The following is a 144,179-nucleotide window of genomic DNA, read 5'->3' as shown; positions in this document are numbered from 1 at the left end:
TTAACACTAAAGCAGGCCTGAAGCCTTGCTCCTATGATCACTGAAGGATTTGCATGTTTTCACAGTTGGTTACTATGGTAATATATTTCCCATAAGTGAAGTCGCCTGGTCACTTCCATCCTCAGGATAATCTCAGGATCTTCAGTACAGGTTTTGATCTGATCTTGACTACCGGTAATAGATGCACTTGTTCATGAGGAAGTTTGGTGTACATAATTTATAAATAATTAGCAGAAGTTGTCGGAATTATGATGACTGAAAGTTCTCTGCCGCTGTGAAAACAGTGCCATTGCCACGTAGCAATAGAGTCACTACTGCTCGAGAAAGCAGCAGCGATTTCATAGAACAGAGAAGCTTCGCTAATTTCCATACTGGGTGTGGTGGTCTAGAGGTAAAGTTGTGTTCTCTGCCTTTTAACCTAATGTAATGGAATAAATGGGCACAAAACATTCTGATACTGTCGCACGTTAGGCGGGATTGGTAATTCTGCAGTGGCACACTTTCAAGTTTGAGAGTAGTTGATGCAGGCTCAAGGTGACACTGCTATAAAAGTGCATTAGAATCTTGTCCTTTTGCCAGTAGCTGTCCAATCAATACATGTCAAAGATGTACCATTGTGCGATAAGTAATCCACAACAGTTTTTTCAGACCCAGTGACGTGGTTGACATCAGTAGAGTACTGGGCAATAAATCCCACATAACAGAATTAATGCTGGGAATTCACTTCAGACACCTGCTGAAAAAGTGATGTTAAGTGTTCGTAGTCCATGTAAAATTTGAATTCCACACATTCCAGGTAATGTCGAAAATGTTTTATAGAAAGACATAAAGTAAGGAGTTCTCTGTCAAATGCACTTAATTTTTTTCTGTGTAGATAGACCTTTTAAAAAGAAAGCCAGTGGCTCCCACACTCCTGATACTAATTGTGGGAGTGCTGCCCCCATAGTCAATTGGTTAGCATCAAGAAAAAGAGCTGTGTGTGTACTGGAAATGGGCTAGATGAATAAGACAGCTTTTGCTGGAGACACTTTCACGGACTTGAAAGGTGCCTCTGCCAGACGCGACCAGGGGCTTTTCTGACACCAGAAATGTGTTTGATCTTTAGTAGGTCATTATTAAGTTCTGTAATTTCTGCAAACTTCAGCAGGTGTCGTCAGTAATGACTGGCCATACCTACAAACCTGCATAAATCTTTGTATGTGACTTATCCTTTTTGAGAACCATTTTTAAGAGGGCAGCCTAGCACCATTGAGCGAGACACTGTTCTGTCTGTTAGCATTGCTTCGAAAGCAGCTTTACCAGCCCTTAATTTATCCAGAAGTGATGATGGTGATTTATGGCGGAGGGCACTAAACAGCTAGGTCATCAGAGATCCAGAGGTAGTCCGCAAGGGTGGAAAGCAACGTACTGTCCCGACGCTGTGTGGATGTGGGGGACAGTGGAATGTTGCTGCTGGCTCAGAGCCAATACCAAATCCGTGATCACAGGGAATTTTTGAAGCAATTGCTGTGCCGCCATTGGTTATTTGGGCAGTGTCGATAGGCACCATCGTTAAGCCTCGTAATTCTGTCTGCGTCTCACACAGAGCCTTCTACATGTGAGCGATCCCCTGCTTTAGTATACATTGCTGTCAATTAGGCCTCTTACAGATTCTTTTTCTTTGAGGGAAAGTTCATTGATAAGAGTAATTTTCTGTCATAGTTGAGTGCATTGCTTTTGGGAGTCCGCTCTGTATAGCCATCTGGAAGTCGTGACACAGTCTTCTTGCATGGCACGCAGATGTGCACTATGCATCAAGGCATGCACAGAATGGGCAGAAGTTGTCGCAATGTGGGAGAACACGGGAATCTTCATGCCTTCCAATCTGGCAGTATGGCATCTGGTGTCCACCATGGAAGGGAGCGTGGCGACAGCCGGAGATTGGACAAGAAGATGATTATGGAAGTCCATAGATAACGAAAAAGATGTAAGAAAATTGGCAGCCAATAAAGGACAAGGCAAATCAGCTACTAAGAAATGCCACGGAGTTGAGAAACTATCCTGCAGATTCAGTATCATATGCGGCCAACCATATGTCTGAATTGAAGATTGATTTGCAGCCATTATTGCAGGCACACCAGGAAACTGAGGCTTGTCCCTCGTGTCCTGTCGACCAAACATTCCATACCAGATGTCTTATCCAAGACGAATAAATGTGAAAATTCACTTTTAGCAGAAACTACGAGAATGTGCGTTTCAGGTAGGTACTTACTGCTTGCAGAGCAGCATGCACACCTATACGCATCTGTCGTTGTCATTTGGGAACCCACATGGTTGGAACATTGTCTAGCATTGCACATGAAGCATCTATGGAATGAAACCCATTCGAATTTTCTTTGTGGCCACTTGTAAGGGAACCGTATGCTTCTTGGGGTGCCATCTGCTGGCTTAGCATTGAATCTTGCCAGTTTAGCAAGGATTTGCTCCATACGTGAGTCTGGCAGTTGCTTGCCCGAGTGACCAGCACATGAACATAACTTGGTGTGCCACATGTGCGTGGTTCAGGGCCGGGGTCCATAACCTCATCAGCTGATGTGCTTGAATTAACCACTTCATCACATGCAACTGCCACAACGTCTGCCTTTAATCCCAATTCATCCACAGCTAGGTCAGGAAATGCGGACAAAACACTGTGAACAGCCCTTGGGAGACAACATAACCAAAATAATTTCATTGACTGTTCTGGAAGGAGCTCCAGACCCATCAAAGTATGAAGTGAATGCAGTAGCTGGGAGGGGGTTCACCGGTACCAAAATTGCTATCCACAATCTTTTGCAAACGAGATTTTGAAGACACAAGAAAACGAAAACAGTTTCTCTGAACACCACAAGAGAACAATGAAGCAGAATATCCTCTACTTGCTCAATAATGTTAATGTCCATTGTGAAACAACAATGGCTAATTGATCTAAATCTGAAGTAATGATTTGCAGTTGAAAAATGGCGTCCACTTGCGCCAACCATACTTGTGGCCTCATACGCTAAAAAGATGGTAGCTTTACATTATCCTGTCTCAAGGTGTCACCAAAACAAGCAGTATGTAAGTCAGCAACAGCAGGAGACTGTAAGGAAGAGCCAGTTACTGGCAGTCGTTCTTCTTTCTTGATGATGGCGCGTGGCATCGTCATAATGTCAGAGTGTAATTATGTTTCAGATAAACACGAAATTTCACAACATATCATGTCTTGGTCACCACTATAGATGATAAATGTACACAGTATGGACTTTAATGAATCCTTTTTTATTTACCACAATTTGCTTCCCAAACAATAGAGCACAACACAGGCGTGTTTTCACAGCTAGGCAGTAATACAAAGAAGATACAAAAGATAATCAAACAAAAAATATAACACACAATATAATGTTTGGCTTCTTGGTCGTTGACCATTGCATTTACCACAGTGGCAATGAGTCTCAACAATGAAAGAGTGCGTACTAATTTTTACAACAGGAGTGCCATCACATGAAACAAGATTTTTTGCTTTTCAATTTTTTTTTCCTTTGTAGCCTTCAGATTATGATCCATTTAACCCGCATCTGTTACATACATGATATGCCACAAATTAAAATATGTACTGGTATCCAGTCACAACCACACTTACACACATGATCCATATAGAACATTTACCTTGGTACTAAACATAGGTTACATCATAATGTGCTCCTATAATTGTCACAAAATATTGCACCAAACATCTGAACTTCGTTGACATGCATTGCTTAAAACATTTAAGTTATATGAAAGCGGTGATATTCAGTTACCTGATGTTTCTCTCTGAATTTAATGCTGAACTCTATGTAGTGGTCCGTAAACAAAATTGCTAATAAGACAGCCAAGTCATTCAGCTCTAGATAGTCAGTGCTCCATGCATGAAGCCAGGGGTGTCTCACTAGTCCACAAATAAAATTCAAGCACGGAAGTATGAGTCTTCAGTGCTACAACTTAGAATCCATTGGCCAACTGTACACTGGCATCCCAATCTTTTGGCATGAGAGCTTGCACTCATTGTAAACAATATCATAAAGTAATTGACAGTACAGAATTGATCATGTATGTTCATAGATTATGCCTCTCACAGCTTCAGTTCCTCTAACACTTGTAGGACAATGTCCTACAAGTGGCAGCCCTCACTTCCCATATCTGGTGTGCAACCTCTATGATGTCTATCTTGATTCCCTTCGTTTATTGTGAATAATTCCCTGTCTTCTAGTCATTGTAACAACACGCTGAATATTTTTCAGATGGAATGTGGTGTTGATGATGTTGTTCAACCTCTGTGACACAAGCCTGTTCACTTAACCATAGCAGAGTACTTTGTCTGTCACTTTCCACGTGGAATACTAGGGCTTAATTTCCCTGTTTACATTGTTAACTCCTTATGGAATCACTGATCCTGTTCTGATGCCAGCACAATCTCAAAACAATATGTACAGAATGGCTGATGTAAGAAGCAATTGTAAATGCAATGTCTGATACAGAACTGCAGTCAGAGGGCTAAGTACAGAGACAAACAAAACAACAGAAATGAGCAATAAATGTCAGCCAGAGGACAGTCCACACCACTGAATGCAGACTCAGGTATTATGTCTCAGGTGTCAACAATTATTTGCTTCCAAACATATGTTTATTGGGCTTTTTTTCTACTTCTGATCTGTACTGTTTTTTTGTAAGAATACAAGATATTTTGCTTATTAAACATAATGTACACTGAGGTGCAAAAAGTCATTGAATAGCGATATACACATGTAGATGGCAGTAGTATCGTGTCACAAGGTAAAAAAGGACAGTGTATTGGCAAAGCTGTCATTTGTGCACAGGTGATTCATGTAAAAGGTTTCTGACATGATTATGACTGTACAACAGGAATTAACAGACTTTGAACATGGAATGGTAGTTGGAGATAGATGCATGGGATATTCCACTTCAGAAATTCTTTGGGAATTGAATATCCAGAGCCGGCCGCTTTGGCTGAGCAGTTTTAGGCGCTTCAGTCCGGAACCGCGCTGCTGCTACAGTCACAGGTTCAAATCCTGCCTCGGGCATGGATGCGTGTGATGTCTTTAAGTTAGTTAGATTTAAGTAGTTCTAAGTCTAGGGGACTGATGACCTCAGATGTTAAGTCCCATAGTGCTTAGAGTCATTTGAACCATTTTTGAACCATTTCAAAACCTGGAGATAAACAGTGTCAAAAGTGTGCCCAGAGAACTAAATTTCAGTTATTACCTCTCACCATGGAGAATGCAATGGATGGCAGCCTTCACTTAATGACTGAGGGCAGTGGCGTTTGTGTTGAGCTGTTAGTGCTAACAGACAAGCAACACTGCATAAAATAACAGCAGAAATCAATGTGGGAGATATGACAAACATATCTGTTAGGACCATGAGGCGAAATTTGGTGTTAATGGACTATGGCAGCAGACGACCAACACGTTTTTGCGAACACTGTGACATCGCCAGCAGTACCTCTTCTGGGCTTGTAACAATAGCAGTTGGATCCTATATGACTGGGAAACATTGGCCTGATCAGATGCGTCCAAATTTCAGTTGGTGGAACTGATGGTAGGGTTCAACTGTGGCACAGACCCCATGAAGCCATAAACTCAAGTCGTCAACAAGGCACTGTGCAAGATGGTGGTGGCCCCATAATGGTGTGGGTTGTGTTTGCATGGAATGGACTGGGTTCTCTGGTCCAAATGAACTGATAATTGACTGGAAATAGTTATGTTCAGCTACTTGGAGACCATTTGCAGTCATTCATTAATGACAATGTGCCATGTCATCATGACACATTTGTTTGCAATTAGTGTGAAGAACATTCTGGACAGTTTGAGTGAATGATTTGGCCACCAAAATTGTTGACATGAATCCCATTGACCATTTTTGGGACATAATCAAGTGCACAAAATCCTGTTCCAGCAACATTGTCATAATTATGGATGGCTATAGAGACAGCATGGCTCAATATTTCTGCAAGGGGCTTCCAACAACTTGTTGAGTCCATGACATGTTGAACTGCAGCAGTATGTGAGGAAAAAGATCTGATACAACATTATGAAGTATCCCATGACTTCTGTCACCTCAGTGTATATCATAGTGACAGGTTAAAAGGGCTATAGATAGAGAGCATAGGGCTATAAATACAGAGATACTGTGTGAGATGTGTTTTGCTGTCAAAAAACACAACATATGAAGCCATCAATGACTGCTGTAGCAGAATCTTATAAAAGTATCTCTCACAAAAATCCAGAGAAATTTTTGTCATATGTAAAGGCTGCCAGTACCACTGCAGTTAGTAGAAGAGGACCTAGATAATCCAGTATGATCAGGAATCTGTCAATGCTCAATTATCAAATTTGTTGAATTTCCAAGGTCATTTTTAAAAATATGACTTAAGAAAGGAATATAAGTGAAACCTATAGTTTTAATGTACAAAAACAGGTAGGTGTTTCTGTTAAATGCAACAGGAGAGAGTTCAGTATATAAAATTAAAAGTATATATTACTTTTTTTGTAGAAACAAAATTGAATTAAAATTCAAATACTGTACTGCTCTGTCAAATCTGTTTAAGGCTAAAAGTCTTGGAAGGATTCAGTAAATGCAAATAGCTTTTTGTACACCAGTTAGACAATAAAATAAGTGCCATTTATTTACAAAGTTCAAGAACAGGTTAATTAATAAAAATTATTACCAAGGATTTGGTGCAATTTAATTGGAATCAATGTCTCCAGGAGTAGCACAGATATCTGACATTGTCAAGGGTAGGTAATATGTTGGTCTGGTACCTACCATTGATAACTGAGCTGAGATCTCTGAAACATTGCATAAATCCTACCACATTTCTCTGATTGAGCTACCTTTTGATGAACATAATTTTGTATGATGTGCAGATCCGTAACTTCAGAAGTGTTGTATTGTTTGTTACTCTCAGTGCATTTCATAAAACTGTTTCGAAGCCTCAGCCCAAGAAATATGAGTTGTAGGAGTTCCTTCTTCATCAGTCTCAGTTTCTGGTGGTGAGCATATAATTGCTCATTGAGGGATATAATTGTGACTGAAGAGGTGCCACACTGAGCAGTTCCGATGTCTCTCAGAGGTGTCTAATTGACTGCTGACCATGCCAAGCTAAAAATACAGGAAAATTTCTGATGCTTGCTAGACTACCAGATCTGCCAGATTATCGAGTGCCAGCTTGGTCTTACTGTATACAAATACTCATGGATTATGCAGGAACTGAAACTGACAGTAACAAAGCTAAGGCAGAAATGTTGTACTTTGTTTTCAAATGTTCCTTTACTAAGGAAGACATGGAATTACTGCCTCAGTTTAATTCTCATGCTGTCATAAAGATGAGTGATATAATTGTTAGTGTGAGTGGTGTCGAGAAACAGATAAAATATCCTAAATTAAACAAGGCTTTTGGGCGCAATGGAATCACTGTCAGATTCTATACAGAATTTCCAGCTGAATTAGCTCCCCTTTTAACCATGACGTACTGGAGGTCCCTCGAACAAAACTGTTACCAGGTGATAGAAAGTGAGTACATGTCACACCTGTCTACAAGAAGAATAGCGGAAGTGATCCACAATACTATCATCAAATCTGAAAATTCCTGGCAGATTAAACCTGGTTGGGGCTCAAACTCAGAATCCTTGCCTTTCAAGGACAATTGCACTACTGACTGAGCTATCAAAGTGTAGCACATGACCTGCCCTCAAAGCTCTTCTCCACAATGTCTTTTGTTCCAAGAGTACATGGGATAAATTCTTTCAGGGTGTATAAGTGGACAAGGAAAAAAAATCCCAGACTTTCTCCAGATTTCCCGGTTAAAAATACACTTTCTCCCAGGTGAAAATACACCTTTTCTGTGTTAAGTGACAGTATAATTTTCCTCAGAACTGTAAAACTTATCAATCTTTTGAATGGTTATGGTTTTATATGCTGGAGTGAAATTTCCCAGCACTTTAGAAAGTGAAACTTGGAGGAGGGGGTGGGGAATGCATTTTGGAAAGACCTTTGATGCGCCGTAACATCTACACTGCATATTTTCATATTACGAAAGTATAAATTTGAATTCCACCAAACACCACACGTTATTTTCTGAAGTATTGAAATCAACATTGCAATGCGCTTTAGTAAGCCCGTCATAGCTCATGTCACGTGATCTTGCCAACTGTGACAGTGGATATTCAGAGCATAGGAAATGTGATGTAGTCAGCCAGTTGCAACATCACTGCTCAGTAGCATGAACACAAATAGGAAAAGTAATGGTTTAAATTAATACACAAAGTGTTGCTAAAAGAAAAGCAAAGATTTCACATATGTTGGTCTCAAAAATTCTGTAAGGGAAGCTAAGATTTCACATATAATGTTGGCTTTTTTTCACGTGTTGCACTTAAAGTTACATCACACAAATGTGCCAGTAAAATTTTTAATAATGACATAAATGTCTGATCTTCTGGGCTTGAAATTCTTCTAAATGGGCATCCTCAAAGAGTTGATTTTAGATGAGAGTCAAATGCTCTGTGATTTAAGAAATCCATCATACATTCTCAAACAGGGAAATGTATTTAAAAGATAAATGTATCTGACAGCAAGAAAGAGTAGTGACCCAGAAACTATCAAAAAGTATAAAAACTACTGTGTTATATTAAGAAAAGTTATTAAAAAATCCAGAAGTATGTGTGTCATGTCTGAAATCAGCAACTCTGATAATAAAATTAAAACAATTTGGAATATTATTAAAAGAGAAACAGGTCAACCAAGAGCAGAGGAAGACAGTATTACCATCAAATTGAATGAAAACTTTACGAACAAAAAGTCAGAAGTTGAAAATATTTTTAATAATCATTTTCTAAATGTTGTGGATATAGTAGGGTCCAGGTGTTCATTAGAAGATGCTAGGCTGTTAATGGAAGAGGCCATACCTATGCAATTTGATACAATTGAAATTTCACCCACTTCTCCCTTTGAAATTAGGAAAATAATAAACTTGCTTAAAAGCAAAAACTCACATGGAATTGATGGCATTTCCAGCAAAATACTAAAAGCTTGTTCTCAACAGATAAGTAAGATTCTCAGCCACCTGTATAATAGCTCTCTGGACCAGGGCATTTTCCCTGATAGACTGCTATTGTTATACCTTTGCATAAAAAGGGGGATAGATCTGATGTCAACAATTACCGTCCAATCTCCTTTCTAACAGCTTTATCCAAAATTTTTGAGAAAGTAATGTATTCAAGAGTAGCTTCACATATCTGTAAAAATGAAATACTAACAAAATGTCAGTTTAGTTTCCAGAAAGGTTTTTCAACAGAAAATGCCATATATGCTTTCACCAGTCAAATTTTGAATGATCTGAATAACCGAACACCACCCATTGGGATTTTTTGTGATCTCTCAAAGGCTTTTGATTGTGTAAATCATGAAATTCTGCTAGACAAGCTCAAGTATTGTGGCATGAGTGGGACTGTGCACAAATGGTTTAATTCATACCTAACTGGAAGAGTGCAGAAAGTTGAAATAAGTAGTTCTCGTAACATGCAAAGATCAGCACATTCCTCAAACTGGGGAACTATCAAGAATGGGGTTCCACAAGGGTCAGTCTTGGGTCCTTTGTTGTTCTTATTATATATTAATGACTTGCCATTCTATATTCATGAAGAGGCAAAGTTAGTTCTCTTTGCTGATGATACAAGTATAGTAATCACACCTGACAAACAAGAATTAACTGATGAAATTGTCAATACTGTCTTTCAGAAAATTACTAAGTGGTTCCTTGTAAATGGACTCTCACTTAATTTTGGTAAGACACAGTACATACAGTTCTGTACAGTGAATGGTATGATGCCATTAATAAATATAGACCTTAATCAGAAGCATATAGCTAGGGTAGAATATTCCAAATTTTTAGGTGTGTCCATTGATGAGAGATTAAATTGGAAGAAACACATTAATGATCTGCTGAAACGTTTGAGTTCAGCTACTTATGCAATAAAGGTCATTGCAAATTTTGGTGATAAACATCTTAGTAAATTAGCTTACTACACCTATTTTCACTCATTGCTTTCATATGGCATCATATTTTGGGGTAATTCATCACTGAGGAATAAAGTATTTATTGCACGAAAGCATGTAATCAGAATAATAGCTGGAGTCCACCCAAGATCATCCTGCAGACATTTATTTAAGGATCTAGGGATATTCACAGTAGCTTCTCAGTATATATACTCTCTTATGAAATTTGTTATTAACAACCAAACCCAATTCAAAAGTAATAGCAGTGTGCATAACTACAATACTAGGAGAAAGGATGATACTCACTATTCAAGATTAAATCTAACTTTGGCACAGAAAGGGGTGAATTATACTGGCACTAAAGTCTTTGGTCACTTACCAAATAGTATCAAAAGTCTGACAGATAACCAACAAGTATTTAAGAAGAAATTAAAAGAATTTCCGAATGACAACTCCTTCTACTCCATAGAGGAATTTTTAGATATAAATTAAGAAAAAAAAGAAAAAAATAATAAAAAATAAAAAAAATAAAGAAAAACGAAAAACACAAAAAAATAAAGTTGTTATATTAACATAAGTATGTTGTTAAATTAACCTAATTATGTCATGTATTGGAAAATTCAACTCATTCCACATCATTATGAAATATCGTATTCATGATCCATGGAACTAGTGTTAATCTAATCTAATCTAATCTAATCTACACAGTTCATCATGTGTAAAAGAAAATTTATTTTGAAAGTAACGCTTTTCAAACCACCATTCACAATGTTTTTCCGCAACCTGTTAGAAACAGGTTTGTCTCAGCAGTTGCCAGAGAGCGCCAGATAACAGGCATCACCGTGCTTGTGCAGCTACGATGACACAGTATAAAGGCACATTTGCATGCCGAGCGTGAGTTTCCGCGGAAACGCGAAATATTAATTAAATAAATAATCAGTGACAAATAAATAAAGCCTATGGCACACAACTGCAGCGCTGTGTCGCTGATAAAACAAAAGCACAATTACGTTACTCTTATGTTTGATTAAGAAAGGAGAGCTCTGGTTGAAGTGGTGCGAGAAGCACGTATTTTTTTTATTGTCTGGCACACCGCCATATTTCATGTTATAGAAGAATACTGCGAGTTGCAACCACACTAGGCACTCAATTCTGTAAAGAATTATATTTATAAAAGTAAGTAGGATTATGAACTGTAGGCTTATCATTGAATATATCTGATTTAACTAACTGTGTAACTTTTTTATGTTTAGTAGACAATCACCTCTGTACGACATATTGGCATGGCTGGCAAATTATTGTAATATTGAGATTTAGATTATGAGTCCGCACCTACCGCAGCAGTCTTTGGAAACGATTTAATTACGAAGTCCGATTATTCAGTTTTATTTCACGGTCAACTACGAGTAACATTGCCTTTACGAAAAAGCCATTGTCAAGCGTCTGATAACGAATAATCAAACGTCCACGTTCCAGATAAGCGAACACAATTGCAATCACAATCACCATCATACAGATAGAATAATCAATATCTAAATAACAATATATTTTTATTTATTTATTTTATATTGGCGACTGTGTGTCGGACTTGTTATTTTGTCATTTGTTATATTGTTCTCTTTGTTTCATGTAAAAAATCAACTTTCTGGACCTGGACGTCAATGTATGAGAGATAACAAAATCTGAAGATATTTTCCAATTCTGAAATTTTGCGGGAAGACGCAATGAAACTTCCAGCAAAATAAGGTAAGACGCAGCATCTTTGCATTGGTAGGCTTGACCAGACGTATAATTCAGTGTATTAGCTTTTCAGTAAATTCTGTAGTGTTTCTTTTCTGCATAACAGTTTCAGTGATAAATTTCATTCTCAGTACTTTTCCCTAAACAATAACGTATGCAACAATACCAATACACGAGTGTACAATATGGCCGACTTCTGTACGATATCATGTAACATGGCTAGCAGCCATTACCAATAATCTCAAATTCAGTTTATATTTTTAAATTAACAGACAGCCATTGTTGCTACGAGCGATTCATGCTCAACTACATTTTATTTTAAAATCAGTGTCAAAAATTTTCTTGAAACATATATCACGTGTGGCATGGTAATAACTAGAAAACAATACGCAAAAATGGAACAGCAAGGACGTACTATTCAGACGCAATCCGACTCGGACGTGAGACAAGTGTTAGAAAATGACTTTACGACAGCAACCGGTAGTGACGATTCATCAAACATTGACGCAAGTGTTGACGAAAATTTTGACAATAGGCCGTCCACTACAAAAATTTCAAAATCTCAATCAGAGCCCATGTTAATGCATGACGTCACGTCTAATGACGCGGCGGGGGCAGAGACCTTGCAAACGGTAAACATTGCCGACATGTTACAAATGCTAATGAAACAAAACGCCGAAAACATGGCAACCTTAAAGGCACAATTAGAGACACAAAATGAACAGTTAAAAACACAAAATGACGAAATCAAATCTGATCTCATAGCAATCAAGATAGGTAATGACACTTTATGTAAGCATGTGGAACTTATAGACGCCACACTGACCAAACAGATGACCGAACTCAGTACTAAATTTTCCCAGCTCAATACGAGACAAGAAAAGACTACAACTGACGTAGCACTTTTACAGACACAAGTAAAAAACCTTAATGTCACGTGTGAAGTTCTTACTGAACAAATTCAAACATATCCTTCAGTACATGACAATCTTGAAAAACGAATTACTGACGTACAGAATAAATTTGACAATGTTGAACAACACCTGACTGACATCTTACAATCAGATGCCACAGCTCATTTTCAAAATATTAATAAAGAATTTCATGATTGGGTTGAGAACAAAGACAAACATTTTGATAGATGCTTACGTGAAAATTTACCAACAATTGTGCACGACTCCGTAGCGCAATACATTACTAATAACAAACAGCTGATCAGTGACGCAGTACAATCCGTCACTGCACCCATGAGACAATTCACCGATCAACTACAGTCTGAATGTAACGAAAATATCAGTCAAAATGTACAGTTCAGAAACCAATATACATTCGAGTATGATACACACATTCCGCACACGACAAATACACAAGAACAAAACACACCACGACTACAACACATACCACGATGTGGAAACACAAACACAAGCTATTATCATGGTAAACCACAGCAACATTATCGTAATTACTCGCCAGCTGAACATACCAGTAATTACAGTGGAATAAATCCATATCACAATGCGAAGGAAGATGAAAGCTTAATGAAACACAGGCAATTTCAGATTTTTATCCCAGAAAAACGAACCATTCATCCGGTGATTTTTCTTAAATCTTTTAGTAACGCATTTCCACGCACTTGGAGTGACCGGAAAAAGATTTCATATATTGTCGGTTACATCCAAGGCGATGCAGCTGTCTGGGCATACAGTCAAGCTGACGTATGTACCACGTACAGTGAGTTTGAGCGTGCTTTTCTGAACAAATTCTGGTCGCAATCCGTCCAGGAGCGACTCAGAAGACAAATTTTAGAACCTGAAACTTTTAACAGTAAAAATGGTAACTTACGCAGATATTTTGAAAAATACTTGAACATGGGACACTTTTTAGACGAACCAGTCGCAACGCGTGATATACTCCGAGCGTTGAAGGCCAAATTGCCTTTCAACATTAAGGAAAAACTTCTACATATCCCGGATGACGATTCAGATTATTTTTTAACAGCTTTAGATTCGGTTGACATGTTACTTGAAGATCAGCGCTTCGCGCGGCAAAACAGCAGCCACAATGTTTACACTAGTGGTATGCAAAACATGCAGGCTTGCCAACACAATTCTGGCGCGCCCACAGTTGGATACGCGGTACAACAAAAACAGCAAACTCACATGCCGTCTCAGTACGGAAATCAAAATCAACACGCGTATTCCAATACAAACAATAGTTACAACAGTAATAACATTTCATGCGGCAATCCATACAAGAGGCACCGCGGTAATAACTACAACGGTAACAACGGATACAAAGGTGATAACAAAAACGCAAACAGAAATAGAAATAATAATAACTACGAGCCAAGACAGCATCAAGGTTGGACTCGTAACGATCAGTACTTTTATTCAAACTCTGCTTTACCACAGCAGCCACCAGGACAAAATTGGAGCATACCTTACGACCGACAGGTAAGTTATAATGCGCAACAGCAACAACAACCGCAAAAGTTTGGAGATCATAATAGGCAATATCCGAATGTGAATATAATAGAAATGACACCTGACGCACAACCTCAATCTGTGTCAGTACCTAGTACAAATGATAATCCAACAAACTAGAAACAGTCACTACTTTGCCCCAGGTCGTGGCTGAAGAATTCTTGGGGGGCGACTTCAATGTTAATCAATTATTTGACACCACACTTGAACAACAGAATAATGATATGCCGAGTAATTCTAAACAAAAACTACCTGTATTATTTATAAGATACAACCACAATAACAATATATCAGATGAACTTTTACAAGACAGTACACAATGTCGTTTAAACACAAATGAAATTGTTTTAGCATCTACTACTGGTGTAGTAGGTGGGATTCCAACTACTATTATCCTAGATACAGGTGCAGCTGTGAGCGTTTTGTCTTTTAATTTCTATAAAAAGATGTGTGAATTGGAACCTGTGCCTGAGTTTCCTGCCCAAAACTGTAAAATAACTACTGCACTAGGTAATAAGTCATGTAGGGTTACGAAGCAAGTTTTTGTAAACGTTAAAATAGGTAATGGAACCGTACAATGGCCATTCCTGGTTGTACAAAACCTTGTGACAAATTGCATATTAGGAATAGATATTATGAGCGAGAAGGACTGCATTATAGACTTCTCCAAAGGTAAATGTATTTTAAATGATAAAGGCAGTGTAATTATTATTCATTTGGACAGGAGAACTCTAAAGCATGACAAACACTGTACAGGGTACAAGGTTCAGTTAGTACTTGACAAAGACATTCAAGACATGCAAACACACTCATCTGACACAGAGCTAATGGACTTGAAAACATTGCTTGATCATAAGATAAGTGAAGCTACAGCTCTCAGTGTACATGAACGTATAAAACTACAGGAAGTGTTATCCAAATATTTACAAGTTTTTACCAAACGATTAGGTGTTATCAACACGTATGTGTACAAGATTGAAGTTAAGCCTCACAAGATCTTCTACCATAAGACATATAACGTACCGTTATCTCAACGACCTGCTGTGTGGCAAGAATTAAAACAAATGTTAGACTGGAAGGTCATTGAACCATCCACCTCACCTTATTGTAGTCCTCTACTTGTTGTCAAAAAATCAAATGGAAGCATTAGGTTAGTGTTAGACGCACGAGCTATTAATGAAATAATTTTACCAGTTCACACAAAACCTGAAAATTTAGAAGAGCAATTACAGAAATTTCTAGATGCAAAATATTTTTCCACAATAGATCTCGCTAATTCGTTTTGGCAGGTGGGTATCACTCCTGATTCTCGGAAATATACTGCATTTATGTTCGGGGGGCGAACCTATCAGTTTTGTGTTCTACCCTTCGGACTGAATGTCAGCTCTGGGGTATTCATTACAGCCCTGGATACCGTGCTTGGCGACGATTTAGTTGAGACAGTCACACACTATGTAGATGATATACTGATAGCTACACAATCTTGGAATGAACACGTTGACACTCTTCAAAGAATTTTAGAAAAATTTGCACAAGCTGGAGTCACAGCCAACCTAAGAAAATCAAAATTTGGTTGCAGTGAGATAAAGTATTTAGGACATATCATTAATTCACAGGGCATACGTCCGGATCCCAGTAAATTAGATGCTATCAGAAACTTTCCTAGCCCTCGAACTAAAAAGCAGTTAAAATCATTCCTTGGGCTATGTTCATTTTTCAGACGTTTTTTGCCACAACCACTTTTGAACAGTAAACATCTGCTAAATCTACTCAGAAAGAATCAAGTTTGGATCTGGTCGGAACAGTTCCAGAATGACTTTAATACAATTAAACATGCTTTAGTGAATGCTAACATATTGAGCCATCCAGATTTCAATTTAGATTTTTGTATGACTTGTCACGCTTCACGTACTGGCTTGGGCTGCTGCTTATTTCAAGTTGTAAAGAATAAAAAGGAGGAACAGATAAGAATTATTGGGTTTGCGAGTCGCACTCTAACTGAATGTGAGCGTACATACTCCACTACTGAGTTAGAAACACTTTCCATAGTATGGGCATTCAAGAAATTCAATTATTATTTATTTGGAAAACATACGGTAATTTACACCGATCACCAGGCCCTGACATTTTTGTTAACTTGTAAACTTGTACATCCTAGACTATCACGATGGGCAGTTACACTTCAGAACTACTCTTTTGAAATTAAGTACATAAGAGGTAAGGACAACACCATTGCAGACACTTTGTCTAGACTTCCACAAGGTATGAATGATACCAACAGTGACTTAGAAAATATAAATGACTACAGGATTCTCTTAATGCAAGACAAGCAGTATCACCAATATTATATTGATATGTGCAGAAACATGGCTGAATTACAAAAATCTGATCCTCACTGGTATAAGATAATAACATTACTGGTAGAAAAACACAATCATCCTTTGACTAAGTATTACAAGTTACACAATGATGTGTTATTTTACCGCCGACATCCAAATGCTACTAACTGGTGTGTATGCATTCCCAAAGAGTCTGAACGTAATCTAATTTGGCACACACACTTAGTTTGGGGTCATTATGGGACGAAAAAGTGTTTGGCAAAGCTCAGCACATACTGTTATTTTAGCAATATGAGAAGAAAAATTTACAGGGAACTAAAAACATGTGTCATATGTCAAAAATCAAAACCTCAGAATTTATCCACAAAAACAGATTTACATTCTATTTTACCCAGTAAACCCCTGGAAATTCTGTGTACTGACATCAGTGGACCGCATCCAGCAAGCTCTGGAGGCGTCAAATATATCTTAGCTTTTTACGATATATTTTCTAAACATGTAAAACTTTATGCTTTAAAATCCGCCACTGCAAATGCTATAATACGAAGATTCTCAAGTGATTACCTGACGCACGTGGGAAAACCTAAAGCAATTCTATCAGATAATGCAGCATACTACTCTGGGTACAAATGGAGAAATTTCTTGAAGGACAATAACATCAAAAGTATATTTATTTCGAGGTTTAGTCCACAATGTAACGCGACTGAGAGACTTTTCCGAGAATTAAATCGTTTCATGAGGACCTATATTTCATCAAAACATACTACTTGGGTGACCTACCTAAGTCTTTTCGAAGACGTACACAATAACTTAAATATTTACGATATGAATTACACACCTAACGAGATCATGTTCAATTGCAAACAGAACGATCAGTGGATAGAACGATTACCTAAGTTGTCAGACAAGGAAATCACACCTGAACAGAAAATAAAAGAAGTATTGACTACATTGACACATCACGCACAAATACGAAACAAACATCACAGAAACATAATAAAAAGAAAACAAAAATTCGAGGTAGGAATGCTTGTACTACTTCGTACTCATCATAAATCTGTAGCACTCAAGCGACGCAACGCTAAGTGGCGTCTGCTATATGAAGGACCTTATATAATTGTTAACATACCGCATCCTGGTGCGTATCTGTTACAACATCCTAGAACTAACAAAATTATTGGGCTATACGCACACCGAGATCTTAGAGCATTTCATGCTGAATAATGTCAAAGTCATACCCATCAAAATATTGCTAAGCAACTCGAAAAACTCTGTTGTTACAACACAGATAATAAGTAGTATAGAAATTTTCATTTCAGCGGTTCCAGTGACGCAGTTGAAGACAGAAGAACTCTTCTTTCAGCGCGCGCCTCCACCTGAAAGACGGAATATTAAAGTAAAATTTATGATTACGTAGCAGTGGATGACATATTAATTTTTCACGGAACTGAAGGTACCACTGACTTGGTGTGACACCTGACGAACTGACAGACGTCATCTGAGAAGCGATCTTTTACTTTGAGAAATAGATTAGACGCACATCTCTCAACACGAAAAGCATCTATCAGTAGTCAAGGCCACACAGACACTCTACACACACGCACAAAACGCGAGGAATCGAACATTATCTCTCTCTTACTATTTTGAATATTTATTGAGTAGTGAAAACGCCTGGTCTTGCCTACTGATGTAATGAATGTTGTGTCTAACCTATCTTAATTTCAGATGACATCACAAAAAACGTCGATAATATCCCAGCAAAACCGCTAAAGAGGATGTAAATATCTGCAATTCATGAAATCAAATGTGACACAATGTAATAACCTATAGCGATGTAATGATGATGTAAACATGTTTATGTGCAACTATATTATGTTTATGCTAAGCAAATATGTGACGTGTGTATGTATAATTACTTATTTTTTTAACTGATGTATAGTGCAACTGTTACTATGTAAAAATTTGAACAAAACGAGTGCCAAAAAGACATTGCATAGTGAACCACTGTTCACGGACATTAACGAACATTACTAACTCTGCAACTACGTGGAAACCTATGTGAAAGAAACTGTTAATGCCATTCATTATGCAGCGTATCTATGTAAACGCGATGAACGATTTCCTTGATTAATAACTACGAACATTTAGGTGAGCTATATTCAGCAAAAAACTGAAAATGTGAAGTGCATAATTCGTGCATCGTCTAGTGACATTACTACAGTACCTAAGTTCAAGATGTTAACTGGATTAAATGGACACAAAGTGCCTGTCCAGAAAACAACACGACGGGTGGAAGAATTTTGGTTGGAACTTCAGGGAATGAAATGTTCTCGAAATGTGACGGACACTCTTACCTGGACTGTCCAAGGATCGACGCCAGCTATGTGCCGTCCGAGGTTCTGCAACCAAGCTTCCACGGAATGTAAAAAACGAACTGCACGTGGACCAATTACTCGACGGGTCACGTCTGATCTGTAATAAGCAATGCTTTTAGTCACAACGAACTGCATCACTACGACTATAATGGAAATGAGAAATGGACACGCTTATGTATAAATCACGTTGTTATACAACGATGTTACTGTGATCAAAAAACTTTACCACGAAGATACTAACCTGTAAAAAATTATTGTGCAGCGGATGAATATGAACTGTAATAACGACACGATGTGTATAGGTCTACGCACCTGAAAAATACGGACATTTTTCTTTGAAGTATTTCAAAACAATACTATGTAACTAAGAACATTCAACAATCTAAGTTGTATTGTGTTATAACAAATATTGTAAATTTAAAACTAAGTTACCTGTCATAGAATGTAGTCTTCATATGTAATCTTGGTTGAATATTTTCTTTGTGCAACGACTGAAAAACGCGCGCACACGAACAATATGAACTGCAATACTGTGCCGCGTGATCTAACTGTACGATATAACGGCAGTGCCGCAGTTACACAGACGCTTCTGCGCATGCGCGCGCTCTGTCTGTCAACATAGGAACTTTTACGGCGCACCCGCGTCATTCAAATTTTGTATATAATGTGTATAATGTGTAATGTAAATCATGTAAATAGTTGTAGATAACTTAGATTTTCTTGTGCCTTTAGGTGAATTGCTCGCCTGCAGGTGTGTCCTTTCGCCTCGCAATTCAGGGGGCAATATAAAGGCACATTTGCATGCTGAGCGTGAGTTTCCACGGAAACGCGAAATATTAATTAAATAAATAATCAGTGACAAATAAATAAAGCCTATGGCACACAACTGCAGCGCTGTGTCGCTGATAAAACAAAAGCACAATTACGTTACTCTTATGTTTGATTAAGAAAGGAGAGCTCTGGTTGAAGTGGTGCGAGAAGCACGTATTTTTTTTATTGTCTGGCACACCACCATATTTCATGTTATAGAAGAATACTGCGAGTTGCAACCACACTAGGCACTCGATTATGTAAAGAATTATATTTATAAAAGTAAGTAGGATTATGAACTGTAGGCTTATCATTGAATATATCTGATTTAACTAACTGTGTAACTTTTTCATGTTTAGTAGACAATCACCTCTGTACGACGTATTGGCATGGCTGGCAAATTATTGTAATATTGAGATTTAGATTATGAGTCCGCACCTACCGCAGCAGTCTTTGGAAACGATTTAATTACGAAGTCCGATTATTCAGTTTTATTTCACGGTCAACTACGAGTAACATTGCCTTTACGAAAAAGCCATTGTCAAGCGTCTGATAACGAATAATCAAACGTCCACGTTCCAGATAAGCGAACACAATTGCAATCACAATCACCATCATACAGATAGAATAATTAACATATTTAAAATAACAACATATTTATTTATTTTATTTATTTATCTTATTTATTTTATAACAGAAAGCTTGCATGTACATTCATGTAAAACATTAAAAGCTTTTACATTATGTCATAAAAGAAACAAGTCATTAGAGGATAATCCAAGAGCATCATAATTTTGTGAACCACATTAAAATACATAATTTGGCTCAAAGTGCATGTTCACGCATTCAAATGCAGATGTAACTTGTCTTGGAGTACAGTACCAGTAGAGGAAGTGGTGGTAATATGGCCCCTGCAACAAATATGGCCCCCCTTAATATCTTAATAAAATTTAGCTGAACTCTAGTGGTGATAGCTGGAACTAGTCTACTAGTATCCGCACTGGCCTGTAGGAGCGCTGGAAGCAGGTCAGTTCAGTGGTTGGGTGACAGTGAGGTTATATTTTTCAAGCCCCTGTTCAAAACTTTGAGAGGTATGTGAATTTCACTTTATTAACGTACCATTATTGGTCAATACTTAGATGTAAGCACCATGCATACAACCTAGAAATTATTGGCAACACTTTCAAATAGATTAAAAGGTGTGCTATTATTTTGTTTTTAAGTTGTTTACATGAGTTTACAAGGTGTAGGTGACTGTAATATGGACCCCAGAGTCCACATTACAAGCAGTCCGTAAAATGTTTTATTTTTGTTTCCAGATGCCTAGGACTAATCTGGCACCTAAACCAACCCCCAAAAGGCAGTTATGGGATAAAAATAAAATGTGAGAGGCAGTGTCTGCTGTCATAGGCAAAACGATGGGAGTTAAGAAAGCACGGAAACATTTTACTGTCCCAAAAACAACTATGCGCTGGTATGTGTGTGAGACTAATACCTCACAGATGGCAGATGTTGAAACTAAAAAGCTTAGAAGAAAACCAGCTCTACCAGTAGCCCTAGAAAGTGAACTAGTGGGTTGCTTACAGCATATGGAGGCCAAATTCTATGGTTTTACTCATATGGATGTTCGAAAAATGGCCTGCCAACTTGCAGTTATGAATGGAATTGCAAGAAACTTCAAAAATGAAATTGCTGGAAGGGCTTGGCTTGATCATTTTCTTCGATATCATCAAGATGAGCTTTCAACTAGAAAGCCAACTGGAATTAAGTATGCTCAAGCTTTACCTGTGAGAGAGTTAACTCATTCTACAACTTACTTCAAGCTGAATACCAGAAATATAAATATCCAGAAGATCATGTATGGAACACTGACGAAACAGACCTTAGTGTAGTTCAGACTAAGATACTGCAAGTAATTGCAAGAAAAGGTAAATGCCAAATTTGTTCTCTGATTGCTACAGAGCGTGGGTCTCTAGCAACCTTCATCTTGTTCGATGAGTGCAGGAGGTTCTTATGTTTCCCCGATGCTCATATTCCTGAGAACGAATATGGCAGACATTTTTATGAAAGGTGCTCCTCTTGGGTCAATTGGGAGAGCCCACCCATCTGGTTTGGCTCAAGCAAACCTATTCATGGGCTGGTTGAAACATTTTGCTGAAAAAAACAAAGCCAACAGAGACTTTGCCTATTCTACTCATCCTTGATGGTCACTTCTCCCATGTAAGAAATATTGATGTAATTGATGTGGCAAGAAAAAACTTCATCATCATTTTGTCACTGCCTTCACACACAACACACAAACTCCAACCCCTGGATTGTACTTTTATGGGTGCACTTAAGACTCACTAAAGCGCGAATATTCATCAGTGGATGCTCCATGAAAGCAAACCTATTGGACCCTAGGATATAGCGTCTCTTTGGCAAGGCCTACCTCTGGTGTACAACCAGCATTAATGCAGTAAATGGGTTTAGAGTAACAGGAATTTATCCCTTAGAAAGAAATATATTTCAAGATGATGAATTCACACTGGGGAAGAAGACCCGATTCCTGAGCCTGCCGACCAACCGAAACAACAGGAACCCAAAAAGAGAGTTCAGACTGAAGAGGACCTTGATGCTATTAAAATTGATGCCAATGAGCCTATTAAAATTGCATTTAGTGTGCCTCCAAGCGATATCCATTCCATACCTGAGAAGATGAAAACATCGTCTCGTGGGTGAAAACCGGGTGTTGCTAGTCTTGTGACAGGATCTCCATATAAAAATGAATAAGAAGCTTATATAGAAGAGAAAAAAGCTGCAGCTAATCTTTGTGGCCATGGACACAGATGAGGGAAATTAACAGTTATCAAAAGGAACTTGACTTATGATATATCACAGCCACCTTGTTCTGGAACCCAAACCCAAACTCGTGGTAGAGGGTGTGGTGCATCTGGTAGTGGAAGAGGCGTTAGTAAGAATAGTTGACAGTTAAAGAAAACTTTGATTAAGCAAGAAGAAATGGACAGTGATGACTCAGATTCTGTTGATGATGATGTCATGGGACTCTCAACTGGTTCTGGTGATTCCTCATGTGGCCTTCCGGTTGGTGAACTACAGCCAGATAAAGACGGTGCTCTTTGCCTATTCTGTGACGGGAAGTTTCCAAATGATGTTTGTGGTGAATTATGGGTGCAATGCCTAATGTGCTCTTTATTCGCAACGAATGTGCATGGTAGAGAAAGAGGACTATGTTTGTGACTTCTGTCGCTAGTACTGTGCTACTTTGTACTTTTATGGTTTTGTATTTCATAATAAACATGTATTTTAATTAAAAAGCAATTCTTTGTTTTTCTTGGAGCAAAAAATCATTAAATATACTGGGGGTCCATATTACAAATACCATGGGGCCTTAACTGCACATCTTGTTTGCAGTCGAATTTATCATCTTTGGGAAACAAAATAATAATAAACCAAACGAAAGCACTGGCAAGTTGATAGACACACAAACAAACACAAACACACACACAAAATTCAAGCTTTCGCAACCAACGGTTGCTTCATCAGGAAAGAGGGAAGGAGAGGGAAAGACGAAAGGATGTGGGTTTTAAGGGAGATGGTAAGGAGTCATTCCAATCCCAGGAGCGGAAAGACTTACCTTACGGGGAAAAAAGGACAGGTATACACTCGCACACGCACACACACACACACACACACACACACCACACACACACACACACACACACACATATCCATCCGCACATATACAGACACAAGCAGACATTTGTAAAGGCAAATGTGAGTACTGTGTTTTGTTGTTGTAGATTTCACATTTCCTTTGCAACTTAAGTCTTATTTTCGTTTTTTTCTCTCATTCATGTTTTATTGCTGCAGTATTATTCTGCAGTAGAGGGCATACAGTAATATCCCTTGTTAGAGTATTGGTTCTTACTAGTCAAAATTACAAAAATTTAACTGAAATCTAAAACAATGAAAAATTCCTGGAATTCTAAAAAATTCCCAGGAATTCTGACTGGAAGTTTCAGGTCATTGTCCCTTCTGCTGGAAAGTGAAAATTGGTTCGAAAAAATCTCCTAAGTTGTGGCTAAGCCACTTCTCTGCAGTCTCTTTTCTTCCTGGAATTCAAGTCTCACAAGGCATGTATGTGGACTTCTGTGAAGTTTGGAATGCAGGAGAAAGGTACTGGCTGAAGTAAAGCCGTGAGGAGAGATAGTGAGCAATGCTTGGATGGGACAGTTGGTAGAGCACTTGCCTGTGAAAGGGAAGGTCCCAGGTTTGAGGCCTAGTCTGGCACAAAGTTTTAATCTGCCAGTAAGTTTCAAATCAGCATTCACTCCACTGTGGACTGAAAATTCATTCTTAGTTGGTAACAGCCGTTTCTCTTTGTTAATATAAAACATTACTTTTTCAGCATCATGTAAGTTTCTCATTCAAGATAGTATCAACAGAATACAATTAGTAAATTAATGACTGAATGAAAGAATGTGTCACTCAGTTAAAGAGGAAATTATGCTACAGTACTGAAACTTCCCACAATCTGTGTGAAAATGTGACTAACTGCAATGAATGAGAGAAAAGTGATTTCAGGTAAGAGTCTTCAAAGGTGTTGTAATGAGATGATTGTTCTACCTCTTGTCCATACAGATTATGTTACTGATAGTGTCACATAAAAGCGGTAGGAAATAATTTGCACTGCCAAATTTTCATAACTGACTTTTTTATAAGCTGTGACTCACAGGCCAGTCTGTGATAACTTTTTATGTGTAATGGATGCAGACAATGCAGAGCATTTGTTTATTTAATGTTTCCTGGGAGATAAACTGTTCCAAAATCTTTAATTAAACAATTAGTATCTGTGCACTTTCAGATAAATCAATTACTAATGACAAAGAGTAAATATTTTACACGTATAAAATTTCTCTGAAAAGTATGTGAGTTGATATTTGTACATAACGGGTGTACAGGTCAATTGTTTCTGTACTTTTGTATATGGCTTGGGGCTTTTACGTAACACTGACATGAAATGATTATAATCCAAATTTTAAGTTTGGATGTTTAAAAAATACAACACAAAGACAATTGTGAGGCACAAAATGATGTAACTAAAATAAAAGTGTCTTATACTATGGGCAAAGATAAATTAAGGAGGAAAAGATGCAGGGGTTCACCACCAGTGATTATTATCAGCTGAAAATTTTATCAGGAAAATTATTAATAAAATTGCAGCCAAATAGCCATATACAGTTACTTTGCTTAACATTTTACATTTATTTTTACATTTTTGCATATTCATTAATTGATTTCACTCTTTTACTGCACAGTTCTATGTGATATCGTTCACAGGCTTCATTACACAGTTCACATACACATGTTGCAGTTGGGTCATGATAAGTTTTGTTTTTGCAGATTAGATGATGAAAGCCGTGAATAGAAAGTCTAGTTACGACATGTTGCTGTTCGAAGTTTGGTGCTGTCCATGAGCGGTTTGTCGTTGCTTCGATGCCATAGAACTCCGACCATATTTTTTCTCGTTTGTCCTCCATGATCTTCAGTTGCTTTCTGGAAGCTCTGGTGTGTGGCATCATATATCGAAGTCTGATGTCTTCAATTAAGAATGTCTCTCTCGCTAGCAGGCACACTAGTCTAGATCTTGTTGTCTTTGAGAGACCTAGTGCTCTTTTTAGATAGGTTGATTTTACCTTTTCTAGTGTTTCTAGATTTTTTTCTGTCACGTGGTCCCATATAACCTCCATCCCATAGGCCAGGATTGGCAAGATTTTTGTGTTGAATAATTTCATGGCTGTTTCTAGACTAAGTAGGCGGATGTTTTTGATGTCCTGTATTGCTATTATTGCTTGGGCTGCACATTCTGTTGTATGTTTTGTGAAGCATTTGGCTGTTGGTTGCAATGTCACTCCTAGGTATTTAAAGTCTGATGAAATTTTTATTTTTTGTCCTCTGATGATTTCCACATTCTTGGGTGTTTTGCCTCCTTTTCTGAAAATTACCATCTCTGTCTTTGTTATGTTTATGTGTAGTTTGTGTTCATTGCACCATCTGTCTATTTTCTCAATTATTCTCTGCAGCTTCTGTATATCTGTTGAACCTACGACTATGTTGTCAGCGTATGCATATACATACACATCTTCTTCATTTTCTCCAATTCGGAGTACTTCTTCAGTGGCAAGAATGTACAGCAAAGGGCTCATTGGGTCACCCTGTAAGACTCTGTTCGATTGCAGAATGGGGTTTGAAAAAGAGAGGTTGTCTGATATTGTAATTAAGTTGTATTCGAGTATTGACTTGACTATTCTTGCCCATATGCTATCTTCTCCCATTGTATTTTCCAGTTTTCAGATTATGAGCTCTCTTTCCAACAGGTCAAAGGCTTTGGTAAAGTCTATGAACACTGTGTAGAACATTTGTTTCTTTTGTAGCACTTCATCGATGTTGTTTAGAAGAAGCCTGACTGCCGTAAGTGTTGATCTTCCAGATCTGAAACCCATTTGTCGTTCTGGGAGATGACTGTCCACAGGGGCTTGGATGTTTTGTGTTATTATCTTTGAAAACATCTTGAATTGAGTATTTTCCATGGCTATGCCTCTGTACTTGTTTGGGTCCATTGGGTCTCCTGTACCTTTGTAGAGAACTTTTATTGTCGAGTGTCTCCATTGTGTCAGAATTCTTCCGAGTTCCAGGCATTTGTTAAACAGTTTGGTCCATATGTGTTGGAGGGCCCCTTTTGCGTCTTTTATATGTTCATTATATATTTTATCAGGTCCTGCTGCTTTTTTTGTTCTTCAGTGCTTTTATTACTTCTTTCACGTCTTCTTCATTTAGGGGCTCCCAGCTGGCCACTGGTGGCCGAGCGGTTCTGGCGCTACAGTCTGGAACCGTGCAACCGCTATGGTCGCAGGTTCGAATCCTGCCTCGGGCATGGATGTGTGTGTTGTCCTTAGGTTAGTTAGGTTTAAGTAGTTCTAAGTTCTAGGGGACTTATGACCTCAGCAGTTGAGTCCCATAGTGCTCAGAGCCATTTGAACCATTAGGGGCTCCCATGTATTGTCTTTTTCCTTAGTTTGTTGTTTCTCTTTCTTTGGGGGTGTTCTGAGTCCTCGTTTGTTCAGTATCTTACTGAAGTAGTCTTCCCATTCCTTCAGGTCTATATTTGGTGTATGAGTCATTTTTCTTGGTCTTGCTGCTATATATGGGTCTTTCTCTGCTTCATGTGCTTCTTTTTTTTGCCTCTCTTTCTATGTATTCTTTTTTCTTCTCATCTATTAGTTTTTTGTAGATTCTCCTCTCTTCTGTGTATAGTTTGTATGTTTCCTCATCATGCTGGTTTCTTAGTCTGTGGAGGGTTCTTAGAACAGTGTTCTTTTTGCTGTAGCATTCAGCATCGAACCATCTTTTGGCCGTCCTTGTTTTGGGGATTGTTTGTATCACTGAATTTTTTAGGAGTTCTTCTTTTTGGTCTGTTGCTTTGTCAACGTCTCCTTCCTCTATGAAAGTTTCTATTTGTGTTAATTGTTCTTGCTGGTTTGTTAATTTTTCTATATCAATTTTTCTTTGTGTGATTTGGTGGGTCTTTCTTGCTGGCGGTGACATGACGATATTTATTTTTATCTTCATTGGAATGTGCTTTCGTATAGGAGTAATGGAGTCATGCCATATTGGTTGAACACTTCCTTCTATGTCTCCTCTTGTTAATGCGATATCAATGGTGCTTTTCCCATTGTGGGATATGTATGTAGGTATCTGTCTATCGTTAAGTAGGGTGAAACCATCTTCTTCTAGGGTTTCAACGACTAGTTTTGTTTTATAGTTTTCTGTGTCTATTCTGCAGTTGAGATCACCTGCAATAATGGTGGGTTTGCTGTCGCATTGTTTGATGAGTGTGACTATTTCGTCAATTATTTCTACAGCATTTGTGTGCGGTTTAAAATAGGCTGCAATTATATTTATGTTTGCTGCTTCTACTAGCATACTATTTTCTTGTTTTATGATTTTTTTGGTGGGCTTCATCCATGGTTTCAGTAGAATAGATATTCCTCCCATGGGTCATCCTCTTTCTCCCTTCTTTGCCATTAGGTGATAATTATAGAAATCTTTATGTTGCCAGCTGTCTATCAGGAAGGTTTCTGTTAGAATTGCAAGATCCGAGTTTTGCAGAATGTCTGTTGGTGTTAGGTTAAGAGCACTTTTTACTCCTTCTGTATTCCACAAGACTGCTTTTATTTCTTGCTCTTCTGGTTTCCTTCTTAGTTTAGTTGAGCTCTGCTCCCTCTTCCATTGGTCGTCTTGGGAAACGAAATCGACGTACTTTTACGTTTTCTGGCCAATGAAACTTTCTTACTCCAGGGTATTAATCTTTGATCTTTAGTTAAATAACAGCAATAAAATATGAATAATTGCTCCAAATGTGTCAATATATGTTGACATATAATGAAATTCAAGATTTTAAGGATGGAAAATAAATAAATAAAAAATATGTAAGTACACCAAACTAATACAGATATATAAACATTGGAAACAGTGCATTTTAGGTTGGAAGTCTGGATTAAAGATGTTAATGCATTTTACAGAAGAGGATGTGAAGCACACTGCAGTGAAGATGGAAAACTGTAATCTGTGAAAATAAGGAAAATTTTGTAGAAGAAATGAGGGAGAATGAGATAAATGGGAGGCAGAAAATCAGATTATGGTGACACAGAATGGAAAGTAAATTAACTTGGTGAAGCTGTTGGAAAGTAGAAAACATTTTAATCAGACAGTACAATAGAATGTACATACTTTCTTCAGGATCCAACTCTGGTCTGTTGATCCAAAATGTGCTTTCATATAAATCTATATTTACAATTTATCTCTCCTTCCTTTTTGTATGTGTTTATTTCTATTCATAAAATTAAAAGTTCTCAAAAGGCAAGCATAAATTATTGGTAAAACACTGAATCCACAACACACATTATGAATATATTTCACAAAATGAATAACCAATAAAACAGGTACAAGAAGGGTGGCATGAGGTACATCAGAGATGAATTCCAGTGTAAGGTAGGTATAACAAACTTTCGTGCTTCAAATGCAACTAAAAATTATAATCTTGATTCACACCATTCAAATGTCAATTATGACTGCCCACTTGTAGATGCATGCACAGTTTGAATATAGTACTTAATGTCAGCACATCTAAGGGACATGTACACCAATAGCTAGACAATGCCGTACATGCATGTAAAGTATACAAAAATGAATGCACTGTAATCAATCATTTCACTCTTCCAGGTTATGTGAGGAATCCAAAATTCACACATTTTAGTTTCACAAGTCATTTGCACACTCTAGCAGCCCACCTATGCTATGGACAGTTCAATACTTTTGAAAAAATAGTTAAAAACAGTTTGATGACAAAAACATATTCTCATGATGAAAATTTGCTATCAATCAGTGTCATAGTGGCTCAAGGATTTTCTTATTACTGTTTCTATATTCTGACAAATAAATGAACTCTAATATAAAAATAGATGTAATCACAGACCTGTCATGGAACTTAATTTAACAACATTGGGAAACATGTTACACATGTAAATACTGTTCGCTGTTTAATAGTTGAATAAAATTATTACAACAGACCGTTTGTAAAGCCATGCCTGTTGAAGAGAAGTCATCAAGCATTAACAGTTATTTATGGCTGCATCATTTAATTTGTACCAACAATAAAATGTGAAGCCAGTTCAGTATTATGTACGAAAGTAGACAGTAACCTAGGACATTGAGATATGCACATGATAGTCTTGATACAGACTGCATACACTCATAACAATGCCAGTTGTTATGAATTTTAATACTGAGACTGTGGTAGAAAAACTTTAGTGGAAAAAACAGTGTCTCTTAATACAAGTTTTGCTATAACATTATGTATCTAAAAACCCTTCATTTTCATAAAAAAATTTAATAGTAGGACACTAATTTCTGTAGTAAGACACTGGGAAGTAGTCAGGAAATGCTGCATTCCAGATAATAGCACCAATCATCAGAATAAAATAAAGGACAAAACATGTCCACCGAAGAACTTTCTCCCAAGGCTTCACCTGAAGATTGCGCAAAACGTTGACACCAACAAGTAATCCAGCAAGAGCACCAGCAATATGGGCTGCATATCCAATCTGAAGAAAGATATAAAAGATTTTTTCATATGGTTATAATTTTCACATAAACTCTACAATATATAGTTTCTGTGTTAAAGTTTTATGTACATGTAGAATACTGCAAAAGAAAATTGGATGTTTCTGTCACAAAATATAAAATGGGTGGCTGATCAGCTTGAACTGTGATGTAGAAACATTCTTGCATAGTGGGAGGTGGCTTAGTTACTGATCTGCCATTTTTCCCTTGACTTTATTTTCGCACACTTTCCCACTAAACTATGATGTCTCCACTTTTCAAAGGTGAATGGTTTATTTTTCAGCTGGATGGTCAAAGACACATGTATCAAGTTCTCAGTGATGGTATGATATTGTACTGCTAGACAAGTCATCAGTGATGGTATGGTATTATACAGCCAGATGTTAGTTTTGAGTTTGTTTTCTAACCTCTTTGTCAGATCTCCAACATTGCTCCTACTCTTGGTTGTTTTAGAATAAAACACATGCTTTGGATTATTAGTGGGTTGATGCATTAGTTTGCAACATTTTTCCATATGGCAATAAACACGACAGATACACACAGCAGAAACTTCAGTCATCAGTTGTATTCTCCTTCACTATTTACAACAGTCTGCCAATGCCACAAGCACATTTTGATTTTGTGACTGTAGAAATCATATGGTTTTGAGGCAAAGAATTCATTGAGCCTTGTTCGGAGTGCATTTTCATCTGGAAAGGATGTTCCTTGAAGGCTGTTTGATAGAGAGCAGAAAAGGTGAAAATCTGAGAGTGAAGGATCAGGTGAATAAGATGGGTGTGGATGACTTTCCAACACAACTACTGAATAGCGTTTTTTGTCAGTCTCACAGAATGCTGGTGGGCACTATCACAGAGTAGCATCACATCACGCAGTTTTCCTGGTTGTTGCTCTTGGATTGCATCTGCAAGACATCTCAGTTATTGACAATAAATGTCAGCAGTGATGGCTACACCTCAGGTAAGCAATTTATAGTACAACACACCTTTGCTGTTCCACCAGATGCACAATATTATTTTTTATGGATGTGCAGGTGTCTTTATACAGGGAGTTGGTGCTTTGTTTGTGCTTTTTTTCTTTATGTTATCATAAAGACAGCATTTCTCATCCCCAGTAACAATGTAGGATAGCAATGATGGTGTTGTTCACAAGCCAATTAATGAAGAGCAAGCAGAGATGCACAAATGGTCACCCTTTGAGTTTTGTGATTTTTGCTTGGAGCATGTAATATCCATACACCCAATTTTTGTACCCTACCCATTGCATGCAAATGTCGCATGATGGTGGAATAATCACAGTTCATCAAATTTGCCAGTTCTCGAGTGGATTAAAGCATTTAAACGATCTTCATCAAACATCAAATGTCTTCCTGAATGTGAATTGTCACTAACATCAAAACAATCCTCCTTCAAATGAGAAAACCATTTTCTTACCATGCTCTGTACAATAGCATTATCCCCAGACATGACACAAATGTTTCGGACTGACTCTGCTGCTGTCACCCGTGTATTGGACCCAAACAGAAGGGTACGTAGGGAATGTTCTGGTTTCTCCACTTGGTACTCCATTTTCTAATATCCACAGCTCCTCACTGTCCCCAAATGACAAAATGACAGTATGTAAAATCAAACAGCAATAAGGAACTACAAATAAAAAATGACAATCAATAAATATACCAATATCAAAAGGAATACCCACATGCAAAACACTACCAACTTGTGCACCAACCTAATAAAATCTTACCATATTCTGAATACAAACATAGTGAGTAACCTCAAAGTGAATGACCTCCTCCAAGTCAACCAGAATGGATTCCAAAAACATATCATGTGAAATCTAATGTGCCCTTTTCTGAAATGAATCCTGAATGCTGTGGATCATTATTTCTTGAGTTCTGAACAGTAGTTGACTTGTTATGACACCAATGATTATTAATTAAAGTACCGTTTTATGGCAAATCAAACAAAATTTGTGACTGGACTGAGGGTTTCTTGATAGCGATGATGCAGCATGTTATCTTGGATGGGAACGGTAAAGTACCCCGAGTTTAGGTCAGTTCCCCAAAATGAAAAATCGATGCCACTTTTGGTTTTGTAGTGTTTGAAACTATTTAAGTTTTATAATACATGATACATGTTGTCTGTTGATGCATATAATAGATTTGAGCTTATACAAGAACAATAATTTTATTTACCTTTTATAATTAATATGAACATTCCTGTCGGTAACAATAAGTAGATATTATATGTCTCACAGCTAGTGATCCTAGTAATTTCAGTTGAAAATAGAGGAAAATTAATGTGGACATAATTACAACGATAAATATATGTCAAAAACACTATAGCTTTCCATTATTTAATTTGCTGAAGCCATAGCAAATATCACGTAAACTTGTGAAACCATGAAATTTTAAGTTGTTCATGGCCACAATTTATTATTCATTACTTAAATATTTACCTTTTGATTATGGAAATGAAATTGACTTAACAAAAAAATATTTTTATTTAATGAAAAACTCCATAACATTATTGTGAAACAAAGTGTATTACGAACATTTGGTTGAAAGCTAAAAATTATAAAAATAGTTTGTCACATATCAGTTTAAAAGATCCTCATCATCCTCCTGTCAGTAAAAATTTTATTTTGTTAAAAAATCAATTTGTACAGAAATAATCAACTTTTAAAATTTAAATATTTTGATCATTCCAACATACAATTGCAATACCGGTAATTAAAAATAACTATGGTCACTGTTTCAGTTCTTTGATTTTTCTGCACAAGAAAACATATCATTTTATTTAAATTTATAGTTTTATTAAAAAAGAGATGCAATTAAAATAATTTAAATAACATTAGGGGTTACTCAAATGTTCTAGCATGTAATTGTAAATAATATAGAGTTGTTAAAATCACACCAGAACACAATTCCTTAGCTCTCTGTCTGCAGTTCAGTTATGACAGTGCAGTTCAGTTCCTTACTTATTTGTAGACAGATCTTATGTCTGGCTAAATTGTTTCAAGTTGATTACAATAATTTTTCATGCTATGAAATGATCCTTCACTAGTTATGAAGTTTCAAAAAATGTGATCGCCAGTTATTTTGCAACATATGACTTTTTAATGGAAATCAGTTTTGTGTTGATTTAAGACGAAAGTCTGACCAAGGAATGAAGAAAAATAAATCTGAATTCTAGAACAACAAAAGTTTTCATTCACTTTATTATAGAACCTGGTACTCATGAACAATAATGCCTTTTCTGCAGAGAACATCAAATAAAGATGGCCATGAAATTTATTTTCATGTTATTCTTTGAGCACTCATCTGCCCCATGGAAATAATTTGCATGATGTTAGTATTGACCTTGTTAGAAGGGTGCCATGAACTATGGAAATTCATGTAACATTTAATTTCAGTGGTGAATTGCTTAGAATGTTTCTCTTTAAATGTAAAGAAGGTAATGCAACAGAAAAGGAAGTGTTTCACAAGTCATTGGCAGAAGTAAAAGTAACTTCAGGCTTGCCCTGATGAGATGTGTTGGGACCCTGACATGGGAAGGATAACAATGATCAAAATGATAGAAATGTTGTTTTTTAGGAGTGCATCTCTTGTCAGTTAGTATTATACTGGCATTGAATATGTTAATCAGTTACTTTGATAAGACTGTGACTTCCTAAAATCATGCTATGAAATGAGGTCCATTTTGTCTGACCTCTTACCTGCCACACTTAGAATTGCATTTTGTCACCCTCCCAATCTCCACAATATCCTTGTCAGACCCTATGCTCCTTCTTCACCCATTTCCCTACACTATGGCTCCAACTCTTGTAACCATCGCTGTTTTAAGATTTGTCCTATGCACCCTCCAACTATACTACAAAAGGGAGAGCCATCTGTGTATGACACAAGTCATACGCCATTTGTTATGCATACACTGTTCTGCCTTTTACATTTGCGTGAGTACCACCAAGTTATCAGTTAGGATGAATGCATATAGACAGAGGGTGTACACTGGTAACACACAATACCCTGCTGCAGAGCATGCTCTACAACATGACAGTTGTGACCCCAGTGCCCGTTTCACCACATATGCCATCTGGAGTTTTCCCCCAGACATCAGTTTCTCAGAATTCCAGAGGCAGAAACTGGTGTCACAACAATTGGTTCTCGCTATCCACCTAGCCTTAATTTTTTCATTCTCAGCACTTATTTTTTCACTTCCTTTTAGTTTTCCATATCTTTCATTTTCCCCTCTACCTCCCAACTCTATCACGTACAATGTACTTAACTTTCTGCTGTCATTAACTCATGCTTAATGTTTTGGCAGTAATCTTAGACTTGCATATAACCCTATTTTCCACCTTTAAACTCTCAGATTTTCAACCATTGTCCAGTGTGGACCCCAGTAATCAGTCTTTCCTTCTCATCCCATGTGATTAGGCTTCTCTGGTCGATTTTATTTTCCCCTCTTCCTTTTCCTTCACCCTTCTGCTACAAGAAAGGGCAATTAACTCAGAAAACTTGCAAATTTAAATACCTTTATATGTGTATTCTCCTTCCACTGCTTGATTAGTAGATTTTTTTTATTTAACCATTTTCATCACAGTTTCAAAAATTGATTATTTTTATTTATTTATTTATTTAGTTCTTTGATCGCATGTAGCACAATGTACAAAATTATATTGGACTTAACTCTAGTCATTGCAGAGAACAGTTTCCAAGATTTATATAGTTCTACATGCTATATACAGATCTGTATACTTATTGTAGTTAAAGTATTTACTTACTGAATAGGAGCAGTGGATTGCAGACATTTTCTAACACATCTTTTGAAAGCATTAGTATTTAGCAGGCATTTTACGTCATTTGTCAACTTACTGAATAGTTTTTGTCCCATATAGAATATACCTTTCTCATACAGACTTTTATTGGCTGGGAGTAAATGCAAGTTACCTTTTAATTAAGTGTTATTGTTGTGGACTGGCAAGACAGCCAATCCACAGTGACGGGTAACTGAAAGGCACGCACTTATACTCACGCAGGTTGGCGTGAGGTCTGAAACAGGATACGTAATAAATGCTATAAAGAAAAGTATGTAGCTGCTGGAATACTTAACTTTAATCCACAATTGGTGAACATTGGTCTTGTTACTGTACATGCTTCATTAGATACATAGCAAAGGATAATTGGCAACTTGCTAGGTCGTAGCAATTGACTTAGCTGAAGGCTATGCTAACTATCGTCTCGGCAAATGAGAGCGTAATTCTCAGTGAACCTTTCCTAGCAACGTCGGCTGTACAACTGTGGCGAGTGCTAGTAAGTCTCTCTAGACCTGCCGTGTGGTGGCGCTCGGTCTGCGATCACTGACAGTGGCGACACGCGGGTCCGACGTATACTACCGGACCGCGGCCAATTTAAAAGCTACCACCTAGCAAGTGTGGTGTCTGGCAGTGACACCACAGTTATGATTATGTAAGTCACATGTTTTTCTAATACTGTTACCATTCCAGTTACTTTTTTTTTTAAATATACTTTAGTGTGTCAAGAATAAAGATGCTTGGTAGTGGTAGCACTTTCAGAGTTTTAAATGTTGGTTTAGATGATTGTCTAGCTCTGCTACCTGTAATAATCCTAATTTCTCTATTTTGGATTCTGGAAGTCCCTAGAGCTGCTGTGACTCTCTCCAGAAAATGAGTCCATATTTTAAACATGCATTAAAATATGCATAATAGGCAGACATTAGAGCTTGTTCATTTATACATCCCTTTAGAGCCCTTAAAAGATAGCAGCTTGTACTCTGCTTAGTATTAATGTGTTCAATATGTTTTACTCATTTTAGATGACTTTGAATCCAAATGGCAAAATATTATGTTACTTCTTTATTCACAATGTGTTGTTGGTTGATGGTGATACCTGGATAATGCAAGGTGTTGGTTCGACAGTTATGAAAATTTAATGCTACTGTTTTTCTGTTGTTTATTACATGCTGATTCATAGCTAATCATTTACTTAGTTGATCTGTAATAGTGTTTACTTCATATTGCATATCATCATTTTTGCTGGTTTTATGAATATGGTTGTGTCATCAGCAAATAGAATTACTCTATGACATTCAACATGCACATCCAGACCATTAACACATTACCTTTTCACCCATGTGTCTAATGCCACTTTCTGTTTGCGGCCACTGAGAAGTGAACAAATCCATTCATTTGTTAACCCCCTTCTGCCATAGTATTCAAGTAGTGCTGAGAACAGTTCAGTGGTTTACCATGTTGAAAGCTTTAAATGTACCTGCTGTTTACTAATTTTCATCAGTGGCTTTTAAACCTGTGGGCCATCTGTTATGACGTCAAGTCAAACACATATATTTCAAAACGACACAAAACATGTACATCACTGAGCAAGTTGACAAAGCACGACATGTGAACACGGTGACATTCAAATGAGCACTGAGTCCAAGTCTAGCGGCCGCTGGCTGGCTGGCCGCTTAGGTGACGCGGCTGCTGCATGGCTGGCAGACAGCGCCGCATGTAGACAATGCGCGTAGCTGTGCAGCGGCACTTTGAATGATCGGCGAGTCACATACCATCTACCCTGATTTCTGACTTTGGAAACAATGTCGAAAATTGCCTAATACTACAAGGGTTTACTGAAAAGTAATGCCTCCAACTTCATAACTCTTCAACAGTTGGTAGCATTGGTATGTGGCAGGTACTGGTTTGCTTCATAGCCTCTTCTCTACAGCTCCAGTTGGTGGGAAGCCTTAGCATTCAACAATTGTGTTGTTACAGTGTAAAATATGGAACCCTGCACAGACGGTTGGTCAATGCGATTTAAGCAACGTGCAGTCATTAAATTCTTGACAGCAGAAAGTGTCACCCCAAAGGAGATTCATCAGAGAATGAAAGCAGTTTATGGTGATTGTGTAGATGTGAGTACTGTGCGTCATTGGGCAAGTAAGTTTACAGATGTTGAGGCGAGAGCAAATGACCTGTGTCATAAACAAAGAGTTGGATGTCTTGTGACACCAACCACTAAGTTTCACAAACAAAATGTTGAATGATTGAATCAGGACAATCATCGCATCACTCAGAGAGAAACTGCAAGCACAATCGGCATTTCACAAGAACGTGTGGGTCACATTATTGCTTTGCTTGGCTATCGTAAGATCTGTATATGAGAGGTACCCCAGATGCTGACTCCCGAAATGAAAGTGCACAGACTTGAAATTTGCCAGGAACTCCTCTCACATTACAAGAATCAAGGCGACGCCTTTCTTCATTCAATTTTGACAGGAGACAAAACATGGGTATACCATTACGACCTGGAGACAAAATGTCAGTCTATGGAATATCAACACAAAGACTCACCCCAGAAAAAGAAATTCAAGACAGCCATCAGCTAGTAAAGTCATGGCCACAGTGTTCTGGGATGCAGATGGTGTTATCCATGTTGATTTCCATCATCATGAAACAAAAATAAACTCATAGAATTACATCACAATGCTGCAAATTCTGAAACAACCGGCTAACAAGGGTCTGAAAGGAAAAGGGAAACGTTTTCATGCAGCATGACAATGCCAAACCACACACTTTACATGCCACCACAGCAGAACATCAGAGACTGAATCTCACCATCATATGGCATCCTCCATACAGTCCAGATTTAGCACCGTCTGACTTCCATCTGTTCCCAATAATGAAAGACTATCTGCGGGGACATCATTATGCTTCTGATGAAGATGTTGAGAGAACTGTGAGACTGTGGTTCCAGAAACAGGGTGTCGACTTCTTCCGTGATGGCTTCAGAAAACTTGTTCATTGTTGGCAGAAATGTATCCAATTGGGTGGTGATTATGTGGGAAAGTGAATATTGGTAATTAAATATCATATTCTAAGGATTATTTCTACATTTAATTTATTAAAATACTCTCATCCAAACCCATTTAACAAACATGGAGGGAATTACTTTTCATTCAACCCTTGTAGATTATTGCTTATAATCTTTATTAACTTATTGTACATTACGTTTTCCAAAAACTTTTGAAAAACAGGGTTTTACTGTAATGGGGTAATAGTTTATCACTTCATCTCTGTCACCAGCTTTGAATATTGGAATAACTTTAAATGTTATTAGCTGATCTGGAAAGATAGCCATCTCTAATTAGCAGTTACAGATATGAGTGAGGGAGGTCAATAATCAGCAACAGCTTTGACAGTTTCCTTTCTGCTTAAACGATCCATAAACTTTAATTAAAAGCTCTTGATTTTGTTTTTGCTGGCTGCTGATTTCCAACAAAATTAGTTTTCAGCTATTCCAGTGAAATAGCCATTGCATATCTTTGCTGTTTCTTTTTACTGTCATGTAACAAGACAATATTCTCTCTGGTTTTGTTTTCTTTTTTTTCTTTTCTTTTGTTTATAATGTCCAATATAGCTTGCACTTTACTCATAGAATTTTTATACACATATACTTGTGCATCCTTTTTGCCTGCTTGATGACCTTTTGCAAAATTTTTGTGAATGTTTTGTAGTGAGTAGGCATATCTGCTGTGACATTATTTTCCTTGCATATTTGATGCAGTTTTCTTTTTTCTGGCAAGAAGCTCTAATTCCTTTAGTAATCTGCCCATTTCCTCTTGCATTCTTTCTGATATTTACCATTTTAGAGGGAAGGCTGTTTCTAAAAATATGTTGAATTTTTTATCCAGACTTTGTGTTACATAGACAGCACATCGGTCTTCATTGTGCAGTAATGTATTAAAGTGGTTTATGTTTTCCTGATAGAAGAGCCTACGTTTCATCTTAAGTATGTGGTTGTTTGCCTGTCATCCTTGAATGATGATGGTCATTACTAAAAATATATGGTCACTGAATCTCATATTGCATACTGTTACAGACCAATTAAGTTTCTCTTTATCAGTCATGATTGGATTCAAGGCAGTCTGACTGGCTGGTGTTAATCTTGTTGCAGGGTTTACTGTGACAGTGATGATGATGAGCGTTTGGCGTCATTGGCCGGGAGGCCCCTCGCGGGGCAGGTCCGGCCGCCATATCGCAGGTCTTATTACATTCGGCGCCACATTGGGCGACCTGCACGCCGGATGGGGATGAAATGATGATGAACACAACACAACACCCAGTCCCTGAGCGGAGAAAATCTCCGACCCAGCCGGGAATCGAACCCGGGCCCAGAGGACGGCAATCCGTCACGCTGACCACTCAGCTACTGGGGCGGACACTGTGATAGTAAGATTATGTGATTTGATGAGATTGTCTAAAGCAGCTCCCTGTTTGCATTTAGTGAGAAACTCATTGTTAATAGCATCATATACTGTTACTTCTACTTTATTTTGGAACCATTCCATTTTTTTTCTAGAATACTTCAGACTTTCCTGATGGTGACAGGACACAGTGATTATTATTCAATTTAATTTTGTAACTCATATTGCTGCCATCATAATCTTTTTCACAACTTTGGTGAGTAATATTAGTTATATTAGTAATTTCTATATTCATAGTGATTACCTGATCTACAATAACAGTGACCCAGAGAGAAATTTTGTAGGGAGACAGATTTTATTAACGTCTCTTCAAAACACATTACAGAAATATTTTGTAGTTTATATACAGGGTGAACATTAATAAAACTGACAAACTGTAAGGATGGATTCCTGACTGGAAATGAAAGAAAGAAGGTCCTATGAAAATGTACCTGGAAATTCACCACTGACATGGTACGTAGTGCTGACAAATGAAGGTTCCTCCTCCACATTGCACTCACTGCAGGTGATGCAGATAGTAGTGGTTGCCATGCAAGATACACATAATTGCACTTTGGCTAACACCATGCTGGTAGGCCACTTGCTTGTAGCTTGTACTAGAGTTCGTCTCAATATCCCATAGAACCCACTTCTCCAAATCTGGTGTACACATAGTCTGCCACCTCCCCGTACATTTGTCTGTCTGAAAGGATCCATGATCACACAAACTCCCAAAAATGACTCGAAATGTGTGATGGGCTGGTGTCTGTGCGGGCATATATCTTGGTATGCTGCACTGTCTCTCAACCATTTCCATCTGCTTGGCCATACACAAACACTATCTCAGCTTGTTCCTGACATGAATACTGGACCATTCTGCTGCTTACAGTATACGGCATCAATCACACAGCCTGCAAAACACAGAGAACACATGGTCAGAGGAACTTTTGTTTGTCAGCGTCATCTACTATGGCAGCAATGCATTTCTGGACACATGTTCATAGGCCTTTTTCCCCTCCATTTCCACCAATCAGGAATCCATACTTGCAGTTTATATATATGTGAACACACACATCAAAAAAAGTTTTGCATCACATCAGCTCTAGAACCTGTACAGAAAATTGGAATAGAGATCAACATAAATATCATTATTGCCCTTTTTTATTGCTCATGAAAACCAAACATTGCATGTTGTACCACCATACAGCAAGACCTTCAGAGGTGGTGGTTCAGATTGCTGTACACATTGGTACCTCTAATACCCAGTAGCACGTCCTCTTGCATTGATGCATGGATGTATTCGGCATGGTATACTACCCACAAGTTCATCAAGGCACTGTTGGTCCAGATTGTTCCATTCCTCAACAGCGATTTGGTGTAGATCCCTCAGAGTGGTTGGTGGGTCATGTTGTCCATAAACAGCCCTTTTCAGTCTATCCCAGGCATGTTCAATAGGGTTCATGTCTGGAGAACATGCTGGCCACTCTAGTCGAGCAATGTCATTATCCTGAAGGAATATATTCACTAGATGTGCATGATGAGGGAGCTAATTGTCATCCATGAAGATGAATGCCTTGCCAATATGCTGTCTATATGATTGCACTATCAGCTGGAGGATGGCATTCACGTATCGTACAGCTGTTACGGTACCTATCATGACCACCAGTGGCGTAATTTGGCCCCACATAATGCTAACCCAAAACAGCAGGGAACCTCCACCTTGCTGCACTTGTGGGATAGTGTGTCTAAGGCATTCAGCCTGACCGGGTTGCCTCCAAACATGTCTCTGACAATTGCCTGGTTGAAGGCATATGCATCACTCATCAGTGAAGAGAACGTGATGCCAATCCTGAGCGGTTGATTCGGCATGTTGTTGGGCCCATCTGTACCACACTGCATGGCGTCATGGTTGCAAAAATGGACCTCACCATGGATGTCGGGAGTGAAGTTGTGCATTATGCAGAGTGTTGCACACAGTTTGAGTCATATCATGACATCCTGTGGCTGCACAGAAAGCATTATTCAACATGGTGGCATTGCTGTCAGTGTTCCCCCGAGCCATAATCCGTAGGCAGCGGTCATCCACTGCAGTAGTAGCCCTTGGATGGCCTGAGTGAGCCATGTCATCGACAGTTCCTGTCTCTCTGTATCTCCTCCATGTCCGAACAACATTACTTTGGTTCAGTCTGAGACACTTGCACAGTTCCCTTGTTGTGAGCACTTCCTGGCACAAAGTACGATGTGGATGGTATCGAACTGCAGTATTGACCATCTAGGTGTGGTTGAAATGTTGAAATACAGACAACATGAGCCATGTACCTCCTTCCTGGTGGTATGACTTTAACTGATCAGCTGTCGGACCCCCTCCATCTAAAAGGCATACTTCATGCATTGTTGTTTACATCTTTCAGTGGGTTTAGTGACATATCTGAACAGTCAAACGGACTGTGTCTGTGATACAATATCCACAGTCAACATATATCTTCAGGAGTTCAGGGAAGCCGGTTGATGAAAAACTTTTTTTTGTGTGAACTAAAGGCCTTGCTGCAGTGATAACACCAGTTCCCATCAGATCACTGAAGTTAAGCACTGTCTGGATGGGTTAGCACTTGGATGGGTGACCATCTGATCTGCAGAGTGCTGTTGGCCAGCAGGGTGCACTCAACTCTTGTGAGGCAAATTGAGGAGCTACTTGATTGAGAAGTAGCAGCTCCAGTCTTGGAAACTGACATACGGCTGGGAGAGCGGTGTGCTGACCACATGCCCCTCAATATCTGCATCCAGTAATGCCTGTGAGCTGAGGATGATACGGCAGCCGGTCAGTACCCTTGGGCCTTCACGGCGTCTTCAGATGGAGCTATGCAGTTTTTACTTGCTACAGCTCCCTATAAAACCATGGAAGTTAGACCCTGATGTCTTAACATATGTCCTACAATCCCATCCCTTCTTCTTGCCAGTGTTTTCCATATATTCCTTTCCTTACTTATTCTGTGGAGAACCTCCTCATTCTTTACCTTATCACACCACCTAATTTTCAACATTCTTCTGTAGCACCACCTTTCAAATCCTTCAGTTCTCTTCTATTCCTGTTTTTCCACAGTCCATGTTCCACACAATGCTGTGTTCCAAACATATATTTTCAGAAATTTATTCCTCAAATTAAGGTCTATGTTTGATACTAGTAGACTTCTCTTGGCCAGGAATGCCATTTATGCCTGTGCTTTGTGTGCTTCTTATAGCCCCCTTACTCCATCCATCATGAGTTATTTTGCTGCCTAGGTAGCAAAATTAGTTAACTTCATCTACTTCATGATCCCCAATTTTGATGTTAAGTTTCTTGTTGTTCTCATTTTTGCTTCTTCTCATTACTTTCATCTTTCTTCAATTTGCTCTCAGCCCATATTCTGTACTCAAAGGACTGTTCATTCCATTCAACACATCCTGCAATTCTTGTGATTCTTCTTCACTTTCACTGAGGATAGCAATGTTCTCAGTGAATCATATCATCATCTCCACGAGACTTTCAGTTCAGTTCCTCCAGTATTCTGTGACACTCTCCCATGGACCAGACAAACTTATGACCATTCGTACTCTCCTTCTCTGTATACAATCAATATCAATATCCTAGGATGGGGTGTAAGAGTGATTTGTAAGTGAAGCAGAAGAACAATTACTACTAGTCCTCTAACTGGAAGACAAGAATACCCTTGTAAGTCAGTTTCTACAGCAACAACCAACCACCCCATCTCTTTTTATGACAAACAGAATTGTCCATTGAAATAAAGAGAGTTTAAGATATATAACACAACATATTTAACTACAGGCTGAATTTATCAATGTTTGCATCATGGAATGTGAGTTCACATCATCAGAAGTTCAGAAATTTTTTCTCAATATGAGGCAAACAATTAATAATTGTAGTATAATTTGAAACTTTCTAACAGATTAAAACTAGAGTCACAACCTGAAAGGAAGGAGCCCCATTTTTTATCCCCTGTTTGGCACACCATTTAATTCTGCTTGGAAGTTTCACATCAGTGCACATTCTGCTGCACAGTAAAAATGCATTTGGAAACTGTAGTAAACATAATACCAGATTTTTCTTTAGACACTACAATTTTTTCTGCAAGCTAAGATGCTCTAGTAATGATAAATTCCACTAACATAGGACTAATTGTATGTAAAATTAATCATATACATGGCCAGCAGCTACCTATTTCTTACCTGTGTTGCTTCCTTAAGGACATATCGATTGTATATGGCAGATCCAATATCACTTGCAGCAAGTATAAAAAATACCAGAGCTTGCAGAATTGCGAGTTTCATCTCACTCCAGTTCTGAAACAGTGAATAAATAAAAGTTGTCTCACTAAATTTGCATGTAAATTGTGATTACACTCCAAATTTGAAGCATAATTTTTAAATGTTCAGTATAAATTCATGTAACAGCCGTGAAACTAACCATTATAATTGTGGCCACATGGGCTGTGATGATAGCGTATACACCACCTGAAGCACCAGCTAAGTATACGTAGGGATCAGATATTGAGGTTCCCAAGGAACCAGCAACTACTCCTGCGAAGTACACTATTAGAACTCTCCAGCCTCGGTGCACCATTTCTAATGGTATTCCAAGAAGTATTTGGACCAGCAAGTTTACTACCAAGTGAAATGCACTGCAAACAAGTTATATGTCTATAAAAATTACAATTACCAAATGATGTGACAGTTTGAAGGCAGAAATGTTACATGAACGGTCATAGAAGAAACTGAATAAACTCCCACACAATTATGAGGATAAAAGTTATTCATGAGGAAAAATGGCAGGAACCTTTCTTCACTGCTTTCCTTGTCAAATTTAAAAATGTCTAATATGTTTAGAAATAGTTCTGAAATCTGGAGGGTCATCATTGTGTATACTGTCCAGTAAGTCAAAGCAATCAAGAAATTGCTCATCTCTATATGTTAATTCAAAGAAAACAAACAAAGAGGATAGTCTTCATTGATTTGTGGGGCAATAACACAATCAAGGCACCTATAAGAAAAAATCAAAGGCACAAAATCTATAGCTCTTTAGAAATTGAAGTCTTATTTGCAGGCAAATGAACTACTTCTTTGAGAAATCACAACAGGAAAAAGGATGTAAGCCTTCTATTTTGCCCAGCTTTTGATCTTTCCCTCTGATGTTCTTATTTAATGATACATTTTATAAAAAATAGTTATCTCAATTGCAGAAGGAGCACAAAGATCATATTATACATATATGACCAGACGAAAGAGAAAAATATGATGTACAAGAAAACATAATTTGATTAAAAAAACATAGGTCACAGGCAGTTAGTGCAAACAATAAATGAAGTGCATGCTGCTTCCTGTTCCATTAAGAGCTACACTTTTTGATAAAAGGATTATTATCATAGTCCATAAATAATGTAACACATGTAATTTATAGCCACAGTTTTTCATGTCCCCAGCGGCTCAGCATTCATTTGCTGGGTATGGGCTTACTTATCCCAGGGTTTGTGAGCTGGGGACTGGTGAACACCACCTGTCCCCTGTCACTGTAAGCTCTGAGCACACTTCAGCAACCACTGTACGGTGTAGCAGTGGAATGTTGTGTGTCACAGGGAATGAGGATTTGGCTTGACTGCTCAGATCATGAAGATGGTAAAAACCTCAATAAAAAAACTCAAACTGAAAGTGTGCTGCACACTGGCGGGATGCCGGCTGTTGAGGTGGAACAGTCTTTAGTGGTCTATCTCTGGTGAACCTGCCATACCTCAGTTGTATAAGACTAACCTATGGATGCAGGGCTTTGTACAAGTGGATTTTTTTTAAAAATTCCCTTAGGTACTTGTGGGATCATGATGGAACCCTTGAAATTTTCTCTCTATCCAGTGGAATGGAAGGGCTTCTGGTAGGTATGAACACCCAGCCTAAAAAGAGGGCTTGTTTAGACAGCCCTCCAGACTTAGTGGCTACACAGAATTTATCATTGAATAATAACAGAATACATGCTGCTGGTAGAATGTGTTTTTGAATGTGAAATGGGAAGAGGGCAGTCTGAGAAGCTTTCGCCTTTTCACATACAAAAAGGTTTAGAAGCATTGCATGCACACTGAAATCTGTCAAGTGATTGCATAATGGAACACTTCTGGTTGAAACTGCCAATTCCTACAAGTGACAAATCCTCAGAAAGCTAAATCCCTTGGGGAATATGGCATAGAAACAGAGCTCCACAACACCTTGCACTACAGCAATGGTGTTGTGTCATGTCAACATCTGGTGGAAATGCCCAAGAAGGAATTGAATGATGAGTGGGTTCAAGAAGTGATCATTAATGTGCAAAATATATTGAAAAGGGTGTATGGGGATCTAGTATAATCTGACTCCTTCATCCTTATGTTCAATAGCATGAAACCCCCAGAGCATATCAAGACAGATTTCCTTCACCTAAGTGTATGGCCCTGTGTCTCTAATCCAATGTGCTGCTTTAAATGCATTTTGGGTACACCACCTTAGGGTGTAAGGTTGAAGCGACTTGTGGTAAATATGGCAAGGCCACCCATGATGGATTTGGTTGGCAGTTTCTTACTTGCAGAAAGGAAGACACAGGAGATTAAAACACTGAAACACATCCCATATGGCGAGGCCAGAAAGATGTATAGGGCCATGCAGCCCCTCATATTCACTACATCTTTTGCTTTGGCCCTTACAAAGCCTGTTTCTCAGCACCAGTACCTGTGTTTGTCATTGCATTTGTCAAGCTGCAATTGTTTCAGAGCCCATAGCCCCTCAGGGACATCAGATAAAGCCATGGTTGCCACCACTGCAGAGCTACCATTACCTTCAAAGGCAGTGTCTGGTAAAATATCCAGCACAGGCTCTATCACCAATGCAGTGGTTCCCATGAAACACTCCCAGGCCAAGAAAGCAAATGGGAAGTTTCCATCATAGGCAAAAACAGGTGGTAGACCATCAGACCATGCTGATGTCATTCGACATGACAATTCTGCTGCTTCTGCTTCAGAACCAATGAAATTCAAGGCCTGCTCAGGGCAACCATCTTGCTCCAAGGTTGACCCTCCAAGTTCCCCACCCCATTGGAAAGACAGGGTGAAAGTGCAACCCCAGTGATAAACAGCTCCCACACTACAGTGTAACATGAATTGGTTCAGGTCTCATGTGGAGGAACACCTGAACTTGTGTTTACAGGAAAACACTTCAAAGCCACTTATGTCCCTGTTCTATGAGGCTAAACCCTCCACCAAAAGGATGTCCTCATTGGGGAAAGGCCCAAGGGAGATGTTGCTGTTTGTCAATAGCACACACAACTCCTTTGCTCTCTCTATGGTCACTGACCTACAAGCAGTAGCTGTTGCTGTTTATGTGGGTCAGAAGACCATTAGTTGCTCCTTGTACTTACTTCTGCAGGATGAGATAGACTCTGAGCCTCTTGCAGGCCTTATTGAACAACTCCTCCACCCATTTCTCCTACTGAGTGATTTCAATGCCCATAATTTATTATGGGGCTCAAACTACACTGCACCAGGGGTCAAGTCTTGGATTACCTCACGATGTCTCAGAAGCTGTGCATCCTCAACACAATCATTTCTCAGTTGCTACTGGGTAATCCTCAGCCATTGACCTCTCTTTCTGCTTTACAGCCCTAGCTGACTCAGCACAGTGGGAAGTGACTGATGACCTTCATTCCAGTGACCACTTCTCACTGTGGATCCACCTACTGGAAGGAGGATTACTTACACTGAAGCTACTGAAATGGATGGTTAGCAGGGCTAACTGGATGCTGTTCAGTCAGCTGGCTGTGTCGGAACACTGCGACAGCATCCAGGAATGGGTGGACCACATCACATGAGTGATTCATTATGCCACTGACATTGATCCCAGATTCCTCAGGTCATCTTAGGAGACAACCTGTTCCTTGGTAGACCAAAGAGTGTGCTCTTCAACAGTCTTAGTACTGCCCAACAGAAGACAACATCACAGTCTTTTGGGTCACAAGAACCAAAGCTCAGTGCATAATTAATGAGGGCAAGAAAATGTGATGGCAAGCGTTCCTGAACTCGAGCAACCATTTCACTTCTACAAACATATGGGAAGCCATCTGGAGGGTTCCTAGTAAACACAGTCATTTACCAGTAGCAACAGTGATGAAACAGGGGTGTCTCCAAACAATGCCTGAGACATCACTCAGATGATGGCAGTGCATTTTATAGCAACTACTGCCGACACCAGCCAGGATTCAGCATTTCGCTGCTACCATGCCTCTACAGAGAGGGGCACGTTGGACTTCAGATCCCACAATTCTGAATCTTACAACTGCCCTTTCTCCATGTGGGTGCTGGAATCAGCACTGTGTGAGACACGTAATACTGCACATGGTCACGACCAAATCTAGTACTGCATGCTTCGATGTTTGTCAGCAGCATCAAAGAAAATCCTTCTTGATTGTTGGAGGGAGGCAGACAGGCAGCTCTTCCAGCTCATAGAGAGAGGCAGTTCTGATACCTCTCCTCAAACCAGGAAAGGACTGCACTAGTCCCAGTAGTTACTGGAGCATCTACGTAACAAGCTATGTAGGAAAGACCCTGGCATGAATGATTAACCACCATACGATCTGGCTGCTAGAGAACAGACAACTCCTCAGTTGCTCTCAGTGTGGATTCTGGAGATTTTGGTCCCCTGTCGATAACCTGCCTCTATTAGAGACTGCTATTCAGCAGGCTTCCCTACAAACACATAACTTCCTCGATATATAAAAAATTTGTAAATTTGTGGTAAGATTTTATGGGACCAAACTGCTTAGGTCCTCAGTCCCTAAGCTTACACACTACTTAATCTAACTTATACTATGGACAACACACACACCCATGCCCAAAGGAGGACTCAAACCTTCAACAGGGACAGCCACGCAGACCATGACAAGATGCCCTAGAGCATGCAGCTACCCCACGTGGCCCTCAGTAGTTTTTTGATATCAGTAAGGTGTGTGACACTAGTTTGGAGACCCAGTATTCTCATGAAATTCCATCATTGGGGCTTTTGTAGCCACCTTCCCATCTTCATATGGCCATTCCTGTCTAAGCACTTTTTTAGGTATTGAGTTGGTGACAAGCTGTCAGAGTATTTGGTAAACAAACAGAATACCTAATTCACAGGATAAAATTAAAACTATGTGGTCAGTCCCGGAAAGTACCCTGTCACAAGTGGGGCACTTTTGGGGTTCTTCTGTGGATACTTTCTGGGATTGGATCAGACTCAGAATGTGGCTCTCCAGCAGGAATACGACTTCCTCAAATGCTGCCCTGAAATGAGATCCATCCTTCATGAAGTCCTCCCCACTCTACCAAGAGTGTCTTTCCGCCATCCACCTAACCTTCGTAACATCCTGGTTCATCCTTATGAAATCCCCAAACCACCTTCCCTACCCTCTGGCTCCTACCCTTGTAACCACCCCCAGTGTAAAATCTGTCCCATGCACCCTCCCACCACCACCTACTCCAATCCTGTAACCCAGGAGGTGTACACGATCAAAGGCAGAGCCACATGTGAGAACACCCACATGATTTACCAACTGACATACCTACACTGTAAAGGTTTCTATGTGGGAATGTCCAGCAACAAACTGTCCATTCACATGAACAGACACAGGCAGACAGTGTTTGTTGGTAATGAGGATCACCCTGTGGCTAAACATGCCTTGGTGCATGGCCGGTACATCTTGGCACAGTGTTACACCGTCTGGGTTATCTGGATATTTCCCGCTGACACCAACCTATCAGAACTCCAGAGATGGGAACTTGCCCTTCAATATATTCTCTCTTCCTGTTAACTCCCAGGCCTCAACCTCTGCTAATTTCAAGTTGTCACCCCTCGTACCTCACCTGTCATTCAACAACATCTTTGCCTCTGTACTTCTGCCTCAACTGACATCTCTGCCCAACCTCTTTGCATTTACATATGTCTGCCTGTGTCTGTATATGTGCGGATGGATATGTGTGTGTGTGCAAGTGTATACCTGTCCTTTTTTCCCCCTAAGGTAAGTCTTTCCACTCCCGGGATTGGAATGACTCCTTACCCTCTCCCTTAAAACCCACATCATTTCATCTTTCCCTCTCCTTCCATCTTTCCTGATGAAGCAACCTTGGGTTGCCAAAGCTTGAAATTTGTGTGTGTGTTTGTGTGTTTTTCATTGTGTCTATCAACATACCATCGCTTTCTCGTTTGGTAAGTTAACAGCACCTTTGTTTTTTATATATATTTTTATAGTTTCCCATGGGGAATGTTTCCCTACTTGTTAACAATACCAGCTTACTCTCAAGAATTAGAAGTTAGAAGCTTTCACTGAGTTAATACTAGACAGAAATCCAATCTGCATTTGGACCAAACTTCCTTGACTCTTGTGCAGAAAAGTGTGCAATATTCTGCGGCACCCATTTTCAATAACCTACCACAAGAATTCAAAAATTTTTGCAGTAATCCCCATGTTTTCAAATAGAAACTGAAGAGTTTCCTCATGGCTCACTCCTTCTATTCTATCGTGTAATTTCTTGAAAAATTAAGCTGATTTCTGTGTTATATTTTGACTGTGTTTACATAAACTTATAGCCTGGTGTCTTTTTAGGATTCATAACCATTTTATTTTATCTGTTATTACTTTTTGTTGTAAGTTCATTTTCTGACACGTTCCATGACTATGGAGATTTGCTCCTCAGTTTTGTCCTATGGAACTAGACACGTAAAATAAAAATAAATGAAATCATTTTGAGCAGGAGAATGGTGCTTGTCAGAGCAGTGTTTTAAGTGCTACCCTCTTTTCTATAGCCATAAACTATATCATGTCTACAGTAGAGTCCTGTACAGTGCTCCTTATTTGTGCATGATTTTGCTGTTTTCTGTTCATCCTCCTACGTTGCAACAGTGACCCCTCAGTTGCAGCTTACAGTGTGGAGGTTAAATGACTGGGCTGAAAAGACAGGTGTTCAATTTTCTGCAAATAAGCGTGTGTGTGTGTGTGTGTGTGTGTGTGTGTGTGTGTGTGTGTGTTTTCATCTTAATTGTTGTTGTCATATTTGTAATTTATCTCACTTGCATATGAGGGACACCATTCTATATTTTAAAGACTCGGTGAGATTTCTGGGCCTCATTTTTTACTCCAAACTACCTTGGCTACCAAACCAAAGAGACCTGAAAGCCAAAACACAGAAGGCAATGCATATCATGAAGTGCCTTAGCCACAGATCTTGCAGCACAGTTTTATAGGGCTTTTGTGTATTCATTGCTGTTCACAAATATGAACAATTTGCTGTGGTTTTTGGGGTGCATAGATGATGAATGGTGAGGTTATCACTACACTTTTAAACATTAAGAGAAATGAATATGTTGTATTCGCTTACTTCTGTGCTAAATAAATGTATGTTCGACTTCTAAATTGTGTCTTACCACCCTATGCCACGTAATAGCCAAGTGGTGACACTGACATTGTTGTTGTATGTTCGTGAATAATTTTGTGTTCCTTTTCATCATTAGCGAACTTTGTGTGCTGGCCCACATTGTCTTCGGAACAATGGATCTACCAGCATCTTTCTGTGCTAGTGCCTGGCACCCTATTAACTGTGCTTGCGTATTTACAAGTGTACCTAATATGTTGGTTAAAAGTGAACAATTACCTACACCCAGGCATACTGGCAGCCACTTAATCTTAACCAGCTCAACATGGCCACCATCAAGTGCAACTACATAGCAACAGCTGCAACATGGACAGTGCACACCGCTTAGTGACATTTTGAATGATAATTCAATGAAGGACATTGTGGCTCACCCCTCAGCTATGCAGTCTCTTTCTCCTTCAGTTCAGTTTGGTGTGCCGCCAAAGTTTGAGAACACTCTTGCACACCGTCTTGGCGATGAAGGTTGCCTCGACCACGCTGGTTTCCGCAACGATTGCTCTGTTGTCACACCACATTCACCTTGTGCCCACTTTCATAATGGCACCAGCTGTTTCACTCACGCCGGTATTCAGATCAGACCCCCTGTGGCTGCATCATGACTGCCTTCCGCCCGCTGTTGCAACGTCACCGGCCTTTACATCCGTGCCGTATTCGCCATCGACCTGCAATTGGGCACATCATGCCATCAGTTACATCTGCTCACTCCACATCGTGTGCTGTTTACCCCGACGCCATCAGTTGGCATGCCTGCACCTTCAATTCCGTGCTCTGCCGGCAGAGGCCAGTGCACTCGCCTCAGTACCTCAGCGGCCTGTCAGGAGCTGCCACCTAGCAGCCTACAGAAGGTATTGCCTGTGGCCTCACAACAGCAGCCGACCCTGCCCGAGCAGTAGCCTCAGTGGTCTCAAGCAACGATGCAGTCCACTGTGTACCCCTCCCTCTCCACACTGCTTCGCCTCCAAGCTTGCCCGCTATGCTGGTACCATGCCACTTACAGGGATGACACTCACAACTGCGTTGGACGTACCCAAATGATTATAGTGGGCATGTTTAGGTGCCACGTCCCACCACGATCATTCACAGTGTGTATCGTTTGACACCACACCACTTGCTCCAGTGGCACGATACCTCTATGTCATGGACATGTCATTGGGCATTTGCTTCCTCATCGACACCGGTGCCAATGTCAGTGTTATCCCAGCCAAGCACATGGGCAACATGTTTGCACCTGCTAACCTCGCTTTGATTGCTGCAAACCACTCTCCTATTACGGTTCTTGGCTTCATCAAGATGTCACTTTGCCTATGACCAGTCACCACCTTCCCTTGGACTTTACACACCATTGACGTCAATGAACCCGGAATTGGGTTGGACTTCCTACACCATTACGAACTTTTGCCAGATCTGCTGGCCGCCACGCTCCACCACGTTCCATGTTTGAACAAGTTCAACATGACCCCGCTCTTGACCTCCTTGGCTATGCTTTCCACATGTGCATCTCTTCTCAAGCGTATTACTACATGACTCTCTGATTTATAGGACTTGCCTACACAAATCGACAAGCTCCGCACACATAATGAGATGTTACGCACTTGCATTGTTGGCGCCTCTGCTGAATTACCACATGCACGGAGTGCGATTCACAGCCTGTCTACAGAGTCGAAATGTGCAGAACCATTACTCACATATACTGCGCCTTTGTACTACATCACTCCTGTGACAAGTTTCCCTCTGCCTGCTGCTGTGACCATGTCATCACAGGTGAATCTACAGATCACTCAGGTTCTTGCTTCGTGGGATTCTATGTATCACGTGGCTGCCGCGCCATGCCCTCCATCATCATCTGCTGCTGATGCCCCCCCCCCCCCCAATGCCATTCCCGCCTGGCAAGGTCAGTGAGCTTTCATCTAACCAGCCCCCCTCACACCCTCCCCCCACCTGCCTCCCTTGTCATAGAATCCGCACCATGGATGACCCACACATACATTATGAAGCTAGGCGTCCTAGCACTTCCAAACTTCTGCGCACGCCTTTGGTGTAAAGTGCCATATCCTTGGACTCCATCATCTTTGATTTATCTTTGTCTATGTTTACAGGGCATGCTAAATTTGTGCTGCCATCTAAAGTGTGTTATATCACCCTATGACATATCCTTGGACTCGATCAACTTTGATTTATCTTTGTCTATGTTCACAGGGAATGCTACATTTGTACTGCCATATTGTATTCGCTTACTTCTGTGCTAAATAAATGTATATTCAACATCTAAAGTGTGCTATTATCACCCTAAGACACATAATAGCCACACACTTCTGTGTTCTAAAGATAATGAGTTTCGTCAAAGCATGATTATGTGACTCATTATTGAATGGAGATATTCAGGATAGAATAATTTATTAATTTTTAAATGATCTATAGATGTATCATGTACACTGCAGATCTATTAGAAATGAGGTGCTTCACTAAATTAAGAGTTTGTTTTTGAATTATGATTATGATATATCTATGTCCCCAAAAATGAGTGCTACTTATGTCTTCTATTTCGTTGTTTGAGCAAATCATTCACATGATTTGTGGAGTTCTATGAGAAATACTGAATTATTAAAATTTAATGATAATGAATCTGTCTTGAACTGTATCTTGATGTTTTCACTTACAATTACATGGAAGTTAAATGAAATGATAGCTAACATATCAGGTAAAAGTATCCTATGCCAGGAAGAGAGAATTTTATTTAACACAGAACACTAGCTCTAAGCAAGACTTAGTTGCTTTTTTGCAGTCTCTGCTTATAGCCACTAGATAACCTATGTTGTAAGAACTCCTCTACATGACTGATTCCAAAGAGATTTCCTGGTGTGATTCATACAGATACTGGCAAACTGAGTCCATTAGGTGATCACTGCAACAAATAGATTTTTCATCATACTGATTCGATTTCATATATTTATTAGTGTTCTTCATGTTCTCTGCCATTGAGTCAAATAAGATAAGGGGCATTCATATAAATCCTTTTAACTTATACTTATTTTATCAGTTTTCATCATGTGACTCAACTTTTTGGGTTTGGTTTCCTTTTTAGAAATTATGCTCAACATAACTAACATGTAACGGAAGTCAGAACCATCTCTTATGTGCAGTGACATAATATGTTTTGTGGCGTATATCTTCCACAAGAACTTCTTGTTTTTGTAAGTATAATAAAAATTTCTAAGTATGTGAGTGTATCTGTATACCTCTGATCAGACTTGTAACCAACATCTTGCTGTTTCTTGCTTGATAAACTGTCATGTCTGATACCATATAAAATGATCTGAAAACAAATAAATAAATAAACTATTCCCATGGAGCCTGATATGAGACCACTGCTCAGATTACTTTTGACACTTTCGTTAAAAACCATTCTGAAGCAACTGAGGTATAACAGTCAAAGTATGAGATAAAAATAACTTGATACTGGCAGTTTATTTAATGTAAAAGGAAATGTTTTAATTAATGTTAGTTAAAAGATTAATAAATGTACATAAATAAACTCCAAAATTATTTGCCTTTGCAAAATCAGATTCCAGATTTGTATTTCACTATTCAAAAGTAATATTTAGATATCTATCTCAATCACATTCTGTTTAATTTTTATTTTGTAATGATTTTTGATTTTGTATGTCTTTTTCTCTTTCATTCCCATGTCACCAAACTGGCTATGTCTGATGAACCCCATATTATATTTCCATCCACTGAATAATGCTCAAAATTAAGCTTCTGTGTCATGGAAATCTGCATAAATAATAGATTCAAAAGATGCTTCATAAGTCTGCAAAGGGCTTGGTTGATGCCATAAGAATAATGTCACAATCTGCTATAATAATAGAATCTGTTTCAGTTCAATGGAGACAATTTTTGTTTAGTTTTGGCAGCTCTAGCTCTGAGTAATAGTATGTTGGCAACACTGATGTAGCTATGTTAATATGGGGCACATGTGTGTTTTTATTTTGAGGCAGATACTAATAATAACAAACAAATATCCTATTAAGTTTCTGTTTGTTTTTGAAACATTTAAAATCGTGTCAGACATTGTATGAAGCCACAGACTAATAACCCAGGATATAACAACCTGATCTTTCCAGCTTCCTGACATGAGAACTAGTAATATTATCCTTCAGACAATCAGTGAGAGATGTAATATTCGCATATGCTTGTAAATAGGAGTGGCACATGTGCATGTTTTATTAACTGATGACTGTGGCGCGTTGTTCTACATTGCCACTCATGTATCCCCACAAAATTTGAAACTTGTTTGCCACTCATGTAAAAGGAAAGTTTCATTGCAGTTTACAGTTTATATAATAATTTTATATCTCACCTTCTACTCAGTTTTACCACAGTTCTGGACCAACTTGTTCAATACACTCCTTTGCTACGCATTATGCACTCTTAACTTATATCGTGTGTTTTTTGTCTGTATTTTTTTGTTTTTTCTTCATTTTAAATGCAAACCACTAAATTCAAATTGTGAACAGCCAGGCTAGTGGCCCCACATTCTTCTCTCCATCAATTGATGGCAGCACTTTTGCCACTCTGGCTTACCAATTTGCCTTCCCATTCACATCCGCTACTCCCTGTTCTGCGCTCATAGGCAGCACACTGCGCATGGTACATGCGGCACTCGGGGACCACAGCACAGTGCAAGTGTCATGATATCATTTGCATATATTACCTACCCAGTCAGTTGTTCGTAGTACTGTCTGGTGGCACTTGCGCATTGACATAGGTTTCATAGCACCTAGCCTGACCGGCAGTTTTGAAATGTTTTTTAAAAGTTTTTAAAACTATTTGGAACAATTTGTTCTTTGTTTTTTATGTGTGCTGCGGCATATGAAAATTATCTCCCATGTTTTGCTATTTTCAGTATGACACCTGAGGATGGGCTTATAACAGTCTGAAACTGGCCATGTGAAAATAAAGTAATTTACAACTGAAGCAGTATTTTCAACCTCTGCTATAATGCTCAGTTATGAATGTTCTGCCAACAGGATTGTTTGTAAATGTTCGTGAACGTTAGCCTGCTGTGCGCCCAATTTAATACAATCTATGTGGCACCAAGGCTCTCAAGTGACTAACCATTTGCACAGCTATATTAATAATAATATACAACTCATGTTATATCACAAGCTAGGATTCGGTTCAGTCATAATAGTAGTCAGGTGGAATAAATCTCAGACTAATAAACTGTTCCACCGACCCTGCTAACTTCCAAGTTTGAATAATGATTTTGGATGTACCCTCATATGGTGAGAATTGGGAACAGTTAATGCACCAATGAATGTTGTTAGACATGATTGTTTTGGTGATCCAGGTGTTACTGTATCGAGAGGCATGATGTAAAATGTGCACACTTACCCCCAGATCTTTGAACATGGCACACTCACAAGTCAGTGTTATTGTGACACTGTAGTCCTTCCCTAAGTACATCTTTTCAGGGTTGCCTTTTGCTCTGACTTCAGTTTTAGGGATGATAATGCATGACTGCATCTAGCAGAAAAGATGGAGCAGCTTTTGGAACAAGAGAGTGTACAGAAAATGGGCTGAGCTGCATATTCTCCTGACTTAAATCCCAGTGAACTTGTGTGAGAGGCATTTAGATGTATTGCACTGTGTTCACATGCATCAACAATATCCAGCAATTGTCAACTGTGTTAGCAGAGGACTGGAAGACCCTATCACAAGAACTATTTTCTAGCCTTGAGGCCAGCATGGGAGCACACTACAGAGCACACACTGCTGTCTATAGTAATCACACACTCTACTAGAAACCATGTCCAGCATTTTTCAATGTCCTGGTGACCATCATAAATCATGCTGACTTCAGTGTAATTATTGTCTCTGAATAAAATTGTTGTTCCTGCTTGTCTCACTGCATATCTTTTTCAGTTACCTTCTGTGCTATGCTGTACTGTACTGTACTGTACTATACTATAGCAGTTCATTGTATGCATGGTCCAAGTTTCATTAAGCTATGTTACTTGGCAGTGACACATCACTTGAAAGTTACTTTCATCCTTAAGTTTTGCAGACAAGTGTACATGCTTCATTTTAAACACTGTGCTCAATCCAGGCTTCACAGCTGTCACGTATTGTGAGAGGGATATAATCATGATGTTACTTCAACTATATATGTGTAAGAACCATATAATGATTCGCATACCAAAGTGGTAGTTTGACACACCTTATGTCAGACACAGATAATGATACTTGTATTGGATGGAGAAGTTTGTTTACATGGTTTGTACTCCATAGCATCCCCATAACCACAAAAAACTGTCTTCTTCATGTGCCACCCCTCATTTCGCATTGACCTCACCATCATCAAATACTACCTCCCCCAATATCCCACTAACTCCAGATCCAATACTGGTCTGTTTTTGTGACATTTAGAGACAATATTTCTAGTTACCCAAGATCTAAAAATTCCTTGTTTGGTTCAGATTCACTGAAAATATCTCCATATTTTGTACTCAGTGTCAAAGAATTCTAACCTCTTTTCCCCAGAGTCCCAACAACTCTCTCCTTCCATTTCATCTGATCCTCTTCTGCTCAGCATGCCGCCTTAATGGTCATTGACCTCCATCAGCCTACGTGCTTCTTAAAAATCTCCACCCATATAGCATCTCCTATATAATCATCTGCAGAGAAGCAGTCCGTTGCCCTATACTCATACACTGATGTGACAGAAGTACTAGGATTGCTTCTAATATTGTGCCATGCTTCCTTTTGCCTTGTGTTTGCAGCAACTTGACATAGTATGGACTCAAGAAGTTATTGAAAGCCCCCTGTAGAAATACTGAGCCATGCTGAATCTGTAACCATCCATAGTTGTGAAAGTGTTGCCAATGCAAGATTTTGTCCAAGAACTGACTTCTCAGTTATGTCCCATAATTGTTCAATGGGATTCATCTCAGTGATCTGGATGTGCCAAATCATTCATTCAAATTGTTTGGATGTTCTCCAAAACAATAGGAAACAACAGCATCCCAGCGACTTGTTTGGGAACACAAAGTCCATGAATGGCTACAGACAGCCTCCAAGTAGACAAAAATAACCATTTCCAGTAACTGACTGTTTCAGTTTGACCAGAGGACCCAGACCATTTCATGTAAACATAGCCCACACCATTATGGAGCCACAACCATCTTGCACAGTGCCTTGTTGACAACTTGGGTCCACAGCTTCGTGGGGTCTGTGCCACACTTGAACCCTACCATTAGCTTTTACAAACTGAAAATGGGATTCATCTGACCAGGCTATGGTTTCCAATCATCTAGAGTCCAACTGATATGGTCATGAGCCCAGGAGAGGCACCGCAGGTGATGCCATGCTATAAGCAAAGGCACTCAGGTCGGTCGTCTACTGTCATAGCTCATTAACACCAAATTTTACTGCACTGACCTAATGTATACATCTACATCTACATGATTACTCTGCAATTCACATTTAAGTGCTTGGCAGAGGGTTCATCGAACCACAATCATACTATCTCTTTAACATTCCACTCCCGAACAGCGCGCGGGAAAAACGAACACCTAAACCTTTCTGTTTGAGCTCTGATTTCTCGTACTTTATTTTGATGATCATTCCTGCTTATGTAGGTTGGGCTCAACAAAATATTTTCGCATTCAGAAGAGAAAGTTGGTGACTGAAATTTCGTAAATAGATCTCACCGCGACGAAAAACGTCTTTGCTTTAATGACTTCCATCCCAACTCGTGTATCATATCTGCCACACTATCTCCCCTATTATGTGATAATACAAAACGAGCTGCCCTTTTTTGCACCCTTTCGATGTCCTCCGTCAATCCCACCTGGTAAGGATCCCACACCGCGCAGCAATATTCTAACAGATGATGAACGAGTGTAGTGTAAGCTGTCTCTTTAGTGGACTTGTTGCATCTTCTAAGTGTCCTGCCAATGAAAACCAACCTTTGGCTTGCCTTCCAAACAATATTATCTATGTGGTCTTTCCAACTGAAGTTGTTCGTAATTTTAACACCCAGGTACTTAGTTGAATTGACAGCCTTGAGAATTGTACTATTTATCGAGTAATCGAATTCCAACGGATTTCTTTTGGAACTCATGTGGATCACCTCACACTTTTCGTTATTTAGCGTCAACTACCACCTGCCACACCATACAGCAATCTTTTCTAAATCGCTTTGCAACTGATACTGGTCTTCGGATGACCTTACTAGACGGTAAATTACAGCATCATCTGCGAACAACCTAAGAGAACTGCTCAGATTGTCACCCAGGTCATTTATATAGATCAGGAACAGCAGAGGTCCCAGGACGCTTCCCTGGGGAGCACCTGATATCACTTCAGTTTTACTCGATGATTTGCCGTCTATTACTACGAACTGCGACCTTCCTGACAGGAAATAACAAATCCATTTGCACAACTGAGTCGATACGCCATAGGTCTGCAGCTTGATTAAAAGTCACTTGTGAGGAACGGTGTCAAAAGCTTTCCAGAAATCTAGAAATACGGAATCAACTTGAGATCCCCTGTCGATAGCGGCCATTACTTCGTGTGAATAAAGAGCTAGCAACGTTGCACAAGAACGATGTTTTCTGAAACCGTGCTGATTACGCATCAATAGATCATTCCCTTCAAGGTGATTCATAACATTTGAATACAGTATACGCTCCAAAACCCTACTGCAAACCGACGTCAATGATATAGGTCTGTAGTTCGATGGATTACTCCTACTACCCTTCTTCAACACTGGTGCGACCTGCGCAGTTTTTCAATCTGTAGGTACAGATCTATCGGTGAGCGAGCGGTTGTATATGATTGCTAAGTAGGGAGCTATTGTAGCAGCATAATTTGAAAGGAACCTAATCAGTATACAATTTGGACCTGAAGACTTGCCCGTATCAAGCGATTTGAGTTGCTTTGCAACCCCTAAGGTATCTACTTCTAAGAAACTCATGCTAGCAGCTGTTCATGTTTCAAATTCTGGAATATTCCATTCATCTTCCCTGGTGAAGGAATTTTGGAAAACTGTGTTCAATAACTCCGCTTTAGCGGCACAGTCGTCGGTAACAGTACCATCGGTACTGCGCAGCGAAGGTATTGACTGCGTCTTGCCGCTTGTGTACTTTACATGTGACCAGAATTTCTTCGGATTTTCTACCAAATTTCAAGACAATGTTTCATTGTTGAACCTATTAAAGGCATCTCGCATTAAAGTCTGTGCCAAATTTTGCGCGTCTGTAAATTTTAGCCAATCTTCGGGGTTTTGCGTTCTTCTGAACTTCACATGCAATTTCCGTTGCCTCTGCAACAGCGTTCGGACCTGTTTTGTGTACCATGGGGGATCATTTCTATCTCTTACCAATTTATGAGGTATGAATCTGTCAATTTCTGTTGCTACTGTATCTTTGAATTTGAGCCACATCTTGTCTACATTTGCATACTCAGTTCAGAAGGAATGGAGATAGTCTCTTAGGAAGGCTTCTAGTGACACTTTATCTGCTTTTTTAAATAAAATTATTTTGTGTTTGTTTCTGGTGGATTTGGAAGAAATGGTATTGAGCCTAGCTACAACGACCTTGTGATCACTAATCCCTGTATCAGTCATGATGCTCTCTATTAGCTCTGGATTGTTTGTGGCTAAGAGGTCAAGTGTGTTTTCGCAACCATTTACGATTCGTGTGGGTTCATGGACTACCTGCTTGAAATAATTTTTGGAGAAAGCATTTAGGACAATCTCGGAAGATGTTTTCTGCCTACCACCTGTTTTGAACAAGTATTTTTGCCAACATATCAAGGGAAGGTTGAAGTCCCCACCAACTATAACCGTATGAGTGGGGTATTTATTTGTTATGAGACTCAAATTTTCTCTGAACTGTTCAGCAACTATATCATCGGAGTCTGGGGGTCGATAGAAGGAGCCAATTATTAACTTAGTTCGGCTGTTAAGTATAACCTACACCCATACCAATTCGCATGGAGTATCTACTTCGACTTCACTACAAGATAAATCACTATTGACAGACACAAACACTCCACCACCAATTCTGCCTAATCTATCTTTCCTGAACACTGTCTGAGACTTCGTAAAAATTTCTGCAGAACTTATTTCAGGCTTTAGCCAGCTTTCTGTACCTATAACGATTTCAGCTTCTGTGCTTTCTATTAGTGCTTGAAGCTCAGGGACTTTCCCAGCACAACTACAACAATTTACAACTACAATTCCGACTGTTCCTTGATCCAAGCAAGTCCTGTGTTTGCCATGCACCCTTTGAGATTGCAGCCAACCCTATACTTTCCCGAGGCCTTCTAACCTAAAAAAACCGCCCAGTCCATGCCACACAGCCTCCACTACCCGTGTAGCCACCAGATGAGTGTAGTGAACTCCTGACCTATTCAGCGGAACCCGAAACCCCACCACTCTATGGCGCATGTCAAGGAATCTGCAGCCAACATGGTCGCAAAACCGTCTGAGCCTCTGATTCAGACCCTCCACCCGGCTCTGCACCAAAGGTCCGCAGTCGGTTCTGTCAACGATGCTGCAGATGGTGAGCTCTGCCTTCATCTCGTAAGCAAGACCGGCAGCCTTCACCAAATCAGTCATTAGTGCCGATATGTGCCGCCACCTGCAGCTGGCTGCACCCTTTGCTCTTCATGGCATTTGGAAGGACCCTTTCCACATCAAGAATGACTCCATCTGGAATGCACACGGAGTGCACACTGGATTTTTTCCCCTCATTAGCCGCTATATCCCTAAGGGGCCCCATTACGCGCCTAGCATTGGAGCTCCCAACTACCAATAAGCCCACCCTCGGCAATTGCCTGGACCTTGAAGGCTGAGAATCATCCTCTGAAACATGGCAGGCAGCTGCATCTGGCTCAGCCAGAGATAGTACCTGAAACCTGTTTGTCAGACGCACCGGGCAGGCTTTCTGATCAGCCTCCGGGGACGTCTTTCGCTGCCTGCCACGCCTTGGAATGACATCCCAATCAACCACAGGCGAGGGCTCAGCCCCACTGTGGGCAGCAACCGGGGCAACCACAGTGGCAGACCGATCTGGGTACAGATGGGATGAGGTTGACATCCCCGTGATACCCAAGTCCAGCTCCCCACAGTGGTGCCCATTGGCAACAGCCTCAAGCTGTGTGACCGAAGTCAGCGCAGCCTGCAGCTGTGAATGAAGGGATGCCAACTCAGCCCTCATCCAAACACAGCAATCACAGTCCCTATCCATTCTAATTGATGTTGAACAACAGTTACTGAAACACGAGTCCATGCCTAGATAACGCAAGGGAAACACGCAAAGAATGTATGAACTGTCCTGTACAAATGCCTAATGACTGCACTACAATCTGCCTGAATTTACAACTACAGTAACTAAAACTAGAAATTACACCTCCTATACAAAACTCACACGCAATGTAAGTAAGAATCTACGAAGTAAACACAGAAAAGAAGCTATATAAGTATCTTTCTGCACTGTCGATGTGCACCAACTGGGAGCTCAGGCCACACTAGTCTCTGAAACATTCGTTGTATGTCCCACATTGATGTCTGTAGCTATTTCACACAATGTTACTTGTCTGTTGCCACTGACAATGCAAACACCACTACTCTCAGTCATTAAGTGATGACTGTCAGTCAGTGCGTTTTCTGTGGTGAGAAGTAATGCATGAAATTTGGTATTCTCAGCACACTCTTGACACTGTGGATCACAGAAGACTGAATTCCCTAATGATTTCCAAAATTCTGAAATGGTATGTCCCATGTGTTTAGCTCCAGTTATCATTCCATGTTCAAAGCCTGCTAATGCCCATCATGTGGCAGTAATCACATCACCTGTTCACATGAATCACCCGAGTACAAGTGACAGCTCCACCAATGCACTTCCATTTTATGCATTATGTACATGATACTAGTGCCCTCTGTATATGTACATATCTCTATCCCTTGACTTTTGTCACCTCAGTGTATACTAAAGGTCTTACTAAGGCCTTCACAGAGAGGCACTATACTTCCAACCTAGTCCACATACAGATCTCCTGTGCCACATCCATTGTATACCTGGAATTCTCCCACTACCACTGTGAGGCACTTATGTACCCCTTCATTACCCATCCACACCTTTTCTGGAAGAACTTAACCACATTTGTTGCCAGGGCTTCAACTACATTTCATTATGGCCTGAAACGAGGAGCGTATGTCTCAAAATTCTTCACACCTCCCTAAAGCGGTATTCTACCACCCACTTTATCTTCAAAATTTCCTATTTCATTCTTATGCCACACTTACCCCCAACAAAGCCCATGGGTCATATCCCTGTGGGAGATCCTATAGCAAGACTGTTCTATAAACCTACCAATAACACACATATCTTACCATATCAGAGACAGGGCCACCTGTTGGAGCAGTCATATCATATATCAACTATATTGTGACTTCTGCTCAGTCTTCTATGTGGACATGATCACCAGCTGGGTGTTTATCTGAGTGAAAATCCACTGTCAAACTGTGATCATGAGCAATGTCGACCATGCATTGGCAGAACATTCTGCTGAGCATAATGCACCTGAATTACCTGACATTGTCAGAAGAAGAGAGATCTCTATATTAATGTAAAAAAATTTCCAGGCTAGAACTTTTATTGTCCAGATCACAGTTGATACATATACCAATTACTAGTCTTGCCAAAGTTATATTGCCATTCTCAGATCAGTAAGGGTTACAAATATGTTACAAGGTTTATATATATACATAATTAAAACAAAACTTTAATTCAGTTTTACATACTGCCAGATACATGAAGTATAAAGCCACTATATGTGGCATGTTAACATCTGGCCACTTGGAGGTAAACTGTGAAATTAGAAATATTACATAAGAGAAAGCGCTACAATATTTTTATGGGGTCTCCAATGTCACTGACTAAAATAATGTGTACCTCACAGAAAAGACACTTCCATGCAATGCTAAGTACCCTAAAATAAAAGCCATAACTTTATCAGCAAGGCATAAATAAATATTATAAATAAATAAATTTTAAATTTATTTCTCTCTATTTCTCTCTACATGTTTCCTTTTCTGCTACTCCCCCCACCACTCCTCTCCTGCCCATCGCCCAATCTGCAGCACTAAACTGTCTGCCATCCCCACCATACTATCCCTCCCCTCCCCGCCACAGCCTCATCCTTTCCCCCACCCAGTTGCCACTCTCATCATGCACTGGTGCTACTGCTCGCAGTATGGTTTCAGTTGCCTGAGTCTGCAGTTGTGTGTGTGAGTTGCGTTTGTGTGAGAGTGTGTGTGCATATGTGTGTCTATTGTTGACAAAGGCCATTGGCCAAAAGCTTTAAGTGTGAAAATCTTTTTGTTGTGCCTATCTACGACTCAGCATCTCCGCTGTATGTTGAGTGGCAACTTTCCTTCTCATAATTTTTTTAGTGAACTTTATAAAACTTAATATATAAAATCCCCACCCTTCTCCCCCCCCCCCCCCCCCAGCTTCCCCCCCTCCCTGTCCATGAACCATCGACCTTGTTGTTGGTGGGGAGGCTTGCTTGCCTCAGTAATGCAGATAGCTGTACCATAGTGCGACCATATGGAGAGGTAACAGTTGAGAGGCCAGACAAACGTATGGTTCTTGAAGAGGGGCAGCAGCATTTTTAGTACTTGCAGGGGCAACAGTCTGGAAAATTGACTGATCTGACCTTGTTACGTCAACCAAAACGGCCTTGCTGTGCTGATACTGTGAATGGCTGAAAGCAAGGGGAAACAACAGCTGTAATTTTTCCTACCCTATGGTTAAATGATGATGGCAGCCTCTTGGGTAAAATATTCCAGAGGCAATATAGTCACTCATTCAGATCCACAGGTGGGTACTACTCAGGAGGGCGTTGCTATCAGGAGAAACAAAACTTGCGATCTACGGACTGGAGTGTAGATTGTCAGATCCTCTGATTGGGCAGGTGGGTTAGAAAATTTAAAAAGAAAAATGGGTAGATTAAAGTTAAATGCCCCCCCCCCCTCCATGAACCATACACCTTGCTGTTGGTGGGGAGGCTTGCTTGCCTCAGTGATACAGACAGCCATACCGTAGATGCAACCACAGTGGAGGGGTATTTGTTGAGAGGCCAGACAAGCATTTGGTTCCTGCAGAGGGCAGCAGCCTTTTCAGTAGTTGCAGGGGCAACAGTCTGGGTGATTGACTGATCTGGCCTTGTAACACTAACCAAAATGGCCTTGCTGTGCTGGTACTGTGAACGGCTGAAAGCAAGGGGAAACTACGGCCGTAATTTTTCCCGAGGGTATGCAGCTTTACTGTATGGTTAAATGATGACTGTGTCCTCTTGGGTAAAATATTCTGGAGGTAAAATAGTTCCCCATTTGGATCTCCGGGTGCGGACTACTCAAGAGGATGTTGTTATCAGGAGAAAGAAAACTGGCGTTGTACGGATCGGAGCGTGGAATCTCAGATCCCTTAATCGGTCAAGTAGGTTAGAAAATTTAAAAAGGGAAATGGATAGGTTAAAGTTAGATATAGTGGGAATTAGCAAAGTTCAGTGGCAGGAGGAACAATACTTCTGATCAGGTGAATACAGGGTTATAAATACAAAATCAAATAGGGACAATGCAGGAGTAGGTTTAATAATGAATAAAAAAATAGGAGTGCAGGTAAGCTACTACAAACAGCATAGTGAACGCATTATTGTGGTCAAGATAGACACAAAGCCCATGCCTACTACAGTAGTACAAGTTTGTATGCCAACTAGCTCCGCAGATGATGAACAAATTGAAGAAATGTATGATGAGATAAAAGAAATTATTCAGATAGTGAAGGGAGATGAAAATTTAATAGCGAGGGGTGACTGGAATTCGATAGTAGGAAAAGGAAGAGAAGGAAACATAGTAGTTGAATATGGATTGCGGGTAAGAAATGAAAGAGGAAGCCACCTGGTTGAATTTTGCACAGAGCGTAACTTAATCATAGCTAACACTTGGTTCAAGAATGATAAAAGAAGGTTGTATACCCGGAAGAAACCTGGAGATTGACAGGTTTCAGATAGATTATATAATGGTAAGACAGAGATTTAGGAATCAGGTTTTAAATTGTAAAACATTTCCAGGGGCGGATGTGGACTCTGACCATAATCTATTGGTTATGAACTGTAGATTAAAATTGAAGAAACTGCAAAAAGGTGGCAATTTAAGGAGATGGGACCTGGATAAACTGACTAAACCAGAGGTTGTACAGTGTTTCAGGGCGAGCATAAGGGAACCATTGAGAAGAATGGGGGAAAGAAATACAGTAGAGGAAGAATGGGTAGCTTTGAGGGATGAAGTAGTGAAGGCAGCAGAGGATCAAGTAGGTAAAAAGATGAAGGCTAGTAGAAATCCTTGGGTGACAGAAGAAATATTGAATTTAATTGATGAAAGGAGAAAATTAAAAAATCCAGTAAATGAAGTAGGCAAAAGGGAATACAAACATCTCAAAAATGAGATTGACAGGAAGTGCAAAATGGCTAAGCAGGGATGGCTAGAGGACAAATGTAAGGATGTAGAGGCTTATATCCCTAGGGGTAAGATAGATACTGCCTACAGAAAAATTAAAGAGACCTTTGGAGAAAAGAGAACCACTTATATGAATATCAAGAGCTCAGATAGAAACCCAGTTCTAAGCAAAGAAGGGAAAGCAGAAAGGGGGAAAGAGTATATAGAGGTTCTATACAAGGGCGATGTCCTTGAGGGCAATATTATGGAAATGGAAGAGGATGTAGATGAAGATGAAATGGGAGATATGATACTGCGTGAAGAGTTTGACAGAGCACTGAAAGACCTAAGTCAAAACAAGGCCCTGGGAGTAGACAACATTCCGTTAGAACTATTGACAGCCTTGGGAGAGCCAGTCCTGACAAAACTCTACCATCTGGTGAGCAAAATGTATGAGACAGGTGAAATACCCTCAGACTTCAAGAAGAATATAATAATTCCAATCCCAAAGAAAGCAGGTGCTGACAGATGCAAAAATTACAGAACTATCAGTTTAATAAGTCACGGTTGCAAAATACTGATGTGAATTCTTTACAGACGAATGGAAAAACTGGTAGAAGCCGACCTCGGGGAAGATCAGTTTGGATTTCGTAGAAATGTTGGAACACGTGAGGCAATACTGACCCTGCGGCTTATCTTAGAGGCTAGATTAAGAAAAGGCAAACCTACGTTTCTAGCATTTGTAGACTTAGAGGAAGCTTTTGACATTGTTGACTGGAATACTCTCTTTCAAATTCTAGAGGTGGCAGGCGTAAAATACAGGGAGCGAAAGGCTATTTACAATTTGTACAGAAACCCGATGGCAGTTATAAGAGTTGAGGGACATGAAAGAGAAGCAGTGGTTGGGAAGGGAATGAGACAGGGTTGTAGCCTCTCCCTGATGTTATTCAATCTATATATTGAGCAAGCTGTAAAGGAAACAAAAGAAAAATTCAGACTAGGTATTAAAATCCATGGAGAAGAAATAAAAACTTTGAGGTTTGCCGATGACATTGTAATTCTGTCAGAGACAGCAAAGGACTCAGAAGAGCAGTTGAATGGAATGGATAGGGTCTTGAAAGGAGGATATAAGATGAACATCAACAAAAGCAAAATGAGGATAATGGAATGTAGGCGAATTAAGCCGGGTGATGCTGAGGGAATTAGATTAGGAAATGAGACACTTAAAGTAGTACAGGAGTTTTGCTGTTTGGGGAGCAAAATAACTGATGATGGTCGAAGTAGAGAGGATATAAAATGTAGACTGGCAATGGCAAGGAAAGTGTTTCTGAAGAAGAGAAATTTGTTATCATCGAGTATAGATTTAAGTGTCAGGAAGTCATTTCTGAAAGTATTTGTATGGAGTGTAGCCATGTATGGAAGTGAAACATGGATGATAAATAGTTTGGACAAGAAGAGAATAGAAGCTTTTGAAATGTGGTGCTACAGGAGAATGCTGAAAATTAGATGGGCAGATCACATAACTAATGAAGAGGTATTGAATAGAATTGCAGAGAAGAGGAGTTTGTGGCTCAACTTGACTAGAAGAAGGGATCGGTTGGTAGGACATGTTCTGAGGCATCAAGGGATCACAAATTTAGTACTGGAGGCCAGCGTGGAGGGTAAAAATCGTAGAGGGAGACCAAGAGATGAATACACTAAGCATATTCAGAAGGATGTAGGTTGCAGTACATACTGGGAGATGAAGCAGCTTGCACAGAATAGAGTAGCATGGAGAGCTGCATCAAACCAGTCTCAGGACTGAAGACCACAACAACAACAAAGTTAGATGTAGTGGAAGTTAGCGAAGCTTGGTGGCAGGAGGATCAGGACTTCTGGTTGAATGAATACAGGGTTATACATACAAAATCAAGTAGGGGTAATGCTGGAGTAGGTTTAATAGTGAATAAACAAGTAAGAATGCGGATAAGTGTAGTGAATGTATCACTGTAGCCAAGATACGAGGGTAATCCCAAAAGTAAGGTCTCCAATTTTTTTATAAGTACAGAACACTGTGTGGCAGTTGGTCACACTGTTATGAAGAGTGCTTTACACACTGTGGGTAAACATGTGCATGCTGCGCTGAGGCGCTCAGTCTTGTCTTGGCAGCCGTTGAGAATGGAGCTCCTATTGGATGTTACTGCCAAGTGCGAATTGCATGCAGTTATTCCGCTTTTGAACACAAAGCGCACTGTGCCAATTGAAACCCATTGCCAATTGATGGAAGTGTATGGTGAGTCATGCATGAATGTCAAAAATGTTCGTGAGTGGTGTAGAGAGTTTGCAGCTGGTCGGAGTGAAATTCACGATGAACAAAGGAGTGGGAGACTATAAATTTCTGAGGAGACAGTGTTGAAGGTTGAGCAAAGCATGCGTGCAAATCAGTGGATCACTCTGAATGATCTCTGCATGTCGGTTCCTGAGGTTTCCCAAGCATTGCTCACAGAATTTTAACGGAAACATTGAACTACCAGAAGGTAGCATGGCGGTGAGCTGGTATGACATGGACGTACAAAAACTGCAACAGCGTCTACAAAATTGGATCGACAGAAATGGTGATTATGTCAAAAAATAGCTCAATGTTCAAGCTGTAAACTGATGTAAACCATTGTAGAAATAAGGAGACCTTACTTTTGGAATTACCCTCATAGATAACAAAACCCACACCTATCACAGTAGTACACCTTTATATGCCAACTAGTTCTGCAGATGTTGAAGAGATTGAAGAAATGTATGATGAGATAAAAGAAATTATCCAGATAGTTAAGAGAGATGGAAATTTAATAGTCACTGGGGACTGGAATTCGATAATAGGAAAAGGGAGAGAATGAAAATTAGTAGGTGAAGAGATACTGAATTTAATTTATGAAAGGGGAGAATATAAAAATGCAATAAATGAAGCAGGAGGAAGGGAATACAAATGTCTAAAAAAATGAGATTGACAGGAAGTGTAAAATGACTAAACAGGAATGACTAGAGGAGAAATGCAAGGATTTAGAACCATATATCACTAAGAGAAAGGTAGATACTGCCTGCAGGAAAATTAAAGAGACATTTGGAGAAAAGACGACAACATGTATGAATATCAAGTGCTCAGAGGGTCTGTACAGGGGAGATGTACTTGAGTGCAATATTATGGAAATGGCAGAGGACACAGATGAAGATGAGATGGCAGATATGATGCTGCAAGAAAATTTGACAGAACGCTCAAAGATCTAAACAAGGCCCCCGAAGTAGACGACTTAGAACTATTGATAGCACTGGGTGAGCCAGCCATGGCAAAACTCTTCCATCTGGTGAGCAAGATGTATGAGACAGGCATAATACCCTCAGATTTCAAGAAGAATATAATAATTCCAATTTCAAAGAAAGCAGGTGTGGACAGATGTGAAAATTACCAAACTGTTAGTTTAATAAATCAAGGTTGCAAAATACTAACATGAATTGTTTACAGAAGAATAGAAAAACTGATAGAAGCTGACCTCAGGAAAGATTAGTTTGTATTCTGGAGAACAGTATGAACACGCGAGGAATACTGAGCCTATGACTTCTCATAGAAGATAGATTAAGGAATACAAGCCTACATTTATAGCATTTGTAGACTTAGAGAAATCTTTTGGAAATGTTGACTGAAATACTCTCTTCCTACTCCTAAAGTTGGGAGAGGTAAAATAGAGGGAGCAAAAGGCTATTTACAATTTGTACAGAAACCAGATGGCAGTTGTAGGAGTTGATGGCCATGAAAGGGAAGCAGTGTTTGAGAAGGGATTCAGACAATGTTGTAGCCTATCCCTGGTGTTATTCAATTCGTATACTGACCAAGCAGTAAACAAAAGAAAAAATTGGAGTAGGTATTAAAGTTCAGGGAGAAGAAATAAAAACGTTGAGGTTTGGTGATGACATTTTAATTCTGTCAGACACAACAACGGACTAGGAAGAGCAGTCGAACAGAATGGAGAGCATCTTCAAAGGAGGATATAAGGTTTACATCAACAAAAGCAAAATGAGTATAGTGGAATTTAGTTGAATTAAATCAGGTACTGCTAAGGGAATTAGATTAGGAAATGAGACACTTAAAGTAGTAGATGAGTTTTGCTATTTGGGCAGAAAAATAACTGATGATGGTTGAAGTAGAGAGGATATAAAACATAGACTGGAAATGGCAAGAAATGCATTTCTGAAAAAGAGAAATTTGTTAATATCAGTATAGATTTAAGTGCTAGGAAATCTTTTCTAAAGTATTTGGATGGAAGCCATGTATGGAAGTGAAACATGGACGATAAACATTTTAGACAAGAAGAGAATAGAAGCTTTTGAAATGTGGTGCTACAGGAGAATGCTGAACATTGGATGGGTAGATCATATGAGGTGGTACTGAACAGAATTGTGGAGAAAAGAAACTTGTGGCATACCCTGACTATAGGAAGGGATTGGTTGATAGGACATACATTCTGAGACATCAACGGATCGCCAATTTAGTATTGTTGGGAAATGTGGGGGTAAAAATCATAGAGGGACATGAAGAGATGGATATAGTGAGTAAATTCAGAAGGATGTAGGTTGCAATAGTTACTCAGAGATGAAGAGTCTTGCACAGGATAGAGTAGTATGGAGATTTGCATCAAAACGGTCTTTGTACTGAAGACAACACACACACACACACACACACACACACACACACACACACACACACACACACACACACAATTGATTTAAAACTTGTCAATTTTACTTATATAATAAGCACAAAATTTGACTAAAAAGTAAAAATAGGGGGTCCCAGTACATATCCAAGGCATTAATAAAACATTGTGTGCCACATAAAAATTTAGAGAATCTTAATCTACAAAATATGTTTACATAGTAAAACAATATGTAAGACATAAGGACTTGACAAGTATTTAGAAATCTAGGTGTTAGGCCAATGGAAGTATGGTTATAGTGTCAGATATTAACGATCATAGTAATATGATTTATATTAAAAATATATATAATACAAGGATTAAAAGAATATAAAAGTTATAAGAATGAAAAATAAGTGCTGCCTAATGTACTATATAGAAGACTATGATATTTAGCTCCATGTCTGGGTCATACAGACCTCATGATATGTGGGCTAGAACCTCGTTGTAGATATTATATTATACAGCCATTTATTGTTTTACTACCAGCTCAGTTGTACTCCATGTTATGCAAATACATTTGATGCTTGAGCTTTCCCAGACTTCAAGAATCAACCTTTTGCATACTTAAGTCAATAATTTGAGTCAGTTTCATGTTAAATGTAACCTTAGTGCTGTTCTACTTTCTGTATGCCATAAACGTGAGAACCTATGAGATTATATATTGTTAAGATGTTGTATTCAAGTAGGTTTGAAGATTGTTCCTTGCCATTAGGATGGATATATGTTACTACCATGGCCTAGACCCCTGGTTACGTATTGTGTGCTCCCATATAGTAATGTGGTAGTGCTTAAGATGACATGGTTTAAGTCCTGTTTCCTGTTCTTTTATTTTTATGACTTATTATGTTAACCCAATAACAGGCTGTATAACATAATACCTACAACGGTGATCTAGCCCACATACCATGAGGTCTATATGACCCAGACCTCAGGTTACATATTGTACTTGTGTATACAATACATTAGGTAGCACTTATCTTTCATTTGTGTAACTTTTATATTCATGTCATGCCCATATTTATTTATTTATTTATTTTTTAATAAAAATCATTGCAAGGCTTGTCATGTTCATATTACTATGAACATTAGTAGCCTACACATTAAACTTACTTCCATCAATCTCAGAACACTTGTCAAGTTCCCATGCCTTACATGCATTGCTTTAGCATGTAAACCTATTTTGTAGATTGGCTTTCTCTACATTTTTATGTTGCACATAATGTTTTATCATTGCTTTGGTATAAAGTTGGACTATCTTTTTTTTACTTTTCAGTTAATTTTCTGTTTATTACATAAGTAACAATGACTAATTTTAAATCAATAATAAAGTGTAACAACCACTTTATACTTAGCATTTTAGGTAAATTCACACATTAGCATAGCCTGGTTAAGACTTCTATGAGATATATTTTGATTTGCCACTGCTTATGTTATAATTACGTTAAAAGCCTTAATCATTTGTTAACGAGCTTTTCACAATGTCTAATGCTGTCTCATGTGGCTTGTCATCATCACTATTACTATCTTGCTGCATCTCATATAAAATTTTGACCACCAATAATCATGGCTCCAGCTTCTGTACATATTGTCAATATTGTAATTTATATGGTTATACACTTCATGCAGTTCTGCTATCATTTAGAAGATTTTGTAATTGCATGACATCGTGTACCCAAACAAGCTTTATTTTTGTATTGTATTTAAAAAAGTATATATTTATATATTGCTATTACTGTATTTTATCTTCAGATTGTATTATTTCTTGATGCTGGCATATCTTTTCAAATGTAAAGAAGATGTGAATTAGTTTCACTAAATATTTTTCAATCAGTATGATCACAAAAAATACTGCATGTGCTATAATGTTGCAATAATTTTGTAAGCTTGGTGTTGATGCAAACAATTGATATACTTTGTATATAGCTTAATGTTGTTCTTACATTATATGTTTTGTTGAGACTCTGCCACCTGTTGGGGTTCTATATTATTATGTAATTTATTTAACAACTTTTCAGCAGTTCTGAGATGTTGCGTGGGGATTGTCTTTTCTGTTAGGTAAACATTATCGTAGTCTATGACTCTGCAGAAATTATAAAAAATTTTTGCATTTTTTTACATAATATTTTTAATTTCACAGTTTACCTCCATGTTTTCAATGGTCAGAAGACAACGTACACATAGTGGCTTTATGATTCAAGTATCCAATGGTTTGTAAGAAATTATGTATGGTAATTATGGACCTTGTAACACTTACATATCTGAAGATAGCAATTTAACTTTGCCAGAATTAGTAATTGTGGTATCTATCAACAACAATGTACATGACTTCAATGGGTGATGCATTATGAATGCCATCTAAAGTGCATAGATGGGAACTGTTCTTATAACAAATCCTTCAATCCTGCAATCATCCTGGCATCAAGCTCCGCTAGCCCATGTTCTATATCCATATCCACTCCTGTTATCATGCCCCCGCACGTCACTCTATTAATGTGCACATGTGCCTTTGTCTCCACAGTCTCCTTTTTCCTATTCCCCCTCTCCCCAGCCTCTATCACAACCCATTTCTCTGTTTCATTATGTGTCACATGCAACTTTCCCTGCCTGCATCAGGGCAGCCTCCACTACTCCCCTAGCTGTCAGCTCCCATCCTCCATTTTTTTCACCCTGTAAGGGTATTGTGAAGATAAGTGTAGCCTCATCTAAGCATAAAATAGAAGATAAATTTATTATTCCATTATTGTAGAAGTACATTCAGTAATTCACATAATCATCAATAAGTTAGAAGAAATTAAAAACAGTGTGTGCTTCAGTGTAGAAGTTTTTAGAGAATGGCCAACTTATCATAATGAATGAAAACTCTTACATCAACTACACTCAAGTGTAGGCTGATGTTTGTTCTGTGGCACAGAAATTTCTTAACTTAGGGAAAGCAGATTAATAGAAACGCACAGATCATAATGCTACACTGTATTTATGTTGGCGGTGTTTAAGAATGCAGTAAATGAATTTGTGTTACTTGCATAATCATTCAATTAGTAATTAATGACTTTGGTAACCATGCAGCCATTGTGGTTCAAGGAGCAATATTCACAAGTTAAATAAATTACAAGAGCTAGCTGCTGATGGAAGTGATGGGCATCAACCCTTCCCTTCTGATCCCCTCTAGCTTGCTCTTCTCTTCCAAACCAGCCTCTGAACCCAGCAGGAGGAGACAATGTTTGCACACATGTACTTTTTGTTAGTAAGCTTAGAGCTTTGTCTGAAAGCTTAAAAATGACTTCAGTCTTGTTTGTATGTCTGTTAACCCCTCAAAACCAAAGCTATTACTTGTTCACTTATGAAAAGTTATGGCATGGAGACATGGTAGTAGCTGATTCAGACCATGGGTGTAGCTTTGTGGCACAAAACCCATAATTGTCTGACAATAATGTGTTCAACTACTCTGCATATTCATAAACAAACACTGACATATACATTGAATTAGAGATCACAGAAATATTATATGTAAATGAATATGAAATTGAATAAATTTGTTGACGGGTTCTATGAAGATACACGTTGCAGACATTATTGAACGCAAAGGTTGGTGGTGGGGTGTACTCAGCCTCATGATGCCAACTGAGGAGCTACTCGAGTGAATAGTAGCAGCTCCGGTCAAAGAAAACCATCATAACAACCGGGAGAGCAGTGTGCTGACCAAACGCCCCTCCTATCTGCATCCTCAATTGAGGATGACACGGTGGTCAGATGGTCCTGATGGGCCACTTGTGGCCTGAAGACGGAGTGCTTAAGGTTGGTAGTGAGTGGAAACAACTGAATATAGGTCTGAAGTCATACACCTTCAGCTGAAAAAGCTAGTCCTATCAGCCACTGAGCTGTAAATCTTCATAAAGTGAGCAAGTAATATATGGTGAGAGGTTACCTTTACTTCTTTCTTTATTTAATAGAAAACATGACATTGGTAAGTCTGTAGACAGAGAACGGATTATAAAACAAATGTACAATGCACAAAACATAAATATGTGTACCTTTTGATAAAACAATTAGTAGATTAGAGCTAGAACTAGTTGCTGCAGCTGAACACATGGCATAAGTTAATAAACGGAAAAGAAGTAACATAAAAGATCTATTATGTGTGAAGCAAATGGCACAGAAGGTGTGCTGGAACAGAATGGGAAACTGGATGTCATCTTTGTTGAACAGCCATAAGGATTGGCCTTCAACAGTACTTTATCAACTAAAATCTGTTTGACTGGTTCTTGTTGCAGTATGATAGAACATGTTGCAGTAAATAGACAAGGCAGTCAGTCCACAACAGGGAGAATAAAATTAAGGAAACTGGTTGCTTGTCCGTATGAAAATTCCTGGGTGGCAACATGTATCTGAGATACTGAGAACTTGCAGTGTACAAACTGTGTAGATCATACTTGACAAGCTAAACCTGTGTGTTGAATTTTGACTCATATGTAGGTACCTGTTTCTTTCAGATAATACCATTACAGCTCAAATGATAGAACACTGCCCATAACAGGCAGATATTTGGGTTTGAGTTCCATGTTTGAACAGCATAACACGTTGGCAGCTCAAGTAGAACTGTAATCTCTCATTGGTATTGGCTATGTTATGTAAAGATCACACCATGAATACTTGCAGTTCATTCAAGTTAACTACAGTACATACTCTACAAGCTAAATAAGCAATTCATCCTCATTATAAAGCTCTTAAACAATAATGGAAATTCCTGGATGGAGCAACACCTGAAATAAACAGAAAAGCAACCACTCACCTAAATCAGATTGATGTGTAGAGCACAAAAGTGCAAAAAAAAACCAGCATTCACACTAGCTTTTGAGCACTAGCTCTTTTTCTAGCAAAAGTACACACATTTGTGTGTGTGTGTGTGTGTGTGTGTGTGTGTGTGTGTGTGTGTGTGTGTGTGTGTGTTTGTGTGGGTGGGTGGGTGGGTGGGAGGGTGGGTGGGTGTGTCCTTTTCCTATAAAAAGAGATAGTGCTTGAAAGCTGGTGTGAATGCTGCTTTCTGTTGTACATTTCTGTGCTCCACACGTTGATGCAATATAGGTGAGTGGTTGTGTTTCCCTTATTTTATAATGCTCTTGTTCCTGTCAAGCTAAGTCTACCATCTAATACAGTGTTACCTCATCTTTTTCAAGCAAGACAGTTGCAATTTGTCATAGTAAGTATTCCAAAACATAACAGTATATAGTGAAATGAGGAAGGCATTAAGTGCCTAAGCACAGTCATATAATTATTGTAAGTTATGATGAGTCATATTTCTTAGCTTTGAACTCTGAGCTTAAAGTTTACCATAGATGAGTGAGTTTTGCCTGGTAAATTAGGTGTCCATAACGTCAAATGGAAGTCATTACCATATTTCCAAAACCACTATAGAATCATTTTGGCTTTGAAATGTTGATTAATAACTGTTTTTTTTATTTTTTTTATTACACTTGTGATAGAGAAGACATACACCAAGAAAGTATATAAATGGTTATCTCTAATATTTGTAAAGTCCAGTTTTCATGGCAGCATCTGAACAACCACAGGCTCCAAGGTGGACTAGATGAATGTCACCATAATATAACACTATAACTGCCAGTCTATGTACATCTTACTGCACAAGTGTTCTTCTGGAAAGTAGAATGTACAAAAATGAAATTAACATTATGTAATTGGGAGCATGACTCATCTGATCTAACAATTTAAATTCTTGTTCTGTACTACAATGATGGTTTAACTGTGGCAGTTTTTATCTAAACTGCTGATTTCACGAGGGTAACAAGAATGGATAACTAGGTCATCTTTTGTGAAGTCCCACTTGTAATGGAATGCAATGAACAGTATCCTCTGAACTATTGACACTTCCACAGAATCGTACTCCACTCTCAGTTCCATGCAATATTCTGCTTCGCAGAGAGACAAAGGTTCTGATAGTCGTGTTCCTGAATGACGGACATGTGTCTATTGCTCTGTTGCCAAGTAGCAGTTTCAGTGATTTTGTCAAATTCTGAGAAATGTAATGGCATGTGAAAATACAACAGGCCTTGAGATTTCAAGATTGTTCATTTGCAGACACATAGTCATGACCATGTATGGTTTGTCAAAGTAATTTAAAGCTGCAGTGCAGTGCACAGAATCAATAACAGGCTTATTCTAAGGGCTACATTAAATGTAGATACATGTGCAGTAAAAAACATAAATATTGTATGTCTATAGAGGTTCAAGTGGATCTAAGAAGTACTATTTGTTGGAGAAAACAGAATAAAAAATGGTGCACTGGTACAAAATAGTAACTAATGAAAAAGTTTAAGAAGTCACACATAATAATTTTTCTGTATATATTATTAGAGGAGAAACTCACCCAACGTGAACAAACATGTACGTAAGGTAACGCCATGCTTCATATCTCTTATGAGGATTATACATAAGAGCAGTAGCAGCAGGGCCATTTGCTGCCATAGTTCCTACAGCAATAACATCCCAGAGAAATGTTATAACCTACACAAAGAAAAACAGAGCATCTTATCCATCACAGACAAATATTAGAAAAATCCAGGATGGTATAATGGCAATATTATGGAAAGGATAGACGGATAGACTGCTGCTCACCATATAGTGGAGATGTTGGATCACAGATAGGCACAGAAAAGGGACTGCCAAACAAGGAAGCTTTCAGCCAAAAAGGCCTTCGTTGGAATTAGACAATGTACATACACATACACACACGCAGGTGGAAAAACCCACACACACACACACACACACACACACACACACACACACACACACACATGCAAACGCACCTCGCACACGTATGACCACAGTCTCTGGCTGGCAGAGAGTGTGGTCATATGTGTGTGTGTGTGTGTGTGTGTGTGTGTGTGTGTGTGTGTGTGTGTGTGTGTGTACGTTCCGATGAAGGCATTTTTGACTGAAAGCTTACTTGTTTGGCAGTCTTTTTGTTGTCCCTATCTAAAACTCAACATCTCTGCTGTAGCACTCTATCCTTTTCACAATAGAGACAAATATTTCAAACTATAGATTTTCGTATTGATTACTTAGAAAATTTTTGCAGTAATTAGTGATGTATTTCTGTTTCTCTGGTGTTCTGGTATTTTGTGTGTGTGTGTGGGGGGGGGGGGGGGGAGGAGGAGAGGATGAGAGAGAGAGAACATGAGTTACATAAAAACTTATATATGAGACTCTAATTATATTTCAGGTATGCAGCTGTAGAAAATCCAGTTACTTCATTAATGTTTCAGCTCTACATGCTCCACCCATCTTTTAATTGAAACTACAGACCAAAGGTGCACCATGCACATCCAGCCAATTAAGCATGAAGGCCGTGCCGTGACACATGCAGTCATCGAAGTTCATGCCCTGGATACATTTATTTGATGGGTGGCAAAGAAGTTTATATGAACTTCTTGTAACCAGTCAATGAATAGCATGTAAGGTCAAACACTCTAAATATGCTAAGTTATTGGTCTGATGATGGACATAGTACTGTAGTTATATCTTTGAGAGGGAATCAAAGCAAAGACCATATTCTTTCATTTCTCAAGGCTGTAACCAACACCACATTTAATTAAATCCTTCATTAGGCAAATGTACACTGCTTCTAACACAGTTGAGATCAGAAGTTTCTTCAAAGGAAGTATTTTCTCACGGGTAGGCTGGATCATCAATAGGCACTAAGTTACAGTAAACTATTGCTCTCTACTGAAGACTGCAGCACTTCTAGATTTCTTAAATGGTTATTTGATGATCCATGATGCTTGGATTTACAAGAGTCCCAACGGATCCGGCCTTTTACTCATCAGACAGTTCATGGGAACAATTTGTAAGAGATTCAGTAATGTTGATCACACATGTTGCTTTTACAGCCTGAAAAATGTGCTGTTGTGGATTATTGCCTCAACAATAGTCATTCTAAGGTGAGTGAAAGAGTCAAAGTTCTGGCACTGAGTTACTCCTTTTCCATTTTGTTGTGAAAGTAATTGATATTCAGTGTCTGTTACTTCCAGAAACAAAATTTGACCTACTACACATGTTTATGACTTTGTGTTGGTTAAAAATTTTGATAATTAGCTTCACTCATTCTGTTTTATTCCATTTAATAAATTCCCTGAAGTTCTTTTTCATATTATTTCTTCATCTTTCAAGTGCCAGCTAGACTGTTTCAAGCCTTTGCAATAAATGCCACTTTGTCACTTTGCTATCAGGAATTTCTGAAATGTAATGTTGTTGGTAGTAGAAATGAGAAGACAAAAGGAGATGCCAGCTCAGCAGGTACAATGGAAATTGACCACTACCTGGAAGCAGCTAGGAGCTGTGCTGACCACTGTTGATATGATTCAGGCTGCTTCCGAGGCCTGCAGTGTTGTTGGGGTACTTAAGACAAAAAATCTCTGGTGTCCTTTCAAAACTAGGATGATGCTTCTCATATATATAACATGGCCAGTTCATCAACTCCCAAGTGTGAATGTAAATGGCAGATGAGGTGAATTCACAAATACTGAGTACAAAGTGAATGTGGATGTCAGTCACACAGCTGTCTCTTTATGCCTTAGCAACAGACATGGATTACTGCCACTACTGATAGATCAGAGCCAGGGTGGGATATCTCGACTGTTGGCCCTGTAGATGATATTGCGAAGTCTGAACATGCACAGAGGGTGAGTATGTTGATCACCAGGAGTCCAACACCAGGCAAGTAATGTGAGCCCATCAGGAAAATCACTGGCAAATCAAAAACAAAAACCTGTGTACACTTAGTATCTTTGCTGTAGGTCTCATCTGAGATGGGGAGTAGACTCTGCTGGCAGCCATTGAATGCACTTAATGCAACTAGCCACAAATCGTACATTGTGTCAGCATAAATGGCACCTGCCTTCAGACAGCTAACTGAGCTAGTGCAGACAGCTAGCCCTTCCTTCACTACAGAAGCAGTAATCACAATTTGCAGCATCTCACTCAGAACAGATCATGATCCTCAGGCTTCTAGTTGAGAGGAAGACATAAACCAGACGCTTAAGCAATTTTAGAATGCCTTTGGAGGGCTGTCATGCGTCCAACCAGATAATACCGTTGAATGCCCATGATATTTCAGTGAATAATCATTCCACCATCATCAGTTGGTGCTGATGCAATGATCTGTCTGCTCTCTGCCACTAGTATTTCTCTCTCGAGGGTCCAGGTTTGATTCCATGTGCTGATGGCACATGGCATGTTCAGTGGTGGGGGGTTTCAGTGTCTCTTCGGTGGCCATCACAGAACGATCTTGTGTCTGCTTGCACCGTTGCTCCTTGATAGAGCTTAGTATTGGTTCCCAGACTTAGTGATCTGCTTTTCCAGGGATTTCGAGTGTGTCCAGTCTGTTTGGGCCCAGGTGACACCATCCACCAAATTCCAACCTTCATGCCCCAATTCTTGGTGATCATGCAGCAGCTCCTTGGCAGACAAAGGCTTACCAACTAATGAAGACAATTTAGTGTCTAAAATATTCATCAAATGTTTGGTACCATGTCAGAAGTTGGATGTAACATTATGTAAAATGAACTTAAAAAATCAGAATATGGTTCCTGCATTTACCACAGAATTGGGAGGCAACATTATACTCATTCTAGTTGTTTATATAGGCAACATGATGACCTTTTCAAATGGAAATAATGGATGGAATAAAGAACTGAAGAAAGAATTAATGAATCAATTCACACACATCAAAAAAAGTTTTGCATTACCCCAGTTCTGAGAGTTGCGGAACTTGTACAGAAAATTGGAATAAAGATCAATATAAACATCATTTCCACCCTTTTTATTGCTCTTGAAAACCACACATTGCATGTTGTACCACCATAAAGCAAGATCTTCCGAGGTGGTGGTCCAGGTTGCTGTACACTCCAGTACCCCTAATACCCAGTAGCACGTCCTCCTGCATCGATGCATACCTGTATTCATCGTGGCATACTATCCACAAGTTCATCAAGGCTCTGTTGGTCCAGATTATCTCACTCCTCAATGGCGATTTGGTGTAGATCCCTCAGATTGGTTGGTGGGTCACGTCATCCATAAACAGCCCTTTCCAATCTATCCCAGGCATTTTCGATAGCTTTCATGTCTGGAGAACATGCTGGCTACTTTAGTCGAGTGACATCATTATCCTGAAGGAAGACATTCACAAGATGTATATGATGGGGGCGTGAACTGTCATCCATGAAGACGAATATCTTGCCAATATGCTGCCTATATGGTTACGCTATCGGTCGGAGGATGGCATTCACATATCTTACAGCCATTACGGCGCCTTCCATGACCACCAGCAGCATATGCTGGTCCCACATAATGGCACCCCAAAGCAACAGGGAACCTCCACTTTGCTACATTCACTGGACAGTCTGTCAAAGGCATTCAGCCTGACCGAGTTGCCTCCAAACACGTCTCTGACAATTGTCTGGTAGAAGGCAAATGTGACTCTCATTGGTGAAGAGAAAATGGTGCCAATCCTAAGCAGTTCATTTGGCATGTTGTTGGGCCCATCTGTACTGTTCTGCATGGTGTCATGGTTGCGAAGATGGACCTTGCCAAGGAAGTCGGGAGTGAAGTTGCGCATCACACAGTTTGAGTCGTAACACGATGTCCTGTGGCTGCATGAAAAGCATTATTCAACAAGGTGGCATTGCTGTCAGTATTCCTCTGAGCCACAATCCATAGGTAGTGGTCATGCACTGCAGTAGTAGCCCTTGGGTGGCCTGAGTGAGGCATGTCATCAACAGTTCCTGTCTCTCTGTATCTCTCCCATGTCTGAACAACATCACTGTGGTTCACTCCGAGACACCTGGACACCCCTTTTTGAGAGCCCTTCCTGGCACAAAGTAACAATGTGAATGCAATTGAGCAACGGTATTGCCGTCTAAGCATGGTTCAACTACAGACAACACAAGCCGTGTACCTCCTTTCCTGCTGGAATGACTTGAACTGATTGGCCTTTGGACCCCCTCCGTCTAATAGGTGCTGCTCATGCATGGTTGCTTATATCTTTGTGTGGGTTTAGTGACATTTCTGAACAGTCAAAAGGACTGTGTCTGTGATACAGTTAACGTCTATCTTCAGGAGGTCAGGGAACTGGGGTGATGCAAAACTTTTTTTGATGTGTGTAAATGACACATCGCAGCCCCCTCAGTTGGTGTCTTGGCATGAGAATGAAACAAAACGAAAAAGAAGAAATGATTAGCATTGATCAAAAAAAAAAAAATGCAGCAAACTTACTCAAGAAATTTGGTATGGAAGGTTGCAATCTGGTTTCACATCCACTCAAACCTCATTTGAAGCTGCAAAAAATGTGAAAAAAAAAATTGGCAATTGAGGAAAAACTTGTCTTACATTGCATTTCTTGTCAGCAAGCCATTCATTTGAGAAAGAACTTGTATTACATATCATTCCTTATTAACAATTCACTAGGTCACTCCTATATTTGGTTCAAAGCACAAGACTGGACAGTGCATATTGGGGTTGTAGGTAGATACAACTATGATTATCAAAAAATCCAGTGGGAAGCAGTAAAGTGAATTATGAAACACATGAAAGGCACAGTCAATGTAGGACTAACTTCCCAAAAAAAGGAACAATTGAAACTGAAGGCATCTATCATGTCGATAATGCATCAGATCTCAATCAATGATGATCATCGACTGGTTGTATTTTCAAGTTAGCTGAGGCAGCAGTTTCATGGAATTCAAAATAGCAACAAATGGTTACCCTGTCAACTACAAAGGCCCTGTCAACAGCAGTGCAAGAAGCAGTATACTTTCGGGGGTTACGCTGAGAACTCTGTATTGCACACAGCGAAAAGCCAGTGTATGCTTTGGAAATACAGATGCTTCTGCACTGAGTCACAATGGTGCACATCACACTTGACCAAACCACACTGACATGAGGCACCACTTCATAATGAGTTAATTATTGCAGGGAAAGTTCAGTAGCAAGCTAGTCAGTACCAACAAACAGCAAGCTGATTTTTTTATGATGACATGGCCAAAGATTAAGCATCAGTGGTGGTGCTAAGCCATGGGGCTTTCAGTGTTCATGAATTAACTTCTCAAGAACTTGTGGGGGTGTTGGAAACAACTATGTGTTTTGTTGTTTTTGATCTTTGGTCTGTTAAGTAATAACTGCAGAATAAATATTTTTTATAATCTGTGTTCCCTGCAATATAGTGTATGTGGATTTCATTAATTGTTAAATCAACTATATAATCTCAGTAGGATTGGCTGGAATCAACATCCAATAAAAATGTTGAAAAGAAATAAAATTTCAATTTTATTTTTTTTTAAAGTGAGATTGCATCTGTGATCACTCACCCAATGTTAGTAAATAGAAAAGGAAACACTGATATCAACAGATGCAAGAGGTACATATTCCATTTTTAAACAATAATTAATATATTTCATTGCCACATACTCTGCATCAGAGTCTTCAGTTAAGCTTTGTTCAAGTTCTGTTTTCTTATATATTTAAGCACATCCTTCATGTCTGTTAAAATGATCTACAGGACTACTTTCTAGAAACACTCTTTCTTCAGTTTCCCCGTGCTAATTGTCAGGAATGAGTGTCCCTTATGACATACAGTTCATCTTGCATTTCTTGTTTACCCGATGTTTCCATAGACTTCCTAGCAACAGATAAGTCATCTAGCAAAGCATCTTAATATCTGCACACAGCCAAAAATTTATGAAAGATAAACATAGCAGATTTCAGCCAAGAACCCTATCTAGTGATTAGTAGGAAAGGTGGTAAATTTTTATTCTGGAAGGAGCTTCTTTCAAGATTTCCTTAATATGAGATACAAGTTTGTTCTCATAAGAGAGAATGCCTCACAAACTTGATGAATAACATATGCTTCGATTGGAGCTTCTCTCCATACAATAAGAGGGCTGCCTTGTGAAGGTCCTTGCTCATTGATGCTACAAAATGAGTAACTGCATTCCTAATTTCTGACCTCCAGAGGCATCTTGCTGTAAAAACCCTTCCATTTTCATTCATGAAGACCTCAGTCAATGTAAGCATGTAATGCTCCAGACAGATGTCACAAAAGCACCCTTGCAGCCACCTTGTGCTGACTACTTTCCAGTCTTAGAAAGAGACATTCATGCAATGGCACTCTTAATTAATACCAATCAAACAGGGTTTCCATCAAACAGATAAAACTAGCCGATCTGCTCCTGTCAGATGACACTGCACATGGGGCAGCCTCTCCATCAGCTGATGCCTGCTTTCAGACCCTACCCCACTGACCAGGCCTTCACCCTGATATCCCTCCAGCCACCCTGGTATCATCACCAATGGTGTCAACTGCCACAGACACTTGCACGTCATGATACTCTTCTCCTCTCAAAGGGCACTCTCACTCACCCACACCGGTGCTGCTATGCATGAGAGTGGGCAGGACAGTTCAGTACAAATTTCCTTTCATCTCAGGATCTCCACTCTACCAGAGGAGCACTGCATGGCATTCAAGCAGTCAAACATGTTATCGAAAGGGTGGGCTTTCTTTGTGCTTATGTGACGGATGATGTGGCAACACCTTCAGTTACATTTAATGACTTTGTTTGAGTTATTTCTTTGGTTTTTTCCTCAGTTTTCTGTCTCCTTGGTTTTTGTGTCTATTGGGGTAAAAAGTATATAGCACTTACACTGCCTTTATTCTATTGTGGATCATAGTATTCACACTGTCACTACTAACTTTTTATCAATGTGAACAATTCTCACTTAGATCATGTGGCATGTTGGATGCAGGTAAAAGAATATAAATTAAACATAAGAGCACCACAACTCACATAAGCTACACTCACTATTGTCTCTGGAATAATGAAGCTGGACCTGTTCCTGGTTATGGAGTGGTCATGAAACAGAAGCATTGCACACAATCAGTGCAGTGATCATTGCAAGAACTGCATTACTGAAGTGGTCTGCCTCATAAAAAATTTTTAAAATTTTCCAAAATAATTTATCTAAATAATAAATAGGGATGTATTCAATTTTTTGTGACCAATTTACTCACAGTTTTGGTTAATGTTTCATCACTTTTTTGTTATTAATTTAATTTGCAGTTAATGGCAATGTGGCAATAGAGTCGTGTATTATGAACTTATTTTTGCTTCTTCATTATGCACCAAGTGTCAAAACATTTCTGCTGGAAATATTATGGTACCCATTCTACTACCTCTGTTGGATTAACAACTAATGTGTAAAAAGTAATTTTTTCAATGAAAATAAATTGCTAGAAAGATAGTAGTATTTCCGAATATCCAAATATCTTTCCTCCATTTTTGTGAATGAATATGAGTTAGTAGAGGAGATGGATGACAAGGAGATGGTAGATGAGCTTTTAGGCTTACAAGTGCTAAAACAGGCCATTTAATGGTGCTGAAGATCACTGGTAGAGATGATGAGAATTTCAGACAAGTAAGTTAAAAAGTGTACTTAGCCTAAATGACATGAAAAGTTATTCAAAGTGCTTGGAGACATTGTGTCTTTTACTTTGAGGAGATAATTCAGAAGAAAGGTACACAACTGTAAAGCAACTTGGGGGGTGGGGGTCATATACAAGTGGACACTTTGCTGTATTCTACAAAAAAAGAAATGTGTCAATGAAGTGTCACTGCTGTTTACAGTTCATTAGCAATAATTAAAAGTATTTAGTTTCTAGTGGAAAGCATACATTTTCAGATTGACTCTTTCAGATAACAACCCACTTGACATCCACCGCATCTTATCTATCTCAATATTTTCAGTGCACTGGGAAATCTTTTGAATATATGACTTCCATAAGAAAAACTTTTGTGCAGAAACCCAAACCTTATGAATAGGGTCTTAAGAATTTCTTTACTTTCTCCTTTAGTGTTCAATCTACCCTCAGTTTGTAATATAATGCAGAGACAACTGCTTTCTGGAGAAATGTAAGATCAAGTGTTCTACTGCCAATGCACTGGCAGTTAACAACTAATATTTTATGAATATCATCGTCTGCATGTGCTATCCAGACAGCTACATTAAATGGTTTATCTGATGACTGGTTTTCTTTGGGGAAATTAGGGGTTTTATTTAACCTACATTAATCTATATTTCACCTGAACAGCCATTTCTGGTGAATAGTGGGCACTTGACTTATCCAGACTGACAAATCTCCATCCTACAGACCAGGTTGAAGAATCTACAGCAAACCTCATCATAAAATCAGAAGTTTCTCTGGTTTAGATTCTCCATTCAAATTCAGACTAGAGGACCATGTCAGTACTCAAAATGATGCTGCAAATTGACAGCTATTCTGAGACACTACTGCCAATGTATACATTTCACCACTTCAGCCAGCCTTCGCATAGGACTAACAATTATTTCAGATCCCAGGTGACAGAAGTCACTGGTGCTAGCATCAGTAACAAATTGCAGCTCATAGACAAGTAGCCTCACTTTCTCTTGGGATGTCTTCTTCCATCTGAAAGATGATATTTCCTAAACCTAACCTAATTTGGTAAGAACACCTGTTATGTTCCTAATATTCAAACTGCGTAATATTTATAGTAGTCCTCTCTAAAGCTACGCAGAACTTGACCACCATGCAAGAAAGAGAGCAAGGCCTACAGACTCCGTCTCAGTATCATCAAAAGACAGTGTCTCACACCTGTCTGTTAGAAATATGTGGCTAGTCTTTCAGTTGTTTTCCTCATAAAACAGCTCCAGATCTGTGCACAAACTGACAGCTCCATTAGATGATCACCTGATACCAGTCTGGGGATCACATTAGATAAATTTACACAGCACATTTGCATAAACTGAAGACCACCCTGGCACTTCATCATCAGAAAAATCTGCAACAACAATATGAAGGTGATTGAAAGTGGACAAAGGAGCTTCCAGTAGTTTGCAGACAGCAACCAATTCCACCATCAAGAAACCACAATGGCCATAATCACTAGCCACAACTACTTGTGAAAGCACTGACTGAACCTTATTCTTGCAACAATAAAAAGAAATTAGGATTGACAAAATGTAATTCGACTAGAACAGAATATTTGCCTTTCAGTATTTTTCATACAAATGGCTTAATCAAAGTTTACATTGTTGTCAAGTTTCATACAATAATCATTTACATATAAAAAAAACACATAAAATAACTAGCTTATTTATTTATTTATTTATTTTATTTATTTATGCATTTATTTTACCTGGCAAGATTAGGGCCTTCAGGCCCTCTCTTACACCTAACCAGGCATACTCAGATTCAACAAATTTCAGTGTCTACAGAAAATTAGGACATATAACATGTTATACAATATTAGTGTTAAAGAAAAAAATAGAGATTATAAAAGTAGTACAATGATAATTATAACAATCAAAAAATAATTATAACAATCAAGAATAATAAAAATAATAATAATAATAATAATAATAATAATAATAATAATGACTATGTATATGAAAGTAAACATATTTTTCTTTTATGAGTGTCAGTCCTATTGCTAGTTGGGAATTTTCTCGTTATATTCTTGCAGCTTGTGAGTTATTCTCATCAAGCAGAGACATAAGACGATGGAATGGGGTGAAAGAGATATAGAAGAGGTAGATAGGTTAGAGGAAGAGAAATAGAATGGTAAAATTCTAAGCTATGATGGAGAGGAGAAAGAAAAAGATGAGGGGGGGCACAACAATGGTGGCTATACCGTCCCTAATATGTAAGTCTTAAGTTCCCTCTTGAATGTTGAGTGGTTTTGGATAAGACGCAGATCACAGGGGAGCGCGTTCCATAGTCGTATGGCTGAGATGGAGAATGACACGGAGAAAGATTTTGTGTTATGTAAAGGTACAGCCAAGATGCTAGACGTATCCGATCTGGTATTGCGGTTGTGGAATGATGATAGGTGTTTAATGTGAGAAGATAAGTATTGGGGGCACCAGTGGCTAAGAAATCGATGAAGTAAGCACATCGTGTGGAGATCGCGTGCCTTATGTGGGCGTATCCACCCTAGCTGGGAGTATGAAGGACTGATATGATCATACAACCGTATGTTGCATACGTATCTAACACAAGCATTCATCACTAGCTCGAGGCATCTCGAATTTTCATTATTTGTGCCATGTTGAACTACATCACAGTAGTAAAGATTAGGCAAGACTAGTGTTTGGACTAATTTTTGTTTAACATGGGTTGGAAATATTTTTCTAAATTTTTGAATTGCATGTAGGGAGGAGAGCGATTTCCGGCAAGCTGTGACTGTTTGTTCTTCCCAGTTTAGGTGTTCATCCAAGATTATTCCAAGGTCTTTTACTGTTTTTTGGTATGGTAGTTGGGTACCATTGAGGAGTATTTATTTAAGAAGTAAACAATTTTAATTATCACTTAGGAAAAACATATCTTATGATTATTACTTTCTAGGAATTCTTCAATTGAGTAGAATTCACTGCATTTTAGCTGTGTTTGTAATATGCTCTTATATTTATTTAGTGTTACTGTAAGAGCTCAGTATGGTAGCTTATTGAAAAATTTTCTCTGCCATGCTGCCATTATGCTGAGAAATTCAAAGTGGGTTTTTGCAGGACTCTCTGGGTGATAATCCAACTAAACATCTGCCTGCCTTCTTCTGCCATCTGAAAATACATTTAGATCCTGAGGAATTGCCACAGAGAAATATGCCATAATGCAAATGAGAATGGAAGAAAGTAAAATATGAGCAGGACAATAACTGTTTGCTCACACTGTTCCTTCATTTATATAATAAAAAAGTACACAATATATTCTGCTGCACAGATAATTTGTATGTTCTTCTCAAGAAAGTTTTTGATCTTTGAACAGTTCAAGTAGTTTTACTGTTTTATTTTCATTTTTAGGAAGTCATGTGACTCACTTTTGGCAATAGTAACTGTTTTATTAATTCAGATTGCTAATTATTGCAAATTTGTTAGATTACCTATTATATTGTAAATATTCCACAGCTCTGGAATGTTCACTAAAATATGTCATCAAAAGCTATAGGAAACAGTTCTATGCAAGTGAATGTACATTAAATGTGTGATTCACAAGGTTTGGTACCTGGGACATTTCTGTTGTTACCATATGGAAATGATTTACCAAAGACCTGGAAGACTCTTAAAAAGTCATGATGTTCGCCAGTGAAAAGCTATAATATTACAAGGCTGAAAAGCAGTGAGGAGAATAATGGAAGAGGCTTACAACTGTTTCACTGCAAACAGCCCAGTCTGCAACCTAGAGGTAGCTACCATTCTTTTTGGCTTTCCCATTTTCATTTTCCCTGTTCTGACGTAAAGAAAAACTGGACTCATAGTGTTGTAAGAATATTTTAGGAAAGTAATTAAATTCTTCATTCCCTGTGTGTCCCTGCTAAACTCATCCCATTTTTCATCCTGTAATTTCTCCTTGAATAGTGCAACTGAGTCAGTATTTCTGTGAATTTTTTTCTAAACTCCTATTTTAGTTAAACCAGATTGATGGGGATACTTTATTGCTGGCATTTGACCATTTTGGTCAGATAAACCATTTATTATGAAGCTCACATCTATTTAATTAGAATTCTTGCTTGGAATGTTACTCTGGAAGTCAAAACAAAGCTAGACATTGGGAACTGCAGTTTCCTTCAATTAAAAAAAATAAAAAATAAATAAATAAATAAATCTGAAACAAAATCTATATTGAAATCTCCACATACAATCATTTCCCAGTTATTACTCCTAAATCTTATTGGTACCCCTCAAGCATGCATGCTGCGTCATAATATGAGCGGACACAGTGTACTTTGTATGCATGTAAAAAATAACTGTCTTTATGTACACAACGTAAACAATTTTACAACTTGCAAGTTGCGTTTGCACGAGTGTGTGTATGTGTATGTGTATGTGTTTCTATTGCTGACAAAGGCCTTAATGGCCGAAAGCTATAATTGTATGAATCTTTTTGTTGAGCCTAGTACGACTCAGCATCTCTGCTATATGGTGATTAGCAACTTTCCTTCTTATACATAATTAATTAGATTTACATTTTTTTGTTTGTTTAAAAGTTTAATTCCTAGTTATCAGAAATAAGGGCTGGCTGGCATAAATGTTTTAGTTATTTTCTGTGATCTGTTTGCTCTGATTAATCAGTTGTGATTTATTGTAAGATACAATGCATGCAGTCAGCTCACTTCTCCTACCCTTCTGCTCACTATCATCAAGATAGTAAAAGCTATGCAGTGACATTTAGTTTACTTTTAAACAGTCTTTTATTAAAATTCTTCTTTCATTTTAGTGCAGTCGGCTGAAGTTACTGTTAATATGACAGAAGCAGTTTTGCTACAAATACATTCATAATAAATTCACATACCTCTACAACACTGATAAAAATCATGGCAACAGCTGGTGGCCAACAACTGTACTGCTCCTCATATTCCCCAGTACCATCTACTACATCAACTTCATATAATCTGTGGCGTGGAACTACAGTTGCACGGATATATTTGCCAAGTACAGCTGCAAACAAGCTTCTGTATTCTTTCATGTGCACCTGTACCAAGGTATAAGAAAAAGTAAGAAAAACCATAATAATAGATAAGCAACTTTGTAATATGTCTTGCATTCAGTAAATATCAGACAAAGGTAAAACTTAACCACACAGGATGAGTCATGGCAATATTTACAGATAAAATGTCTTTGTCCTGTAACTATTTCTCATTTAATCAAATGAAACTATACGGTTTCAGAGGCCTTTTTGTTCTCAAACATCTATGATGTATTTATGTGGTCTGAAGTGATGAATGAAAATTTGTACCAAGGCTGAGAATCGAATTCAGGTCTGCTTATCAGGCAGATATTTTGTATTGGAATAGCAGCCCAGTTTCATTTGATGCTGAGGTGCTATTCCAGTACACTTGGAGAGCCTCTGCAATGTTGTTCAAGTTTAGGGGGAATACCAAGTGAGCTGAGGTGTGTATGGGTGTTTGGGTTGAGGAGGGATGTTCACTAGGGTAGTCCGTGTAGTTTTGCAAAGCCATTGCGCCATGGTGGTGTAGTGAGCAGGAGGCCCAGGTTCAAATCCTGGTTTTGGTACAGATTTTAATTCATCACTTCAGTCTGCATATATATACCGTATATATATATTATTTCACATTTACTTGCTTCATTCTCTAGAAAGCTTTTTATTTTATTTTAGATTTATTTTTATTAATTTTATTTATCTGTCATACATCTATATAAATATAAATAATGTCACACTGACACATTGACACATTTGAGCTTTGTCAAAAGCTGCCTTCAGGGCAGAAAACATACACATATTTACACAAACAATTTTCAAATAGCAAAAAAATGGTTCAAATGGCTCTGAGCACTATGGGACTTAACATCTGAGGTCATCAGTCCCCTAGAACTTAGAACTACTTAAACCTAACTAACCTAAGGACATCACACACATCCATGCCTGAGGCAGGATTCGAACCTGCGACCGTAGCGGTCCCGCGGTTCCGGACTGCAGCGCCTAGAACCGTGTGGCCACTGCGGTCGGCTTCAAATAGCAATTCAGGGAAAAGGAATTAATATGTGCAATGGATGTAAAATAATGATGACTGAAATATGTTCACATATGATGTGTGCAAGTGAACAATGCCTAAAGCAGAATGAAATACACAATTTCACCATAAAAATTATGTTCTTGCAAGTTATTTCTGCATCCCTCCGCCCTACGTGAACTAAGCCTCGATGTGGCAGGCAGCTCAGTACTCAACGATCCAGATGTCAGATGTGGGACAGTCTATTCCTAATAACCTGTTGCTTGGTAATGGGTGACAGGACGTTAATTAGTCAGCAACATGGGAGAGGAAGTGAAGAAGATCAAAAGCTTCTGTGGCAGATGAAGATATCAATGTCAATGGCAAAGAAAGGGGATGAGTCAATTTCTCCTCATTGTAAAGATGGAGAGGCTGCACCTCAGTATGGCAGATCTAGTAGAAGAAGCAACCTGCCAAGCAACCCAAATATCCACATTGTGTCTGACCTGCAACAACTGGCTATATGATCAGTATGGTGGCTGCAGAAGTCAGTAGTATATGTTACCAAAGAGAGTGGCTACAAAAAGTGTCTGTTCCCATAAAGGGCTGCCAGTTAAAACCCATCTGGCAATGAAATCACAGATGTAACATCCCAAGAAGCAACTGAGATCCCTTCTAATCTACTTTCAAGTAAGACATGAAGATAAACAATGAACGGAAAAGACTCTAGGAGGTAAGAAGAATCTGAGATTCCTACAATTTCTCACATAAGGCCCAAGGAAAAAACATCTGATAGGTATATGAACATCAACACCTTACTAAAGATTAGGAAACTTAAACAACTGACAGACATGTTAAACAGATACAACATACTAATACTAGCGCTTCAGGAAACCAGAATGGAGATGAGAATATATTCATGTCAGATAGCTACAGAACTTGTAAATGGAAATCAGCCATAAAGAATAAATATACTTGGAACAACTTTCATGGTCATGGTCAAACACACATTCAACATTAATGACATATTTTACATCTCCATCTCAATGAATATCACTTCTCCCTTTTAGATCAGCAAACAATGGCTGTACCATCATAAAAGTGCACTGCACCTACCAACAATGATAACAGAAAAAAACTCAAAAAATTCAATCAATTTTGGACACATTTAATGAGACATCAAAAATACCAAAGAACCACATAAAATTACTAGTGGGAGTTTTCGAAGCACAGGTCGGCAGATAAGAGAAATACAAGGAAACAGCAGGAAGTTTTGCTGCCCACAAATGCACAAATAAAAGTGGAGGAAGGGTCATCAACTTCTGCAGACAATTTGACTTAAAAATAATTTCAACCTTTTTCAAAAAAATAACAAGGAAAAAGAAGACCTGGTCTTCTCCTAATAAACTATCAGGTAGGCTTCAGTTGGATCTTGTGGCAACACCCAAACAAAAGCGTAGATAAATTATGAATATTTAGTCAGAAGAGGACCAGACATAGACTTGGACCAAAGTTTAACAGATGCCAGAGCCAAATTTCAACCTAAAAGTCCAAACCCCAAAATAAAAATGTCCATACAATTGACACAAAATTTGCCTGACAACAGGAACAAATTATTTAAAAAGCTTCACACAAAGAAGATGGGGAAACTGGGATGAGATCAAAGGAGCAACTACAGAAGTGGTAAAAGTTAGTTAATTAGTTATGTGTTCCGTTGATCAATCTCATGGCAACCATTATGATGTGGAACATGTCAAGTGCATAAGAAATGCACATATGAATCAAGTTTTTTTTTTCTTTTGTTTTAAGCTTAAAATTTTTATTACCTACCCCAGTTCCTTAAATGGCACAAAATGCATATATTAGACCTATAGATTTATTTATTCCTATTGAAGAATTCATCTGCAATATAGAAGGAGTTGTCAAGGATATATGATTTCAGTTTATTTTTGAAACTATTACTGCAGTCTGTCAGACATTTTATTTCATCTGGTAATTTATCAAAACATTTTAGAGCAGCATATTTTACCCTTTTCTGTACCAAGGATAGGTTAAGTAGAGGATAGTGTAAGTCTTTCTTCTGGTACTGTAATCATGAATATCACTGGTGTTTTTAAACTGGTCCATGTTGTTAAAAACAAAGTTCATTACTGAGTAAATGTACTGTGAGGCTGTTGTAAGAATTTCCAACCTTTTAGACAGCGGCTTACAATATGTAATATGTGTGACCATGAGCCCCACACATTATTCTAATCACTTTCTTTTGAGCAGTGAATACTTTTTGCCTTAGTGTCGAGTTACCCCAAAATATTATTCTGTATGACATCAGAAAGTGAAAGTATGAGAAGTATGTTAGCTTGCTAATTTCTATATCCTCAAAATTGGCAATTATTCTGATTGCAAAAGTTGCTGAACCTGGTCACTGTAGGAGATGCAAAATAAGAATTTTCTAATTAAGATTCTCATTTATATGTACACCCAAAAACTTAGTATGTTCTACTCTGGCTACTAACTTCTGTTGAAGTGTTATATTTATTGAAGGAACTGTACTCCTTCCAGCAGAAAATTGGATGTACTGCGTTTTTTTCAAAGTTCAGAGCAAGCCTATTTGCAGAAAATCAATTAATAACTTTTCCAAAGACATTATTTGTATCATTTTCTATTGGAGTTTCTTTTACTGGTTTAATGATAATGCTTGTATCATCAGCAAAAAGTGTCAGTTTAGCTTCTTGTTCCAGATAAGAAGGGAGGTCATTCACACATATCAAGAACAGAAGGGGACCCATGATCTGACTCTGTGGAATATCTAATGTGATTTCACATCAGTTAGATGAAGTGGTAAACTTCTTTAAATCACTTAAACCATATAAAGAAACTTTTTGCTTCCTGTTCTGTAGATTTAACTTAAACCACTCATGTGCTATTCCATTTATACTGTAGAATTGTAATTTCTGCAACATAATGTCATGCTTTGGACATGTCGCAAAAAAATCCTATTTGTGACATTTTATTATTTAAAGGCTCTATTATGTGAGCAGTGAAATTGTATATTGCTGTCTTAGCGGAACTGTATTTTTGAAATCCGAATTGTAACTTGTTAAGTATCTCATTATGCTGAGATGGTTAACCACTCTCGAGTACATTACTTTCTCAACGATTTTTGAAAATGCTGTAAGCAAGAATACTGGCCAGTAATTAGTGACACCTGTGGTGTCCCCTTTTTTGTTGAGTGGCTTAACATGGCATATTTTAACCTGTCTGTGAAAATACCTTGAATTAGTGACACATTACATATGTGACTCAGAACGTCAGCTGTAACTGCTCCACGTTGTTTCAGTCTCTTGTTAGAGATGTCATCCACTCCACCAGAACATTTATTTTTCAAAGATTTCATAATTTTCCTTATCTAATAAGAGGTTGTTTGGTGAAAATTAATCTGACTAAGATTTCTCAAAGAGTTAGAACAAACATCAAGAAAAAGGAAATATAGAAAGTGGAACAAGACATCGGAAGAAGTGATAGTGTGCAGACTAACAGCTTGGAAAAAATGGGACTCCTGCAAAAAGGAGAGAGGCTGGAACACACTGACTGAGATCATACGACAGACATAAAAATAGGAAACAGATATAAACTTCAGACAGAACAAAGTTAGGGAATTCTACAAAGTTTCCAAAGAAGAAATAATTGGGTACACACAGGTGAGCCTTGTCTTCAAAGATTCTACAGGCTAACTGATTACCAAGGATGAAGACAACTGCCAGTCACTAGCAAAGTACTTCAAGAATCTTTTAAACCATGAGTAACCAACATGACAACTAATTTTCAGAAAATCTCAAAAGGATAAACCACCTTCAGAACCACAGTCGCTGCACCAAATTGAACATGTTGGGCAGCTGAAAAACAATAACAGAGCAACAGGTGAAGACAGGATATCAGCTGAGATGTGAAAACTGGGAGGGAAACATTTATGAGGTTATTAAAGTTAATAAAATAAACATAAATCGCGAGTCTTTTTCAGAGAAATGAAGAGCAGAATTAAAAGCTTTGAGGCAAAAGAACCCTTCATAACAGAACAAGATGGCACAATAAAAATTGGCAAGAAAGATTTGTGTAAGGAAATGGCTAGGAATTTTAGGGATTTTCTGAATGCAGAAGCACCAACAATAAAGTAGACACACTAATGCTCCAGGGAGAAAAGTCAGGATAATCTAGACAATGCACCCACCGGGGAAAGGTAGTAGCAGAAGCAATTAAAAACCTCAAAAACAACAAGACATCAGGCAATGATGGTATCTGATTTAATCCAGGACACTGGCACAAAGACTGATAATCAGGAACTTTCCACAAGCACCTCCCCTCCCCTTGCCAGGCAAATACTAACAGAAAAAATTTTCCATCACCAAGATTCGAATTGCACAAGTGCACTGTAACAACAACAACTACAGAGGCAGGTACAGACAGAATGTGATACCAGAAATCCCTGGAAAATCACATATGAGGTTTGTAACAGCTCTTTTCCCTATTAATGTGCCTTTTTACTTATTGTGTAACCCTTAATCATCTCCTACTCTATAGCCTCTTTCTTATTGACAGATTTATTTATTTCTTGTTCCACAGATCCATTATGTAAACAGACCACATGACATGGAAAGAGACAATTTTACAAACTTTCTGTGTTCATTAGACAACTACGCACTTGGGATTAAGTAACTAGTACTAATCAATTAAATGTGAACATGTTATGCATGTTCTGACATAAAAATAAGATGACGTACACTAAACAGGTCAGGCATGCACTACACATCAGAGGCTGCTACTCAGGTAGCTGACTCTGTATGGTGTGCTATAGGAAACCCAGAAGTATCAGTGTAAGATTCAAAGAAATACCTCCCACATGTGAGAGTGTTAAAATCATAATGGTAAACTGCTGCAGCATTAGCAAAAAAAGTGCCATAGTTTGAAGTGATCATGAAAAACAGTGAAGCTCACATAAACTAGGTACAGAAAGCTGTTTAAAACCTGAAATTGACAGCAGTGAGATTTTGGGGGAAAATCTGAGTGTATATCAAAAGGATAAACAAATGGGAAATGGAGGTGGTGTATTTGTTGCAGTAGACAAGAAACTCAAATTTTCTGAGATAGAAATTGAAGCTGCATGTGAGACTGTTTGGGCAAGACTCAGTATCAGGAGTGAGTATAAAATGATAACTGGATCCTTCTATCACCATCCAGACTCATCTCTTGATGTAACTGAAAACTTTTGAAAAACCTCAGTTCACTTGTATATAAGTTCCACAATCATACTGTAACCATGAGTGAAGACTTTAATTACAATTCTGTTAGTGCTGGGTATGATAAGACATCCTGTGAAAAATTACTAAATATCGTCTCTGAAAACTACCTACAACAGATACTTACAGACCCCACACGTGATGGAAATACATTGGATCTAACGGTAACAAATAGGCTGACCTCTTTGAAGGTGTCAACGTCGAAATTGGTATCAGTGACCATGACATAGTTGTGGCAACAATGATTACCAAAGTACAAAGAACAACTAAAACAAGCATATATATATGGTCAATAAAACAGATAGAAAATCAGTTATGTGATATCTTAATGAGAAACTTGAAACTTTCAGCACAGTGCATGAGCATGTAGAAGAACAATGACTCAAGTTTAAAAGAATAGTTGACTATACACTGGATAAATATGTACCTAGTAAAACAGTCATAATGGGAGCATGTAAGGAAACTTCTAAAGAAACAGAGATTACTGCTAATAGGTGTAAAACAAAGCAAAGGGATATAAATAGAGAGATACTGAATGAAATGTGTCTGGCTGTCAATAGAGCAATGCATGAAGCCTTCAGTGACTACCATAGCAGAATTCTTCTTCTTTTGCTACTGCCTTAGCCCCACATCATTCATAGGGTCGGCAGGGCTAAGTATGGACCTGGCATCGTTAATTTTAAGGAGTAGCCGGATGCCCTTCCTGCCACCACCCCATACTCCCCAGGATGGAATTAGTGTACCCCAGCTGTCTCCATCTAGTGTAAATCATGAAAGAGTGTGAATGTGTTTCAAATGTCTGCAAGTCATGTAACAGAAGCGGGACGTGGGGACCAGCCCGGTATTCACCTAGTGGGATGTGGAAAACTGCCTAAAAACCACATCCAGGCTGGCCGGCACACCGGCCCTCGTCGGTAATCTGCCAAGCGGATATGATACAGGGCTGGCGTGTCTACCCGAGTGCAGGAAACAGCGCGTTAGCGCTCTCGGCTACCCTGGTGGGTAGGCTACCAAAGCAGAATACTGTCAAATGATATTTCACAGAACCCAAAGAAATTTTGGTCACGCATAAAGTGTGTTAGTGGCACCAAAGTTAGTGACCAGTTGCTCAGGAGTAAGACAGGAACAGAAATTGAGGGTAACAAAGCAAAAGCTGAAATGCTCAACTCCACTTTCAAATGTTCCTTTATAAAGGAAAACCCTTGAGAATTGCCGCAACTTAATCTTCATACCACTGAAAAGATGAATGAAATAAGTATTAGTATTAGTGTTGTTGAGAAACAGCTGAAATCATTAAAACTGAACAAAAATCCAGGGCCCAATGAAATGCCTATCAGATTATATACTGAATTTTTGGCTGAGTTAGCCCCTCCTTTATCTATAATTTATAAACTATAATCTTGGAAAAAAGCACAAGTCACACTTGTCTACAAGATGAGTAGTAGAAGTGATCCACAAAACTACAAATATCTTTGACATTGATCTGTGAGGCGTCTTGAACAGAATGATGTCCTCAGTGCCAACCAGCGTGGATTCTGAACACATCGATCATGTGAAACCCAATTCTTACTTTTCCCACATGGCATAGTGAAAGCTTTGGATCAAGGCAGTCAGGTAGATGCAGTGTTTCTTGAGTCAGTACCATACCTACGCTTATTGTTGAAAGTACATTCACATGGGTTTTCAAGTGAAATTTGTGACTGGATTGAGGACTTGTTGGCGGGAAGGACACAGCATGTTATCTTGGATGGAGAGTCATTGTCAGATGTAGAGGTAACTTCGGATATGTCCGAGGGAAGTGTGTTGGAACCCTTGCTGTTCATGTTGTATATTAATGACTTTGTGGGCAATATTAATGGTAATATCAGACTTTTTGCAGATGATGCAGTTATCTACAATAAAGTGTTGTCTGAAAGAAGCTGCGTGATTATTTAGTTAGGTCTTGATAAGATTTGAAAGTGGTGCAAAGCTTGGCAACTTGTTTTAAATGTTCAGAAATGTAAAATTACACACTTCACAAAATCAAAAAACCTAATATCCTATGATTATAATATCAGTAAGTCATTGTTTGGAATAGGAGAACAAGTATAAATAACTGGATGTAACACTTTGTAGGGATATGAAATGAAGTGATCACAGAGGCTCAGTCATGAGTAAAGCAGGTGGTAGACTTCAGTTTATTGGTAGAATACTGGGGAAGTGCACTCTATGTACAATGAAGACTGCTTACAAATCACTCGTGCAACTTGTTGTAGAATATTGCTCAAGTGTGTGAGAACCATACCAAATAGGACTAAAAGGAATATTGAATGTATAGCGCAGCAGGAATGATCATGGGTTTGTTTGTGTGAGAGTGGCCCAGAGGTAGTGAAGGAACTGAACTGAAAGATTCTTAAAGACAGATGTAAACTATCCCAAGAAAGTTTACTATCAAAGTTTCAAGAACCAGGTTTAAATGACAAGTCTAGTAATTTACTATGACCCCCTACACAATACTCACGTAGGGATTATGAGCATAACACTACAATAATAACTGCACACACAGAGGCATTCAAACAATCATTCTTCCTGCACTCCATATGTGAATGGAACGAAAAGAAACCCTAACAACTGGCACAATGGGATGTACATACTGCCATGAACCTCACAATGGTTTGCACAATATACATGTAGATGTAATATACTGCACAACACAACACCACCTGTACATAGTAGGATGAGAGTTACAAAGTGCCTCCCCCTCATGTTGCATTTTTTTCATACTTTATGTGTGATATTTATACATAATATGGGCTGCACCAAAATAACTATCCCAAGAAAGTTTACTAACAAAGTTTCAAGAACCAGGTTTAAATGACAAGTCTAATAATTTACTATGACCCCCTATACAATACTCACATAGGGATTATGAGGATAACACTACAATAATAACTGCACACACAGAGGCATTCAAACAATCATTCTTCCTGCACTCCATATGTGAATGGAACGAAAAGAAACCCTAACAACTGGTACAATGGGATGTACACACTGCCATGAACTTCACAATGGTTTGCACAATATACATGTAGATGTAGAATACTGCACAACCCAACACCACCTGTACATAGTAGGATGAGAGTTACAAAGTGCCTCCCCCTCATGTTGCATTTTTTCATACTTTATGTATGATATTTATACATAATATAGGCTGCACCAAAATAATACAGGAGGTCTATATAAACTGTGTAACACAATTGTTCTGAATTTACTTTATAGTTTCAGTTTTTACATCAAAAAGTGTATGAACTGTGAAAAGAATGTAGATGTTGTGCTTCACTAGCAGCTCAATCTGTTCACAATTTTGGCTTTGTCAGTTCCCAACCAAATTGGCAAGTTCCTGCATAACATAGACCTGTTATGGTACAGATTAGTCTGTCACCAAAATCAAGATTTCAAGAGAGCAGATGGGGGGAGTGTGCTAGGGTTAGAGGGAGAGGAGGGGGAGAGTCTACACGTATTAGTGGTTAGTTAATTCTCACAGCTTTTCTTGGTGTCAAAGTTTTTATTCCTCTGAGGTGCATAATTTTAATAATGTACTTGCTTTGCCCCTAGTGTTCAGTGTATTTATCTTAAGGTTTTTCTGCTATAAAGCATGTATTTTGTTTCTTTTAAAACAGATAAATATGTTTTTGACTTGTACATTTGTTCAGTATGTATTTAGTTAGTCAAATGACTCTATTTTTTAAGCAGACTGCTCTAGATTAGGCTGCAGTGAATTGTTATTTAAACACATTAGATAAACTAATCAGTATAAAACATACCAATTGCACGAACTCATCCCACTCCAAGTAGCCATTCTGGTCCTGATCGGCTTTTCTCAGAATTTCTCTAACAGCAACATCAGGAATATCTCTTTCATATGATGCACTTCTGATGATATTCTTCAGCTCTACGAGCGATATTCGCCCATCATTATTCAAATCATACTTGTTGAAGATTCTCCGCCAGTGCTGCAAGTGAAATGATTTGCATAAAAATGTCTATATAATTGTACAATGGTAAGGTGAAAGTAGAGCAACAGATATAGAAAAAGTATTACTGGATGAAGTGGAACTTCGGTCTCCTCTGGATGCTGCCTCAGTTCAATGCCTTCACCAGCCGACATATTCGTTTCCTGAAAAATAAAACGATTCTGTTTGACCCAGAAGGTCGAGCTGTATATTTTATATTATCCTACTTTGATTTATGGGATAGTGAGATTCGTACATTCATTCTTTTATTCGTTCATACATACCACACCCCATGAAACCTATAATGAAGGAGATCCTTAAGGGGTGTGAAATGAGCTAAATTATACATACACTGGCATCTGTTCGCCAACCTTCAATCTAAGAAATAGAAAGATAGACAACAGTCTTACATTCATTTAAATTCTATTCTAACGTTTAACAGCCATTCTAAAGTAAAGAGGTTTAATAGCACCACAGAAGGGACTTTTGGCGTAATTTGTGTTTACACTACGGTAAATTATCGAGCAGACTGGACGATATTGCCGTTTTGTTACACATTCATCCTCTGGCAGTGGGGCGAGAAACGAATAACATAACTTTAAGCTGACAAAGTTAAATTCCGTTCACGATGTATTAACTTACTTAAAACCAGTGTAAGAAGTCTCTTACAATGCAAATCAGTAAAACTGGTAAGCACTGTTGAACAGATCACTTTGTTTCAATAAAGCTCCTAGAACACGCGGGAAAGACGTTACTCACGCTAACACTAAAACGTACTCGCACGATGGGAGTCTTTAGTAACTTAGCTGCGCCTGTGTGTCTTCACACACTAACTTATCTTATCTGTACGTTTAGGATTTCTACGAAGAACATGCCTCACCTTTGCGACGAACAGCGGCACTCTTAGTAACGTTTCAGACCTGTGAGATAACCATATTTTTACCCCAGAAGTAAGTGTTATCAGATTTGTGAAGCGTATATCGGTACGCCGGGGTGAGTCACTTTCGTCTGACCATTCAAACTTTCCACGCAGTTGACAAATGAATAAAGCAACTTGTCGCGCGCTCACAGGCAGCGCTGTCGCAGTTAATTTATTACAAAAGTACACTGCCTCTGACCGAAGCGCGCGCATCGTGTTCTAAACCATAGAAATTTTCTTGGTCTGCCAGAAAGTCGTTCATCTAACACAAATATCCAACACTTTTGGACCTGTTAAATCTGTAATCTTTGTTCTGACATCAATCGCTAATTTTTTTTAATGATTTAAATACGGTTTCTAACGTCTGGGAAACATACGGAACTACGCTCATTTCACTTTCTCCCGTCTAGACACCCTTACCTGATTGCGCTTGGTGTAACAAATCCTCCTCTCTACCTCAACCTTTGGAATTAAACATTACAAATTCCCATCTCTGTATCTCACTTTCCTTACTTTTGATTCTGTTCCACAAACCTAGCTACTTGGTGTTTGCCGTCTAGCCTGGAAACATCACCCTCCAGCTGGTAGATAAAGGCATCATCGTCACCGTACGGCGTATCAACGATCTCCTACAAAATAGTTGTCGTTACATCTAAATCATATGCTTTTAGTTATATCGGCTACAAGTGTATCACAGCGGGTAACGATAAAAGGACACAAGAGAAATTACGTGATAACACAAGCGAAAGCGTTCCATAAAAACATGAATCTGCAAACGAACCGTTTGCGAGATAATTGCGAATGAGTACCGCCAACGACTGCAGTTTGTAATATTATCCCATTGGTACATTTTTTTAAAAAATATAAGCTACATCTTGAAAACTGAAAAGTTTCCAGAAAGGTGGAAACTAGCATTAATCCACCCGTTACGTCAAAAGTCAACAGTTTCCGAGGACTGTCACTTCTCCGAGTGGCATTAAAAATATTATCAAAAGTTTTCCTGGACAGAGTTGTAGAAACTGTAGACAAACAATTGGGAGAATATCAGGGAAGATCCTGCACAGAACAGATTTTCAGCTTAAAATCAATGATTCGCCGCAGAATGTTAACTAGCAAACCTATAACAGTATCATTTATCGACTTCAAATAAGCAATTCGGTAGTCAGAGAAACAATAGATAAAACATTACAGAATTTGTTGTTAAAACAAAATAAGCAAACCTAATTCGAGAAACTTTTACAAACACGACGTCTGAAGTTAAGTTTGTGGGAGAAGTATCTCAGCTATTTGAAATAAAAACTGGTACTCGGCAAGGGGATGGTTTATCAGTTAGACAAAATGGTTCAAATGGCTCTGAGCACTATGGGACTTAACATCTATGGTCATCAGTCCCCTAGAACTTAGAACTACTTAAACCTAACTAACCTAAGGGCATCACACAACACCCAGTCATCACGAGGCAGAGAAAATCCCTGACCCCGCCGGGAATCGAACCCGGGAACCCGGGTCAGTTAGACAAGGAGACGGTTTATCGCCTTTACTGTTTAACTGCGTTCTAGAACAAAGTTGTAAGGATCTGTAATTTGAAGCTAAAGAATCACAAAATTGAACGAATAATTGTAGAAACGAAAACAAATGGAATTAAGATAAACGGACTGGCTTTTGCAGGCTATTTTGCAAGACTTTAAGAAAATATTATGCAGTTATTTAAACAAATCTTCTGAAAGAAATAGCAAATAGAACTGTTCTCAAAATTTCAACCGAAAATAAATTCATGACAAACATAAAAAAATGCACCAATACCCATAGAAATAGAAATAGGTGAAACAGAGGTACTAAATAAATTCAAATATCTTGGAGAAACCCTACAACATAATGGACTAGAAAAATTTGCAGTAGATGAAAGAGTAATCAAAACGGAGAGAGCGTATGGTTTGACAAAAAATATTTACAACAAGAAATGCATATCAAGAAAAAAGACTAGAACACTATACCACAGTGGTACGATCAGAATGTTTATATGGATGTGAATGCCTAAAAATGAACTATAAGCTAGTCAGAAGAGAGGTTCTTGAAACACTGATAGAAAAAAACGGAAGCAATACAAACTGCAGATGACTGGAAAATGAGAAGTAACGGGGAGGACTACAAAAATACAGAGAAAATTCAAAAGTAATGGTTAAAAGCAGACCAATCTTTTTTGGACACCTCTACTGAATGAATGAGAGCACGCTCATGAAAAAAATATTCCTTGTTTCTGGAAGAAGAAACCGACAGTAGCAGCGGATTACAGAAATAAGGAAAGATCTAGTAAGAGAGAATATCGAAGAAGCGGAAATACCAGACAGAAATCTTTTAAGAAGATTCTTTTTTCTATGCGCGGAGCATACAACAGCTACCATTGTCATACCATGGCTAAAGACCTGTCGGAGAACCCGAAAAAAATCTGGGTCTAAGATTTCCATCCAGTCACTCGTTGATCAGTCTGGTTCGGCAGTAGCAGATAGCAAAAGGAAGACCGAAGGTTTAAATTCCACGTTGAAAACATCGTTCACGCAGGGGAATCGTACTACCGTACCGTCATTTGACCATCGCACAGATTTCCGTATGGATGACATAGTAATAAGCATCCCTGGCGTAGAGAAACAACTGAAAGAGTTGAAAATAAGTAAGTCGCCAGGTCCGGATGGAATTCCAATTTCCAATTCGTTTTTTTGCCAAGTTCATTAGCCCCTTACTTAGTCTGCATTTATCACGAATCTCTCCACCTGTGCAAAGTGTCAAGCGATTGGAAAAAAGCGCAGGTGACACCAGTGTATAAGAAGGGTAAAAGAACGGACCCGCAAAATTACAGACCACTGTTCTTCGAATAAACTTCCTAGAGACCGGAAAGATCATGTCTATGAATCAGCACGGTTTTAGAACGTATCGTTCGTGCGAAACCCATCTTGCTCCTTTCTCATATGATATACTGAGCACTATGGATGAAGAGCAACAGACAGATTCCATATTTCTAGATTTCCGAAAATCATTCGACACGGTACCCCACTGCAGACTCTTAACGAATGTACGAACATACGGAATAGGCTCCCAGATATGTGACTGGCTCGAAGACTTCTTAAGTAATAGCATCCAGCACGTGGTCCTCGAAATCGAGTGTCAGTCGGAGGTAGGGGTAACATCAGCAGTGACGTAGCGTGGTTGTAAAGTTTGGGGAGACTCTACAGTTATTATAGGGAGACAAAATAGTACAATAAACAATAATTTAAACAAATGAAACAAAATGCATCAATTAAAACAATAACTACTACTACTGCGACTACTAGCACCACCATTACCCCTACCACCGCCAATAATAATAATAATAACTTGTTCAAGAAACGATGGCAAATTTGTAGGCCTCCAGCAGAAAGAGAAGAAGTACTTATATTTTCTTGTACACAAGCGCAATGCGCCTGTCTTTTCTTTCCACGAATATGTCTATAACTCGGTCTACAAAGATCTGATCACTGGATAGCTCTCCAAGTAATGTCTTTTCTATTGCTAACGTGCTCAAACACGACAGCCGGGTGTTGGACATTGAATTCCTTAAATAATTCTTCACTTGTTTAAGAGTACTCATGCTTTGTTCACTGCCTGCTGTAGTTGGGGGCAGGGTCAAAACCAAACGCAGGAACTTCGTTGTTTCTTCGTAAACAGAGTCTAAATCATTGTTGACATTGTACTTTAAGAGATTCTTGAAGATAAGTGTTTTTTGTCATCAGCGTATATGTTACACAGTTCTTTTTCAAGTTTTCTTGTTTGAAAAAAGGGTACTGTTCTAATAACTGAAGCAGTTTCAACTTTGGGTATTCTTTTTGATAGTTCAGGAAACACTTTTCGTTCAAAAGTTCAACAAACTGAATTTGGGGAAAGTCTTGAAATTTTCTTTCCATCTGAACAATTTGCAAATCCAGTATCTCGTAAGTCAGTGCCCTGAGAGATGTCTTTTGACTGTCACAGAACGATAAGTTGCCATTCAAACACAAGCTGCATTTAATGCATTCATCGACGAATGTTTCCGTTCTTAATTGTCGTAAGTTTCTCAAAACAGTTGTTATTTCGTCGTGGCAAGCAGCTATACTGACAGATTTTGACTGAAGAACATTAAAGAGATTATCAACATAAACAAAGCACCCTCGGTAGAAGCAAAGCAAGTAGACAAACGTAGGATCATCCATTTGTCGTTTCATTTCCACACTACAGCGCTAAGATTCTGGGTCCCACTGAAAGTCGAATTATATAATTAAAAACACTGAGAAAAGACTAGGTATTGTTGAAACTGCTCTGGAACGAAAGTTCCAGCGAGTGTTGCTTCCATGTGGCAGTTTAAATCCTTTCTCAGTTAACAACACAGTTCGTTTTGATGACTTGCTGAAAAACGAATGAAATACAGTAAGATCACTTACAAACATGCGTACTTGTCGTATGATTTTGGAGGCATGTAACAGTACCAAATTCAGTTGGTGTGCGTAACAATAAATAAACAGCGCATAGGCACAGAACTATTCCCAATTGTTGTAGTCCTCTTTCTCTGCCCGACATTACTGAGGCGCCACCATATGTTTGACTAACTACTTTTCTTTCCACATTCCATTCTTTCAATACTGCATGAATAATGTTTGACAAACCTTCAGCAGTTTTATCTCCAGAAACATCGTAAAATCCAACGAATCTTTCCTTAATTTTGTCTGTAATACAGTACCTGAATATTATAGTCATTTCACTCTTGCATGACACGTCTAATGTTTCATCAGCCTGAATCGAAATGAAATTGCAGTTCTGAATTTCAGATTTTATTTTCTCATTAACTGCCAGAGTTATCATTTCTGTTACATCATTCTGTATATCTGGAGAAGTTCCTTTAATGATTGAAGATGAAGACAGATGGTCTCGAATTAACTGCTCTCCTAGAGCTAGTAAATCCAACAATTCCAGATAGTTACCTTTGTTGCTGCAGGATTCGTCTTCTCGATGGCCGTTCTTGTCTACAAAGAAATACAATTGCCTGAATAAAACGAGACAATACTCGCCTGTTGGATGCAACTTGTTCGTTGTATTTTATTGCTGTCAGACGAGCTTCTTCAGAAAGGGCGTGCTCAATTGCACTGTTGCCCAATAACTGAAATGAATCTTTGTTCTGAAGCTGACGTTTTGATATCTGATGCTTTTGTGCTTTCCTGTCAAAGTTCTTTATTGTACAAATGCCCTCATTGCACCATTCATTTTCACCACCAAACCAAAGGCATATACAACAATATAATCTATTATTAACTGCATTCGCAGTCAGCCAAGTATACTTTTCGTACCAGGCAGTCTGAAAAGTGCGTTTTTGTTTGGCTTCACTTAAAACTACACTGAGTATAGGAGTAGGTCGTTTGTCCTCCAACTCGCACTTTTTTCGTATGTTAATGTAGAAAAAGGCGTTTTTAATAAAAATTCTGTAAGGTGTTCAGTTGCTGGCTCACTCATGTTGGCGACACAACGAAAATATGCACTAAAATCATACAAAAATGACTATGAACACAAACCGCGCGATTGCTCACTTCCTTGTTTAAAGCCAGCATAGAAGCGGAAGCTGGCAGAGACTGCAGCGCTCCGGCCTTCGTGGAAGAGGGGACGTGGAGGGGAGCCGAGAAGGCCACTAACACAGCCAGCTAAGGGAAGGGAGACAGAGACTGAGAGCAGTCGAGTCTCAAGCAGGCAAATACACGAATACTCAGGGTACGGCGCGGGCTACAAAACTGATGCCTTCGCACATTTAGAGTTCTTAGTAAAAAGTTGTTTATATTTTTTGTTATCTTTTTTAAGCACGAATACAGGGGAGACTAAGTCTCAAAGTCTCCCCTCACGCTACGCCACTGAACATCAGGGGTGCCCCATGCAAGTATCGGAACATCGCAAATTTCTATAGACATAAATGATCTGGGGGACAGGGTGGGCAGCAATCTGCAGTTATTCGCTGATGATGCTGTGATGTACAAAGGGCGTTCAAAAAGTTTTGCATAGTCGTCTATAATTTTTTTATTTTTTGCAGGAGGAGATGAAATTTTTTGTGAACACATTTGGAACATTTACCTATAAATTGATATATAAAAATATTTTCTTTTATTTACAGGTGAACCATAATGGACCGTGAAGTAGATGTCAGTTTGCGACAGCGGTCGGTGATAGAGCGCCTCTTCAACACTGGCGATGACTCTGCCACATCGATTCACAGGAAGTTGCTTCCTGTTTATGGGGAGGACACAGTGGATCGCAGCAGTATCCAGCGGTGGTTGCAGAGGTATAAAGAAGGTGGTTTCTCTCTACTGGACAATCTACGATGCGATGGACCATCGACGACAGTGAGTGATGTGAATAAGGAGACCATTGATCAAATAATCCAAAATGACAGATGTGTGACGACATGGCAGCTTGCTGAAATGACTCGTTTGTCATTGGGTAGTGTGGTATCACTGGTACAGCCATTAGGGTACAGAAAAATCTGTGCACTTTGGGTGCCTAGATTACTGATAAGAGAAATGAAAACGACGAGGAAGAATGTGTGCGAGGGTCTCATGAAGACCTTTACTGAAGAGTGGAAACAGTGTTTTGACGGCGTCATTACCCAGGATGTAACATGGTTGTTTTTGTCCGAACCTGAGAGCAAAACCCAATCCATGGAGTGGTGTCATCCGGGTTCCTCTCGGAAGTAGAAACCAAGACTTTCACGAACAGCAGGCCGAAAGGTGATGGACACCTTCTTCTGGGATCAGTGTGGTGTCATTTTCATTGACTTTTTGGAACCTGGCTCCACAATTAACTCGGACCGTTACTGTTTGTCATTGGACAATCTACGACATGCCATCAAGACCCACAGACCACACTTGGAACATTTACCTATAAATTGATATATAAAAGTATTTTCTTTTATTTACGGGCGAGCCATAATGGACCGTGAAGTAGTCAGCTCATCAGACTACACCATGACAATGTCAAACCCCATACAGTCAATATGACGCAGGAGAAAATCAGGAAAATGGGTTCGAAAGTTGTTCCTCATCCTCCCTACAATCCAGACTTGGCTTCGTCTGATTTTTACCTCTTTGGTCGTCTGAAGGTCCACCTGCGCGGTAAAACATTTGATAGTGAGAAAGACCTTATTTCCTGTGTCAAGCGATGGTGTAAAAGTCAGTCCCCAGAATTTCACCAAAGTGCATTTACATAATGGATAGAGCGTTGGGCCAGATGCGTCACAGCTGATGGAGGCTACACTGAGTAGCCTCAATGTATAGCTAAATGTTCCAAGTAAGTTCACAAAAAATTTCATTCTGTTCCTGCGAAAAATAAAAAAATTAGAGACGACTGTGCAAAACTTTTTGAACGCTTTTTGTATAGGAAGGTGTCGACGATCAGTGATTACTTTGTGTGACGAATGACAACTGGCTCAGAATGTAGAAACATGTTAGTTAATGAGGATGAGTAGCAAAAGCAAACCCATAATGTTCGGATACAGTATTAGTAGTGTCCTGCTGGACATAGTCACGTTTAAATATCTGGGTGAAACATTGCGAAGCGATATGAAATGGAGCGAGCATGTGAGGATTGCAGTAGCAAAGGTGAATGATCGACATCGGTTTACTGGAAGAATTTTAGGAAAGTGTGGTTCATCTGTAAAGAAGACCGAATATAGGGTGCTAGTGCAACCTGTTCTTGAGTATTCCTCGAGTGTGTGGGATCCTCACCACGTCGGATTGTAAGAAGACATCGAAGCAGTTCAGAGGCGAGCTGCTAGATTTGTTACCGGCAGGATCAATCAGCATGCAAGTGTTACGGAAGTGGGAATCCCTGGAGAGAGGAAGACATTCATTTCGAATAACACATCTAAAAAGTTTAGAGAACCGGCGCTTCAAGCTGATTGCAGAACGATCCTACTGCCGCCAACAAACATTTCGCGTAGGGACCACGAAGATAGGATATAAGAAATTAGGGCTCATACGGAGGCATATAGATTGTCGTTTTTCCCTTGCACTATCTAAGAGTGAAACAGGAAAGAATAAACCTGATGTAAACATTACACCATATATTCTTCCGTGTTTGCTTGAATCTAACTGGATTTCTTTTCACGTGGACCGGAAGCCAAGCTGTCTCGAGTACAGTCCAGTATGATCATAAGAATACGTTGTATGCTGTGTTTCACGAACACAGATTGAGCGATAATGCGGGACAACAGCTTTACCGGCGCATTTAACTTGGACAGCACTGGCCAGCCAGCTGGTCCAACTAACGTACAATGATGTGAGCAGTTGCAGATAAGACGTAAAAAGAGACGAGCCGAGAAACAATATAGACTCGAATGTCATTTAATTTTTAAAGAAAGTGAAATAACATTCGGTAAACCTCCAGCACTACCACACGCTTCTTAGGTGACCAGACGGAAAGCATAAAATACTCTCGTTCTCACCTCACACAGTATTCAAATTATAAACAAGAGTGATGAAAATTCCTAACTTAAACAAAGGGTAAATATTCTGAGCGAGCTGTATGATGTAAAAGCATACTTAAGGGATTTTATCGTATTATTGAATATTGAAGCCACTGAAGGTATTAATTACAACCAGTCGTCTGGTAATTTCTTAGTTCCTTCCTTATGCGAACCCAAGAAATACATTTCAGATCTGGAACTATCATCTGCTACGTTGATAACGAGTCGATCAACAACAGAATCCACGAAACCATCCAGGCGCCACATTTTCTCCCCTTCTTTTATGACGTGCCGTGCTATATTCCGCCAGCGTTCAGCAGTGTCATGTGAAAAAGCAGTGTGCGGTAATTCCAGTACGTCTGGCAGCTTAACAGTCTTGTTACTTCTCGCGACAAATCCCTTAACTTGGATCTAAATAAGTTCCGTTTGTTTAATATTGTAATGGTACGGTGGCAAACGTAAAATGCAGTATTTTTATGGTGTGCTTGATGCTGTGAAAATGATTGTTTTCCGTGTTTCTACGACACTTATCACTCTGGTTCGTGTGAGACTACATACGTGGTATAAAACAATGGTCATAGGCCAAAAGAAGAGTATTTGGTTTTTCATTTTTTCCTAAAAATTAAATTGTAATGTTTTCTAAATTTGAGTAACGTTTATCAACATTCTTTCATAAAATATCAATAATCAAGAATTTCTATCTAAAATGAAAACAGGAATTTCGCATGCAGTATACAATTAGACACAAGAAGATGATCATTACTCATAAAACATAATAATGAATTTTACAGCTGCGGGTTGTCGATATTTCAGATTGAACGAAAAAAAATATACGAGCAAGGCGAGACGAACCAACGATCAATGACCTGCAGTCTACTACGCTACTGACTCCGCTATATAAACAGTACTCATTTGCTTCTCAACTGTATCAGATACAGTCACTGGGAAAAGTTCAAAACCTATTTTTTTTCTGTAAATTTATGCAAAACCACTTAAGAACAACCTATTTCTGAGCACTTTTTAACCGTGTTCCACACTCCTGTTTCACTACAGAGTAGGAAGCAACGTCAGCCATTTTCATAGTGCGTATTAACAGCGCAACAATCAGGGCACAACAGTGACTGTACAAGAGTTTTGAAGTAAAAATTACACAGCTAAAGCGTGATTAGAAAAGTTGATGCCCATCAATACGTTATAATATCATAAGTTTCATTTAACGTAATTTAGCAATAAGATATCTAGTGCACAAGTAGGACCTACTTCCAAGAGCATAACAACGCATGTGCACGTATGGTATGGCCTCTGACCAGTTATCGCGTTTGTGTTTGTTTACATCAGATTTATTCTTATGATGAACAAAGTATAATAGTGGTAGAGCGTACCCTCTGCCAAGCACACTGAGCTGGCTTGTGGAGTATGTATGTAGATGTATATAGAAGAATAAAATATTAAATTTAGAGGGCTTTCATTGCAGAAGAAATAAGAAATCGGGAACAACATGGGCAGAAGAAAGGAAAAGACAACATGAGGAGAAGATGAAGAAATATTGAAAAAATAGAAAAGAACAAGGAAAAAAGAGGAATCGAGGTTGTTACGTGATACTAGTTGGTCAGTACGAAAATAATAAAAAACAACTAGTCAGCAAAGTTCCCATCCTATTTGGGATAAAATCGCATCTATAAGGTACGCAGAGTTATGTGGATGGGGTGGCGAGATAGGCCCCCATCAAAAAGAGTCACACAGGGTGTGCAAAAACTTATCATCAAAATAAGCAAGAAAGAGAGGCCGCTTGAAATTTAACCGAAGGAGATACTTGTGTTCTCATACACCATGTGTTCCTATCTACTGCCTACAGCAGGAAGCCTCTCCAGACCGATGACTGGAACAGCATCCTTTCTACATAGCTGCTTTTTCCAAGTAAATAAAGACGACTACTATCAAACAGGCTTCTGCTGAAAACATTGTTCACCTAGCAATAATGCGTTTGGTTCACATAGCTGCCACGAGTAGGGGGACAAGGGCATTGTGGCCCCACACTATTGATGCCAAATGTATTCAAGATGGCGGCGATAGACATGGCAACATCGCAATGACGTCATGGCGGGAATTTCAAATTTTGGCGGAATGATAGGTCAATTGGGCTACCTCCTCTAACCTAATCCCCTCCCCCCACCACTCCCCCAGCAAATGGCAGGAAGTTCAAATTTTTTCTGGAAAAGGTCAGTTGGACTACCTCCACTAATCTGAGAAAATGTCGGGAACAGTAGATCACTTGGGCTATCTCCACTAGCCTAAATCATCCAACCACCACCTCTTCCTAGGAATTGGCAGGAAAAGCTGCTGGATAGGATGGATGTAAGCCCTTATTTTGCAGGCAGTGTTTATTTAAAGAATTTAAGACAGTAGCTCCATCCAGTGTGTTCACCTTGAGGTCTGGAGTCCAACTGACCTAGTGCACAGTACTGCCACCAGAGGATGCTGTCATCCTTTCTGTGATGGAATCCAGGCTGGGGGTCTGTGGGAAAAATGGTGGGAAAAGGACTCAGTCTGTTCTGGGGTGCTGGATAGGGAGGAGTGTATTTAATTTGTTTTGGAACAATTTATTTAGGAATGGATTTCACATAGTATATTTATTACACTGATATAAAACACTTGCTCTGACATGCTTGGGGTCACAATACATAGCATAGAGACCTGAAAACTAATCATAAGTCACCGAAATAATGTAGAACATTGATCTGCAGAGACGAAAACAACTCATAAATTGTCAAAATAATGAATATAAAACGCTCTGCAAACATGCTCATTAATTCTAAACTGTCCAAATAATGTATAGCACAGCCTATGGACCTGTTCACAAAATAATGCAACAGACACGTCCACTACACGTGAAATTGTCAAAATAACGCATATATAACATTCTACCAACACGCCCACAGTGCTTAAACAGCCAAAAACAATGTAGAGCACAAACGCACATTGCACATAGAAAACGTTTTCGAACTTTCGTAAACCGCAACGTATCAGAGGCTCCAATGCGTGTACATGCCGACACCACCAAGAGCCACCACCAGACAGATGAACGCAGGGTTTCAAGCAATTGCTCTCAGGCTGCTGTCACCTACAACCAGCAGGTGAAAGTCGTGTCTACTTTTTAGTATACAGTTAGAGTTCTTCGAGTGTTATACTGATGTCACATATCTTCGTAAATAAGAACCAAGTTACGCGCTGGACATGCAAGTGTTTACTGTTGCTGGCAGTCCCATGGTGCTCAGAGCCATTTTGAACTGTTGTTGGCGCGATGCCTTTCCACCTGCAGTCCAGCAAAGACCTAATTGCTGAACGACTCACCCTCACAGACGCAGCTAAAAGGTTGTCGATGTTATACTGACGTCACAGGTCCCCGAATTGTTCATGTAGTGACTCACCATCGCAGGTGCATTATAAGATTCTCAATGTTATACTGACATACATGTAAATATGAGCCAGATTGACCTCTTAGAAATTGTAAAGTGTTGCAGAAATAATTAATGGTCGCTTTTGTAGGAGCTTTCATGATTTCTCAGCTTGTCAGCATGGAAATTCTTGTCCTAACAGAACCTGTTTACAAAAATAGCCCAGAATAGCGCTGAATGCATTCCTCCTGATGGTACTAATGTGGCGCCCCGTCCATCACGTATTATCCATCCTGGAAATCGTTAGTAGAGGAGCTACCTTCATACAAGTCCATTTTGTTAGTGCGGGATGCCTGCATCATGGGCAGTTATGCACTCAGGGGCAAACCTATTGTTCCCCTTTGTTTCACAGATACTTAACCTATTGTTCTGTTAAGTGCTTTTCCATGTCACCCACATTTCCTTTTTATTGACAGGCACTTAACCTACTGTTACCCCTACCTCCTCCTCCTTCCCCAAACCCCTCCCCCATGGCTGCTACAGGTAGACTTTCAGTACTGAGTTACTGGAATAGGCCCCCCTCTCACTCCTATCAATTTGATTCACTACTTAATTAAATTGATCAATTAATTAACCTCTCTGGTGGGAAAGTGCCACGCCCCCCTCCCACGCCCCCCTGGTGTGGTGTTCAAATTCCATCAGGAGAATGCAACCTCTACTAACCTAAGAAAATGGTGAGAAGATAGGTCACATTGACTAATTCATTAAATTGATCAATTATTTAACCTCTCTGGTGGGAAAGTGCCACAACCCTCTTGCCACACCCACTGGCAGGAAGTCCAAATTCCATCAGGACAATGCAACCTCTACTAAATTAAGAAAATGGCGGGAGGATAGGTCACATTGACTACTTAATTTAATTGATCAATTAATTAACCTCTCTGGTGAGAAAGAGCCACACCCCCTAGTGGGAAGTTCAAATTCCATCAGGACAACGCAACCTCTACTAACCTAAAAAAATGGCGGGGAAAAAGGGCAACTCCACTAACCTAAGTCATCAGACCACCACCTCTTCCTAGGAACTGGTGGGAAAAAGACTCAGTTGATCGATCATTTGGAGGGTATTCGATTGTAGTGTACAGAATATTGTTTAAACAATTTACTATCAATCTTTTGTTTAAACTATGTTCCATCGATTTCATCAACCAATAGCATGCTGCAAATTAAGAAAAACTACTCCATAAATGTGAAGAATACCGATTAATTAATTTGCATAACTTGTTTGTATCAATGTTGTGTTAACAGCACTGTAGTTAATGACGCCCGACGCTGACGCTGCCCCCACCGCAGCCACCACCGGAGTCAAGCCAGCGCTGCAAGTGAAAGTTGGGTCTATCTTCGTGTATACAGTTAGAATTCTTCTAGTGTTATACTGATGTCATGGAACTCCACAGCGCGCTCACGGTGGTCCCATATGCGATGATGCATAGCTGTGGTATGGTCCAGCACCGAGAGAGATGTTCCAATGCTTCCCACAATAGCACTGGGTGCATTGTTCCTAGTGAGCCTTTCGCCATTGCTTTCTGCAGACGAGACTTTCAGCGGTAAAATTATTTTGCACAAATCGCTAAATTTCACTGACAGTTAAACACCGCAAAAGTTGTCAACAGATCATCAAATACACACAAGACTCACAAGAATACTGAAAGCCAGGAACATATTTACCAGTGTAACTAAAATGAAATATTACGATTGTTGCTACAGTCTGACACCGATCAATGTACAGGTAATGTCTCCTCTTGACAGCTGTGGTTGTGGAACGAATCTCAGTATCTATAGCGAACTCTTGCAAATTGCAAAGTGTCCCAGAAATACTTAACGTGTGCTTTTGTAGGAGCTTTCGTGATGTCTCGGCTTGTATGCACGGAAATTCTTGCCCTAACAGAACCTGTTTACGAAAATAGCGCACAATAACGTGGCAGCCCGTCCATCACATATTACCCTTCCTGCTTTCAACATACCCAAACGTTCTCACAGCTAAAAGCACGTCCACGCTTGCGAAAGCACCGTTAATCATAAAATCATTCTAGTTGTTTGGAAAGAGAGCACTCTCTAAGCATAGACAGGGGAAATCAGAACAATTACGCAAACAGAATTCCAAGCACTGTCTTACAGAAGAGAAAAAAATGGCCAGAATTTTCGGTATCCTCTAACTACAGGCCAGGAGATGTCCTAATGCCATAGTGGCAGATGAGTGATGGCATCCCTGCCAGAGATGGATGGTCTGATTCAATTTGTTTTTGAACACATGCTTTCTCAGAACTTTCCATACATATCTTGTCTACATCTTTGTTCAAATCAGTTTGTAGACGCTCCTACATCCTGGCACAATGGATGTCTTGTGAATGAATAGAGCATTATGATTGTATTTTGTACAGATCACCATACTGCATCGACAATTAAACCTTGCAACATGCCCTACATATCGTAAAATACGGAAGAGCTCTTACTCAATTACATTGCTCCCCCACTGAGGACAGGAACTTGAATATTAGAGCACGAAACAGATCTCCAACCCAGCAATATGTCACCAAGTACCATATCGATGTAGTAAACATACATTTCCTATCCTGCGCCATACAAAATCATCCCTTTTACATCATTCATACATATATTGTGAAGACAGATAGCACCATATATACTCCTTGCAGCACTGGATATTTCCATATGAGGTCTGCAGACATCGACCCCAACAGGTGACCAGAGTGATCTCAGTGGACCAAAGTCACTCTCAGAACTGTTCTACAAATTCTGTCTCGTTTCCCCTTGGCACAAACACGTTACTGTTTCTGGTCCGGACCTGCTAACTTGGTCCCTTTTCTACACCCATCTCCAGACTCGGGGATTATAAGAACACATGTATTTTCACATGGCTTGCCATAATATTATACTATTTTCACGGTACTTCTCGATATCAAGCACAGAGCAGTATCCTTCCGATCGCTCACGCAACATAATTCCAAAGATATAGACTGGAAATTATTTCTCTGCAAAACCCGAAACTTTAGCTAGGTGGGGGCATGCTGTAAACCACTGACTAACTAGAAACTTGTCACATCTGTGAAGACATTTACGTAGAAACTCGATAAAAATAAACAAAACTGATATTTCCACTCGTGAATACTGATGCTGGTGATGTAGCATATTCCAAATCATCCCTACAATTTTCAAGGTCAATTAAGGTGTTGCTCATGTCTAGAGATCTGGTAAACGTGTCTTCCACATGCTAGATGCACACACCACAATCGATCTTCCCTCAACTAAATAAAGGCGCGAAATGTGCAGAAGAAGTCAACCCAACAATTTACATGGGAGGGAATAATGGTCCAGCACAAATGCACCTCCATATTCAATCTCAAATTTCCACGTGATCATGAAAGCTATGCAATACATATTAAGTATTAGTTCGCTATTAGGTAGTCTAGAGGACAACACGTTAACTCATCTACATTCCTACACTCCAATAGGCCTCTCCATTCTGACAGCTCCTAGCATTAAAGGGAAACGTGAATCACCACCCCTCCCTCCCCCGCCCACAAGTCACCCACGCTGCAGGCCGAGCATGCACAGGTAGAATCAATCATCCTAAGAAATCGGTCATATATATATACACTCCTGGAAATTGAAATAAGAACACCGTGAATTCATTGTCCCAGGAAGGGGAAACTTTATTGACACATTCCTGGGGTCAGATACATCACATGATCACACTGACAGAACCACAGGCACATAGACACAGGTAACAGAGCATGCACAATGTCGGCACTAGTACAGTGTATATCCACCTTTCGCAGCAATGCAGGCTGCTATTCTCCCATGGAGACGATCGTAGAGATGCTGGATGTAGTCCTGTGGAACGGCTTGCCATGCCATTTCCACCTGGCGCCTCAGTTGGACCAGCGTTCGTGCTGGACGTGCAGACCGCGTGAGACGACGCTTCATCCAGTCCCAAACATGCTCAATGGGGGACAGATCCGGAGATCTTGCTGGCCAGGGTAGTTGACTTACACCTTCTAGAGCACGTTGGGTGGCACGGGATACACGCGGACGTGCATTGTCCTGTTGGAACAGCAAGTTCCCTTGTCGGTCTAGGAATGGTAGAACGATGGGTTCGATGACGGTTTGGATGTACCATGCACTATTCAGTGTCCCCTCGACGATCACCAGTAGTGTACGGCCAGTGTAGGAGATCGCTCCCCACACCATGATGCCGGGTGTTGGCCCTGTGTGCCTCGGTCGTATGCAGTCCTGATTGTGGCGCTCACCTGCACGGCGCCAAACACGCATACGACCATCATTGACACCAAGGCAGAAGCGACTCTCATCGCTGAAGACGACACGTCTCCATTCGTCCCTCCATTTACGCCTGTCGCGACACCACTGGAGGCGGGCTGCACGATGTTGGGGCGTGAGCGGAAGACGGCCTAACGGTGTGCGGGACCGTAGCCCAGCTTCATGGAGACGGTTGCGAATGGTCCTCGCCGATACCCCAGGAGCAACAGTGTCCCTAATTTGCTGGGAAGTGGCGGTGCGGTCCCCTACGGCACTGCGTAGGATCCTACGGTCTTGGCGTGCATCCGTGCGTCGCTGCGGTCCGGTCCCAGGTCGACGGGCACGTGCACCTTCCGCCGACCACTGGCGACAACATCGATGTACTGTGGAGACCTCACGCCCCACGTGTTGAGCAATTCGGCGGTACGTCCACCCGGCCTCCCGCATGCCCACTATACGCCCTCGCTCAAAGTCCGTCAACTGCACATACGGTTCACGTCCACGCTGTCGCGGCATGCTAAAAGTGTTAAAGACTGCGATGGAGCTCCGTATGCCACGGCAAACTGGCTGACACTGACGGCGGCGGTGCACAAATGCTGCGCAGCTAGCGCCAGTCGACGGCCAACACCGCGGTTCCTGGTGTGTCCGCTGTGCCGTGCGTGTGATCATTGCTTGTACAGCCCTCTCGCTGTGTCCGGAGCGAGTATGGTGGGTCTGACAGACCGGTGTCAATGTGTTCTTTTTTCCATTTCCAGGAGTGTATTTTATCCCTATACTTACAACTAAATGATACAATTGCGGTCTCAGTTGAATGACATTCGACAATGAGCAAAGTATCGGAAATACATCCTGTTGATGGCTATGGCTCTGGAAATAGGAATACCAGTACCATTCTTATGACATACATACTCTTCCCTTTGCTATCACAGTACTAGATGTCAGTTCCATACCTTCCTTATGAATGGACATAGTCATTTCCTTTGCATATGTCGGAACACAAACACATACTTTATGAGCCTGATGCTCAATGCGAACCTATCACGCACCCCTACCATTAAGCATAATACTTCGTCAATAACTGATTACCTACGATACAGAATAATACTGAGAGAAAATCAGCGGTGGGTGGACATGTCTCATAAGTTTTCCTTTTGAGTGATACCACTGTGTCTTAGAAAGGGAGTCGTAATCGTCTCATATGTTATGGCTCTGAGCACTATGGGACTTAACATCTATGGTCATCAGTCCCCTAGAACTTAGAACTACTTAAACCTAACTAACCTAAGGACATCACACACATCCATACCCGAGGCAGGATTCGAACCTGCGACCGTAGCAGTCGCGCATTTCCGGACTGAGCGCCTAGAACCGCTAGACCACCGCAGCCGGCGTCGTCTCATATGTTAAAAAACCCTATCGCAACAACTACTGTATGTTACTGTCACAAGCGGTCTTGGTTCTACAGGTGCACACAAGTATCCATGTTCAAGGCTATACTTGCTTTATAAATCTATGTATGGCGTTACCTACGAATCACATGGGTTTTCCAAACAAATACCGAGACGGTGATCATCTTACAAACCGCCAGATGTTAAAAAACCTGATCCCAACAACTACTGTATGTTACTGTTACAAGCGGTCTTGATTCTACAGATGCACACAAGTTTCCATGTTAAAAGCTATACCGGCTTTATAAATCCAAGTATGGTATAGCTACGAATGATGTGGTTTTTCTATCTGGACAAATACCGAGACGGTGATCGCTGTAGTGTATATTGTCACACCAGCGGTGCAGTTACACGATGCAAACTAGTAATAAAATCGCTGAATCTTGAAAGTGATTTGGCTACGGAGCATGGTATGAAACAGATATAGGCAACCCCCACACGCCACTGCCACTAGATATTTCTCTAGTAATAGTAACACATTCTGTCTCGATGCCATATAATATTTCTGGCACTCATATATCTCGAAAACGAGCCACCTTTGTCGAAACTATCTGCTACAGTAAAATTCCAACGTGGTTTTAGGTAGCCCCTATGTATCTTGCAATTACCCTTCAGACTCTGCAATACCGCCCCTACAGCTTTGTGCATGTGATTGTTCTAAGGTAAGCCGGAAATGAGTAGAAGTCGGAGAAAGCTGCATCTACCACCTTCGGCAATCCGTGTAGAAACAGGCAACGCTGAGTTACTGTGACAGAATTGTGTTTGGATCATTCAGCGGAAACGAAGCCTGTTCCTGCAACACGAGGTAATATGAAAGACAGTATGGGAGCTTTGGAAAGGAAGTGGATTTTGCTACTGCATTGTGGTGCTTCTCCAAACTACAAGCAGGTACTGCAGATCCGTGTCCCTCAGGGTCCATTCACATCTATCACACCAACATCCTGTCTTCGTTATTCTATTCCATCAGCCAGAGAAAAATTATGAACTATCAAAGCTCAACTAATTTCATCCGATAGAGAACAAGATAAGTTTTTAACGCATCTCTCTCCTCCGATATATCGAAACCAAGTACCGCATGTGTGCAGGCATCGAGCATCTGTGACGATCCTATTAAATATACTGGTATTGATCAACTGCACAGATCAGTTTAAGGCTTCATCACCCATACTGTAGGATGATAACTGTATACTACAGACTATACTGTAAGTCGCAAGAGATGCTCCCTGTGACCCTGTGTCGTTGTTTGAAACATTGTTTTCTAACGCGCTTTGTACACTGCCATACATTTTCTTTTTCTGCCACGACTTCGAGGTCTGTGTAAGGTCCTAAACTGACATTAAGACGCTCTGACCCACGGCCTCTTGCAGAAAACTAGACATTGCATTTTGTAAATCATTTTGTTACTTGCAGCTATGATAACACGTGACACACGGTGGATGATTTTAAATAAAAGATGGTTACAACGTAAGGAAACTAGAAGAGTTTGGCTGCGTTGTGGAGAGTTTCCAAATTGATGTCCGAAAGTGATTGACGACCTCTACATTTAAACTAATCTGCCACAGTGACGGAATAGATGATGGCTTTGCGTTCCCTTTCCACTGATTCCTCATATTGCACTCATGTACGCGATCACTGTTTCGGTGCTACCAACCCCCAAAAGGTCTCACCCATCCACAAAACTCATTCCCCAACTCAAATAAGCGCTGTCAGTCAATCATTATGTGGTAATCAACAACGCGCCAGATGGGATGGAAAAGACACCGCCGATGTACTGTAATAATAACCATCACTGTTGATAGCGTGAACAATTTTAGCAATTTTACAGTAATTTCAACACCGCCAATGATGTGACAGCATGTTTCCCCAATTTCAGTATCATAGCTAAACTGCCCCTTCTCTACTTCGTGAGTATCACTGCGAATGTAGATAGATGACTGTGCAGTACGTCCATTCAGTGTTAATTCTGAAGCACATAAATCATCAAAGTGTACCAGACAGAGCTCTACATATTTCTAACACCTCAAGCACAGTGCTTAATTTACGATCTATCTCTCTGCGTAAGAGAGTCACAGAGCATACTCTAAAGTATTGTTATAGAGTCTAGGATCGGTAACTGGAAGGTACTGATAAGAGAGAACATAAACCACCCACTCCTAGGGCTACAAAGTTCTGCACTTAAAATGGGCTATAATGTCAGACTGCCTGCGTTGCCAACCGATCAGTCGTATGGAATGTAGCGCTGTTAATATTACAATGTCAGAAATACACTCCTGGAAATTGAAATAAGAACACCGTGAATTCATTGTCCCAGGAAGGGGAAACTTTATTGCCACATTCCTGGGGTCAGATACATCACATGATCACACTGACAGAACCACAGGCACATAGACACAGGCAACAGAGCATGCACAATGTCGGCACTAGTACAGTATATATCCACCTTTCGCAGCAATGCAGGCTGCTATTCTCCCATGGAGACGATCGTAGAGATGCTGGATGTAGTCCTGTGGAGCGGCTTGCCATGCCATTTCCACCTGGCGCCCCAGTTGGACCAGCGTTCGTGCTGGACGTGCAGACCGCGTGAGACGACGCTTCATCCAGTCCCAAACATGCTCAATGGGAGACATATCCGGAGATCTTGCTGGCCAGGGTAGTTGACTTACACCTTCTAGAGCACGTTGGGTGGCACGGAATACATGCGGACGTGCATTGTCCTGTTGGAACAGCAAGTTCCCTTGCCGGTCTAGGAATGGTAGAACGATGGGTTCGATGACGGTTTGGATGTACCGTGCACTATTCAGTGTCCCCTCGACGATCACCAGTGGTGTACGGCCAGTTTAGGAGATCGCTCCCCACACCATGATGCCGGGTGTTGGCCCTCTGTGCCCCAGTCGTATGCAGTCCTGATTGTGGCGCTCACCTGCACGGCGCCAAACACGCATACGACCATCATTGGCACCAAGGCAGAAGCGACTCTCATCGCTGAAGACGACGCGTCTCCATTCGTCCCTCCATTCACGCCTGTCGCGACACCACTGGAGGCGGGCTGCACGATGTTGGGGCGCGAGCGGAAGACGGCCTAACGGTGTGCGGGACCGTAGCCCAGCTTCATGGAGACGGTTGCGAATGGTCCTCGCCGATACCCCAGGAGCAACAGTGTCCCTAATTTGCTGGGAAGTGGCGGTGCGGTCCCCTACGGCACTGCGTAGGATCCTACGGTCTTGGCGTGCATCCGTGCGTCGCTGCGGTCCGGTCCCAGGTCGACGGGCACGTGCACCTTCCGCCGACCACTGGCGACAACATCGATGTACTGTGGAGACCTCACGCCCCACGTGTTGAGCAATTAGGCGGTACGTCCACCCGGCCTCCCACATGCCCACTATACGCCCTCGCTCAAAGTCCGTCAGCTGCACATACGGTTCACGTCCACGCTGTCGCGGCATGCTACCAGTGTTAAAGACTGCGATGGAGCTCCGTATGCCACGGCAAACTGGCTGACACTGACGGCGGCGGTGCACAAATGCTGCGCAGCTAGCGCCATTCGACGGCCAACACCGCGGTTCCTGGTGTGTCCGCTGTGCCGTGCGTGTGATCATTGCTTGTACAGCCCTCTCGCAGTGTCCGGAGCAAGTATGGTGGGTCTGACACACCGGTGTCAATGTGTTCTTTTTTCCATTTCCAGGAGTGTATATTTCAAGCGCAGGACATACATTCTTCTTCCCAGTTTCTCTACCATAAACTATGTTATCGAACCGTAAAACGAAAAAACTACTTCCTTAAAACATTGGCTCTGTGTGATAAGGGTACAATATAACTTTCCGGAGATGTATAGTGCCCACTGTTCACATCCGATCACGGTTCGGAAATTGTACTATGCCTGCATGAGCCCTATATAAAATTATCGTTTGTAACGGTGAATACCTCTTACAAGCAAACAGATAAACGCAAAGTAGCAGCGTCCGACATGTGAAAATTACCAAGCATTCCGTCACTAACTCTGTAAACGGCACACCTGTCAGGCAGATTTGTACATGGGGAATGCAGTCTCTCACAAGCACCTATCGCTAACTTACTTATGACGCTGAAGTATAGATTTTACACCCAAGATGCGACAGGGAGATGGAGTACATCGCATAAATCAAAGTTCGTTTAGAGGAATGTGTCACACCTCATCACACATGAGATGGAAGTCCTCTGATGACCAATAGGTTTACCGTTAACGATTGCAAGTAGACAGTGCTTTAAACCACATTCAGAACACGTGCTTGTGTACGAGTAGAACGAGGGCTATATCACGTAACTGATGCAGCCTGACAGAACTGTGGAAAAACTGACCTGCAGCAACTTCTCCTTCTCTAGAATGCATCATCAGTCAACCATTAAATCGTACTTCGTTACAGCTCCATCTCAATCGATCACCCTGTCCACACTCTGTTATCCTTTACCGCAGATGCAAATAAGTTTAGAGACGGATGGTTCTATGTCTTCCTGAAAAGCATCAAGTAAAGTAGTCAACTCACGTGTATCACTGGTACCTCAATAGACATACAGTATAATGCTGCCTCGACGGAGGAAAATTTACTGCCTCCCTGATTCCCTTCGTTTCGATGTCAGCGTTTTCTTCGATTCCTCTTGCTGCTGCATACTTGTCCCAAGGTACAAATTGTTCGGCGTGAACAAGAAGATACACAAGTACTTCCCAGTTTCCCTGCATTGCGATGTATATCCGGTCAATTTATACCTATTCCCTCTTCATTTTTCGCAATTCTATCGATTTTTTGTCAGATCTATTCATCCCTTATATAGAGGCTCCTATGTCCCGGCACAAAGGATATCTTGCCTGAGAGTGATGGCTTGCGGCCCCGTCTTCGACTGTCTGGCAGTGTCTCGCGGCGTTGTCGGCGCGTGTGCACGTTGGAGCCTCTGATACATTGCAGTATACAATATTTTGAAGCATTTTTTTGTGCAATGAGTTCTTCTGCACTACACTATTTTTGGCTGTTTAAGCATTGTGAGCGTGTTGGCAGAGCGTTATATATGCATTATTTTGACAATTTCACGTGTAGTGGACGCGTCTGTAGCAATATGTTGTGAACAGGTCTGTAGGCTGTGCTATGCATTATTTGGACAGTTTAGAATTAGTGAGCTTGTCTGCAGAGCATTTTACCTTCATTATTTTGACAATTTACAAGTCGTTTTCGTGTCTGCATATTAATGTACTGCACTATCTCAGAGACTCTCGAGTAGTTTGCAGGTCAGTAGGTTATGTATTGTGACCCCAAGCATGTCAGAGCGGGTGGTTTGTATTTGTGTAATAAATAAACTACGTGAAATCCATCCCTAAATAAATTGTTCCAAAGTAAGTAAAGTGCTCTCCTTCATATACAGCAGCCCAGCATAGGCTGAGTCCTTTTCCCAACATTTTTTCCACAGACCGTCATCTTTGGTTATGTCACAGAAGGGACGACAGCGTCCTCTGGTAGCGGTACTGTGCACTAGGTTAGCTGGACTCCAGACCTCATGGTGAAAACACTGGATGCAGGTACTGACTCAAATTGTTTAAATAAACATTGCCTGAAAAATACAGACTTACATCCATCCTATCCAGCAGCCCAGCACAGGCTGAGTCCTTTTCCCGCCAATTCCTAGTAAGAATTGGCGTTCGGATGACTTGGGTTATTGGAGGTAGGTCAAGTGACCTTTTTACCCGCCATTTTCTCAAATGGTTCAAATGGTTTAAATGGCTCTGAGCACTATGGGACTTAACATCTTCGGTCATCAGTCCCCTAGAAATTAGAACTACTTAAACGTAACTAACCTAAGGACATCATATACATCAATGCCCGAGGCAGGAGTCGAATCTGTGACCTTAGAGATCGCGCGGTTCCAGACTGAAGTTCCTAGAACCGCTCGGCCACACTGGCCAGCTCCAATTTTTCTCAGGTTAGTGGAGGTAGCCCAGGTCACCTTTTTCTGCAGAAATTTGAAATTCCTGCCGTTTTATGGGGGAGAGGAGAGGATGGAGGGGAGAGGTTTGGTTCGTGGAGGCAGCCCAATTGACCTACCTTTCCGCCAAAATTCAAACTTTCCGCCACGACGTCATTGAGAGATTGCCATATAGATCGCCACCATCTTGGATACGCCACCTTGAATAAATTTGGCAGCATTGCGGAATGGGGCCCCACCGCCCTTTTCCCCCCTACTGCCACCTACTGCTCGCTCACGTTCAACAATGGACTCCTGCTGCATTGTAGGACATCAAAGGTGCTGTAGCCAATGTTAGTTCGCTTCGCTCAAAGCAATGAAGTGTAAAGTGTTGCTAAAATGAAACACAATTGCTGTGAAGTTATATTTCCCTAACTCTTAATTATAGCCCTTTTACTTTTATTTCTAACAAATAATCAATTTATGAGAAACAAATAAAAACATATTCTTTATTATAAAGAGTACACATTTTAATACAGAAACTACTATTAACAACAAGAAAAAGAGTTTTTTATTTTCAATTTTTCATAAAATTTAAAGTATTAATAATTTATTTACAACAATGATTCATTTAATTTATTGTGTGCAATATTTTTCATCAATCTAGTTTATGTAAGGAATATTTTTCAATGAGGCGTTTTGTAGACTCACTCACTAAATCATGAAGTTTGTCAGAGTCTGTGTAGGAAAACATTCATGAAGGTAGTTCTACGGCGGGGTAGCGCACTTCACGAGTTCGATCCTGTGACCGTGGTTTGTTAGGGAGTGTAGCGATACGATTGATGACGCGCAGGTCGAGCAGAGCTGTACCTTGTCCTCTTCGGTTTTCAGCAGTTTTCTCTCTGGGGTCATTACAACAGTGAATTGTACAACATTCCCGCTGTACCTTGTCCTCTTCGGTTTTCAGAAGTTTTCTCCTGGGGTCATTACAACAGTGAAGTGTTCAACATTCCCGCCGATACGGTTGAAGAATAGGGGTCTTGTCAAGATCTGCGAGATGATCCGTGATTTTGAAAGAATTAGTTATTCACTGCAGAGACAACTGCAGTATTAAGTCAAATGCGAAGATAAATCGTGGGACACCTCATTCAACAGATTGGAGCTACCCTATAACCTTTATCGAATCACAATGGCTACTCGTTCCATATTTCACCTAAATGGCTCTTTCCAGAACCACTCCCACTTAACCTTCCCCTAGGGATGGGAGAAAGTTAAAACCGATACCGGTATTTTAGTTCCGAGTAACCGGCATTTTTCGGTATTTGTTTGGTCTCGGTTATATCAGTTTTTTTTTTCATTTTTTGCTGACAACCGTGTAAAAAATCAGCATATCTATTTGCCATGACAGCAATGGTAAAAATTTTGGTTTTTAAATAAAACTTAAAAAAACGGGCAATGTTTATTCGTAGACTAGCAACAGAAACTTGTCAGAATCGGCGCAGTATCGCATTGACAATAATGGATTTGTTGCCGTGCGGCGTGGCGTAAGGTACGCGTGAAGGTCCAGTGTGCAAGACTTACCCCCCCCCACCACACACCTGACAGAGTGAGGTCTCTCAGTGGTTAGCACACTTGAATCGCATTTGGGAGGGAGATGGTTCATATTTGTGTCCCGCAATCCAGATTTAGGTTTTCCGTGATTTCCCCAACTCCCACTAGGTGAATATTGGGATAGTTCCTTTCAAACGGCACAGATGATTTCCTTCCCCATCCTTGAAACATTCATAGCTTTTGCACCCTCTCTAATAACCTCATATTCCAAGAGTCGTTAAACCTTAATCTTCCTTCCTTCCTTATCTCCCAACCTGATTTATACGACAATTGCTCTCTCTCCTACCCAGACATCAGTTGTACTGCAGAACAGTACCATCCCTAGTTTGGAAGTGATTTATGAAGTGCGGTAGCAATGAAGCACATTTGCTCAAAAGATTGAAGACGGAAGGAGGCACTACAGACTTGTGACATCATGTAAGGAGGAAACATCCACCGTGCTTCTTAAAAAAAGAGAAGGGAAATTTGAGGGATATACGAGGTCGTGCTGAAAATTAATTCGTCCAAATTTTTTTGTGTGATTACTAAAGCGTTTAAATAGAACAAAACGTTATTAACGTTTTACATCTTTATCATCTTGCTTACATATTTTATTTCTCAACATAGTCATCCCAGTTACGAACACATTTCTTCTAACTAGAGCCCAGTTTGTTGATACCATAACTGTACAATGTTTGACTATGTTGACGGTGCCACAGTCTCTCCTGTATTTGCATGTTCTTTAAATTTTGGAAACACATGAAAACCGTATGAGGTCAAGTCGGGGGTGTATGGGGGATGATCGATGACAGTGAACTCAAGGCGACGGATTGTTGCAGATGTCGCGGCGCTAGTGTGTGGTCTAGTATTGTCATGCTGAAGGATAGGGTGCTCCACATGTGGACGAACTCTTCGAAATCGAAACTCGATTACAGCACGCTGTTTCTCATCTAGTTACATACATACCACCATGTTAGACGCTACAATTCAGTGCCCTCTGGCGGCAGAGGGCTGCAAATATGTAGATATGAAGAATAAATGTGAAGAATGTTAATAGCGTTTGTTTTATTTAAAAAGTTTTAACAGTTTTTTCATAAAAAAATTCAGAGACTTTAATTTAGGGACGCCCTTATAACTATGATTTTGTTGGTGTGCTGCAAACCCGATGTAAAAGCTTAGTCCTTAATTTTGTGGTTGCTTTAGGGCTAAAAGTTGATACCACCCAAAAGTGACAACGCAAGGAAGTCATCAGCTTGTGACCTTTCGCTCTCGCTGTCACCGCGCCCATTTCCTTCGCCTTCGCAGTCTTTCCTGGGGACAATGAGACCGACTTCTCCCGCAGCCTCAACCCCGTACCAACCGTGATCTACGAGGGTCGTTCCTCCTATTTTTATTCATGGAAACAACAGGAGACACATAAATCACAACAGCAATATTTCATTTTTCACATAGACACCCCCATTCGCTATGCACTTTTGCCAACGAAGAACCAGATCCTGAATGCCGCGATTGTAAAAATCGTAACCATCTGAGGCTAACCACTTCCTTGCAGCTTTGACAAAAGCATCTGAATCTTGAAAATGTTCGCCACTTGGTCGATCTTTCAGAGGCCCAAAGAGATGGAAGTCTGAAGGCACTAAATCAGGACTGTGTGGTGGATGTGGTAAGACAGTCCAGCCTAATTGTGCAATGACTTGCGTGGTCGCAAAACTGATGTGGGCCTGGCGTTATCATGTTGCTGGTGAAAGTTTCAGCTCAGTAGGTCTCGTCTTGCAGCGTGTTGAACTGACTGTTTATCCAGAAGAGATAGGAAGATAGTGTAACAGGAGAAGATTGCTGCCCTTCAGGCGGAACTAGATAAAGCGAAACAATATCTGAAAAGGTTAGGTGGAGAGAAGGGAAAAGAGAGGTGGGATGTAACAACAAGTTATAGAAGAAATAGAAATAGGACTCTCTCAGACAGTGTGGTTGTGAATGTGGAAACTAGGTTTGATCTGTTGTCACAGTTGGAAAGTGATGAGCCACAAATAGATCAAGGAGTAGACATAACACAACAAACTTTCAAGTGTTTGAAAAGTAAGAAGTCAGAAAAGGCTGTGAAGAAGAAGAAAGTTTCGTTGTTAGGTAGTTCACATGGTAGAGATGTTGGCCAACTGTTGCAGGATGAACTAGGGTCAGGTCACCAGTTCACAAGTTTTTTTTTTTTTAAACCTAGTGCAAGTCTGGGTTGGGTGATAGAGGATGTAGGGTCACTTTGTAAAGACTTCACAAAGGAAGACACCGTAGTAATGGTGGGTGGGGCGATAAACAGCGTTGATAGGAATCCCAATTATTCAGATGAGAGTGACCTGGTAAAGATAGCGTCAGCAACGAGACATACTGGTGTTGTGCTTGAGTCTGTTCTGAGACGCCATGACTGGCCTCATTTAAACTCTTCTGTTAGGAGAGTTAATTTAGAGGTGGAATGGCTGCTTGGATCAGATATGGGGTCTCAAATCAGTGTGGTTCCTGTTGACTCTATCAGCAGGTGGGACTACACTAGGCATGGCCTTCACCTCAACAGGAAAGCGAAGGGAACATTGTCTGGGCTAATAGCTAATAACTTAAGGGGCGGGTGGGGGGGGGGGGCACTGTCACAAGTGGTAAAGTACCAGTGGTTACAAGTGACAGATCAGCAGTTTTTTAGGGTAGGGAGGGCAGAAACAAAAGATGTTCAGAGACAGGCTGAAAGTGACATTCACATTGATGAAACAGGCAGCCAGAAAGCAAATTTTAATGTACACAATTCATGCAGACAGCCTATGATTGAAACTAGAGATACCCAAAAACTGGCCGGAAAATTAGGTTCATCCAGTTATCATTCAGCCAGTGCACAAAATCAGTTGTCATTATTGCACCAGAATATCTTAGGACTAAGAGGTAAGCTTAATTAGTTGCTTATTTCCGTTGAAGAATTAGAGTTGAGCAAACCGGTTGATATAATCTGCCTCTTTGAACATCATGTTAAATCTTACAAGATTCAAGCTAGCTTCTTATCTCTGTAGAGAAAATTTGGAGAAAGGAGGAGTTGCCATATTTGTCAGAAGGTGTTTTGATTTCAACAATACTGATATTAATAAATTTTGCTCAGAGCAGCACTTAGAAGCTTTTGCAACAGAAGTAGTATTTCATAATAAGTCCTTTATAATAGTAGGTATATACAGATCACCTAAAGGAAATTTTAATCTCTTCATAAAAAATCTGGAATCTCTGCTGATCACTTGGTAAAAAAAAAAAAAAAAAACAAAAAAAAAAAAAAAAAAAAAACAAGGGAATAGTGGTTGCTGGTGATTTAATGCGGATTTATTGAAAATCTCTGTCAGTGAACAATTACTGAAATCAGTAACACTATCATTCAATTTAGTTCCTACTGTGAACTTCGCTACTAGGATATGTAAATGCTCTGAGACTGATATTGATAATATCTTTGTAGACAACTCTAGGGAAAAAAAGGTCATATCACGAAATCAATAGTAAATGGGCTATCTGATTATGCCATGCCGCATCTTGTGTTAAATGTAGAAACTTGTCAGGATAAAAAAAAATCTATTAAATCTGAGTAAAGGAGGGTAACAAATAAGTCAAAAATTGCGAAATTCATTAAATTGCTTAAAGACATGGACTGGATAGCTGTTTACAATACTTCTCACTCAAATGGAAAATTCAAAGCATTAATTAATAAAGTTACCTCCACTTTCGAAAAATTTTTTCCCCTAAAGGTAATTCACATCACACAGAAGTCAAAAAATAAACTGTGAATTACACAAGGAATAAAGATATCATTTGGGACGAAAAGGAGACTGTATCTACTATCTAGGAACAGCTCTGATGTTATAATTGTAAAGTATTACAAAGAATACAGCAAAATATTGAAGTAAGTAATCCAATACAGCGAAATATTGAAGTAAGTAATCCAGAAATCAAAGCAGCTTTATTATGAGAAAAAGATAAATACATCAGGCAACAAAATAAAAACTGTACGAGATATAGTGAAGGCAGACAGGTGGGGCCAAAAAGGAAGAGGAACAGATAGCTCTAAAAATAAATGAGGTTTCGGTAATAAGTACATGTAGTGTTGAAAACCTCTTAAACAAGTACTTCATTTCTGTTACTGACAGCTTGGAGTTATTAGGTTCAGTGAACAGTGCAATGGAGTATCTGAGACCAGTTTTTAAATATAACTTCAGTAAAATGGAAATGACACTCATGTCTCCCAAACAAGCAGCATACATCATAAAATCTTTGAACTCTAACTATTCCAGTTGGTATGATAACATATCAACAAAGGTAATCAAAGAATGCTCATGCGAGTTGAATTCTGTCTTAATTTATTTGTGTAATCAATCTCTTATCAGTGGAACATTTCCAGACTGGCTAAAATATGCTGAAGTTAAGCCTCTTTACAAGAAGGGGTGACCAATATCACTTTTGCCAGCTTCCCAAAAAATATTTTAAAAGGTTGTGTTCCAGTGTCTCCTTAAGTATCTGACTGCAAATAATATATTGTCCATAATATTCTTCTCGGGTATGCAGCCGGATCATAACGTCTTCATGACACAATATTTCCGCGGTGCAACTGGCCGCCATCTTCAGGTGAGAGTGCTGCTCCACGATCTCGCCGGAACTGACTTCCCAGCGCAAGCGGCAGCCCCTATATAGGCCGCAGAAGACCCACAACGCGTGCGCGAGAAGGTGCCGTAGCTGCCCTCTAGCGCAGTAAACATACCGCGCCGCCAGCGGTGGAAAGAGGCGAAATCGAGATATCGCTGTCAAAAATAAAAGAAATTTAAAATTTTTTGTTCCGACGATTGAAACACAGACCGTTGTTTTTTAATGTCAGATAACACTGGGTTCCAAGTCTAAATCTAGCCAAGTATTTAGCATCTGTTCTTGGCCCTCACGTCGGTAAATGCGAACATCACATTCCCAATTCTATGGTGTTTATTCAGAGATTGAAGTCCTTGTCTCTTAGTCCCTGCGATTTGCTTGTGAGCTTTGATGTCGTGTCTCTTTTTACCAGGGTTCCTCTGGAAGAATCCTTGCAATTAATTGGTGAGAAACTGGATGAGGAAACAACTAGGCTTTGTCGCCACGTGCTGACGTCGACGTACTTTTTATTCAATGACAAATATTTTGAACAGACTGACGGAGTGGCTATGGGGAGCCCATTGTCCCCAATAGTCGCCAACCTTTTTATGGAAGATTTGGAGGACATGGCGCTGAAGACGGCGTCCTTAAAACCAACCTGTTTCTGGAGGTACGCTGACGATACGTTTATGGTGTGGCCTCATGGGAGAGAAGCTCTTGACCGCCTCCTAGACCATTTTAATTCCCTGCATCCTAGCATCAAGTTTACCATGGAGGTGGAAAGTGATGGAAAGCTTCCGTTTCTGGATGTTCTGGTGTACAGAAAGGATGATGGGACACTGGGACACAGTGTTCATCGAATGCCTACGCACACGGACCGTTACCTGCATGCTTCTAGCTGTCATCCATCGTTCCAGCGTACGGGGGTCCTGCGGACGTTGGCGAGGAGAGCTTATGCCATTTCAGATGGAGAAAGCTTGACACAAGAATTGGACCACCTTAAGGTTGTGTTCAAGCAGAATGGCTACACAGATAAACAGATCCGTCGTGCTTTCCAGTTTGGACCATCGCCTGAACCACCAGAAGATACCTGCAAATCGGTGGCTTTTCTGCCTTTTGCTGGGAGCATTTCCTCGAAGATAGGAAGAATTCTAAAAAGATATCATATGAAAAGTATTTTTCGTCCGCCAGCCAAGATTAGAGCGCTTCTTGGCTCTGTTAACGATGACTTGGGTTTGAGGAAGCCCGGTGTGTACAAGATCCCTTGCCACTGTGGGAAGGCTTATATTGGTCAGACAATCCGGACCATTCAGGACCGATGTGTTGAGCATCAGCGGCACACACGGCTGCTTCAACCTGAGAAATCCGCAGTGGCGGAGCACTGTCTCACCGAGGGACACAGAATGCTATATGACGCGACACAAATGGTTGCCCCTGCATCTCGCTATTGGAACTGTGTTTTAAAAGAATCCATAGAGATTCGTTTATCTGACAATCTTATTAATAGAGACAAGGGTTATCTTTTAAGTAAGACTTGGGACCCGGTGTTATCTGACATTAAAAAACACAGGTTTCAATCGTCGGAATAAAAATTTTTTAAATTTCTTTTATTTTTGACAGCGATATCTCGATTTCGCCTCTTTCCACCACTGGCGGCGCGGTATGTTTACTGCGTTAGAGGGCAGCTACGGCACCTTCTCGTGCACGCTTTGTGGGTCTTCTGCGGCCTGTATAGGGGCTGCCGCTTGCGCTGGGAAGTCAGTTCCGGTGAGATCGTGGAGCAGCACTCTCACCTGAAGATGGCGGCCAGTTGGACCGCGGAAATATTGTGTCATGAAGACGTTATGATCCGGCTGCATACCCGAGAAGAATATTATCAATTATTACGCCGGGAAAGCCTTCGTAGTCACAATATATTGTCCAAGTCATAGTTTGGATTTCTTAAGGGTTATGTGATATAGGGAAAGCTATTTACACTTACAGTGAGAATGTACTTAATTCATTAGATAATAAATTAGATAATAAATTAGAGGCTACTGGCATTTTCTGTGACCTGTCAAAAGCCTTTGACTGTGTGAACCACAGCATTCAAGTAGATTAGAATATTATGATGTCACTGGTAATATTGCAAAATGGTTTGAGTGTCATCTAACAGGAAACAAAGGGTGTCGTTGCAAAATACCTGTGCAGCAAGCAGTCAGTGTTCATCTGACTCGGAATTAATTGCATGTGGTGTTTGTGGTGTCACTGCCAGACACCACACTTGCTAGGTGGTAGCTTTAAATCGGCCGCGGTCCATTAGTACATGTCGGACCCGCGTGTCGCCACTGTGTGATCGCAGACCGAGCGCCACCACAAGGCAGGTCTCGAGATACGGACTAGCACTCGCCCCAGTTGTACGGACGACGTAGCTAGCGACTACACTGACGAAGCCTCGCTTCTTTGCCGAGCAGATAGTTAGAATAGCCTTCAGCTAAGTCCATGGCTACGACCTAGCAAGGCGCCATTAGCCTTACATAGCTTGTATCTAAAGAGTCTCACTTGTATCGTCAAGAGCGATGTATACAACAAGGATGGATTAAAGTTAAGTATTCCCGAAGCTACGTACTTTTCTTTATAGCATTCATTACGTATCCTGTTACAGACCTATCTCTTGCCTGCGTGAACTAAACGCGTGCCTTTCGGCTACTTCCATGGCGTGGCTGTCTTGCTACGCCACAACAGTGTTCCTCAATGATCCATCCCGGGTCCACTGCTTTTTCTTGTGTATGTTAATGACCTCTCATCTGTTACATTGCCAGACGCTAAGTTTGTTTTGTTGCAAGTCAAGTACAGATTTATAAATAGCTGCTAATCAAATTTTCACTGACATTAATAAGTGGTTTAAAGCTAGTTCACTGTCATTAGACTTTGAGAAAGCCCACTATATGCAGTTCAGAACCTGTAAGAGATTTTCTTCCAGCATGTGTATAGCATACGAAAACATGCAGATTGAAGAGGTTGACAGTGTTGAATTTCTGGGATTACAACTTGATTGTAAATTCAGTTGGGAAGGGCATACCACAGAAGTTCTTAAGTGCCTAAAAAAGTCTGTCTTTGCTGTGAGATTGATGTCAGATGCAGGAGGTATAAATGTAAAAAAATTGCAAACTTTGCTTACTTTCATTCCATTACGTCATATGGGATCATACTCTGGGGCAACTCATCAAACTGAGCAAAAGTTTTTAGGGTGCAAAAACGTGTGATAAGAATTATTTGTGGTGTTAATTTAAGAACATCATGTGGAAACCTGTTCAAAGAACTTTATGTTCTAACCACCGCTTCTCAGTATAGTTATTCCTTAATGAAATTTTTTACAAGTAATACATCTCCATTTCCAACCAATAGCTCAACACATAGTATCAATACTAGGAATAGGAATAATCTTCATAAAGATCGAAAATCACTTACCTTGGTCCAAAAAGGGGTCCAATATTCAGGAACACACATTTTCAATAAATTGCCAGTAACCATTAAAAACTTGGTTTTAGCTAAAGCATGGTTTAAACAGAGTTTGAAAGACTTTCTGATAGGAAACTACGTCTACTCCATAGATGAATTTCTTAACAGAGACTGTTAAGCCAGTTTAAGTAAAAATATCTGTTACATTTCAGTTTTGACAGCACTTGGTCACAACAGTCAAGATTAAGTATTTTGTGCATGATAAATTTATTAATAGTGCATAACAATGTTTCATCCTGACAGCGTGTTAATTCTGTATATATTAGCAGTTCCTGTTTACCGCATTGTATTCACCAACTTCGACAATCTCCTGGTAAATGAACACGGTAGTAAATATTATATTCAAATGTTTTATGTTTTTATGTTATACTTTCTTACATGTTCCACACCCACGAGAATCATCTTATTTTTGTGGGTCTATGGTACGAAAACTGAATCTAATCTAATCTAATCTAATTCAGGCTTCAAGACTTCCAAAACAACCATCCCCTGCCTACTCCAGAAGACTTTTCACGTCACTTTGTCGGATTATTCGCATGTCGCCATTCCGTGGACTGTCATTTGGATTCCGGCTCATAGTGATGAGACCGCGTCTCATCTCCGGTGACAATGCTATTCAGAAAATTTTCGCCTTCATCTTCGTATTGGTCCAACAGGTCCCGACAAATTTTCATTCTTTCGTAAGCATCCGCGGTACCCATCACACACAGACTTTGCAATAACCAACATGTTCCATCATTGTTTCCAAGGTATTACAGCCAACATTCGGCTTTGCACACAATTCTCTGGTCGTTATCCGCTGATCAGCACGGATGAATTGATGAAGTCGCTCTTCATTGCGTGCAGGGTCGACTGGGCACTAGCTTGTCACGCACACCCCTTTCACCACTTTGAAAATGCAGTACCCATAGCATCATATTCCTCACGTCTATTGTATCGTCTCCAGACACCTTCAGTAAGCGTCGATGGATTTTAATCGGTGCAATTTCTTCAGCATTGAAGAATTCAATCACAAATCTCTGTTTTATACGCGCGCCCATATCTGACTCCATTTTGGAACACTTCTCTGCTGGTGCCAAATGCCGCAGAAAAAAGGAAACTACCTGCAAATGAAAGAGGAAGGTTCAAGCATTAGCACTACATTTGGCGCGGACATCCAACGTCACCACAAAAAACATGAGGCATTACTTTCGGAACGACCCTCGGAGTACTCCTTCACTTTCGTTACAATTTTTCAGTATTTGTCCGAAGTCCACATTTGTTACTGGAAATAATAACAATAAAAAACCGAAAATCGATTATTTCAAAAACGGGTTATTTTGAGCAGATGTCAGAGCCAAGTTAAACTGGAGACGAAAAGAACCGGTGAAACCGAAAACCGGTTGTTTCAGCGATAACTGCCATCACTTTTCTCTAGATCGTAGTGAAGACGCATTAAGAAGGTCACCGACAGCTCGCACCACTGTTTCCATCTTTTAGCTGAGGAGCCTTGCCACAAAGACAAAAACGAAAACGTAAAAATAAAAACACTATCCTACTGATTGAGATAGGCGCGCGAAGCAGCAGCGCCCCACCCACTGCATCTTTCAAGAATCGAATTATGCCGACTCAACTATTGATGCCATTGTCTGCTCCCACTCATACCCTCCTACATGCAACACAACTAATCCCCATGACCGTCGAATCAGACTTTCGAAACGAAAGCTAACAAATTCTCATACCTAACTTTCTACATGATCTCCGCCATCAATGTTCCATCTCCACTTTCCTTCTTTTAATTTTATTCCATAAACATGTCAACCTGGAAAAGGTCCGCAAGCCTCCAAACATCATCTGCAGTACAAACATGTCATCATCAGAATCCCTCCAAAACGATCACCTACGAATTAATGATTCCCATATCCACATCATCTTTTTTATTGACATCATTTCTGTGGCGGTTAGCCATGAAGTTTTAATTATAAATTCGAAAAATAAGAAAAGTAAACAGCACTCACAGATTAGGCCTTAGGCTAGTTCCGACTTTCCGACTTCTGCCTGTAAGGCAGTACGAAAAGCGATCTATGATTGTGGGACATGTGATCAGCATATCCCTCCAGCCATTATCGCCGGTAGATCAATCCTCATGTTGCCGCTACATCCTTACTCAAGCAGTTCCTCATCTGACCTAAGAAATGCTGATTGGACCCCGTACCAGACTTCCCTATATGAGATTAAAAAATCTGAGGATGTACCAGGAATCGAACCAGGGTCTTTCGGAACCAAAACCATTCGACTGCGGAGGCGGTCTAGATTAAAAAACTTTTATGTACGGTAATTAATTTTTGTGTGTTTCTCTGCAAGTACGTGCCTGTAGTCCTGGCACACATTCAAATCTCCACGCCACACTACTGTAGCACACTTCTAAAAGACTCAACATAAAAAGTGACTACATTGATCTTTACTTTATCGATGGAATATGGCATCGCCTCGTGGCAGCATGCTACAGTATTGTGGCGTGGGGATTTGAATGTGTACCAGAACTGCAGACATGTACCCACTGCCAGTTTAAGACACGAGCAACACAACCGGGCGTTTGGTGCGCCAACCTGAGGAGGATGAAAGAGGCACCCAGGCGCAAAAATTGTTTAGGCGGTGTTATACCGGAGCCAAGGTAGCCCCTGAGGGTCGGCAACCCATATAACACTACAGTGGACCAGATTGTCTATGCCCAAAGGCGTACCCAAAAGTACCATGGTAAACACCGGCTATTTACATGCAAGATAATGGAAACAGACATTTCGAGCACTACTTCTTGCAGGGGCGCTCGAGCCACGGCCTGCAGGAAGTATCAGAAGTACCACTATGCCGAAGTCTGATTGGCTGGAGGCAGCTATTTAGAGGCTAGAACCAGGCCCGAAGTTCAGTTCACACCGGATGCCGACCTCGTGTACTGAAACCGTCGAAGATTACGTCTTCGTCTCAGAATTGGACTGTTACTAGTTTGTGAGTGTGTTACCAAGAACCTTTATGGAAAATAAGAAGTGAACTTTTGTTTGCCGCAATTAGGAGACTTTTTTCGTTATTGTTACCTTTCGTTTGTACGTTCAGTCATCAACCTTATGAACTTTCATCAACAAAAGTTGTGTTGTGAAAAATTGCGGATTGTCAGTCACAACAGACGGTGTGCCACAATTAATTCTGAAAACCGACACATAAGCAAACACGTTCGAGTAAACTTGTGTCTGCAAACAAAATGTTTGCTAGGTAATTGCAAATCTGTTGTTACTAGCCGCCACTGGCTTTGTCGTCAAATATTATTCTAGTTAATAGGAATGCATTTGAAATATACACTTTTCGATTAAGTTCCCGTGTAACTGGACTCAAAATTCACCTAATGCCTTCCTTAAGAGAAACAGGATACCATAACAGTACGTTGCATATTGCATGTTTACTGAACACTCTTACCTGATAAAGGAGGAATCCCAAGTGTCGGTCTCGCATTTGGAGGCAGTACTGCACACGTCCTGTAATCCTCATTCAAACATCCCCGAATAATCTCGTAAATGTAATTTATCTGCCCACCGACCGACCGACCAATTTCGTGGCGAGCTACACATATTATGACCGACTGCACTCGACGATTGCAGCACCACCCTATGGTTATGTGCTGCTAATCTTAAGTTCATTGAGTTTATTTTCTACGAGATACGGCTTGATTTTACAAAGAAAAAAACAGGGTTTTGCTTTGGTTGTTTTAGAGGCAACAAGGCCAAAAAACTCCGAGAGAAATCTGTGGACAAAGAAGTAGTTAATGTAAGGAAATAAATTCATCCACATTCTCTTACTTAAGAAGCTGGAACCCAGTAATTTTCGCAGTTACCAACAAACAGATGAATCACGCTTTTCGGAGCTGCTGGACGTCATCAAACCGCTCTTAACGAAAAAGAATACATGCATGAGAGAGGCTGTAAGCTGCGAGGAAAGGTTCTTAGCTACATTATGATATCTAGTGACCAGAAGTCAAGCGCTTCAAATTCAGTGCTATTGTATCCCCCACTGCTATTAACTAAAATGGTTCCTGAAACCTACAGTGTGATTTATATTTAACTGGGGAAATACTTCCTGGTAAGAAAAATAAATAAAACGAAAGACGTTCATGTAAACATTATTAATTTATTTGTGTGTCTAGCATAAACAACGACGTGTAAGTTTAAGGACTCATTTCAGATTCGAAGCTGAAAGACTACACATGGTGGTGGCGCACATCATGTAATAAGTAGAACAACAGATACAAAAGAAATGAAACATTTAGCAAAATAACTGCCACATTTTACTCTTCGTAACAGAGAGGTCGTATATAGATAGGATGGATTTTTTAACACTGATAACAACGAAGCAAGTATATTTTATGAATTAACATCCATAGAATGTCGATATTTCGGTTTCTGGATGCCATTTCCTATGAGAATCGGAAATAAAACCTAAATACATAAATTATCTATATGTGCCACACGAAACCGTTTAGGATTCGTTAAAAAATGACGTAAGTTCTTTATTTCTTGCATCTGTATCGCTGTTCGCGCACGACGTGTCCCATAAACATTTGCAGTCTTTAAATTTTTCCAGGAAGTCTGTCGGGAGGTTGGCACGACAATACTGTCGGAAGATTGACACAACAGTCTTACACGCGGCACAATTTGTTGGGTGGAGTGGCCGGGCAATTGGCTGTTTTTTGAGTGGCCCTACCAACACCAACTAGAGGTGGACGACTACACACGTCCAATTTCTCGGTCGGTTGGCACGTGGGTAGGACCCTTTAACAACACTTTAGTATTCCCCTCCTCCAGCGAACATGCAATGGAAACAGATAAGATGGTGTCCATAGCGCCACAGTCTAAAGCCGTCAGCATACAGACCATGTTGTCGAACGTTGAGCGTTCCAAGTTCAACGTGCTGCTGCATGCTTAGAAATGACGCGACTTGTGTTTACGGTACGTGTTCTCAACGGGACACACACGATCGCAGCGCGCTCCAGCGGCAGTTGTCGGCTGTATCTGGCTCGCACATGAATATGTTTATGAAGTCGACGGACTTAAAATTTCTACATTAGCTCTATTAAAATGCACATTTGCTCTGTCGTCCATGTGCTAGTTATGGTAATTTGTTTATGGTATACATAAACAAAAACTTCAATATCTATGGACATGCTATAAGGCAAAAAGGATACTACCATGTCCAGTCAATAAGGACATTGGCTTACAAAAGTTCCATTACAAATAGCGCGATACAAATTCTTACCTTATCACTGGTCCTATTCAGCAGCAAAATCTTCACAAGATGTGAAATAAGAAACTTAAAACAAGGAAGTGCAAAATATATTACACCGAGTACTGCAAGCTGTCTTGTAAGTTAACTTAATTAACAAATTCTTTCATCAAAAGTGGCGTACCTATACTTACATAATATCGGACATCAAATGATACACTTTTATTAAACTAATAAGACAGTATTGGAACCTATTAGAAAAAGTGAAGCCGAATAATAAAAAATTTTGGATCTAGTGAGGCTCGAAACAGCCATACATCATACAGCGAAGTTACAAATCGCGCTACACCGACCTAGGTGTTCAATAAACAGTTCTTGATGTTGCTGAGCAAGTCATACAATATTTTTAAAGGAACAAACCGCCATTTGACTGTTTTGTTGTTTATTTAAGTACAACCTAGGTTTTGGCCTTTTATGTAATTTTAAAGTATATGATTTTACGTATTTAACATGTATTGCAGGACACATAAAATGTTTGAGTTTGACATGTTAAGTGTCCTGCAATATATCTTAAAGACATAAAATCAAAGGCTTGAAATGGCATAAAAAGCTGTAACTGGGTTGAACTTAAATAAACAATAAAACAGTCAAATTGCAGTGAGTTCCTTTAAAAAATGACGTTCAGTGTACATATTTTGCATCTTACCGTCTACTGAAAGCTTTAATCGTAGATATGTTACTAACTGACTTTCAATTATAAGCAACCATACGAAGAACACTGCATTTATTATGGATGCTTAGTGTGCCGTTGTCTTGAAGCGTCATATTTTCATAATACGCAAGTTACAATAATACTTTAACCACCAAAATGACGTTTCACATCATTTCACTGCAACAAATCATCCAGTTAGCGATGAATTTTCGAGAGATGCTCAATTTGCTGATATTTAGAAATGGCGTATATTCGCATACATACGGCTTGCAAATGAAGTGCAATATAGCGTCTAGCAACTCTGCACTGTAGAGAGATGGCGTGGATATCACTTAGATGATGTTCTTCCATTTTACTGGTCAACGTTGAAACACACGTTCAGAATATACACTCCTGGAAATGGAAAAAAGAACACATTGACACCGGTGTGTCAGACCCACCATACTTGCTCCGGACACTGCGAGAGGGCTGTACAAGCAATGATCACACGCACGGCACAGCGGACACACCAGGAACCGCGGTGTTGGCCGTCGAATGGCGCTAGCTGCGCAGCATTTGTGCACCGCCGCCGTCAGTGTCAGCCAGTTTGCCGTGGCATACGGAGCTCCATCGCAGTCTTTAACACTGGTAGCATGCCGCGACAGCGTGGACGTGAACCGTATGTGCAGTTGACGGACTTTGAGCGAGCGCGTATAGTGGGATTGCGGGAGGCCGGGTGGACGTACCGCCACATTGCTCAACACGTGGGGCGTGAGGTCTCCACAGTACATCGATGTTGTCGCCAGTGGTCGGCGGAAGGTGCACGTGCCCGTCGACCTGGGACCGGACCGCAGCGACGCACGGATGCACGCCAAGACCGTAGGATCCTACGCAGTGCCGTAGGGGACCGCACCGCCACTTCCCAGCAAATTAGGGACACTGTTGCTCCTGGAGTATCGGCGAGGACCATTCGCAACCGTCTCCATGAAGCTGGGCTACGGTCCCACACACCGTTAGGCCGTCTTCCGCTCACGCCCCAACATCGTGCAGCCCGCCTCCAGTGGTGTCGCGACAGGCGTGAATGGAGGGACGAATGGAGACGTGTCGTCTTCAGCGATGAGAGTCGCTTCTGCCTTGGTGCCAATGATGGTCGTATGCGTGTTTGGCGCCGTGCAGGTGAGCGCCACAATCAGGACTGCATACGACCGAGGCACACAGGGCCAACACCCGGCATCATGGTGTGGGGAGCGATCTCCTACACTGGCCGTACACCACTGGTGATCGTCGAGGGGACACTGAATAGTGCACGGTACATCCAAACCGTCATCGAACCCATCGTTCTACCATTCCTAGACCGGCAAGGGAACTTGCTGTTCCAACAGGACAATGCACGTCCGCATGTATCCCGTGCCACCCAACGTGCTCTAGAAGGTGTAAGTCAACTACCCTGGCCAGCAAGATCTCCGGATCTGTCCCCCATTGAGCATGTTTGGGACTGGATGAAGCGTCGTCTCACGCGGTCTGCACGTCCAGCACGAACGCTGGTCCAACTGAGGCGCCAGGTGGAAATGGCATGGCAAGCCGTTCCACAGGACTACATCCAGCATCTCTACGATCGTCTCCATGGGAGAATAGCAGCCTGCATTGCTGCGAAAGGTGGATATACACTGTACTAGTGCCGACATTGTGCATGCTCTGTTGCCTGTGTCTATGTGCCTGTGGTTCTGTCAGTGTGATCATGTGATGTATCTGACCCCAGGAATGTGTCAATAAAGTTTCCCTTTCCTGGGACAATGAATTCACGGTGTTCTTATTTCAATTTCCAGGAGTGTATGTCATGCTAGATATTGCTCTGCACGTTCGGAAATACTCCCCATCGTGCTTTTTTCGCGCCGTTACGTCAGAGACTCTGCACGCCCAACATTTGAATGCACGTTGCGTGTGCCGACAGCTTAAAGTAGAACAGCCAGGTAGTGAGGGAACCTGCCATGGAGGGCGCACGCGAACTGTGGCATGGGCAGACTCGCTGACGGAGGGGCAGGAGGCCTGGCAGGCAAGAGATTATGCGGAGTTCAACCACCGCGATCCTCCTTCGTGCCGTGTGTTGACGCCGAGTGCTTAGTCCTTAGCTGTCTGCGTCAGCCGCGTGCTGAGTTCCTTCCGTGTCCTTCTCTGTATGGGTTCAGACTCTCTGCTTTCCGTAGACTGACTAGCACGGCGAGATCATTTTCCTCACTGAGCACTGATGTCCAACAATTTATCGAGCCACTGTCGGCCCGTGAAGTATCCGCACCGACCGTGTAATGTAGCGGCATTGTCACGCCTGAGCTAATACTAAAAGCACGGTACAGTTTGTTGCTCCAGATATTCAACCGTATCAGCGGGAGTGCTGTGCACTTCGATGTTGAGATGACCCCAGACAGAGGAGTTAGAGGGATCAATTTACAGGCTGTGCTCGACATAAGCATCCAGGACCATTTTGGCGCGTCGAATAACGACTGATACGAGCAACAAAATGCGCCTGTGCCCAGGGCCTGCTCGAGAAAATTTCTCCACGCAATCAACTTATGATTTGGTGTGGCCTCTTCTCCCTTTGGCCTCTTACACTTTCACCCGGTTTCGCCAGTAAATGCGATATGCACTGTATACAAATCTTGCACTTGGGCGCCCACCTCTGCTTGACGCCCTAAGGGGCCATTAATATCTGTTATACGTCTTATAGAGAAATGTGGTTCCTCTGACCCCGTTTCAGCTCGAAGCCCCACGCGGCGTGTTGTGTCGCTTGAGTCTGAATCCCGCGCAGGTGGCACTTGTATCCTCATGGAATCTGAGTACAGTCGTTTTTATTCATTACAGAATTCTCTTGAATTTCTACAAACGAGTGTTTGCGACTCTAATAAACTGACACGGAACGTCGCCAGTCGCGACAGGAAGTACTGCACCTTTAGCAATTAGTTTAAATGAGGGTGAGTTCATTGAAAAAGTATTCCAAGGATCGTATAAAGAACTTCAACAATGCATAGCATACAGTTCCATATTGACAGGCGTGTGAATTGATCAGAGTGTCGACTGGGATTAAAAATGCAGAAAACAGAGTTTCGTCCTTTTATTAAACATTTTCATTTGAAGGATTGGACTGACGCACAAATTGAAACAGAACTAGAAGAAGTTGACGCACACTCTGCCCATCATTCAAGACCATTTACTTTCGGA

At 40.0% G+C, this 144,179-nt stretch overlaps 1 protein-coding gene across 1 annotated transcript; it reads right to left on the bottom strand.

Annotated features, from left to right (window-relative positions):
- Positions 1-29,765: 29,765 nt before the first annotated feature.
- LOC126419493 (rhomboid-related protein 2-like) lies at positions 29,766-100,941 on the bottom strand. The gene is made up of 7 exons (XM_050086682.1): positions 100,876-100,941; positions 100,598-100,786; positions 90,345-90,524; positions 77,337-77,473; positions 43,708-43,921; positions 43,470-43,583; positions 29,766-29,966 (listed from the first exon to the last, which is right to left on the bottom strand). Exons 1-7 carry the CDS (start codon positions 100,939-100,941, stop codon positions 29,766-29,768), a joined length of 1,101 nt encoding a protein of 366 aa, XP_049942639.1.
- Positions 100,942-144,179: the final 43,238 nt, after the last annotated feature.

Source organism: Schistocerca serialis, chromosome 9 (assembly GCF_023864345.2).
Source record: "Schistocerca serialis cubense isolate TAMUIC-IGC-003099 chromosome 9, iqSchSeri2.2, whole genome shotgun sequence".
Lineage (NCBI taxonomy): Eukaryota > Metazoa > Arthropoda > Insecta > Orthoptera > Acrididae > Schistocerca > Schistocerca serialis.
This window is presented reverse-complemented; position numbering and strand designations above follow the sequence as displayed.

Coding starts and splice junctions, on each gene's coding strand:
- LOC126419493 (XM_050086682.1), bottom strand. CDS start 100,941: ATGTCGGCTGGTGAAGGCATTGAACTGAGGCAGCATCCAGAGGAGACC. Junction 100,787..100,875: donor CCGAAGTTCCACTTCATCCA/GTAATACTTTTT, acceptor TTTCACTTGCAG/CACTGGCGGAGAATCTTCAA. Junction 90,525..100,597: donor GGGATGAGTTCGTGCAATTG/GTATGTTTTATA, acceptor ACCTTGGTACAG/GTGCACATGAAAGAATACAG.